Source organism: Micromys minutus, assembly GCF_963924665.1.
Source record: "Micromys minutus genome assembly, chromosome: 5".
NCBI lineage: Eukaryota > Metazoa > Chordata > Mammalia > Rodentia > Muridae > Micromys > Micromys minutus.
Genome location: NC_137974.1, coordinates 49,202,013 through 49,318,151, shown reverse-complemented (window position 1 = coordinate 49,318,151; position 116,139 = coordinate 49,202,013). Strand labels below are relative to the sequence as shown.

The 116,139-nt window shown below is 51.6% G+C and overlaps 7 protein-coding genes across 12 annotated transcripts in view; 4 read left to right on the top strand and 3 right to left on the bottom strand.

Annotated features, from left to right (window-relative positions):
• Window positions 1-1,405: 1,405 nt before the first annotated feature.
• Window positions 1,406-58,027, top strand: RFX2 (regulatory factor X2). Its single transcript, XM_080916689.1, has 17 exons — window positions 1,406-1,530; window positions 27,082-27,173; window positions 27,840-27,929; window positions 28,959-29,029; window positions 29,644-29,905; window positions 48,209-48,390; window positions 49,266-49,385; window positions 50,109-50,224; window positions 50,765-50,883; window positions 51,124-51,236; window positions 51,766-51,920; window positions 53,057-53,154; window positions 54,724-54,873; window positions 55,486-55,694; window positions 55,936-56,089; window positions 56,443-56,485; window positions 56,853-58,027. The coding sequence occupies exons 2-17, from the start codon at window positions 27,090-27,092 to the stop codon at window positions 56,963-56,965; spliced, it is 2,079 nt and encodes a 692-aa protein (XP_080772815.1). The 5' UTR covers window positions 1,406-1,530; window positions 27,082-27,089; the 3' UTR covers window positions 56,966-58,027.
• A 3,563-nt stretch (window positions 58,028-61,590) lies between these two features.
• Window positions 61,591-63,325, bottom strand: PRR22 (proline rich 22; the record flags this gene model as incomplete). The annotated part of the gene is made up of 3 exons (XM_080917427.1): window positions 61,591-62,633; window positions 63,064-63,129; window positions 63,214-63,325. The coding sequence occupies 3 exons, from the start codon at window positions 63,323-63,325 to the stop codon at window positions 61,591-61,593; spliced, it is 1,221 nt and encodes a 406-aa protein (XP_080773553.1).
• A 430-nt stretch (window positions 63,326-63,755) lies between these two features.
• Window positions 63,756-68,327, bottom strand: DUS3L (dihydrouridine synthase 3 like). 3 transcript variants are annotated; one of them, XM_080917181.1, is made up of 13 exons: window positions 68,185-68,327; window positions 67,324-67,591; window positions 66,263-66,769; window positions 65,892-65,933; window positions 65,625-65,777; window positions 65,383-65,499; window positions 65,120-65,185; window positions 64,904-65,014; window positions 64,639-64,735; window positions 64,421-64,496; window positions 64,141-64,329; window positions 63,919-64,047; window positions 63,756-63,846 (listed from the first exon to the last, which is right to left on the bottom strand). In XM_080917181.1, exons 1-13 carry the CDS (start codon window positions 68,277-68,279, stop codon window positions 63,774-63,776), a joined length of 1,923 nt encoding a protein of 640 aa, XP_080773307.1. In that variant the 5' UTR covers window positions 68,280-68,327; the 3' UTR covers window positions 63,756-63,773. The 3 variants fall into 3 exon arrangements, with proteins under 3 accessions (XP_080773307.1, XP_080773305.1, XP_080773306.1); XM_080917179.1 differs by having other exon boundaries at window positions 64,639-65,014; XM_080917180.1 differs by lacking the exon at window positions 65,892-65,933 and having other exon boundaries at window positions 64,639-65,014.
• A 6,304-nt stretch (window positions 68,328-74,631) lies between these two features.
• NRTN (neurturin) lies at window positions 74,632-80,586 on the top strand. The gene is made up of 3 exons (XM_080917276.1): window positions 74,632-74,975; window positions 79,470-79,651; window positions 80,093-80,586. Exons 2-3 carry the CDS (start codon window positions 79,483-79,485, stop codon window positions 80,509-80,511), a joined length of 588 nt encoding a protein of 195 aa, XP_080773402.1. The 5' UTR covers window positions 74,632-74,975; window positions 79,470-79,482; the 3' UTR covers window positions 80,512-80,586.
• Window positions 80,587-106,468: 25,882 nt separating this feature from the next.
• Window positions 106,469-110,678, bottom strand: NDUFA11 (NADH:ubiquinone oxidoreductase subunit A11). Its single transcript, XM_080917293.1, has 4 exons — window positions 110,462-110,678; window positions 107,499-107,591; window positions 107,178-107,300; window positions 106,469-106,618 (listed from the first exon to the last, which is right to left on the bottom strand). Exons 1-4 carry the CDS (start codon window positions 110,562-110,564, stop codon window positions 106,506-106,508), a joined length of 432 nt encoding a protein of 143 aa, XP_080773419.1. The 5' UTR covers window positions 110,565-110,678; the 3' UTR covers window positions 106,469-106,505.
• A 73-nt stretch (window positions 110,679-110,751) lies between these two features.
• On the top strand, window positions 110,752-115,223 carry VMAC (vimentin type intermediate filament associated coiled-coil protein; the record flags this gene model as incomplete). Of its 4 annotated transcripts, XM_080917290.1 has the most annotated exons (3): window positions 110,752-110,804; window positions 111,486-111,652; window positions 112,560-115,223. In XM_080917290.1, 2 exons carry the CDS (start codon window positions 111,570-111,572, stop codon window positions 112,882-112,884), a joined length of 408 nt encoding a protein of 135 aa, XP_080773416.1. In that variant the 3' UTR covers window positions 112,885-115,223. The 4 variants fall into 4 exon arrangements, with proteins under 4 accessions (XP_080773416.1, XP_080773415.1, XP_080773418.1 ...); XM_080917289.1 differs by lacking the exon at window positions 110,752-110,804 and having other exon boundaries at window positions 111,462-111,652; XM_080917292.1 differs by lacking the exons at window positions 110,752-110,804; window positions 111,486-111,652 and adding an exon at window positions 111,746-111,806.
• Window positions 114,131-116,139, top strand: part of LOC308421118 (uncharacterized protein) — a gene marked incomplete at its 5' end in the record, with an annotated part of 7,060 nt that continues 5,051 nt past the window's right edge. Inside the window, 4 exons of the mRNA XM_080917426.1 lie at window positions 114,131-114,278; window positions 115,049-115,222; window positions 115,305-115,336; window positions 115,507-115,695. Coding sequence (XP_080773552.1) covers window positions 114,131-114,278; window positions 115,049-115,222; window positions 115,305-115,336; window positions 115,507-115,695 — 543 coding nt within the window. The remainder of the gene's footprint in view (window positions 114,279-115,048; window positions 115,223-115,304; window positions 115,337-115,506; window positions 115,696-116,139) is intronic.

Here is a 116,139-nt window from a genome sequence, read left to right as displayed (position 1 = left end):
ACAGTCCGGTCCACACACAGACTCAGGCTCACTCATGTGCAGCTATTTGCTTCCAAACAGTTACAGTTGAGTTTGTGGGACTGGGTCTCTCGGCAGGGTGGGCTAGCTCTGTAGTGTAGGCAGCCAACAAAAGAGGTGTTGTGACACTAGGCTTCCAGTTGCTCATTATTTATTCTGGAAACTCCAGTCCTAAGGACAGCATCTACTGTCTTTTCTCAGGGCCCAACTACAGGATTTCATGAGTTAGACCATGCAAAAATGCTTGGTGGCACCTGCCTTTCACCCCAGTAGTCAAGTATCTAAGACACAAAGATCACTAGCCTGAACTACATAGTGGGAGCTAGTCTAGCTTGGGCTACTTAGCAAGACCCTGCCTCAAAGAAAAAGCAATGCTTTGATCGCTTTGGGCACAGAAGTCCAAGTTACTCATAATCACTGGTGCAATTGGACGTTCAGTTAGTGAATGGAGCTAAGATCTGAGAGCCCTTTCTCACTGTGTTCCTGAGTTCGAGCCTTTCCTTTTACACAACTTTCCATCCTGTTTATTCTCAGTGTCACCTCACCACTGAGATAAATAAAAGGTTTATGAAGACCTGTTTAATGGCGAAAGACAGACAAAAGGGAAGAGGGGAGGGGAGGAGGAGGAGGGAGAGGAGAGAAGAGAGACAGAGACAGAGAGACAGGGCAGGGGGGGAGTGAGACAAGGGGTAGAATGTTGTTGGCTTAGCCAGGACTGGTGCACACACAGCCATCATCTCAGCACCAGGAAAATAGAGCCAGGAGGGAAAAACAAAAACAAAAACAAAAACAAAACCCACAGGGAGAAACGCTCGGTGCTCAATTAGGCGGCTCGCAGCCGCCTGTCACTCTGGTTCCGACGCTCTCTTCGGACCTCCAAGCGTGCACACTCACCGACACAATCTTTTAAAAAGGAAAAGGTTTTCAGTTTCTGAACCATGAAAGAGCAGGCTCAAGGCCGGAGTCTGCTGCTCCTCTTAGACTATGACCGCTTCAGGTCTAGCAGAATCACCGTAACTCCGCAGAACACGCGCTGTCCGGATCCGCACCACCAGCGGGCCCTCGCACACCTCCTTAGAGCCAACCCTTCCCGGGAGCCACGCGCCTCTCGCCAGGCCCCGCCCTTCTTCGCAGCGATTGGCTAGTATTCTACTCAAGGGTCTGCCTCTTCACCTCTGACGGGCACCATAAAAGCCAATGAGGAGATCACCCGCCCTCCCCGAGGCCGTTGGAGGAGGACATGGGCGGGCCGTTGGGGGGGCGGGGCGTGCAGCCTGGTAACCGTTGCCGGGCACAACGCCCCGCCCCGCGAGGGCTGAGCGAGGCTGAGGCGGGCGGGCGCCTGCTGCTGGCTGGCGGAAGGGCGGCGGGAGCCGGAGGAGGAGCGGCCGGCGCCGCCACCGCCGCCGCCATAGAGACTGTAGCCGTGGAGACTGTTACTTACCAACGCGGAGCGACACGCAGCGGCCAACGCCGCGGGAGCCGCTACCCGAACTCCCTGCCGAACTCCAGGTGAGCGGTGCGGGCCGGGGAAGGGGCAGCGGCGGAGGGGGAAACACCGCTGGGGGGTCGCAGGGGCAGGAGCGGTGGGACCCGGCGCCCCAACTTTGCAGAAGCTAACCTCACCCAGCCCTGATCGGCGCCTCTGATTTGGGGGAGCCCTGGGCTGGGTAGAACCTCTTTCATACTCTCAAAAGTTTGAGAAGCGATCTCTTGTCGCCTTTGACGCACTAAATCTGACTTTGAGGGGCGGGGACTCCAGAAAACCTGCTTGTCTCTTATTTTTACCCCGAAACGCCTGGAGCACGAAGACGCCCCCAAACTAGTCCTCACTTTCATTATCCCCAAAGCCTAAATTCGGGACTGCCCCAAACCCGCTCCTTGTCATCCCTCCAAAACCGGAGTTGGGGGCTCCCACAGAGCCAGCCATTCTCCCCCAAGTCTGAAAACCCAGGAACAACCTTTATACTTCTGAAATCGGGGTTCTGGCTGTCATCTATGAACTTGACTCCGAGGGTACTCTTCTGCTTGGCTCATAAGTTCTGACCCTCAAGTTTCCTTCTTGACTCAGGCACACTGGATTTGGGAGCCCCGGCACCCCTTTCTTGTGCTTTGACCAAAATAGTCATCGCGTTTGTTCTGGAAGGAACTCCTCCATTTGCGTTTTCTTGCCCCCCCCCCAAATCACCCCGTCACCTCAGATCCTAGGATCCCTCTCCCTGGAACCCTACACTGCTGTGTTTTGGGGTCCATTCCCACGCCGCGCGGTGAAGCTCATGCGCACCCACAGCTTCCTCTTCGCCGAGATCCGCAATCCAGAAAACTTTTCCGAAGGAAAATATTGTGTGAACCGTTTGTAGAAGATTCAGGAGGCCGGGAGAGTGCGTGCGCAGCCCTCCCGTGCACAGGCAGCACCTCCCAAAACACCGGAGTGTCTACCTCGCCCTTTTCCCATGGGCCGCATCCGCAGTCGGGATTCGCTAGGGCAGAGTCGGACAGTCTCCCAGGGTGGCGGCAGGGGGTTGGGGCAGGAACGCACCAAGAAAACAGCTGGGCTGCTTGCTGTCTCTCCTGAGACTTCACTCCTACTTTAGCGCCTCTGGGGGACACTGGGATCCTCAGTCATTGCCTTGCTTTGCACAAGATTTGTGCCACCCCCTCCCCAGAAACTCCTACAACGATTGAGTGTTAAATAATTTTAACTTTATTAGCATGTATTACTTGCACCTCATGATGTGTGTGACCTTTCCCTGTGTGTATAATGTGTTCTGATCATATACCCACCACACCTCTCTTACCCCCTCCACTCCTGATGACCCTACTCATTCCACCCTGGCCTGCTTCTACTTTTTGCCCCTTTTTTCCTAGAAGGGAACAGAGTTCAGTTGGGACCACAGCACAGAGGACAGTGGCTCCCTCCTCAGAAGTGGTGTCAGGTGCCAGTAGGTCCTTGGGAATCAGATAATTATTTACTTATTGTCAAGTGATCTACTTTTCTATTTAATTTTTTACATGTATTTATTTATTGTGTGTGACCACACTCCATGTGCACACCCTGAAGTTAGAAGACAGATTACAGGAGACTCTCAGCATGTGAATCCTGGGAGCTCAGTAGGCTTGGTGGCAAGAGCCATCTCCCTGACAGTGGAGATAAACTTTTAATTTAAAGTGAAGCGAAGACAATTCTAGAGCAGTGATAATATTAATAAAATAATAATGACATAAAGCTTCTCTTAAAATGTTTTCTTGTCTGTATTTTTAACATCTTTGGCCTCAGCTAGTGAAGGGCGCTTGTTCGCAGGGACTGAGTTCTGACTGAGTCCCTGCCCTTCCTGAGTGGACTGGAAAATCCTCCCGGTATGGCCACTTACCCACTGGAGAAGAGAACTCAGGCTGTTACCCTCAGACCTGTCTGGTGGGTCACTATCTGAGCCTAAGGGCCAGCACAGGCTGTGAAGGACTTGTCGCCACCACACTGGCCCTCTAAAATACAGCCTTTATTCTCTTGCTGATTGAAGTATCCCTGACACTTTAGACTGTATTAGAAGTACCAGACTTGGCAGTAAGCTCCTTGCTCCTGCTGAGCCCTCTCAGCTTTCTCGTTGATGATATAAATAATCATTTTATATGTATTAGTATATATAAGTATGTCCATATAAAGTTTATAAGTTTATGTATAAACTAAAAGTTGGTTAGCTTGTTAAGTCCTTGAAGTCCTTGGCTAGAAGTAATCACGTTTTATTTTCTTTTTTGCCTATTTATTTATTGAGGTGCTCAGCTTTGCATACATTAGGCAAGTGTTCTGCCACTGCCTGGGCATCCCAGCCCTGTTTCTTTATTTTATTGTATTTTTTGAGATAGGGTGTCATTATATAGCCCGGGTTGTTCTGGACCTTGCTCTGTAGACCAGGGTGGCCTCAAACTCAGAGATCTACCTGCCTCTGCCTCCCAAGTGCTACCTGTTTGTTTTAAGCTCACTGAAGCTAGCTGTTTAAATAATGCCACCTCCCATGTGCTTGTAAACTATGGGCGCTTCTTGAAAAGAAGGCACACTGTCTGGAGGATGCCGTTCTCAACAAACTGCAGGGGAGCATATGCAGCTTCTGTCCCGTTTTCGGAGCCTTGGGGCTGAAATGACCCCAGCCAGGGTTCCTGCCTTGTTTCTGACTATTGCAGAGAAGCGCATATCAGTCACCTTATATAAGCTATTGCTCTGTCCCCATCAAGTAAGCCAGGACTAGGTAAGGGTGAGAATGGGGCCTGGTGCTCTGGTGCCTGGGGCTTCCTAGACAGCAGTGTTTTTGGAAGGACAGTGGGTTGGTTAGTGCTGCTTAAGCCATTGGGATCTTTACTGGGATTTCAGTATGTGAGGGACGGCTCAGCCCACCTTTGTCCAGCATTAGTGGGTGGGGGTGGTTGGATGGATGGATGGACAGACAAACAGGTGAATAGGAGGCTGGATGGGTGGATGAGTGAATGGATGGGTAGGTGGGTGGATGGGTAAGTGTTGTATTAAATTTTTAATCTCATACAGGAGTTTCTGTCCCACCTTTGATCATTCAGTTCCCAGAAAAGACACAAAGCCTTTTTGTTTATAATAAGCTTTAAAGCACTAGGGCTGGGCAGACCTCTGCCCGCTGTGCTGTCTTGTCTACTTCCATCAGTAACCTGAGTTATAACCTTCAGGCCATGTTCCATCTGGGCTGCTCTCAACTCCTACTGGCCGCCCTCATGGCCATGTTTTCATGACTCACCTACCCATAGTGTCTTCTCTCTCTCTTCTCTCTCTCCCTCGAGGTCTTTGCCTCAGACCCTAAACCTGGAAACTGAAACTTTACCTACCTTTCTCCTGCCCAGCTACAGGCTATAGACAACTTTATTCAATAGTTTTAAATTAAAGATCAAGGTTACATGACTTCAATTGGTGTCTGAAATGATCTCCCCAACCTTGAGACAACCAGAGCCAGTATTTAGCATTACAATCCATACTACAGACCAAACGTCAACAGATGGGTAGGCAGATGGATGGATGAGTAGATGGACAGACAGGTGGATGGATGGATGGATGGATGGATGGATGGATGGATAGGTGGGTGGGTGGGCTGATGAACTGAAGATGGATGGGTAGGTGACATGTATGTTAGAAGGTGGAGATGAACTGGACCACCTGCATGACTCATGGTCTTCTATTATCAAATGACATTTTGTTTGTTGCTTGAGACTGGGCTTCACTTATTTCTGAACTTGAACCTTGATCCTCCTTCTCCCCAACTGGGGCTATGATGATAGGTGGTCAGATAGGCGCTGCCTCTCCTAAAGGAGAAGTCATTTAAGGAGATGTTCGTGTCTGTTCTGACAAGGATGCTCTAAGGTGGAATAGTACAGCAGGTGCAGGTGATGGCCCTGCCCAGATCTCAGGCCTCTGTACTGGAGTTCCCCACCCAAGGAGCCCTTCAGGTGCCGATGGCTGCTTCTGTATAGATTATTCCTGATCCCTGAAACCTGAGGTGGCCAGGTCTGGCTCCCCAGGGTCCCCCAAGTTCATTCCTCTCATTTCTTACTCTTCCATTAGTGTGCACCAGCCAGACACTCTGATTGTGATGCTGACTCAGGGGTCATTAGCAGCGTCCACATCACCACATCTCTTCAGGTGCCGTTTGTAACACTCCTCTGTCTCTGGGGTTCTCTGTCCAGTACCCTGTGCACTGAGTGGACACATCGTATGTTACATTGCACATGTCAGGCAGGAGCTCACTGCTGAGCAATGACCCCAGCTTTAAAAAAAAAAAAGCCACCAGATTTTAACCCTAATCACTGACAGTGAGCATCTCTTCACTGCGGACATTATGGTGACCAGGAGTTTACTGGGGGGCCAGCCCACTGAACAGGGCTGTTTTGACATCTAAAACTGACTTGCAGGTGCCAACCCTGTGATATCTGGAAGGGAGCCACCAGGAGGTGGGCTGGACTGGCCTTCATGCCAAGACTCAGCCCCCAGGAGCAGGCACCCAGCCCTGTGAACCTCAGTTCTTACAGCCACATTCCTGTCATGTGAGGTGTGAGCACGGCATGTTCTGCCACTCTTTCCAGAACCCTGGCAACGCTGGCTGCTTCTTGAGCCCTAGTGAATCCAAAATGGTTGACTGACCCCTTATCCCTATAAACCCCAGAGATTTCTGCTCTTAGGATGCACTTCATGAGGACTCACTGATTAACTCAGGAAACATCATACACCCATTAAAAATAGGTAGAGTACTCCTAATGCTAAGTCATCTCTGAGTGCTCTTCCTGAGGGCCTGAGTTCAATTCCCAGCAACCACATGGTGGCTCAGAACCATCTGTAATGGAATCCAATGCCTTCTTCTGTTGTGTGTGAAGACAGTGACCGTGTATATACTTACATACATAAAATAAATAAATCTTTTTAGAAAATAGAGTGGAGCTGGAGAGATGGCTCAGGGTTAAAAGCTTACTGATCTTGTAGAGGACCTGAGTTTGGTTCCCAGCTCCCACCTAGCTCTATATCTCCAGAGGTAGAGAATCTTGTGCCCTCATTTCACCTCCAAGGCACTCAGCATCCACATAATAAATAGATAGAAGCAGCAAAGATAAATCCATGCACACAAGTTAACAAAATGTAAGCATAGTAGAATGATGATGAGCTGGCTCCGTGGGTACAACATTTGTCTGGCTTCACAGAACCCTGGGCTCTGTTTCCAGCACCAGGAAAAACATGCCTGCCATCCAGCCCATGGGAGGCAGAAGCAGAAGGATCAGGAGTTTAGGTCATCTTTGGTTACATAATGAGTTGAAAGCCAGCCTGGGTACATGAGACCCCACTCCCAAGATAGAGGGACATGTTGTGGCCTGACATTAGGTAATGAAGCTCAGGGTTCAACTTCCACAGGGGTTGGAAGTCCACAGGCTCTGGGGTAGAGTGCTGTGTGGAATCCACTGGCACACTCAGGGCTGGCTGCTGCCTGGTGATTGGAGGGAGGAGAGATGGAGGTGGAGCCATGAGAAGAGTTGGCAGGTGTGAGGTTGAGGTATCCAGGAAGGGCTGCCCATGCCATTGGCTCATCAGATAGATGCCAGTCACTATCCTTCTCTGACTGAGTGCCCTCCTGTGACAGGCAGGACCAACCAGGAGGAGCAGACAACATTCCCCTGAGGGTACAGAAGGCATTGTGCCCAAGGGCTGGGAGTAGTGGGAAGGTCGTCAGAGTTTCAGCAAACCTTAGACTTGCCACAGAGGCTGAAGAGGAGAAGGGACATGTTTTCAGGAATCTTCCAGAAGCTACTGATGGCCAACTGCAAGGGCTCACAAGAGATGAGGATAGACTTTGAAAGGTCTTGGACTAAGTAGGGATTTTTTTTCTTACAACTTTATTTTTTAAAAAAGAGAGATGCATGTACAGATTTTTTAAGCATTTTGGCATAACACTATATGAATATATTTTTGTCACTACTTGATTTTTTTAAAGGTTTGATAGTATGCATTGAAATCTTACTAGTTACCATAAGCACAAAGTACATGTAAAACATAACATGGAAATAGTCAAAGTTTTTTTGGTGTGTATAGATTAAACATAATGATTTTTAAATACCAAAAATTGCCACAAAGCTATCTTCTTAGCTCTTAAGTAATTAATTATTTAAGGTCCAGGTGTACCCCACTCTGAGAGGCTGCTATACACTTGTTGTTGTTGTTTTTTTCTGGAGCTAGTATCCAATTATCAGTGACTGCATATTATGTCTGTTCTTTTGTGATTGGGTTAACTCACTCAGGATGATATTCTCTAGATATATCCATTTTCCTAGGAATTTCTTGAAGTCATTGTTTCTAATAGCTGAGTAGTACTCCATTGTGTAAATATACCACGATTTTTGTATCCCTTCATCTACTGAAGGACATCTGGGTTCTTTCCAGCTTCTGGCTATTATAAATAGGGCTGCTATGAACATGGTGGAACATGTGTCCTTATTGTATGTTGGAGCATCTCTGGTGTATATGCCCAGAAGTGGAATAACTGGGTCTTCAGGTAGGACTATGTCCAATTTTCTGAGGAACTGCCAGACTGATTTTCAGAGTGGTTGTAAAAATATGGAACGCTTCACGAATTTGCATGTCATCCTTGTGCAGGGGCCATGCTAATCTTCTCTGTATCGTTCCAATTTTTAATATATGTGCTGCCGAAGCAAACACCTAAATAGGGATTATTAACCATGACTATTGGGTCAAATCCTGTGGATTATTTTTACAGTGGTAAGGGGGTGCCATTGTACACTGGGTTGGCCTCAAACTTGCTATGTAGCCAAGGATGACCTTAAATTCCGGATCATTCTGTTGTCACTTATTGAGTGCTGGAGTGCCAGGCACATGCTACCACACCTCATTTAAACAGCACTGGGGCTGGAACCTAGGACTCCTTGCATGATAGGGACCCACTGTATCCACTGAATCATGGTCCCCCCAAACTTTCAATGCTTTGCATCAGTGATAGAGATGAGATTCTGTACCAAAGAGTGTCACCATTAGGCTTGAACTATATCTCCCCAGACCTCCTGGTGTCCTGTCTTGCTGGGCTGGAGGCCTCTGGGATCAGAGGTTCTGGTGGCTGCACTGGAGGCTGCAGCTGCATTGGGAGAGGTGTAAGGACCGATGTGTCTGTCCTCAAGGGCTCTCCAGGCAGGGCCTGGGTGCTCACCATAGCGTCTCAGCCCCTGAGGCCAGTGACCTTCCTGGATGTCTGGCTTCAGGGTCAGGCAAATCCTGGCCATTCAGTGACATCAGGGATATGGAGTGGGTCACAGAGCCAGCTGTGTGCTTGAGACACTGAATGGACAACAGTGAAGTAGGGAGCCAGATGGGACATCCATAGGATCTGGGGTGTCCAAGCCAGAGGTCCTTCAGGGGTGTGTGTTGATGTGAATGAGGTTCTAGAAAGGTTGGGTCCTGAGGGAAAGCGAGGGCGAGAGAAGCAGAGGAGAGAATTCACCCAGCTCGTAGCTGGCTTCTGTCACAGTAGCATACCAGCCAAGCTTTGGTGTGGCCATGCAGCCCTCTGCAGAGACCCATTCTTCCCAGAGGACAGCTATGCTGCCATACGAAGCCAATGTCTGTCCTACCGCCCACCTTCCTGTCTCTGGGTTTGATGGCACTGGGACCTCCTGTGGATAGGATTCCTTTGTATGTGGCCTTCTGTGTCTGGCTCATTTTAAACTAGCATTGTGTTCTCAAAGCCCTTCTTTGCTGATGGCTGATGTTGTTTGTTGACTGCATCTAGAATTATGCAACTGAGCACACCTGTGAGGGACTCTTCTTGGTTGCATCATTTGAGGTCTGAAGACCCTAAATTCAGGGCACAGTTTTGCTCACAACCCATATGAAAGGACATTTGTGCTTTCTGTCTGCTCACCATAGCTCTCTATCCTGAGCCATCTCTCTGGTACTGTTAGATCCCAACATGAACTTAGGATCTGGCAGCTCTCTAGGACCTCCATGACTACAGGATGAGATGGGACTGCTGCGGTGTCCAGTCTTACACAGCAGGCTGTGCGTCACTCTAATAAACCTTTTGTAAATGTTCATTCATTCTATCAGCTTCTGTTCTTCAGAGAACCCTGATATAGCTGGGTCAGGGATCAGAATTTTCTTCAACTTGTAATACTTCAGTGTGTGGATGGACTACATCGTGCCTTTTCATCCATCCATCCATCCTTCCCTCCATCCCTCCATCCATCCACCTTCCACTCTTCTACCCATCCATGCACCCTTCCATCTATCCATCTACCCTACCATCCACCCACCCATCCATCCATCCATCTATCCATCCATCCATCCACCCACCCATCCACCCATCCATCCATCCATCTATCCATCCATCCATCCATCCATCCATCCATCCATCCACCCACCCACCCACCCACCCATCCATCCATCCATCCATCCATCCATCCACTCACCTACCAGTTCACCCATCTGTCAATCCATCCATGTACTCTGCTGCTGTTTCCACCCCTAAATGTTGGATCACATTGAATAGAAGCCTCTGAAGTGTAGGGAGCTGAAAGAGGCTGAGATGGCAGGGGAGGAAGTAACTTCTAGGACTGAACACCAAGAAGATAGGAATGGTTAAAGCAGACAAAACCTCAGGAGAGAAAGGGGCCATGTCTTAGAAAGACAAGGCAGCAGGGCTATGGCCTTGGTCTGATTTGCTGCTCCTCCTGACCCACTGTCTTGTTCCTCCTGTTTACCTCTGAGAAATATTCCACACTGCCCAGATACTTTTTGTCCAAGAGGTTGGCTGTGGGCTAAGGTCTTGTAGAAATATGTACCTGCTTCATGGTGCCTCAACTGGTCCTTCCTGCCTCTCTGGGATGCAACTTGCAGATGTCTCTAACAGATGAGAAATGCATTGGGATTTCACATTCACAGGAAGGTAAAGGACTGGGCATGCTTCTGGCTTGATATACCTTTTTTCTTTACTTTCTAGAAAATTCCTCAGTCAGCTGCCATCCCAGGTTCTTAAGTTAACTTGGTGACTTTATTTTACCTGTGGAAAGCTAAGGACAGAAGGTGCTGGAGAGTTGGTCTCGTGTGAGCAACCACTGGCCACCAGCATCAACTCCAGTGAGCGCCTGGCTTAAGCAACAGGAATGTGTGTTGTGGGAACCACAGTGTGGTTATCAGGGTGACTTGAGCTTCACAGCTCAGTGTCAAAACATGCTCCTAGCCTAGTTCAACTGAGTGACATTGACCAAACATGGCACCTCAGCAATTTCTGGTCAGGGAAAGAGTCTTCTACTGCTCAGATGACAGCTTCCAGTCTGGAACGAACCCTTCTACTGTAAGAGTTCATGATTCACCAAAGGATGACACCCTAGACTCAAATAGTGTGTAAACGTAGAGTGTTTTATTCTGCAGAAGTCCAGCGTGCTGGGGTCTCTATTTCCAAGACAGAGAGACCCTGTAGTGAGCTTTCAGGCCTAATTTAAAACACCTTAGGGGAGTCCTGGGATAGGTGTGCATTGTCTGACTTATCTTAGGCATTCTGGAACCATTACCAGGGCATGGTGGCTGGAAACTGTTGCTGAGGAATCCTGGGGTAGGTGAGCTTTGTCTTACTCTGTCAAGGACATTCCATTACTGGGACGTGGAAGCTGGCTGAAAACCGCTGACCCACTGTCCTTGTTTCTGGCCAGGTGGTGGGTCAGTTTCTGACTGCTGCCTGAAGCCTGGATATTAGGCCTAGTCTCTTTAACTGCCAACTTGAAACCTGTTATGGAATCAACCTAGCCTTCTCACGACCTAACCAACTTTCCTCTTTGGGCACCTGGGCAGCTAGAGTCTTTGCCCCACTTGCTTCCAGTCTCTCTTGGCATGTTTAGCATGTTGGGAAGACAGTATGTCAAGTGCACATGTGTACCATGTGTAACATGGACAAGGGAAGTCAGGGAGTCTCCCACCCTGAGGAGTCGAGGGTTGAACCCGTGCCGTGAGACTTGGCAGCAAGCGCCTGTTGTTGCTGACTCTGCTGCTACACCCCCCGCCCCCGCACCATTCCTCTGCCCAGGCAGCTGGGCGGCTTCGGGCCCTGTGCTGTGCTTGAAATTACCAGTTGTTCTTCTAGAAAGTTCCCCAGGTGTGAAGTCCTAGAATGGAAGAGCAGCCTCCTTTGGAAGGGCTGAGTGTGAGTGGAGGTCTGTGTGGCTGATGGCAGTGCTCAGATTCGGCTCTTGGTGTGGTTTGAAAGTTTCCAGAGATTTCAGTGTGTTTAAAACAGAGTGTGGGACAAATGCACACCTTTAGCAGGTAGAGCAGTCCTGCGGTCTGTCTGTCCTCATGTCTAACCATCCCTAAACCAGGGGAAATTTCCTTTTGACTTCAAGAAATAGAAAGTTGGAAGGGAAATCCTCTGTGTTGCAATTTTATTTATTATATTTTCTCCTTTGTTTATTTGTTGAGATTATAATACTTTATTTTTAAATTTATTTTTGGTGTCTGTGTGGGAATATGGTCTCTCCTACCCCCTTGGTAGGACGCAGGGCTTGAACTCAGACCTTAGGCCTAGCAGCAAGCACCTTTACACCTAAGCACTCTTTTGTCACAAAATATTCTCATTTTTGTTGTCTTCCAATCACCTGGGACAAAAGTGAAAGCACTCAGTAGCTGTGGACATGCAGGCACAGTAGCATGTTGAATCAAGCAGCAGTTGGCCAGGTTTGTACATCAGCTATCACTCCACAGTGACTGTCTATCTAGTGGGGTCAGAAGCTTGGATCAGCATTCATGGACTCCCTTCTGAACCACATCCCAGGGGAAGCATCCTCCCTCCCTCCCCCTCCTTCCCCCTGGACATGTCTCATGTGTTTCAGGCTGACTTCAAAGTTCCATGTAACTGAGGCTGACCTTGAACTCCTGACCCTCCTGCCTCTGCCTCCTGAGTGCTGAGATAACTGGCATGAGCCACCACAGTTAAGTGGTGCTGCGGATGGATCCCTGGGCAAGCACTCTACCCACCCCAGCCTAAAGAATTTTATTTACATTCATTCTTTCTGTACAGTTGAGGGACTTTTGATGCATTCACAAAGTTGTGTAAGCATTCCCTTTATTTAATTCCTGAACAGTCCACCACTCTCACCAGAACCTCATCTCCTGAACACCGCCTTTTTGTCCATCACCCCACTTTCCCAGCACCCATGAATACACATTCTGTCTCTGGGTTTTCCTACTCTGGACATCTGTCACTGATCCTCACACCCAGTGTGACCTTTTAGTATCTGGATCTTTCTCTGAGCTGATGTCCTTAAGGTTGGAGTCATAACAGGAGTCCATGGCTGAACTAATACTGTCTTTATTATTTTTCATTATATTTTCGACAACAGCTCTCTCCCCCATCCCTCTGTCTGTTTCTTTCTGGCTCTGCTGCTGACTGTTTTTTTTTTTTTTTTTTTTTCCCTTGCTGCCTATGTTTCTGCTATGCAGATGTGTCCTAGGGTACCCAGCAGCTCTGGGTTAGGAGGCAGGTTGTGGTGCTACCGGCCTCAGGAGGAGGCAGCTGGTTCTTAGGCTTCTTGCCTTCCACGGCCTTCCACTGCCTTCCACGGCCTTCCACGGCCTTCCACTGCCTTCCACTGCCTTCCACGGCCTTCCACTGCCTTCCACTGCCTTCCACGGCCTTCCACGGCCTTCCACGGCCTTCCACTGCCTTCCACTGCCTTCCACGTCCTTCCACTGCCTTCCACTGCCTTCCACGGCCTTCCACGGCCTTCCACGGCCTTCCACTGCCTTCCACTGCCTTCCACGGCCTTCCACGGCCTTCCACGGCCTTCCACTGCCTTCCACGGCCTTCCACTGCCTTCCACTGCCTTCCATGGCCTTCCACTGCCTTCCACTGCCTTCCACTGCCTTCCACTGCCTTCCACGGCCTTCCACTGCCTTCCACTGCCTTCCACTGCCTTCCACGGCCTTCCACTGCCTTCCACGGCCTTCCACGGCCTTCCACTGCAGGTGAGGGTGAAGCTGTTGCCACATTGCCACTTCCATGCACACCACACATGAGCATGCACACCGCCCTCTCATTCTTTCCCTGTTCATCACCTCCCTGCCCAGCGAATCTTCAATCTTCTAAATGTTTCAGAATATGCCAGGTAACAGGTCCTTTGATGAAAACTTGTGCCCTCCCCAGCAACACACACACACACACACACACACACACACACACACATACACATACACTGCAATGCCACCTTGTATCCTGAAGGCACCAGAGAAGGTTCTTGAGCCCCTTGAGGCACCTCCCTGAGCCATGCCTTGCTGTGTCAGCTCTACCCCACCCACTCACGTTCCCATGTGCCTGATGCAGCCACATTCCTCCCCAGGAGCTGTACCCATGCACCCTGAGAGGCTTGTTCCACAGCCACAAGTCTGTGCTTGTTGCCTTGACTACCTTCAGGGCTCATGGAACAGCCGGGCTTCCTGTCCCTCCAAGTCCCCACAAGGGGTGGGTGTGTCTCTTCCACACACACCACCGAAGCCGGTGCTCTGCTCCTGTCAGTGCTGTCTACACAGCCTCCAGACCACTCGGGCCACAGTGTCCTGTCACATGCCATGAGTATCCAATCGCATCTGCGCTCTGCTGCACGAGTGGAGGGCTTCACTCTGGAACCTCTCAATAATTCTGTGGTTTCTGCTGTAGTTTGCATTCTCTCTCTTTAGACAAACAGTTCGAAACAGAAACCCAAGCAAGACCTCACCCCTAATGAGATTATTTGCCCTAGTGTCAACTTTCCTCTCATTTTAAAATACAGTTGATAATTTTTTGAAAGTCACTGTGATTCTGAGACACTGATCTCAAATAGCTTTCCTTCTACCTCCCACATTAATGTTCTAGAAACTTTTAGAATCTTCCAGAAACCTGTAAGATCTTCTAGAAACTACTAGTTTCACACCCTGCCACTCCCACGTTCTCTTGGCTGCATTTGTCTGAGTTCCCAAACCCCAGCCTGGTCTTGTTTCTGACTCTGGGTTGGGCAGAGTCGCCCTCCTGCTCTCTGTGCCCATTCATCACCCTCAGGCTGGTCTATTTATGGGCCTTCAGAAGCAAGCGTTGGCAGCATAAGCCCAGCCTTTCTAAAACAGACCTCCCTCCTACTTCCCCTCCTTTCTGCGGGACACCCCTGCCTACCTCCCCTCCCCCTTACGGGACACCCCTGCAAAGCCTCTTGGACTTGTTTGGTCCCCAAGTTCATTGCTGCAAAGGTCACAAGGATTTTTGACTCTTTGAGTTTTTGCACCAGATTTTCTCTTAATCACAATGTCCCTTTTCTGAGGAAAACAGTCACCCTGCACCAGGTGCACCTTTTGTTCTAATTGGGTATTCCTCAACACTTACTCTATCTTTTATTTATAATAAATAGAAATAAAAATCCATATAACATAAAGCTAATCTTTACCTTTTTTATTACATTGATTTACTTCTGGGTATGCACGTGCATGTGTGTGGGTCCCTGGGATCAAACTCAGATCATCAGGCTCAGCAGCAAGCTTTATCCTGAGACATCTCACTGGTCCTTATTTTGTTTTGTGATCTTCCTTCCTGCTTCTCTCTGCTTTCAGATGCCAAGGTGACAGGTTTGTATTGCCACCCTGGACTTCTGTCTACCTCCTATGGACCTCTTTACATAAAAATTACTGTGCAGTCAAATTATTTAATTTTTGAGAGACATTTGAAATACAACTAGGCAATTAACAGTGAATTAATGAGACTGTTAATGTTTTGTGCCACGGTGATTTTACAGTGAGTGTAATTACCTGCATTAAAACTCATAAACGCCTTTGCTTCCACTTCAGTTTGTGATTAATTGCGTTACTCTTTATTTGACAAGCACTGCCGTAGTTGGCTGCCTTGTCAGATGCTATGGTCTGCTGGCTTTCTAGAGAGAGGCCCTGGAATGCTGCTGTGTGGAGAGCTCTTGAGCTGGCCCTGATGGCACAGGCCTCCCACCGCAGACAACCAGAGTGAGGCAGGAGGACTGAAAGACCAGTGTAGGCAGCATGGTTAGATGCTGTTTCATGATAAAAAATGAGACCTGTGACATGGTCAGGGGGTGGAGCCCCTGCCTAGAACTCCCAGTGAGAGGCTGGGGTGAGGCAGGGGGTGGAGTCCCTGTTTAGAATTCCTCAGTAAGGCCTATGGATGGAGGCTTCAACCTAGCATGCTCAAAGCTCTGCATTTACTATGCACTAATTATTTTAGTTTTTTTTAAAGACAAGGGACTCACTAAGTAGTCCTGGCTTTCCTGGAGCTCTTACTGTTGACCAGACTGTCTTCAGACTTAGAACGATTTCCCTGCCTTTACCTTGCTGAGATTAAAACTGTGAACCTCCACATCTGAGACCCATATACATTTTTAAAAACAGATTTACGACAACCAGCAAAGTGTCTCAGTGGGTAGGACACTTGCCACCAAGACTGACTACCTAATTCAGTTCCAAGACCCATGTGGTGGAAGTAGTTCCCACAAGTTGTGCTCTATGTCCACATGTGTGCTGTGACCTGAAAGCATACACACACACACACACACACACACACACACACACACACAATGTGATAAAAACACCAGACATATTAAATTATATTTTACATAACACAGAGTTCACCCATTTGAAATATTTTGCTTATTAAACTTTTGTATATTCACAAATTAATGTGGCCATCAGCACTAATTTCAGAACATTTCATGATCTCCAAGGAAATTCCATTCCTGTGAGTTCATCTCCTCCTCCATCTCTTCCCCCATCTCCCCCTCCATCTCTTCTCTATCTCCTCCTCCTCCATCTCCTCCTTCATCTCCTCCTCCATCTCTTCCCCCATCTCCCCTCCATCTCTTCTCTATCTCCTTCTCCTCCATCTCCCCCTCCATCTCCTCCTGCATCTCCTCCTCCATCTCCTCCTTCATCTCCTCCTCCATCTCCTCCTTCATCTCCTCCTCCATCTCTTCCCCCATCTCCTCCTCCATCTCCTCCTCCATCTCCTCCTTCATCTCCTCCTCCATCTCCTCCTTCATCTCCTCCTCCATCTCTTCCCCCATCTCCTCCTCCATCTCCTCCTTCATCTCCTCCTGCATCTCCTCCTTCATCTCCTCCTCCATCTCTTCCCCCATCTCCCCTCCATCTCTTCTCTATCTCCTCCTCCTCCATCTCCCCCTCCATCTCCTCCTCCATCTCCTCCTGCATCTCCTCCTCCATCTCCTCCTTCATCTCCTCCTCCATCTCCTCCTCCATCTCCTCCTCCATCTCCTCCTTCTCCATCTCCTCCTCCATCTCTTCCTCCATCTCCCCCTTCATCTCTTCCTCCATCTCCTCCTTCATCTCCCCCTCTATCTATCTCCTCTTCCATCTCCTCCTCTTCCATCTCCTCCTCCTCCATCTCCCCCTCCATCTCCTCCTCCATCTCTTCCTTTATCTCCTCCTCCATCTCCTCCTTCTCCATCTTCTCCTGCATCTCCTCCTCCATCTCCCCCTCTATCTCCCCCTCTCTGCCATTTTTTTTTTTTTTTTTTTTTTGCACAGCAGCATGTTTGTCATCTAATCTTTTGTGGCCTTGGTATTGCCTTCCTTCTCAGCTGAGCAATCGTGGATCATACAAAAGCATCTGGCAATGACATAAGTGGTGGGTTTTGGTGTTCCTTCTTCCAGCTCCTGGTGAACAAGGCACTGGGATGGAGAGTAAATGTGAGAAGATACCATCAGTACCAGGCCGGTCCCATGCTGTCCCACTGTGGAGTCCCAGCAGTTTGAGCTGAGCACCAGCTCCCTGGGCAGGGGTCCTAGAGGTGCCTCAAAGTTGTCCTGCTGTTCGTGGCAAACCATGTGTTCAGACAAAACTCATATGTCCTTTAGGAGGTAGCAGGAGAATGGGGAGACAGCAGCCAGGTCAGACACCTCCAGCCCCAAGTGATGATTTGGCCAGTGTCAGGTCAGCCATAATGTCACTGTGGTACTTGAGAGTCGACCCAGGACCTCACATGCCAGGCAGGTGCCCAGCACTGAGTGCACTAAGCACTGTTGCTATTGGCAGTCCTGGAACTCACTGTGTAGACCAGGCTGGCCTCTAACTAACAGAGATCTCCTCTGCCTCCTGAATGCTGGGATTAGAGACATGTTCCTCCATGCCTGGCTATGTAAAATGTTAAACATGAGCTTTTACATGGTTAATTCAAGAAGATGGGCACACATGTGATGGGCACACACCAGTCACCCCAGGGTTTGAGAGGTGACAGCAGGAGACTCAGATGTTCAAGGTCATCCTTGGCCACATAGAGAGTTTGAGCCACTCTGTGCTATGTGACACCATCTCAACACAAAAACAAACAAATCAAACATTTCCCAATTATATTTAAAAGAATCTCCATGTCTCTCTTTCTGCCTTTCCAGCAGGCTCGGAACATCTTATTCCATGTCCCCAAAATGATCCTGAGTTCCTCTTTTGGGAATTGACTTAATACAGACCCAAGAATGGAGTCACCAAAAACAGAACAGGACAGACCTGAGCCTGTCCTGGACAGCACAAGATAACGCTGGTGCTGGGTCCTGTCCTGGTCAGAAAACACTGTTGGCTCTGGTCCTGCCTGATCAGTCTCTTTCAGCCTTTCTGCCCTCTGTTCAGTGAAGTCCCTGCAGGGTGTGATGTAGACCCTGTGGTTGAGCACTTGGTATCTTTTTTTCTCCCTTTGGCCAGTTGTGCACTCCTGGGTCCACTTCACAAGGACACTTCTCTAATGAAGTTAGGGTTCTACACTCCTTTCTGGGCTCACATCCAAAGAAAGGAGAGACACTACATTAGGAGACACATTGATACCATGTTCATTTAGCAAGACAAAGAAGTGAGCTCACCTGTGGGGCCTGTGGGTGTCCAGCCATGAGTCGTTGGCCAGGTTTACCAGGTGAGAGTTTCCTTCTGAGAAACTGATCCTAAAGCAAATCAGAGAACATTTGGTCACCCCTGTAACACCTGTGCCACTGCTGCATCTGTGAGTAGTCTAGATCTTAGGGCACTGGTCATTATAGTACTCCTAAGTCCCCACTGTCCTCCTCTGTCTCCTCCTGTGTGGCTTCCTGCCAGAGGGACCTGCTTAACATGCACGTCAGACCCAGGACTTGTCTTCCTGTCACCTTCATTTCACCCTCAGCAAAAGGTACAATTCTTGAGTCGACCTGTGTCCAATGGGCTCCACTCAGTAGCCACACTTCTGCCTCAGGACCTTTGCACCGATGCAGGAACCCCTCCCCCCTCCCAGCACAGGGTGACTGCCAGCCACACACCCCACAGGTTTGCATCATCTGTCTCAGTTGCCTGCCCCACACCACACAGATGACACGTGTCCCGCACAAAGGGTCTTGTATGTGTTCTGATCACATGTATGTGTATGCCATGGTTCTTGTGTGTCAGAAGACAGATTCCGGAGTTGGTTCTCTTCCACAGTGTGGATCCTTCAGAGCAAACTTAGGTCCTCATGCTAGACAGCAAACACCTGTACCTCTACAACATCTTGCTGCCCTGTGCAGCTAAGACCCCTGCATTGTTCCCTTTGGACAGGGTGTTTTGGGGGCCTCACCACTGCACCTCTAAAGCCTCCTACCCAATGTAGAGCACCAGATTTGTCCCCAGAGTATCAGTGACACCACATCCACCACAGCACCCACCAGCCAGTGACTGCCCCACTGTCCCTGAACAGCACAGCTCAGCTTTGTGCAGAGACAACCACTACCACGTGCATATTCATCTCCCAGGTGGCAGCTTAAAAATGCAGCATGTCAGCCACGGAAGGCAGAGGCAGGGGGATCTCTGAAGTTGAGGCCAACCTGATCTACAAAGTCAGTTCCAGGACATCCAGGTCTACACATAGAAACCCTGTCTCAGAAAACAAAAACCAAACCAAACCAAACCAAACAACAGCCACCAACCCTTGTCTGCACAGGGCCACTTAATTATGTTAACAGTGTTTGCGATGCTTGTGCTCGAATGACCCAGCGCTGGCCCAGGAGGCTGGGCTCTGTGCTTTATCTAACTGGACCCCGTTCAGGGGCTGCAGAGAGGAGCCATGAGTAAAGGTGCTACCAAGCCTAAAAGACCCAAGTCGGATGAAGACCCAGGTGAAAAGAAAAAGCACACTTTGACAAGTTCCCTGAGCTCCGTGCACACAGCAGGTGCACATTCACACAACGCGCGCGCACACACACACACACACACACACACACACGTAAATGTAATTAGCAAAGAAAGAAGGGGATGGCTTCAGAGCCTGGGCCCTGCCTGGAAGACAAGGTCACTGGCCTTCACAAGGGACATGCGTCAGGGATGTCCCTCACATGGGCCTTAAAGGCTGCATGCACGTGCACCTCAAGCCCAGCAGGGTCTCTGAAGTCACCCAATTCCTCTTAGCTATTGCTTCTCTCTGGGAGAGCAGAAGGCAGAGTAGCAGTCCCTACCCTCTGTGGAGTTCCCTGAGGCAAGGCCACCCTGAGCTGCTGGTGGAAGCAGCTTCTCTCATGGTTGCTGACTTCTGTGGAGTCTGGTATGTTAGGCAGTTACTCTGATCTTACACTTTTCTCAAATAGCTTAACCCCTGCTTCTTTGCCTATAGAAGTGTTGTGTGTGACCAGCAGTCTGATGGTAAACCAAGCCCTTCTGCCTGGTCCAGGCCTGGGAAGGGTGGTAGCGGCCTGGGAAGCACTGGGAGCTGAGCAGAGCATTGGTTTGGGCTTCTAGTCTCAGAACAGATCTGGTGAGCTGCCGGTCCATCCTGGTTACTATAGAGAAGAAATTATTTGTCTTGCTGTTCAGGCCTCTGAAAATAATAGGTTACATATTTGGAAGGGATTTCTCTTTATTTATTTATTTTTTTTTATTTTAGATCTGCTTAACGTGAGATAGAGAAGTTGCCCTGGGGATGACATTGTTTGGTTTGGGAAGTATTCTCCCGGTTGCTGGGCAACGGGCGCTTGGAAACAGGAGTGGACTGCGTTGCCCCTGGCAACCGTTGTTACTCAGCAAACAATGAGGGCTGGGCACGCGGCGCCAGAGGCGGGCGCCCGGTTCCCATCCAGCATCTGCATGTGTTTTCTGATTAGATGATGTGGGGGTTCGTGGGAGGGGGCGGGGAGCTGGCGGGTATCAGGCTCTAGAAAACTCTGATTTTAGTTTTCAGTGGAATTTTAAAGAAACTCTGATTCCTGGTGTTTCTAGGGTCTCCGTCAGGGCCACCGATGGCAGACAAAGTGGATCAGAGTCCCCCAAACAATCCCACTCAGGACTGGCTAGTGTTGGAATCTGAACCCAGACGCCCTGGTCCCCTGTGCTGGTATCCCTTCTAACACTGGGGTCCCAGCGGGAAGATGCTGGGGGTAGTCTTACTGACAGGTGCCTCCCTGACAGGCAGGCCACTTTCCAGCCCTGGCTGTATCAGGATCAGACTGATCACCCTCCTACTCCTCGCTGTGGCTAGGAACAGGGACTATTTACCAGTGCCCCGTTGCTGAGGTAAACATTGGCCTGAGCTGTTTAGGCTGGTGAACTGCTCAGATGCCCTGCTCCCGTGAGGAGCTATAAATCCAGACTTGGGAGCAGGGCTGGTTTGAGGGGACTTAGGCTGCCACCTTCACTTGGGTCTCAGGTGCTTCTACCGTGTCCCCTGGAGCTGTTATGTTTCAGTAACCTCCTTGTACATCACCCCCCACTTTTCAAAAGACACTTGTTTGATGGCTGAGTGGGGACTCACCTAGCTGTTTATGTTAAGCTTGTGTCTGGGACATTTAAGTTTCAACAAGTTTCTGAACTTTCAGGGTTGCTCTTATCAATGAATGTGGCAGTGTCCTATAAAAATGCAAGCAAGCTCATTGTATGAAAAACTGAAGGGCAAGCCAACAGCTCTTCTCCACTGTGCCCAGACCATGTTCTGGGCCGTGGTTCATGCCTGGCACCCCAGCATTTGGGAGATGGAGTGGAGGGGGGAGAGCCCCTGGAGTTGAAGCCCACCCTCACCAACATCACGAGTTTGAGTCAGCATGGGCTGTGTGAGCCCCCGTCTTACACGAGAAGACACACAACACCCTTTTAGTGGATTATTTTACATGTTGTATTTATGTGAGTGTATGTGTGTCTACACACCCATGCCATAGCTCACTGGGTGGGTCAGATGGCAGCTTTCGAGGGTTGGTTCCTCCTCCTACCGTGTGGGTCTCAGAGACTGAATAAGGACACGAGGCTTGATGGTAAGCTCTGAGCCATCTATCTCATTGGGCCTACTTGATTTTTGTTTCTCAATTTTCCATGAAAATGCTTGCTTTACCACTTGAGTAAACACTAGCTGTGGCCCTCCCCATCACCAGCAGTCTCACCCCAGAAGATGCTGTGGGGCAGGAAGGAAGAACTGTGAGCTGTCCTGTGACTGCCCACAGGCAGGAGGGATGGGGACAGTGCATCCTGCTCTGTCTTCTCCTTGCTGTCCCAGCTGCCATCCACACTTGGGCTCTCCAGCTCAGGGTGCAGTGAACAGGAGGAAGGGGGTGATGGGACCAGGGCAGAAGCACAGGTCTGGGTGGGCAGGAGAGGTCACAGGCCAGGTGCTCAGGGATGCAGACTGTGGAGGGACAAACACTGGGGGTATCGAGGAACATAGGCAGGTAGTTGGGTGAACATGCTTAGCTGCAGAGGACACTTCTGTCCCCAGGGGGCATCTGTGGGGGTCTTGTCAGGTTAGAGGGGTGCTTGAGGCAGTAGCCTTGTGGCCAGCATTGCTCTGAGAAAACCTCTCACAGACAGGAGGATGGGGTGTCCTGGCCAGCTGGGCACGGCAACCAAAACCATTCTAACCGTTCACAGAGCTTCATTTGGGTTTCCTTTGTTGTTGGTGGTGGTGGTGGTTTGTTTTGTTTTTGCTTTTGCTTTCTAAGACACCGTTTCTCTGTGTGACAGTCCTGGTTGTCCTGGACCTCACTCTATAGATCAGGCTGGCCTCAAACTCAGAGATCCAGCTGCCTCTGCCTCCGACGATTAAGTGTGTGCCAGCACTGTCCCCCTGAGCTCCTGACCTGTGTTGCTATTTTATTTCAGGACAGGGTGGAATCAGGAGCTGCAGCTGGCCCCCCAGTCCTGCCTCCTGTCCCTCACCTCTTCACTCTACACTCAGTTGCAGACAGTGGCAGTTTTGCTCAGGCTGGCCCCATTGACGCTCAGCTTGGCCACTGGCTCCTGCCACCCTTCTGCCCCTGCCGCTCCCTTGACTCAAGACGTATGACCTCCCTGAGTCCTCCCCAGGCTTGGGGCAGAGTCCATATGATAAAATATTCCATACTCTCAGCGGCCGGAGGTTGTGGGACACCAGCAACTCTTAAGGCCTGGCCTCTATGTTGGCCTCTCCAGCTGACTCAGGCCTCCCAGCACTAGTGATTTGTTTGTTTGTTTTGTTAAGATGGTTTCTCACTGTGTAGCCCAGGCTGGCTTTGAAGTGCAATCCTCCTGCCTCAGCCTGCCCAGTGCTGGGTTGACAGGTATACACTAACATATCTGGCACTTCAGACTGAGTCATCTGGTATGGGGAAGGGCTATCCTCCACCATCCTCTCCATCTCCCCAGCTGTGAGGGACCCCACCAGAATTCTTTGGTTCCCCTCATGCCTGTGACCTCTGACCTCCAACCTCCATACCCAGTGGGAACTTGTACCTAGTTAGTGGGTTGGGTTCTCTGAGCCAGGGCAAGTGGAAAGAACCTATCTGGTTATCTCCCAAAGGGTTTTATCTCTAGTCTGGATGTTAGGTCTGATACAGAGGAACAAGAAATGGCTACTTAGGAGGCTAAAGCTAGCCCAAAATAAAGTGAATTAGGCCTAGGACCTGCAACATTGGTCACTGAAGTTTTCATCTGTCCCTGGGCCTCTGCAGGCACAGCTCCTTCCCAGAGGATGCGAACTTATTTCTTTGTTGTGTTTATGTGTTGTGTGTGTATTGAGGACAATTGGAAACCATTCATGGGCCTGGCTGTCAGTCTTGGTGGCAAGTGCCTTGACCCACTGAGCCCCCTCATAGGCTGGAAAAAGAAATGGAACATGAAGGTTCACAGTGGAGAACTAGTTGCCAATTCCAACTGGAAACCCCCCATGCCAAAGACAAAGCAATGGGGACTCAGCGGGCAGCTCCTTCGCCTGCACCCCGTAATGCAGGCTTGTTGATGGGTGGCACACACTGCAGCTCTGGAGAAGTGGACCTCGGCACGCAGTGCGCTCTCTCCAAATGACAGACAGAGCTAGAGTCAGGCACCCCAAAAGTGCAGCTGAAGGAAACATCACACGGGTCCTGGAGTGGACATTGGCTAAGGCACCCCGCCCTTGGACCTGCCCCTATCCTTCTCTTCACTCAGTGTAGGCGTGTCTGTGTGAGTTGGACCTCAGGCTTCAGAAGGGTGATGGCCAGAAGATGCTGAGTCTCTTTGTGTCCCTGGGGACATGTGTGACTGTCACAAGATCTGAGCCCGACATGAGCATGGCTGACAATTCTTAGTCCTGATGATACTTACTAGGAGGCAGTTCAGGGCTGTGGAGGACAGCACCCCAGGAAGAAAGAAACGTGGTTCCACAGTGGGGAAGGAGACACCATGGCCAGCCCCAGCAAATGCCAGCATCACCATCACCCATGCTGAGCAGGACAGCCCCCAGCACAGGTGGCCAATGCCCAGTCTCACACAGGCCAACTGCTCCTGAGACCTCAGCTCACAGGGAACAGAAGAACTTAACATCAAGAACAGGGAGACGGGTCTGTGGGGAGCTGGAGCATGAGCCCCCCTCACTCAGAGTAGGTAGGACTCAGGTGCCATCTGTATAGTCTTGCCACCAAGACTAACAAAGACAACCAAGGCTCCATAACCCACAGCAGAGTTTAACTAGACAGGCTCCATCCCATGACCCAGGTGGCAAGTGATAGAGTCACAGCACGCCTGGATGGGTGGATAGAGGGGTGGGGATAAAAGAGAGAGAGATTGCTTAAGGTCACAGTGAGTCAGGACAGCCAGGAACCCAGCCCAGAAATGGCTTGCAGCCTCACCGCCCTTCCTTGCCTGCCCACTTGTTGCTAGGCAACCCAAGAGGTTTTTTTTTCCCCTGTAAACAAAGGGCGCTTCCCCAGCAGATCCACCTGGCGCCAGTCCAGACCCTAACCATGCAGTGCAGCCTGTGCCTGCCTCTCAGAGTCTCCTGGAGACAGCGGGAGACTGGCCACTGCAATCTGCCATCTCCAGCCATCCCACTTGGGAACTCTGTCAAGTTCAAGGTCAAACGCGGATCGGATTAGAGACTGGTCTTGGGGAGACTTCAGGCCTTCTCTTGGACCATTGACTGGCACCGTTTGGTAGAGCTGGGTCAGCACCCTGTCATCCTGCCTCTATGAGGCAGGCTCATAGAGGCAGGATGACAGGGTGCGCTCCAGCTTCTGGAACTATAGGAGAGGAAATCAGATGAGGACAGGTAGAGAAAGCCAGGTCCCCACAGGAGGGAAATCAGAAGAGGCAAAGAGCCAAGCAGAGAAGCAGAGCCAGTAAGCAAGACTGCCACACCCAACAAGCTCAACTCACACCATTGCTGTTGCAGTTCCTCCAGCCAGCACACGATAGCATGCACAAGCATGCACCAACACAGGCATGTACCTATGCAGCAAACGCATGCACATACATGTGTGCACACTCATGTACAAGTGTATTCACACGTTACTGTAGCTTACTCAACCTCAGCGTGCCATCTGTGTCCTTCCCTTATTGAATGACAGCCTTTCCTTCTTCACTTGATTCAGACACATCCCGGCTTCTCTCTGGCTGTCGGAGTCAGCAGCATCATCCCAAGGTTCAGGTGGAATGTCGACAGGAAGGCACACTTGAACTTCAGTTCTGGGACCTGTGACAGTTGATCGCACAACATGGGAAGCTCCTGAGGGAGGAGGGTAGTGCATACTGTGTGGACTCGATGACCACAGAGGATGGCAGCTGTGTCCAGGCCCAGGAACTGCCCTCATGGAGCCCTTGTGTACTGTGCAGCAACACCAACACCCACGGCCACCACTGCCATTTTCTCTCTCTCGGGGCCCAGTTGGTTAGTAGTTTGTTTCTGGGACCAAGACTCACCACCACCTCTGCTGGCCTAAAACCAGAGACCTGGCCACCTCACCCATCTTAGTACTGGGACCAAAGGTGTAACCACCACACCTAGTCAGTCCCTCCCTCTCCCCCCACCCCCATGAATGAGGTGTTCATTTGTTCATTTCAGACATTCTTGTGACAAGTTTTGTTTCACCCAGAGCCTCACTCAGTAGCCCAGGCTGGCCTGTGAACTCCAGGAACATTCCCTTTCCTTCCCACCGCCCACCCAGTCTCTGCCTCTCATCCCACAGTCGCTGGGACTCCAAGCTTACTATTGGGTTCTAGGCTCAAAACTGAGAAGTTCTTGAGCCTCCCCCCCACCCCAAAAACCTAACAAACAAACAAACAAAAAAACCACTTTGTGACTGAGCCATCTCTCCCTCCATCGGATTAAAACATTGGATTTGATTTATTCATTCATCAGCTCTTAGTTATTCGTTCCAGTGTGTATACATGAGATTTTTCTTACAAAATGTTTTTGTTTTAATTTTGTAGCCCAGGCTGGCTTTAGACTCCTTATCTTGAACTCCTGCCTCCATTTGGCTCCCCGAGCCCCTCCAAATGCCTTCACTCTGGAAACTGCCACACATCCCTGCGCTGCGTTGTTCTGGCTCCATCTAGTGGTCACTATGGGGCAGCTCAGGCGGGCGCAGAACCCAGGTGACATCAAACAGGGATTCATCCCTCTTCCTGTGGGTATTCTTGTAATCTGTTATAAGATCTTTTCACATTAAAGATATTAAGGACGGAGAGACCCATGGAGACCCATTAAGCTGCTCTCAACAGTCTGCAACTCCAGTTTGGGGAAATCTGACGCCCACTTCAGGCCTCCGTGGGTACTGCATGCATGTGATGCACAGTCACACGTGCCGGCAAACACCCGCACAAATAAAATAAACACGACTTTTAAAAGATTTTTTAAAAAAAGACTTTAGTTGGGCAAGATGGAGATGCCGTCACCCCACATATGGACCCAGTGCCTGCCTGGACCCCTTAGGCTCTGCGAAACGACTGAGGGTCGGATCAGAATTTGACACCCAAACGCCACCCTGCCACCATGCTGGGGGTCCGTGGTTCTGAGCTCAGGCATCACCTCCAGTGATTTTTGATACAGGAACTTATTAACCTGGACCCGGGAATCCTCCTGCCCCCTCTCCATTTCTGGGGCTACAGATACAAACACCAAACTTGCCTTTTGCATGGGTTCTGTGAATTTGAACTTGGGACCTCACTGTTGGTGCAGTGGTTGTTGCTTTATCCTTGGGGCTGTTTCCCCCGCCCTCAGTAATCATGGTCGCTCAGCTTCAGCTTTATCCCCAGGGAGCGTGGGCTGCAGGTGTGTGACCCTGTCACTTCACAGCCACTCTCTTCTATCTAGATCCCAGCATGCAGAACTCCGAGGGAGGAGCAGATTCGCCAGCGACAGTGGCTCTGCGTCCTGCAGCCCAGCCCGTGCCAGCCTCCCCACAGGTGACTGTGCCTGCCCTGCCATCCTGGCACTCTTCAAAAAGTACCACCAAAGAACCATAAAAGAGATGAGGAGAGACCACACTCCACCTCACTGAACTGACTCACTGAGAGCTTCTGAGCCTAAGAAGTCCTTGCGGAGGCTGGAGGCCCCGTGTTCACAGGCCCAGGTTCTGCCTCAGTCAGGACTGTACTGGGCTTACAGTATCATTTTGGAACACCAGAGAAAGATCTGTGTCTTCACAGATCCTCTCAGCACTTAGAAAGTGGGTGACCACAGTTCCCAGTGTCCCCTCTCCTCAGACCCATCTGGTCTGCTTCCTACATCCAAACAGCCAAGATGTGGTTCAGGCCAGTGAGGGTCAAGATCGCACCAGGGACCCCTGTCAGGGAGGACTCACTTCCAACCCTCGCTCCTGGGCCTGAACTTCATATTCCCAGCAGGGTATTTCCAGTGTGTCTGTGTGTGCCCGTGTCTGTCTGTCTATGTGTGTCTCTGTGTGTATGCACATACAGCTTCTGCCCCTGCCCCTGCCCCTGCCCCTTGTCTGCATCTCCATGAGTCCCAGCATGCTGCCACAGCAGGAATGGGACAGCTGGATCAGTCTTGAGTGGATCTTTCCTGCTGTGGCTCTCCAGTGGGTCTGACAGTCCTGTTGTCTGTTTCAGAGGGTACTGGTCCAAGCCGCTGGCTCCACTCCCAAGGGTACTTCGATGCAGACACTCACCCTCCCCAGAGTCCAGCCAGTGCCACCACAGGTAAGGACACCCTGTAAACACCTGGCGCTTGTGGGCTCTGGGCAGTTGTGTGCAGCCTCCAGCCTGTGAGTCGTTTTTCTGTTGTCACTAGTGTCTACAGTGACCAGAAAGTTCCGGAAGCTCTGGTAAAAGAAAAAATTCACTTACCGCAGACAAATGCCACAAGCCAAGGACAATGGTTTCTCTTTTGTTCTCAGTGCCACAGCATCAGCTGCAGCTGACCAGAGAGGCTGCTCTGTAAGGATGGAAGCAGGCCTCTCAAGGTGATCTTTTCTAGAAAAGACCAAGAATGTGACAGAAACAGCCGAACAGCCATAGTGATGTATGGGAGGGGCAGGGTGCCAATAAAACTTTATTCATAAAAAGGCAAAGGGCTAAGTAAGGTCTCCCTTTCCTCCTGAGGGAGCTGCCTGGCACCTAGTGGGTGATGGTGACTGTGTTGGAGAGAAGAGGTTTTCAGGGTTTCCAGAAAGCACCAGGTGCATCAAGGTCCTGGCCTCTGGCTCTATAGGAGGAGAGCAAACGCCAGCAAAGGACCCAGAAACTTTCCCCACTCTGGCTGTGGTCTGGGCCTGTTTCAGCTGTCTGAGGCCTTAGGCCTTCCACTGAGCTTCTGTCTCCTGCTGGGCTCTGGGTTCCTTCTTGTTCTTTCCCTGGGGACTCCACACAGAGACAGAACACCCAAGCTGGGGGGGGGGGGTACTATAGTCTGGGATCCCAGCTCAAGACCACTGAGCTGCCTCCCCACAGACTGGCCAGGGAGAGGCTGAAGTTTGTGCCACAACATGCTGCACACTCGGTACACAGCATATAACACAACATGCTGCACACTCGGTACACAGCATATAACACAACATGCTGGACACCGAGTAAACAACATAGGCCCAGGGCTGTGCTGCCCCTCGGATTGAGAGAGGGAGGAAGAGGAGGGGATGTTCTCATGGGTGCTGGTGTCCCCCACACAGCCTCCCAGGCATGCTTGTTTCCAACCTGGTCCCCTGTGTGACTCACACTCCCTTCTCATTGCAGGTGCAGCATGTGTACCCCGCACAGGTGCAGTACGTGGAGGGTGGGGACGCTGTCTACGCCAACGGCGCCATGTACGTGTGCTTCGTGAGGGCCCTGGTACCCCACAGACTCACAGCTCCATTGCTCCCTATGGTACTGGTGTGGAAGTGGTTGACCTCCCCAACGGTCATTCTCTCCCACCCCTAACCCCCAAGGTCCCAATTCTGGGCCACAGGCTTTTGTGCTTTGGCTTCTAGAAAACTTGATAAAAATATCAAACCAAGCCACAGCCCCTGACCGTGCTGGTCTGGGAACTTTCCATCTGGGCCTTTGATGAGTTTCCTGGACTGTTAACAAAACTTAATTTCTAATTTTTAAGATATTCTGGAACTTTCTAGAATTTTCTTCTATCTTTTGTGCGTGTTCACTTGTGTATAGTGCAAGTGTGTGAGTGGACATAATGTGAGTGTACATGTGTTAGTGTATACATGTGTGTGCAACTGCATGAACTGCATGTGTATGCTTACACATGTGAGTGCAGCACCCACTGGATCCAGCAGAGGGCGTCGGGTCCCCAGGAGCTGGAGTGACAGGCAGTTGTGAGCTGTCACTCTGTTAAAAGCTGAGCCAGCCCTCCAGCCCATCATCCCCTTTAGGTCTCTCAGTAACATGATTAGTTATCAAATGGTGGCACTTTTTCCCACAGCCGAGCTGCCTACGCCTACAACCCAGACCCTCAGCTCTACGCCCCCAGCAGTGCAGCATCTTACTTTGAGACTCCAGGTGGCACTCAGGTGACAGTGGCAGCCTCATCTCCACCAGCAGTCCCCTCCCACGGCATGGTGGGCATCACCATGGATGTCTCGGGGACCCCCATTGTGTCTGGCACAGGAGCCTACCTCATCCATGGGGGCATGGACGGCACAAGACACTCCCTGGCCCACACTGCCCGTTCTTCACCTGCCACGGTATGTACAAAGGCCCTGTGGCCAGCGGGTAGCCCTGCTAACCTCAGCAACACCTAGCACTCAGGCAGGTGAGTAGGAAGGACCAGGTCTGTGTTCTGCTAGCTGCTGCGGTGCTGAGGAACAGAGAAGACAAAGACCTTTAGGGTTGGGAAGCAGAGTGCCCTCTGCTGGTGGTCCTGCTGCTGTCCTGGTCATGACCAACTCAGGGGCAGTCTCCCAGGGCCCTGCTCAAATGGCGGCTATACCCTGTGGGGACCTGGGCTCCTGTCGTAGCTCACCTGCCTTAAATATAGCTGTGGTTGGGACTTCAGAGGATTTGTGGGGAAAGGGGAATTGAAGTAGAGTCTTGCTGTGTAGCCCAGGTTGGCCAAGAACTTCCCTGTAGTTGGGTTGACCTCTGTCCCACAGTCCTGTCTCCCAAGTACCTAGCTGTGTTTCATTTTTAATGTGTATTTATCTTATCACTTTGTAAATTAACATGAAGTCACATCATGTTTTGGTGCAGAGACCTAAAGGACTTGGTGTGTGTAAGTCCCTGGATTCCCATGACACATTCCTTACCCAAACCTCATAACAAAACAAAGCACCCTTTCTACAGTGCTGGCAGCTATTGGTCTGCTCCCTGCCATTGCGCTTGACACCTGTTGGCTACCAGAGAGAGAGTCACAGTGGCCTTCAAGATGCCTCTGGTAGGTTGTGGTATAAGCCCCAGCTGGAGACCAGGTGAAGAGGTCAGGCTGGGCCGTGGGTGCAGGGTTCTCCTTCTCTGGGGTGGACCCTCTGATAGGGTTGCTGGCTCACTGCACAGTCTACTTCATACAGAGCCGCCTGCCAACTTCCCATTCCCCGGAAATACATTAAGACACCCTGTCAGGGCACAACAGATGCTTCCTTGTCAGCACCGGGGGGGGGGGGGGGGGGGGTTGTCAATACTTTATCTTCCACATCCTGGTAGGTGTGCCTTGGAATCTCTCTGTGGTGGTAATTTGTGTTTCCTCACTAGCTGGCTACAGTAGACAACTGGGCGTGCAAGCTTGCTCTGTGTTGGATGTTACTTTAGCTGTCTGCTTTCTGTCAGCCAAGCTGGAGTTTTCCAGCTGCATATGGAGAAATCCTTGTGTCCTGGAAACAAGTCTCCATCAGATGCACAGTTTGCAAACATTCCCCATGTCTGAGCTTTCTTTTATTTATTTATTTATTTATTTTCATTTATTTATTTATTTTTATTGTTTTTTTTTTATTTACATCTCAAATGTTATCCTCTTCCTGGTTTCCCCTTCACAAACCCCCATCCCATCCCATCCCCTGCTTCTATGAGAGTGCTCCCCCTTCCACCCACCCACTCCTGCCTTAGTGCCCTAACATTCCCCTACACTAGGGCATTGAGCCTCCACGGGACCAAGGGGCTCCCCTCCTATTGATGCCAGACATATCCAGCTGGAGCTATGGGTTCCCCCCACCACCACCACCATGTATTCTTTGGTTGGTGATTTAATCCATGGGAGTTCTGGGGGGTCTGATTGATTGATGTTGTTTTTCTTCTTATGGGGTTGCAAACCTTTTCAGCTCCTTCAGTCCTTTCTCTAACTCCTCCATTGGGGATGCCGTTCTCAGTCCAATGGTTGGCTGCAAGCATCCTTATCTGTATTTGTCAGGCTCTGGCAGAGCCTCTCAGGAGACAGCTATATCAAGTTCCTGTCAGCATGCACTTCTTGGCATCAGCAATAGTGTCTGGGTTTGGTGACTGTATATGGGCTGGATCCCCAGGTAGGGCAGCCTCTGGATGAACTTTCTTCCACTCTTTGCCCCTGAATTTTCTTTTGACAGGAGGAATTCTAGATTAATATTTTTGAGGTGGGTGGGTAGCCCCATCCCTCAAGTGGGGGCCATACCTGTCCACTGGGTATGGTTTCTACGGGTTCTGTCTCCCTATTGTTTAGCATTTCAGCTAACGTCCTCTCTGCTGGGTCCCTGGCATCTGGAACTCTCGGGTGGCTATCCCCAGTCCCTCCCCACGTTACACACCTTTCAAATCCCTAACCCTTTGTACTGTATCTGAATTATTTCCTTCCCCCTCCATTCTCCCTCCCAGATCCCTCTCTCCCTCTACCTCCTGAGATTATTTCTTATGCCTACGGAGTAGTGCTGTAGCATCCACACTCTGGTGTGGTCTTCCTTCTTCTTGGGTTTCACATGGTCTGTGAGTTGTATTGTGGGTATTTCAAGTGTTTTCCGCTAATATCAACTTATCAGTGAGTGAATACCATGTGTGGCTTTTTGTGACTGGGTTACCTCACTCAGGATGGTATTTTAAAGTTTCTTCCATTTGCCTGGGAATTTTGTGAACTCGTTGTTTTTAACAGCTGAGTAGTACTCCATTGTATAAATGTACCACATATTCTGTATCCATCCCTCTGTTGAGGTACATGTGGGTTGTTCCCAGCTTCTGTCTATTATAAATAAAGCTGCTATGAACGTAGTGGAGCATGTGTCCCTGTTATATGTTGGAGCATTTTTGGGTATATGCCCAGGAGTGGTATAGCTGGGCCCTCAGGGAGAACTATTTCCAATTTTCTGAGAATTGTCAGTCTGATTTCCAGAGTGGTTGTACCAGCTTGCAATCCCACCAACAATAGAGGAGTGTTTCTTTTTCTCCATATCCTCGCCAGCATCTGCTGTCACCTGAGTTTTTGATCTTAGCCATTCTGACTGGTGTGAGGTGGAATCTCAGGGTTGTTTTGATTTGCATTTCCCTGATGACTAAGGATGTTGAACATTTCTTTAGGTGCTTCTCAGCTATTCAATATTCCTCAGTTGAGAATTCTTTTGTTTACCTCTGTACCCCATTTTTAATAGGGTTATTTGGTTCTCTGAGTCTAACTTCTTGAGTTCTTTGTATATATTGGATATTAGCCATCTATCAAATGTAGGATTGGTAAAGATCTTTTCCCAAACTGTTGGTTGCTATTTTGTCCTTTTGACAGTGTCCTTTGCCTTACAGAAGCTTTGCAAGTTTATGAGGTCCCATTTGTCAATTGTTGATGTTAGAGGATAACATTGGGGTTCAGGAAATATTCCCCCATACCAATGTGTCGAGGTTCTTTCCCATTTTCTCTCCTATTAGCTTCAGTGTGTCTGGTTTTATGTGTTGGTTCTTGATCCACTTGGACTTGAGCTTTGCACAGGGAGATAAGAATGGATCCATTTGCATTCCTCTACATGCTGACTACAGGTTGAACCAGCACCATTTGTCTTGTCCCTGATTTTAATAGGATTGCTTCAAGTTTTTCTCCATTTCATTTGATATTGGCTACTGGTTTGCTGGACATTGCTGTCTTTTTTCCATTGGATGATTTGTCAAAGATCAAGTGACCATAGGTGTGTGGGTTCATTCCTGGGTCTTCAGTTCTGTTCCATTGATCTACCTGCCTGTCCCTGTACCAGTACCATACAGTTTTTTTTTTTATCATAATTGCTCTATAGTAGAGCTGGAGATTAGAGATGGTCAGAAGTTCTTTTATTGTTGAGAATTGTTTTTGCTATCCTGGGTTTTATGTTATTCCAAATAAATTTGAGAATTGTTCGTTCTATCTCTGTGAAGAATTGAATTGAAATTCTGGTGGGGATTGCATTGAATCTGTAGATTGCTTTTGGTAAGATGGCCATTTTTACTATGTCAATCCTGCAGATCCACAAGCATGGGAGATCTTTCCATCTTCTGAGTCTTCTTCAGTTTCTTTCTTCAAAGACTTGAAGTTCTTGTCTACAGATCTTTCACTTTCTTGGTTAGGGTCACACCAAGGTATTTCATATTATTTGTGACTATTGTAACAATTTATCTGTTTATTAAACGGCCCATTTACCCTTTGAGTAGAGGAAGGCTACTAATTTGTTTGAGTTAATTTTATATCCAGCCACTTTGCTGAAGTTGTTTATCAGCTGTAGGTGTTCTCTCATGAATTTTTTGGGTCACGTAAGTACACTATCATATCATCTACAAACAGTGATAGCTTGACTTACTGCTTTCCAATTTGTATCCCTTTGATCTCCTTTTTTGCCTAATTGCTCTAGCCAGAACTTTATATATTGGATAGATAGGGGGAGAGTGGGCAGCCTTGTCTTGTCCCTGATTTTAGTCGGATTGCTTCAAGTTTCTCTCCATTTCATTTGATATTGGCTACTGGTTTGCTGTACACTGCTTTTACTATGTTTAGGTATGGGTTTTGAATTCCTGATCTTTCCAAGACTTAACATGAAGGGGTGTTGTTACAGGCTTTTTCAGCATCTAGTAAGATTGTGTTTGTTTTCTTTGAGTTTGTTTATTTAGTGGATTATGTTGATGGATCTCCATATATTAAACCATCCCTGCATCCCTGGGATGAAGCCTACTTGATCGTGATGAATGATTGTTTTGATATGTTCTTGGATTCAGTTTGCAAGAGTATTTTTACATCAGTATTTATGAGGGAAATTGATCTGAAGTTCTCTTTCTTTGTTGGATCTTTGTGTGGTTTAGGTATCTATATAATTGTGGCTTTGTAGAATGTACTGGATAGTGTTCCTTCTGTTTCTATTTTACAAAATAGTTTGAGAAGTATTGATATTAGGTCTTCTTTGAAGGTCTGATAGAATTCTGCACTAAAATCATAGGTCCTGAGCTTTTGTTGGTTGGAAAACTTTTAATGACTACTTCTATTTCTTTAGAGGTTATGGAATTGTATAGATAGTTTATTTGATCCTGATTTAACTTTGGTACATGGTATCTGACTAGAAAATTATCCATTTCATCTATATTTTTCAGTTTTGTTGAGTATACTTTTTTGTAGTAGGATCTGATTTTTTTTTAATTTCTTCAGCTTCTGTTGTTATGTCTCCCTTTTCATTTCTGATTTTGTTAATTTGAATGCTGTCTCTATGCCCTCTGGTTAGTCTAGCTTTATCTAGATTTGATTTTCTCAAGGAACCAGCTCCTAGTTTTTTTGATTCTTTGTATAATCCCTTTGTTTCTATTTGGTTGATTCCAGCCCTGAGTTTGATTACTTCCTGGGGTCTACTACTCTTGGGTATGTTTGCTTCTTTTTGTTCTAGAGCTTTCAGGTGTGCTGTTAAGCTGCTAGTGTATGCTCTCTCCAGTTTCTTTATGGAGGCACTCAGAGCTGTGAGTTTTCCTCTTAGCACTGCTTTCATTGTGTCCCATAAGCTTGGGTATGCTGTGCCTTCTTTTTCATTAAATTCTAAAAAGTATTTAATTTCCTTCTTTATTTCTTCCCTGACCAAGTTATCATTGAGTAGAGAGTTGTTCAGCTTCCATGTGTATGTGGGCTTTCTGTTTTTGTTGTTGTTGAAAACCAGCCTTAGTCCATGGTGATCTCCTAGGATGCATGGGAGTATTTCTGTCTTCTTGTATCTGTTGAGGCCTGTTTTGTAACTGATTATATGGTCAGTTTTGGAGAAGGTACCGTGAGGTCCTGAGAAGAAGGCAAATTCTTTTGTTTTAGGATGAAATGTTCTATAGATGTCTGTCAAATTCATTTGGTTCATAACTTCTGTTAGTTCCACTGTGCCTCTATTTAGTTTCTGTTTCCATGATCTGTCTATTGATGAAAGTTAAACTCTCCTACTAGTATTGTGTGAGATGCAATGTGTTCTTTGAGCTTTAGTAAAGTTTCTTTTATGAATGTGGGTGCTCTTGCATTTGGGCCACAGATGTTCAGAATCGAGAGTTTCTCTTGGTGTATTTTTCTTTTGATGAGTATGAAGTGTCCTTCCCTGTCTTTTTTGATGACTTTTGGTTGAAAGTCGATTTTATTGGATATTAGAATGGCTACTCCAAGAGGTTTCTTTTTTAATTATTTAAATTCAGGGTCTCTGTTGACTCTGTTAGTATCTTCAGCATTACTGTGTGGATGCTCTTGCTGTGTGTGCCACCACCCTACCTCTGCAGGGTTTGCTGTGGTTATTGGTCATTTGTTTGATGACCTTTCTGAGCCACTGTGAAATCTATTCTTTGTCATAGTGAATACATAGACTTAACTTTTCTACCGTAAACTCTGGGAAACATCAGTAGATTTAACTTCTTTATGTTTGGGAAGATCACATCTCACTGTTTACCCAAGGCTGGCCACCAGCTTGACATCCTCCTGCCTCATCTTCCCCAGCACAAAGTTGGTGAGTCATGCTCTCCACATCTGACTTGGTAAATATAACCCTTTTAAAAACAAAATTGGGCCAGGTATGTTGGTGCACACCTTAAATCCCACTACCCAGGGAGCTGAGGCAGGTGGATCTCTGAGTTCCAGGACCGCCATAGTAAGAACCTACCTCAAATTTAAGAGAAAGGAAAATAAAAGAAAGGGAAGCAGGGTAGAGAAAGAGATGGGCTCTAGGGAGGAGCCTCAGTGGTAAGATGCCTGGTGCACCAGTGTAGGGCCTGAGTTCAGTTCCCCAGGCCCTATACACGTAAGGTATGGAGGTACACACTTTTCCTTCATCCCAGACAGGAACAGGAGGATCCCTGGAGTGCACTGGCCAGCCAAGCTGAGTGAACAGGCTGCAGGTTCATGGGGAGACCCTGTCTCAGAACACAGGATGAAAACATTTTTAGCTAGCACTAACCTCTGGCCTCCCCGTGCAGGAGCAGATGAGCTCACTGCAGTTCCCCAACTCTCCTTTACTGGAGACAGTCATTCAGCACAGGGTTCAAATCTGCTGTTCTTCCCTACCCACCTCCTTTTCGTGGACCGCTCACTGCTTTCTAGGAGCTTGGGACTGTCTAGGTCTTTCGTGGAAGGTTCTAGAAGTAAGAAGAAACTGGTGCATTCAGCTGCCACCCCTGTTGCCTGTCAGGATGCTGTAGGTTCAGGCTGTCTGTGCCCCCCTCTGCCCCCACCTGTGCCCGGCCCTGATGGGAGCAAACAGCAGACGTGACCACTGCCTGCCTGCTCTCCATGCTGCTCTCTGTGCTGTGTGAAGGCAGCCCTGGTGTGGTGCCTCATCCAGGCCACTGCAGGTCACAGATGCATCAGGATCCGAGGGTCTCGGAAAGCGTGACCTTTTCTATTTTCTTACCACACTGCGTCCACTCATGTGCCCTAGCACACTTGCAGACGTCAGGACAGCCTGTGGAAGTGTGTTCTCTCCTTACACTATGTGGGTCGTAGGGATTGAAGTCAGTTCAGCAGCCTCGTTGGCCCTCTCTCCTGTGGGCCTGCACTGACCGTGTTCCTGGTGAGTGAGACAATTCTACTTGCCTAAAACCCAGTGTTGTAGGTTCTTTCCTGGCTGATGTTAGTGCCCACTGCCCCCACACTCAGTGCAGCAGCAGGTGGCCTTACTCTGCTCCACCCAGGTCCTTAGCCAGATCACAGCTCTCCTGACAGAACACCCTGTCCCCACTCACTGCACTGTCTCCTAACTCCACCTCCTCTCAGGCAGTGCAGAGGCCCAGAGGCCCTGAGTATCTGCCTAGGAGGCTGTGGTGCCACACTAAGGAAGGTGGCCCAGGAATCAGGGTTACCTACCATCTGCAGCAGCAAGTGCAGTGTGGGATATGTGCCGGCGGCAGGGCTGATGGCCTGGCTCACACCTGAGTTCACACAGCAGCTGTAGATAAGTTTGGTTCCCTGGGCTGGGGAGAGGATTCAGTGGATGAAGTGTGACCCTCTCGGCCCTCACTTAAGAAGCTAAGCATGTGGTGCCTCTGACCCCAGAGCTGAGGAGGTGCACACGGGAGGATCCAGGAGCTTAATAGCCAGTCAGAAAGCTCAAGGTTCATAGAGAGACCATGTGTCAAAAAAGAAGGTGGAAAGATAGCCCAGTGTCTAACCCGAACCCGCATAGTGGCACAGGGCAACCTGTAACTCCAGTTGCAGGGTATCTGTGCCCTCTCTGGCCTCCACAGGCACCCAGCATGCACACACAGGATACACTGGCAAACCACCTACATGTAAAGTACAAACCCAGATGAATAGGAGAGTGCCTGAGGGAGACTCTGCTGTTAGCCTGAGCTTCCCTCTCAGAGCCTGAGGGAGGCTCTGCTGTTAGCCTTAGCTTCCCTCTCAGAGCCTGAGGGAGGCTCTGCTGTTAGCCTTAGCTTCCCTCTCAGAGCCTTGCATCCTGTGCTGGGATGTGATGTGGGGCTGCGAGTGACCTGTCCTGTGCCGCTATCTTGGGCTCTGGCACATTGCACAAAGCCTTGAACCTGCTTCACTCACCATTAACTCCTGCCACTCACCCTGCTAGCCGCCATGGTTATTTGGATGCTAATGAGAGACTGACGCCTCTAACCATCTGATTTCCTTCTCTCCCCCCACCCCACCCCCACCACCTTTTTGGTTTCGTCCTGTCTCTGTACATGTCTTTGTAGCTTGAAATGGCGATTAAGACTCTCCAAAAAAGTGAAGGCCTCGCCCCCCACAAAGGCGGCCTGCTCAACAGCCATGTAAGTGCTGGGAACCCCACCACCCGGGTGCCCTGCTCGGCCTGGAGTGCTCACAGATCTTAGAAAAGCCCAGAGACCTGGCAAAATACAACCTGGAAAAGGTTAAAGAAAGATGGAAAATTCTAACCAAAAATCTGAGAAGCAGCCTTAGATAGTGAGGAAGAAGCCAAGCCATGGCCTTCGTGGGCACGAGGTTCCCTGATGATGACACCTGTACCCAGCTTGTCCCTGGGACTGAGTTGTCTCGAGATGTGTAGACCTGTGGTGAGATCTTAAGAATTAAGTCTAAGATAAGCAAGAGAGGTGACAGAAGGGACTGGCCTGGTCATGCCTGTCATCCCAGATTCACGATGCCAGGGCAGGAGGGTGACAGGTCTGAGGCCAGACTGTGCTGCATAACAATATTGGGTCTCAAAACAGAAAAGCTGGGGCAGGCTGGGGTCAGGCACCAGAGCCCCAGGATCCATTCCTAAGATCTGGCTTCAGGTGATTTATACCTGCAGACAGCACTTAAAGAGACGGGACTGGAGGAGTGGGAGATCAAGGTCAGCTGCCACAGCACGAGTTTAAGGCCAACCTAGGCTACGTGAGAATCTGATTAAAGCAGGGAAAAGAGGGGCTAGAAGATGTCTAGTCAGTCAAATGCTTGCCATGAACTTGAGGTCAAACTCCAGAAGTCACATAAGCCAAGCGTGGTAAAGTGTGCCTTAAACCCCAGCACTCAGGAGGATAGCCTGGTCCACAAAAGAGATGAGCCTGGACCTTGTCTCAGAAATAATAATGAAAGTGTTGGAAGAGTGTGGCAGTGAGTTAGTTAAACCCCTCTGACCCTGCAGGCTGCAAGTGTACTGCACCTGCCCAGGAGCTCTGGAGTCGAGAATGAAAGACACACATACCCCAGCTAGTTCTGATAGGCCAAGACTGGCTCAACTTCGGGCACTTCTACACCTCCCCATGGCTACCACACATTTCTCTTTGGTATTCCTGGCTCAACACCTTTTAAATCTATATTTTATCTTTGCTGCTGTTACCTTCTGGGCAGCACCACCTCCCCTCACAGCATTCCCTTCCCACCTAACACTGCTACACGGTTTCCTGCAGCTCTTAAATCTGATCTCTCTGCCTCCAGTCATGATGATCCCCCACACCCCTCTTCCTCTCTCCTCTCCCCCCACCCTTCTCTCTCTCTCTCTGCACCTTGTCCACACTAAAGTCCCTTCTCCATCTCCAAGGACAGTCACTGGCTCTACAGTGATTCTTTATCATCAATCAAAATCAGCTGGGGGCTGGGACCTCAGGTCTGGAAGTACAGCTTTTTGGAAGCAGAAATAAGACATAGCATTAGAATCAATCCCTAACATCTCACCTTTTCTGTCCAAATTTTTTAAAGGCTCTTTTTTTTAGATACAAATTGAACATAACCATAACAATTATGTAAATTACAAAGTATGATGTATAATTAACAGCCCATAGTATCTGTTCTCTACCATCCATCCTAACTTAAAGAGCTTACAATTTTATACTTGAGTTATGTTTTGATTTTAGCTTGCATTACCATCTGAAAATCATCCTTTCAAATCTATGTCATCTCTCTCAATCTAAACAACTTGAGTTGGAGTATGAGACTATAACTAGTCCTCAACCCCGTCAGAAATCTGAGGACCAATTATTACCTGAATATGTAGGAAGCACAAAACTTAAACAAATTGCAGAGACTAGACAGTCCCCTAATTTCTTAATTTTCCTAATGTTGGAGCATCTGTCCTCAGCCTGCTGGCCCAGAACCATCTGACAGACCTAGAAATGAAGCAGCAACTATAAAAAATTAAAAAAAAAAAAACATGAGTTTTTTTTATTACCTGGCCTTTAACTTGGGTTAATCATCCTAAACAGTTTGTAATAACAGTAATTAGAAGAACTGGGTGTAAGTCTTGTATTCTTAAATGAGTTGTGTAGGCCCAATGCCTATCTAAGAGTAACAATATTAATTTCAAATTTTGTATCAATATAAGAAGTTTATACCAGTAAAAACTTTAACTCTATATCAGTATATAAATTCTGTACCAATGTAAGTAATTACAACTTCAATTTGACATCAATTATAAAGATTTCTATTAATGTAAGATTGTGGCTATGAAGTGCCTTGCTTAGGAATAAATTTACTAATTTATCCAGTCTATTTCCTTCCTGTTCAAATTATGACAATTTCCAAATTATCTCTTAAAATGACAGCCTATCTATACTTATAAACCAGACATAACCAGACATCCAAACACAAAGGATCGGGAAGACAACTATCCACAACTTCTTCCTGCTAAAGAGGGGCAACGAGAAATCCTTTATAGGGAGGGGTAGGAAAATTAGAATTTTTGGTTAGACTTATGAAAGCTAGCTTTAGCATCTGTTATCCAGTCTCTGTATGCTTAGAAGGCTCAGGATTAGACTGGAGTTCTGACTAGATCTGTCTGAAAGGTTGGATGAAGCAAGGTTATTTGGAATCACCAGCTATTTCTGAAGCTGTTTTGGAACCAATTCTCTGGAAACAGTGTCAAGAGGCAGGGAGCTGGAACAGCGGGTCATCTGAGCATCCTGAGGATGAGTCTTGCCAAAGCTATACATTCTGTAACAATATGAATCTCACAACCAAAATTTTAGTATTAAGATATTCATATGGATTGTGAAAGGTGCATAGATCAGTTAAGGGTGAATTTTGTTCCTTGTTTGAGTGAAAGACAACTGTCTTTCTATGAGTTAATTTGATCAATAACCAATTGTAATAAGTTTTCATTCATGCCATATGAAGGAGAGCATGAAGAATCTTAAGGATTCCATAACCAACAAAATGTATTGTCTAATTTTAGCTGAAGGTTTAGCTGGAGATATTTTTATATGTAAGCCAAGTATTGGGCTGTCCCATGTCCAGGAACCAACAGTTCATGTTACCTGTCCTGTTGGAATTTTCTTGAATTTTTCTTTTCTGTACCCAATATCAGGGGAAGAACCCTGTCATATCTGATCCATATCACTCTGGAAGGGGTCCAGAGCCTTTTCTCCTTCCCTGTCAATGCAAATACACAGCCTTTCCCCCAAAATAGTATGTTCTTCCAGTAACCAGAAGTCACTAAAGGTATAGCTTGACCTCTCTCCCAGAGGAATTTTAATATCATAAGTACCACCGAACTTATAATCATCTTCATTTTGATAATTAAAACAACTCAAAGGGATTAAAATATTCTAGACAAGTATTTTCTGTTGAGATAATGCTTCCCCACCATCTCCTGTTTTGTTCTTACAAGATTCATTTTTAATAGTAAGTTTAAAGTTACAAAGCTTAAGTTTCTACTGTCTGAGATAGGTTAAGTTCCCTATCCCTGTTTTTCCGCCTATAATTTAAGATCTAAAGCCTTAATTATTTATTTATCTAGGTATACATAAATCTTCCATTCTATGGAGATTAATATCTCTGTGGGTACATATGTCCCCTTTCTCTTTATGTAACTTGAATTAACATAAGCTTCTATTATCTGAGGTAAGTTTTTTCTACTTACCCCCTGCTCTTTGACCTACAATTTAAGATCAAAAGCCTCAAAATATTTCCTCATCTATGTCTTTAACTTCAATTAAATTGCCTTCTACTTACTGTATAAGCCTAGTTGGAGGCTCTATATTTGTCATACCAGGCTAAGCAACCCCAGAAATCCTGTGTAGACCATGTCCAAAGATTCTGAATATTTGCTCTAGCAAGACTTTTACATTTCTTCAAATGCATTTTTTTTTTCATTCCTCCTATTCTCTCTCTCAGCCTTTATTTCCTACACTTGAGATCAAAGGCCTGGATTCTATTCCATGTATACTTAAAAACAATTAAACAGTTACTATTATTCTCCCTTCTGTCCTTAAAAACAATTAAATTGAATTTTAACTATCTGCATCCTTTATTTATTTGGTTGTGGGAGGCCGGCAACTTCTATTGTGTGCCTGTCTCTGCCTTCCTAAGTCTGTGCCTCCCTCTGAGCAGCCAGCCATTCTCTTTGCACAGCAGGGGCTCCCAGCTTCTCTGAGCTTGGGCTCTTAGGATAGTTCCAATCCATGGGAAGAAATTTCTACCTGGCTCAGACAAAATCTGTAGCCTGTTAAGAAGCCAATTCTTCCTCCTCCTAATCTTATATTATCCAAGAATCGCTAAATTTGTAATAATGTAGTGGTGAATTAGGTAAAGTGCTTTGGCTCCCAGCAGGTCACCCTATACTCACCCAAGAGCTCTCTAGATTGGAGAATGAAACTCACACACACACACACACACACACACACACATACACACACACACACACACCAGCTAATTTTGATATGCCTTGTCTAGCTCAATAGCTGGGCACTTCTAAACCTCTCCACAGCTAGCAAACAACCCCCACCAGTATTCCTGAGTTAACATCTTTTAAAATCTACATTTCATCTTTGCTACCCCAGACCCAATCGGGCCTTTCCTGAATTCTTACATGTCTGGTTGCTTTCTTTCCTGTAGCTCTTATCTTCCTCTGCTTTCCTGTCATGTAGATACTCCTCTTCCCCTCTCAGTCTCTTGACTGCCCCCCATCCCCCTCACCCCATCTCCCATCTCCCTACCCCTCCCACCACCACCCCACCCCATCTCCATGTCTATGCAGAGACTTTAATATCAGTCAAGCTGGGAGCAGGGACTCTCAGGTCTGGAAGCACAGCTTTTTGGGATACAAAATAAGGCATAGCATTAAAACCAATTCCCAACAGAAGAGACCCAGCTGTTAGACCAGCTGCCCTCACAGAGGGACCCAGGCCAGGTTCCCAGCACCCATGTGGCAGCTCACAGCCATCTCACTCCATTTCCAAGGCTCTAGCCTCCTCAGGGCACTGCATGTACATGGTACACAGACTTAAATGCAGCTTTCTAAAAGGGGAAGCCAGCTTGGGACTGGGTTGCCATGAAGCCCCTCAGCTGTGTAATTTGGAAATGTGAGACAGGCAGCAGGTAGCAGCCTCTCTTGTCTCCCCTCTGTGACACCAGCCTGGCTGGCTGGGCCTGGAGGAGAGGCTGGCTCAGTGTTTTGCCTGGGGAGCTGAGAAGGAATGCTCTGTTCCCTCTCATACCCCAAAATGCCTCCAACCCAACATGTGTCCACTCCATGCCTTCTCATTTACTTGGAAGCAGGGCCTTGCTAAGTAGCCCGAGCTAGCACAGACTCCATATCCTCCTGTCCCGGCCTCCCAGGTTCTGGGATCACATGCCTGACTGTGTTGGGTATTTGATTTACTTATTCTTGTTTATTGAGGCAGAGTTTCATGTAGCCCAGGCTGGCCTGGGGTTATGTATGTATCTAAGGCTGGTTTTCAACTTGCAGTCCTCCTACCAAGGCTCCTGAGAGCTGGGATGACAGGAATGTGCCACCACCCACACCTCTCAAAACCTAAGATCTGCCGCAGAAACTGGACGTGGACCATTGACCTGGCCCCCAGATGCTGCCTTTCCCTAGGACTCCTAACAGCTGCTTTTGCTCAGCTTGTTTACTGATTCCCAAATCTTCTTGCTCATCCAGGCTCACAGTGGACTGTTGTGGGAGACTGTGACTCTGGGGAGAGGGACAGATGCTGATCTAGGGGAAGGTTTAGAAGCCTGAAGAGCTCACACGTTTGGGTGCTGTCTTGGGCAGCATGCATGAGTGCCTTGTCCCAGAAATTGAAGCCAGGGACATTTCCTTCCACTGGGGCCCAACCCTCCAGGATGAACAGTGCTCTCCACTGTTGGACAGTCCTCCTGGGGACAGAGGCCAAGGGAGAAGCCTTTGTCATGTTCAAGGGAAGGGACCTAGGCCACACCACGAGCAGGAACCTGGAAATAACCACCTCTATTCAGCATGCCAGAGGCTAGACTAAAGGCTTGGACCACCAACAGCTTGTGGGGCACTGAGATGCCAATCATAGGGACAGAGCCCCCAAGTTGCTGTCTATAAGACAGTCAGAATGTTTGTGGGGACCACTCAGTGTGCTTGTCGCAGGGTGTGAGGTGCTCGATTTCCAACCTAAGTTTACACGATAGACCCCGAACTACCCCGTCCTCCATCAGTGTCACCAACGTGCACACTCTTCTCTCCTTTGAGGCGGTGGTGACGTAGGAGCAAGGGAAGTAGAGATCAAATCTTACTAGAAAACCTGCCACATCTGTGGCAGAGAAAGAGAACGCATCATCTTAGTGGAGGGCGGGGGCTGAGGGGGAAGAAGAGTTACTAGTGACCTGCCTTTGTCCCTGCAGTGAATTGCTGTTGGTAGGGCTTTCGGGAAGGTGGGAATGTCACAGCCTCAACAAAGCTGTTGTACATTCCAACTAGGTACAGCGGATCCTGGGGCACCATGAACAACAGAGCCATGTTCCCGGTGGCCTCTGAGGGTTACATGGCCGGATCAGGATGGCCACTAGCAATGGAGCCATGAATCTCCCCATGTTGCATTCTGCTAGCCCTGTTTCCACAGTTGGTTTGGAGAGCAGAAAAGCCCTTAGGAGAAATCCTTTGTCCATACCTGTCACTATAGCAACTGTGGGACCTGCCACCCACCCAACGGCCATTGAGGCCTCGACTGAAGCAGCACAGGTTCCAAAGCCTCCAGGAAGGCAACAGTTTACCCTGAGGCTAGGCCTGTACACTTACCCAGCACAGAGACCCCACAGGCCCGCCCTGTCACACTGTCTGTCCACAAAGTACACCTTAGCCTTCCTTACTACCAGGCCAGAATGAATGTGTCTGCTGGATTTGGAAGATGTGATATTTTGTTTTGAAACTGAGATGTAGAAATGATCCAGCACTGCTTTGGGACACACTCACAGTGGCCAGTTCCCCACGACTATGACATACACCTGGGGAGCATCCACATAGAAAGAAAAATGGGTTAGCTTGACTCAGCCAGCCGTGACCAGGCCACACAGGACACATGGCAGGAGTCTGTGGCAGATGAGGAAGAGGCGACTGCCACCCAGAGTCCTCTAATCCAGCCCTGCCCCTTAAAGGCCCATCACCTTGAAGCATAGCACCATGCTGGTCCTTCAGAGGCCTATCGGTTGCCATTGCAGAACCTACCATAGCAGGTTCGTAGTCAACTCTGTTGTGATAAAGACCATGACCAGAAAAAAAGTTGGAGATGAGAGGGTTTGTTTGGTCATATGGAAAGTCAGGGCTGGAACATGGAGGCAGGAGCTGATGCAAAGATGATGGCTGCGGCTTACTGACTCTCACCCCATGGCTGGCTCAGCCTGCTGAGCCATGAAACCCAGGGCCACCAGCCCAGAGATGGCACTACCACAATGGCTGGGCCCTTCCCTGTACCACAGGCAAATCTGATGGAACAGTCAGTCCCTCAGTTGAAGGTCCCTTTTTCCAGATAAAGTTGAGGTTGGTGTCAAGTTGACCAAAGCCACCCCAACACTGCAACCTGAAGGGCCCAGTTAACCACCTTCACTCTTTTAAAATAATTATTCTCTGTTTATTGGGGAGGATGTGAGCTCACCTCATTGTGCATTCAGACTTCAGAGGATGAGTTAGGAGAATCGTTTCTTCCTTTCCTCATGAAGATCCCAGAAATTGAATAAAGAGGGATTGCCAGCCCCACCCTTATCCTTGTGCCCCCCTGCGTGAGCCCTCCTATCACCCTGCCTAAACCCCAGCCTCCTGATCGCCTCCTCAGATACCCAGCCTTCAAGAAAGATCTGGAATCAGATGACAAAGGCAGAGCCCCTTCAGTTACCTCTCCTCTCAGTGACTCCTCGGTCTCAGCTTTGGTCTTGAAATGCCATGTCAAGGTCCTGGGGTACCAACACAAACAGCCCAGTTCTGCTTCTGCCTCCCAGAGCTGTGGTATCAGGGACACAGCACAGACCTGAGTGGAGAGAGAGCTGAGAAGCCCAAGGTTCCAAGTGGCCCTGATATGTGAGAGCCACATTCGTGCTGGATCTCCATACAGCAACAGGCTCCGTAGCACACAAGGCCGATGAAGTTCCCAGAGGCGTAGAAGCGTATGGCTAAATCCTGAGCTAACATTGAACCTCAGCCTTGGTCCTCAGTGTTCTGTCAAGTAGGAGGCACAGGCGTGGCCCTGAGAGGAAGACACTGTGCCCAGCATGTCAGAAGGGGACAGCAGAGGCAAACTGTTAGGTGGAGTCCATACCTCAGGATGAAATCAAACCCCTGGGCAGGAAAGCTCAGTCCCCTTGGAGAACGTTGTCCCTAGCCCAGGCTGGCCTCCACATCTCAATCCTCCTGCCTTGGCTTCTCCAAGTTCAGGGATCTGGAAGCAAGCATGTGCCTGTTTCCTTGTTTAAACTGCCACCTGTTTGACCATTGGCAGAAAGCGAGGACTGTGCTTTGTTAGGTGGAAGAAACGGCTGGTGCATGGCACCTCAGGGGGGGTGGGCAGTGCCAGCCATGGCTCGTGGGGAAGGATTGGGTACAGCTGCTGGGATGAGCAGGGAGCCCGAAGGCCCAAACCCAGTACTCAGAGATCCACATAGTCTTGATCAGTCACAGTAGCACTGGAGGCCAACTCCTACTTAACCCTTGAAGCCTGTTTCATCTGCTCAGAGGCAGAGCCAGTCCACCTCTAGCTAACTCTGGCCTGCCATCTCCAGAGAGACAGCTCTTGGTCCTGTGGTGCCAGAAAAACATTCCCAGGCCTTCTGTGCTCCCTGAACACAGTATGGCACGCAGCCTCCTATTCACTCAACTGGCCACCCTGCAGATGTGGCATCTATAATCCTGCTTAGAGCCCCTGCTGTCTCCCCTAAGCAGCCCTCTGACCTGGATTTCTGGTCCATGCTGAGCCTGTCCTCAGCGTGATGGAGGAGGGAAAAGGAATTAGAGGGACCAATAAGAAGCAACATGGGCCTCTGTGTGGTAGTCATGTCAGGGACTCCCTGCCTGACCCCATGGAGGAGCTCCCCAGAGCACAAGCCAGCTCCCCGCTGCAGTGGGGACCCAGCCATGTGGCCATGCACCTGTCAGCCACTAACAGTAGCTCCCCTGGGAGACAGTGCAAACATGGGGACGAAGGACACCAACATAGGAAGGACTGGATAGGCATCTGGCACCATTCACAAGCAACATTGGCCTCATGCATGGAGGGACTCAGCCTCCGCCCCAGCACTGTAATTCATAACTAGTCATGGTGCAGCCACTAGGTCAGGTCATGTGCCTTACCTGTAGGACTGATCCAAGACAGGGTGACATCACCCACAGCAGGGACCAGGTGGTGGGTTCTTGGCACCTCCCTGAGCCATAGACCCTGCACACAGCCTCAGCCTACACCTTTTACTGACTCTCAGGGCCTCTCTTTGGCGATCTAGGTTTGTCCAGAGCCCTCTGACCTTTGGGTCTGGGGCAGGCCATCAGCCTAGAGCACAAGGCTTCCTGTCCACTGTCCTGTGTTTCTGAATCAGAATCTGTCCCTTTGCTGTGTGGATTTAGGAGACTTCAGTGTTCCCAGGAGTGTAGTGCTGTGGGCTTGTTTCAGGCTGGAGATGCAGTGTGGTCTGTCTCTGTCACATGAGAGATTATAAAATAAGTCAAGGAACATGGAGACCAAGCTGTACATGAATGCATTAATGCATTAGTGGATGGGCGGATGGATGGATGGACAGGTGGATAGATGGATGGGTGGGTGAGTAAGTAGATGGATGGACAGGTGGGTGGGTGGGACGATGGATGAATGATGGAGAAACAGAGGAACTTGGCATATTTATTCAGGGGACTGATGTGAGTACCACACAGGTGGTTTGTCACTGCCCTCACCAGTACAGGGAAGGGCTTTCCTGGGACCCCAGGCTTTTGATGCCCATCTTCCTCTAGCTCCAGTGGCTTCTGGACAATTACGAGACAGCAGAGGGTGTGAGCCTGCCCCGCAGCTCCCTGTACAACCACTACCTGCGTCACTGCCAGGATCACAAGCTGGAGCCGGTCAATGCCGCGTCCTTCGGCAAGCTCATCCGTTCTGTATTTATGGGCCTGCGCACTCGACGCCTGGGGACCAGGTGAGTGATGGTCCCCAGGGCTCCCTGGGTCATGCCAGCCCTGCCTCCTCTCTTCCCATGTCATAGACCCAACTCCCCAAAACGCACAAGCATCCAGCCCCAGTGGAGGCTTCATGACTTCCAGCTGTCTGTCCAGGGTTGGGATGGGGAGACAACTAAGAAGAGAAGACTGGACAGGGCTGAGACACAGAATTTACTCTCATTTTGTAAATTTTGTTGTTGGTTTGATTCTGAGGCAGAATCTCACTGTGTAGTTCAGGCTGGACTACATAGAGTGCCTCCCAAGTGCTCGGATTAAAGCCTGTACCACTACACTGGGCTCACTCCATTTTTTAGAATTCATTTGAAATTCCTCGGAACAAGCTGATTTTTTTTTCTTTTGAGACAGTCTCGTGTGGCCCAGGCTAGCCTCACACTCACTGTATATCTGATGATGTTGAATAACTGCCCCTCCTGCTTGTGTGTTAGCCCTGGAGCATGGCAGGCCACTTCCTGATCCTCCTCTTACTTTGTAAGATACGCTCTTTTCCAAAATGGGGTTTTAGAGCCTGACGTGGTGACGGTCATCTGTCATCCACACTCCAGATGTGTCGTCATGTTCCCGGGCTGTAAGTGCATCTCAGGCCAGCTGTGAGGTGAGGTGTGAGAGACACTGGGCAGAGCTGTCAGTCACAGTCCCAGTAAGTAGGCAGGCCTGGGCTGGACAAAGGTGGCTTTCTCTGTGCAGAACATCCCAGAGCCTTTATCACACTAGCAAGAGAGAGGCCTCTCCACCAGAGGCTGCTACATATAGAATGGTCCCATGATTGCCAAGCCAGAGTAGCCAAAAAGGAGAGTGTCCCTCAACAGTGTCTACCCTGTATGTTTCATTCTAGGGGCAACTCAAAGTACCATTACTATGGGATCCGCCTGAAGCCAGACTCCCCGCTGAACCGACTGCAGGAAGACACACAGTATATGGCCATGAGGCAGCAGCCCACACACCAGAAGCCTAGGTGGGTGACACTGGCCAGACCCTGCAGCCCCTGTGTCCCCAGACATAACAGGCAAGACTCCACAAGTTGCCTGTTCTGCCCCAGTGTGTCTGGACAGACACTCAGTGAGATGTGGAGTCACATAAGGGAAGTTTTATTGACCAGCCATGTCCTCCCCTGTGCATCCCCCCACCCAGATCTTGGCCACACTTTTCTTTTGTGTTCTTTTCTTTTTGGGTATTTATATTTTTAATTATTTTCTAGACAAAAATTGTAATTGAAACCACAGACCCTTGCTTTGTTGAGGTGCTGGGGACCTCAAATACCCTAAGCAGGGACCCTATCCCCAACCACTCCCCAAAACCCCCAATGGGAAAGTCTAGACAGAGCTCCACCCCTGACCACACCCCAAAGCCCCGCACGGGTTCCTTTCAGGACCAGCGTATATGAGCAAGCCTTCATCCTTGTCAAGGGATATCCCAGAAAGCTCAGTGGTACCTTCTTCCTCCCCCAAGAGACCTCACCTGAATGCCCTTGGCTGACGGTCACAGTGCTGCTCCTGTGCCCAGGTCTGTTCGGGTGCTGGATACTTTCCAGGTCCCACCACTGGGAGAGAAAGACTGCTATTAAAAATGGCACACCAACCACATGCAGGCACACATACACTGAGTCCTCTGTGCTCCCTGGGTCCATCCCAGAAAGGTCTGCTGAGGGCTCATGGTGGCATGTTTGTCCTCTGCCCAGGTACCGGCCAGCCCAGAAGTCAGACAGCCTTGGGGATGGCAGTGCTCATGACAACATACATGGCACGCCCGAGCAGGCCATGGCCACTCAGGGCCAACATCACCAGCAGTACATAGGTGAGTGTGGGGCCTGCTCCACCATATACACAGTTGTAGATGAGATTCTAGGTCAGACAGCAGATATGTGAGGTCTAATACCTATCTACCATAGTACTGCCATAATTCGATCTACCATAAACTAATGAATGACTAGGTAGGATGTGGTAGACACAATGAGTAGCAAAGTGGTTGCCATAACGATGGTGACTTTGGGTACCAGCAATGCACCCAGAGCTGAGCACAGAGATTTCTCTGTGGCTTACCTATAGCCCAGGCTAATCTGAACTCCTAAGCTTCGTGAGTACTGGGGTGACAGGTCACTGTGGTGCTTGAGATGGGACCCAGGGTCTTAGGCATCTCAACAAGCACTCTAGCCACGGACCCAGCCCCAGACTGTCTGCTTATGTGATGTTTCTGAGACATTGCTTACCCTGGGTCCACAATACCCAAGGAACTGACATTCACAGTCACCACGTGACGACAGCACTATTGTGTATCTCCAGTGCCTGTGTCCCCAGGAGCCTATATGCATGACATGTGTGGATTGTCTCTCCCCAGATGTGTCCCACGTCTTCCCAGAGTTCCCGGCACCTGACCTAGGCAGCACGCTACTGCAGGAAAGCGTCACCCTTCATGATGTGAAGGCCCTACAGCTAGTGTATCGAAGGCACTGTGAGGTGACGCCCTACTCAGCCAGACCCAACCCCCACCTGCAGCTCCCGTGCACCATCACTAGATCTGTATCCCACTGGAGGCCAGAGCCCATCCCCCTCCCATGGACCTTCTCCCTGGACTCCACCTCTACCTGTTCTCTCCTCACTACCAAGACCCCTTTAGGGACCTCAGAAGCCCCACAGCTACCTGGAGCACCAGGCACATGACTGGGCCCCACCCCTGACAGGCTGTTCTGCTCCTAGGCCACCTTAGATGTCGTCATGAACCTCCAGTTTCAGTACATTGAGAAGCTGTGGTTGTCCTTCTGGAACTGCAAGGCTACCTCCAGCGATGGCCATGCCTCGCTGCCTGCCAGGTGACAGACACCCTGACCCCAGGACAGGAAAGACTCAGCCCATATGCTCCCCAACTTAACCCCAAGGCAATCTCCTGATGACACATTCCTGTGTCTTGGCTGTCCGAGGAGGTGCCTAGACACCCCTCCTCTGTGCTTTTAAGCTTGGTTTGGTTGACGAGTGAGTCCTGATACCACCTGCTTTTAGTTCTGGAGACCCTGGACCTGCACATGCCAGACAGGGCCTGTTTCCCTGAACGGTGGCCCCAGCTCTCTTGCTGTGCCTCAGACTGAGCATGGCTTTGTCATCCTCCTGCCTCGGGTTCCTGAGTATTATTAGGATGATGGACCTATGCTATCCAGCCCAGAGAGACTACAGTGACTCACACACCACCCAGGCCATGGGCAGAACAGGAGAGAGAGTTAGTCCTTGGGGGACTCTAGGGGGCTCCACAGACAGCTGTCTGAGCCTGTAGAGTCTGCCTTCCTCTGCACTCTGTGTAGTCCCTGCCTATCTCTCTGGCTTACCTGTGTCCCCTCTCTCCTACAGCGATGAGGAGCCAGAAACCACCTTCCTACCCAAGGACAAACTCATCTCTCTGTGTAAATGTGAGCCGATTCTACAGTGGATGCGAAGCTGCGATCATATCCTGTACCAGGCACTGGTGGAAACTCTCATCCCAGATGTGCTGCGGCCTGTCCCCAGTAAGCAGCCCCATCCCAACGCCCTGTTCCCCAGAGCCACCACCCAGTCCTGCAGTGTCCCCTTACTTGCCAACCCCTCCCTATCCTGACTCCAGGGAGCTCTGCCAGGCAGCAGATGGCTAAGGCCATCCGTGGACCCCAGGGATGCTTGCTAGGAGAAATAGCCAAGACTGGCCTATTAGAGGGGAGATTATTCATAAATCCAGACAGCCTTGGACCCACACAAGCCCTGCCCAGCTCAGTGCCCATGGCCCCCAAGTGGGCAGCAAACCCAGCTTCAGCCTTGGATGCACTCCCTGCAGGTGTGTGTGGGACTGTTAGTGACCACCAGTCTAGATCTCTCTACATGCCCTGAGGAGCTTCCTGCCAGAAGTTAGAAATACAAAGAACCATGGCCTTCTGGGGGACCAGCCGGGGTGACATTCTGAATCTCAGAAAGACAGTAATATCGAAACACATTTTCTTTAAAAAAAAAATCTAAAAATAAATTAAAATGTAAGTAAAAGCAGCCTGGTTATCCAGGCACGATGGCACAGGCCCTTTACTCCAGCACATGGGAGGTAGAGGCAGGCAGGTCTCTGTGAGTTCTAGGCCCGTCTAGTCTACAGACTGAATTCCAGATCAGCTATGCAGAAAGACCCTGTCCTAAAACAAAATCAGAAAGTCTGAATTTCTTCTTAGGGCAAGTCAGCATAAAATAAATTTGAATGTTGACAGAACATACTTTGTGTGTGCATGTATGTGTATGCATGCATATGCTGTCTGTGTGTGTTTGTGTGCATTTGTACATAATGTATGTGCACGTATCTGACTCTGATGCTGTGGTTTTGGTGACATGTATGTCTTGATTGTGACAGCCCAGGCAACGCCAGTGTCCCTGGTCTCCATACCAGGAGTGCCATCACTGTGCTGGCCATGTGTATTCCCAGACAAGGCCCAGTGTCTCCTTCTGAGGACAAGTGTCTGCTCCCCACTCTCCCCTGGCACCTCCTCCCTGGGTGTCCAGGGCCCCAGTCACCTGCAGGCTGTCACTTATCCCTCCACGGGACTTCTACCTGTTCTCTATACAGCATCTGGTAGCCCCCATTGGGAGAGTGCTCACCCACTCACCATGAGCCTCTGGTTCACACCTCCAGGTTCCCTCACCCAGGCCATCAGGAACTTCGCCAAGAGCCTAGAGGGCTGGCTCATCAACGCCATGAGCGGTTTCCCTCAGCAGGTCATCCAGACCAAGGTACCGGCACAGATGGATCCATTGTGTTGCCCAGGCAACTTTCCCTGTGTGTCTAAGAAAACGGGCCTCCCAGGATGCCATGGGGGTAGGAGAGGAGCTGTCAGGAAAAGGACCATAAATGGCCTTGGAGGTGACATTCTTGGGCAATTGTAGAGCAGACATTTCCTCCTATGACTACAGTCTTCAGTGTAAATCTGTGGCCCGGATACTCTGCAGCGTGTGTGCAGGAGCTGGGTTCTGGGACTGGGCCACAGCTCAGGAGGTAACATTTGCCACACCAGCATGAGGGCCTGAATTAAAAAAAAAAAAATCTGTACATGGTGGTGCACACTGTAACACCAGCTCTAAGGGGCTCTCCAGAACAGCCACTAACCAAATCTTCAATCCCACCTTTACAAAGTACAGTCAGAGGCCCGGGAGATAGCTCTGCGGGTAAAGACTTTTGCCACCACACCTGAGTGGATGCCAGGGACCCACATGGTGGAAAGAGAGAACCAACTCCCACAAGTTGCCCTCTGACCTCCACACATGTGTACATTCTCACACTAATAGTTAAGAAAAAACTAAGGTGCAGAGTGAAGACCCCAATTTCAAGCCCTGGCCTTCACACCCCCACCCACAACCACAAACACACAAGCTAGCTTGGTGGGTGTGAAGATTCTAGGCCCCCACCCCACTCCCTGAATCTTCCAAAATGGTCTCATTTAGCCCAAAAGTTCTGTCTTCCAACTCATCATCCTCTTGCTTCAGTTCCCTGAGTGCTGGGACATCCCACCCCATTGGGACCTGTATCTTTACCATTCCAAAAGCAGGGACAACCACAGGGCCTGGAGGGAAAGCCCTTAGGCATGCCTTGTAATGGGCTGGCTGTGACCTCCACACACCCCTGTAGTGGGCTGGCTGTGACCTCCACGCACCCCTGTAGTGGGCTGGCTGTGACCTCCACACACCCCTGTAGTGGGCTGGCTGTGACCTCCACGCACCCCTGTAGTGGGCTGGCTGTGACCTCTACGCACCCCTGTAATGGGCTGGCTGTGACCTCCACGCACCCCTGTAGTGGGCTGGCTGTGACCTCCACGCACCCCTGTAATGGGCTGGCTGTGACCTCCACGCACCCCTGTAGTGAGTGGGCTGGCTGTGACCTCCACGCACCCCTGTACTCTCAGTTGTATGTGTAGGGTCACTTGCCTGATACAGCAACACAAAGGAAGAAGGGTTTATCCTGGAGCATGTTGGGAGGGCACAGGTGCATCGTGGGCAAAGCACGAGACTGCTGGCACCCATGTCTGCTCTGCTCAGCCAGTAGGATGTTTCCTCTCCTCAGTTAGGCAATCTAGATGATTCCTCAGTGAGATGGTCACAGGGGCTAACATGGGTCCTCTTACCTACAGGGTTCTCCATCCTGCCCTTTCTTCCTCTGCTATCCTGAGTCTCCACAGGCCTGTAGGGAGCAGGGGGTGTGCATGCATGTGTGCACATGTGCAAGTGTCTGTGCGTGTCTGTGTGCACATCTGTCTGTCCATCCCCCATGCAGGGGCTTTGCTGATCTGTCCCCTGGGTCCCTCACAGGTGGGTGTTGTAAGTGCCTTTGCACAGACTCTGCGGCGTTACACGTCCCTCAACCACCTGGCACAGGCGGCACGTGCCGTGCTGCAGAACACATCACAGATTAACCAGATGCTGAGTGACCTCAACCGTGTGGACTTTGCCAATGTGCAGGTGACTTGGCAGTGACATCTGCTTGCCCTGCCTTGTTCTGGGCTGGGTCCTCCCCACCCTGGCTGACCAGCAAACCCTCCCTGGCATGTACGTCTGCAATGGAAAGCCTGGGGCCTGCTCACAGCCCACCAGCCACCTCCTCACCGTGTCTGGGTTCTTTTGGTAGCTGGTTTAACAAGCATTCCAAATGCTCCCAACCACTGAACCTTGTGTGTCTGGCTCTGTCTTGCCAGAAAAGTACAAACAGTAGCAGAGTTGAGGACAGCCCTGGGGCTCCGAGGCGGTCCTTTCAGCAGACTGAGCTGTTGTGAAGCTCAGTGGCTCCTGCTTGTCATCACATTTAGGAGACTGAGCCAGGAAGATTGGGAGTTTTGGGCTAACCTGGGCTACCTCTTGAAACTTTGTTCATAACAAGAAAAGGTAGAATTGGGATTCAGTAGGCAGAGCATCCTCCTAGCATGCACCAAACCCTGGGCCCTATCCCCAGCAATACTTCAACCTAGAAGTCCAGGGTCATCTCAGCAGTTTGAAGCCAGCCTGGGTTACATGAGCCCCTGTCTCAAATCCATGCAATAGAAGATCCCCAGGCCCTCACCCGCTATGCCTTTGCAGGAGCAGGCCTCATGGGTGTGCCAGTGTGAGGAGAGCCTGGTACAGCGTTTGGAGCATGACTTCAAGGTCACCCTGCAGCAGCAGAGCTCACTGGACCAGTGGGCCAGCTGGCTGGACAACGTGGTCACCCAGGTACTGAAGCAGCACACAGGCAGCCCCAGCTTCCCCAAGGCTGCTCGGCAGTTCCTGCTCAAGTGGTCCTTTTACAGGTGAGCTGGGTCACCCCACATTCATGGTAGGGAGGTGCCACCCCTGAGGTCCAAACACCCACTGGGCTCCTAATCCTGGAACAAGTGGGGCCATGTGACCTGAGGGCAGAGCTGGAGTCATGGCCTCAGAGAGAGAGCTGGAGCTACCAACACAAGTCCAGAAACAGCATTGAAATGTCCAGGGCAAGAGCTCAGGCTCAGTTCCAGTGATGGTACCCATTCTCTGTCCCTGTGTCCCCAGCTCTATGGTGATCCGTGACCTGACCCTGCGCAGTGCCGCCAGCTTCGGCTCTTTCCACCTCATCCGGCTGCTGTATGACGAGTACATGTTCTACCTGGTGGAGCACCGCGTGGCCCAGGCCACCGGGGAGACACCCATCGCTGTCATGGGCGAGGTGAGGCCAGGGTGACCCAGACACCCACATAGTAGCTCACAACCATATGTAACTCCCTCTCCAGGGGAATCCAGTGCCTCCTTCTGGCCTCTGTAGGTACTGCACACATGCACAAATACATGCACACGCACACACACACACACACACACACAGTCCTAAAAAGGCAAAGAAAAGAAGCCACAGGAAGGCTGTGCTCTATGTGGGCCATTTTGGTTTGGGACCTGCAAGAGCAGAGGCTCCACCCACACAACCCTCTCAGAGCCCAGTCCTTCCTAGTCCTCATTCTATGGGCCTGACAGGGGGGATCGATGACAGTCACCTGTGCAGGCCCGTGACTCTCCCTTCTCTTACAGTTCAATGATCTGGCCTCTCTGTCGCTGACCCTGCTGGACAAAGGTGAGTGTGCCCTGGCTCCCAGCCCCCTTGCACAGTATCTATAAGAGGTGCTGTTGTGGCACATCTATGGTGAATTGAGGATCCCAGGAGCTGGTGTGCAGGAGGTGGGAGTCCTGGTAACTGGGCATGGGCTCTCACATTATTCTGTGGTAGCCAACAGGGTGTGAGGAGGGATTATCACTGGCCAGTCTGGGCAGCTGAGGCCAGTGGCTAGTAACCACTGGAGATCCGGGTTAGAAGGTCAGCCTGTTGATGCACCCAGGGGTGACCAGGCAGGACATGGGGGCAGGTTGACCTGAAGCAGAGGTGAGGCAAGATTCATAGACCACCCTGTTCACAGTGGCACCTCTGTCCTTCATCCCTGCAGAGGACATTGGAGATGGACACAACAGTGAGGCAGATGTGGATGGCCGCAGCCTGGGCGAGCCCCTAGTGAAACGAGAACGGAGTGACCCCAGCCACCCGCTGCAGGGCATTTAGCCCCTTCCCTAGGCGTCTTCCACATGCTTCTGGAAGGCGTCTCCTGGCCCTCTAGGGACCTGGACTCTCAACTGTATCACACTAGTGCCTCTTCAATGATGCCATGTTTACTGTGACCCAAGATGGCCTGGGGTGCCCTACCCACAGTGTGCCAGAGACTGTGGGAAGCTAAGATGGTCACTCAAGCCATCGGCTGCCCCCAAAGGATACAGTGACCTGTGTCAACACCCTCCTCTGCTGTATGTATGAGTTGCGAGGCACATCCCCAGAAATGTCCCAGACACCTTGGTGGCTTTTCCACTCAGCTGCTCCCAACTTAACCACCATTTCAAAGAAAACCCACTCTAGCATAGTCCAGAGTAGAAGGAGCCATACTCCCCTGAGGTCACCGAGTGGGGGCTCTGTGGGTCCCTTGTGCTGTGGTCTCCATGCACTTCACAGCTTCTCATAGACAGGCAAGGCCTCCAGGCACAGGCCCTGGATCACAGATGCTAGTGGCATCTCATCTCATCCTGGACAGGTCCAAGCCCCAGAAGGTAACAAGCTCCAGGCAGGTCCAGTCAAATACAGATGCACGGATCTTCTGCTTGACTACGGACTTTCTGTCCAATTCATACTTAACACCAAGATAACCTGGGGGCCTGGGTTGGGTTTCCCCAGGCAGCCACAGGGGTCAGCACCTGTCCATGCCTCCCTGCAGAACCCCAAAGCCTGTGCTCACAACAGTGCCTGGGCCCCTGCAGTCTTCCAGATGCCTCCCCCAAACTAGCCATACTTGCTGCTGGCCTGTGGCCAACCCCCTTCTCAACCCCAGACCAGGAGATCTCTGTGGACAAATGAACACCAAGGCCTATTGGGCCCTGAGTTCTACAGGCCCCAACATGTCACACCTGCTGCTGTTGCCACATTGAGAATTCTGCCCCAACAAAAGCCCTGCCCTCCCACACCTAGGAAGCGCCTAATGAAATATGATAGTTTCTCTCTTTTTGGAAAAAATGTTCCCCAATAGTTTTGTGCTGTAATTGTTTTTAGAAGGTTCTTGTGAATGTGTCCATCACAACATACCTGGCGTCCGTGTTTGTTCATTCAGGCGGCACTGATCACAACACAGAGAGCCTTTAGACAGAACAGCTTTAAAGAGTGGTGTCCCTTCAGGTCACTGATGCCTAAAGTGACTGGACTGACCAATCTCTCCCCCTTGTGGAAAGCAATACACACTGGACTTTTGCCTGTACTGTGTTACCTTTGTTGAGTAGGTAGAGCACCATACTTCAGCCAGGGGATCTAATAGGTGCCTTCCAAACTCCCTCTTCCCCATGGCTCCTCAAAAGCTGAGCCTTTGACCTCAAGGTCTCTCTCTTCTGGGAGTGGAATTGTGTCCCTAGCAAGTCCAGCCCGGAGCTAGTGACAGCAGGATCTGCTTGCACAAGGTGGCCCTTCCAAACCCAACAGAATAAAATGCACACTCTTGTCCTTGGCACCCAATAGGTGCTTCTCAGGGTGAGGGCCAATGTCAGCCTTTCCTAAGAACTTGGGGTGTGTGTCCAGAAGTGGATCGTTGGTTCAGAGATGTATCCCATAGGTGAGTCTGGTGCTACTGGGCCTAACCCGCTTCAACTCCGGTCACCCACATGATGGAGAGAGAACTCAAGGGATGGGGTCCTTAATGGTTTGAGAAAAACCTTTTATTAAAGATTTGGGAGCTGGAGATGGGCCAGTGTTTTGAGCACTGGCTGCTTCGGCAGAGGACACAAATTCGATTCCCAGCACCCACAGGGTGGTTTACAGCCAGCTGTAACTGCATTTCTGTGAGATATGACACCCTCTTCTGGCTTCCACAGGTATTGCATGTATAGAGCACAGACGCATCTAGGCAAAGCACCTACACATATGAAATACTTTGTTTAAAATGAAAGGGTGGAGGAGCTGGAGAGATGGCTCAGCGGTTAAAAGCACTGACTGCTCTTCCAGAGGTCCCAAGCTCAATTCCCAGCAACCACATGGTGGCTCACAACCATCTGTAATAGGATCAGATGCCCTCTTCTGGTGTGTCTGAAGAGAGTGACAGTGTACTCACATACATAAATAAATCTTTTTTTAAAAGTAAAATGCCCACACGCAGGGAAATGTTCTTTGTAAAGTGTGCCCTTGCTTCCTAGGTTTCCTCCCACTAATGGGCTGATATATCTCATCCATGGGTCCTGCCTTAGGCAGTGATTACAGCACTACCAGGACAGAGGAACCCCCTTGTTCACAACGCTCTCCCACGCTCAGACCTGTCAGCACCTGGCCCTTAACAGAAGCAAATAAGAGCTCAGAATTTCCAGAAATTGTTGGGACGGCGGCAGGAGTGGTGTGGCAGGTCATGGGGTGATGGAGCTCAGCATTTCCTGTTAGACGTTCAGGCCTAGCCTTCAACCAAGTGTCTTGCCTTCAGTGTCATTGGGAATGTTCAGCCAGGCCACATTTTCTGGGGCAAACTCTGGGGCACTTTAGAGTACTAAGCAGTGTTCCTGGGCTCTGCCTGTTCCATGCCACAGAGAAACACACAACCATGAACTTCACACATGTCCCCAGACACAGCCCAGGATTCCCTGGGAGCCATTTTCTTTAGTATCTGTGTGAAGCCAGAGAAGGAGGTTGGAAGAGGGAGTCTCACTGAAACTGGAATAGGCCAGCAAGACCCAACAGTCCTCGTCTCTGTCCCCAAAATGCTGGAATTATTGATGTGCACAACCAACTTCAACTTTTCATTTTCAAAGACAGGGACTCACTACCTAGCTGGTCTAGAACTATGTAGACCCGTCTACCTCTGCCCCCACGAGCTGGTCCTAAAGATACGGAGCAGCAGATGATTTTGAACCCCTAAGCCTCCTGCCCCACCAAGCTGTGGGCAATGACAAATGTGGGTAAACATGCCCAATTTAGGGGCTGAACCCAGGACTTCGTGCCTTCCAGCTGAGGCCTTTGCCCACTGCCCCTTTATCTTTTATCTCGACCGGTGCTTCTTCCAGAGGGACTTCTTGGGGGGTCCCCCAAATGAGCATTTCCATACTACATGTTTCCTGCCATGACTCACAGCAGCTATGTAGAGCCCATCCACTGACCTTCAAACAGATGACTCGTCCAAACCCAGCACAGCACTCTGCTTACTTGGCCACACCAGGAAGAGGTAGTGGTGTCTCTTCGCTGCGAAGAGACAAGGAGCTCCTGGCCAGAAAGAAAGAAACATTTGCAGAGGCCTTGAGCATTAAGCAATCAGGGAATGCCTCTTGCACAGAAAGCTGTTGGTGAGATGACAGAGCTGTGTTCAGTGGGTAGATGGACCACTGGCCTGCACACAGAAGGCCCTGCATCCCAGCAGAGGGAACCAGGCATAGAGCATGCCTGCCAGCCCCGGACTCTGCAGGAGTTCAAGACCATCCTCAAGTACAGCGGGCTGAAGACAGCCTGGGCTTCAGGGGACCTTAGAGAAAAGTGAGCTGGTGAGCGCAAGCATGCCTTGAGTCTCATCAGCATACTGTCCCAGGACAGCCAGGACTGCACACTGAGACCCTGTCGCTAAGGAGGGTAGTGAGGGTCCAGTGGGCAGGTGGCCTTGGCTTGCACGTGAGGCAAGCAGTGCGTGACAGAGTGTGGAAGTCAGAGGACAGCTGAGTGGGTTGGTTCTCTCCTTCCGCCCTCGCATGGGTCTGAGGTGAAGCTCTCCACTGCTTTGGCTTGGTGGAAGACAGACACCCTTTGGGCACCCTCAGTTTTGTGAGAAAAGTGGCTGCTCCTTGCCCATCATGCCTCCTGGCAGCCCAAAAGCCCACACCTGTTCCCACAAACAGCTCCATGGCTCCTGCGATTACCCACCTGTCATACCCTCCACCCGCATCCATGCTGAAGCTGAACCCAGCTCCCCCAGATAACCCCAAAGCCCCCAAACAGCAGAGGTGACCTCCCTGCCTGCCTTCCATAAACTGTGGCTTCATGTGGCACAGGTGAGGTACAGTGATCTGGCAGAAGGAAGGGGACAGCCACTCTCCAGGGCCTGACCCACACACTATCTCCAGGTCAGTGTCCTCTCCTCTCAGAACACTTTGACTCCGATTACCAAACACACAAGGGAACCCATTTCAGTAGTGTCTGGAAAAGAAAACCCCACTTCTCAAGAGATGTCCCAACATGGCCAGCCCCTGGTGACTTTCTTGAGACAGCCTTAGGAAACTCAGGCTATCCTTGAAATTTTGATTCTGTCTCCTACCTCCTTAGTGCTAGGGTTACAACCATGTGCCAAACATAGTTTATGTGGCACTGGGAAGGGAACCCAGGGTTTTGTGAATAGCAACTGAGCCCCCAAGCACTGAACCAACTGAACTACAGCAGCACATCTTTATTTCTTGTAGATGAGGCTGTACTTTGTGGCCCAGACTGGCCCCCAATCCCCCTACCCAGGCAACCTAAATGCAAGGTTAACAGTTTAGCTTCAACCCTGATACCTGACACATTTTGAGGTTCCTGGCTCAACTCTGAAGGCCTGTGACAGCCGCCACCCCCTCTGGCTCACCGTGCTGTCAGCACTCTTGCCTGGGTCATGGCACAGGATACGTGTCCACACACAGCTGAGAGATCAAATTGCTTTAATTTGGGGTGGCTCCCGGGTCCAGCCTGGGTCCTGTGGTCTGCCTGTGTCTGCTACCTGGCTTCCCTTTCTTGGTGGATGTGCTGTTTTTTTTCCCCGATTGATGGGACCGCAGGCCAGGGGCCACTGTGTCGGTGACAGGGACACCAAGATGGGGCAGCGGCTCATCATCCAGGGCCTTGAAGCTAAAAAAGTAATCCACGTTGGCCACCGCATCCAGGATCTCAGGGACACTGTAGTCAAAGGACAGCAGATCATCCGGCAGGTGCAAGGAGCCGATGTCAGTTGGGAGGTCACCCCCACCACCAGTGTCCCGCAGTCCAGGGCCAGGACCCTTGTGCAAGGCCACCTCAGGTTCAGTGCCACCAGGGAGACAATCAAAAAGTTTCATGGCATCTTCTAGAAGGACCTTGTCCGGTAGGAAGAATGCATGAGCCACTTCGGGAGGCAAGGTCTTGCTTGAGCCCACTGGGGTGACATCCTCCACCTTGGCTACCTTGGGCTCTACAGGCCCAGGAGGGAACCGCAGACCAGGCCTGACCACACCACTCTGCATCTCCCTGGAAGCCTCAATGGGCCTCATGGTCACCTGGGGTCCTGCGAACTGGCTGGTGTGACCACTGAGATGGCCATAGGGCCCAGGTGGCAGCGTGTGTGCTGTGGGAACCGTGATAAGCAAGGGGGATGGCTTAGTCTCTTTGGGGGTTGGCGGAGGTGCCAGGCCGTCTCTGAGCATCTCCATGAAGTTGAGGGGCCCTCCATCCCGCACAAAGCCCAGAGCCTCAGGCACAGGCTCCTCTGGTGGAAGGTAATGTGTGAGGTACTGTGGCCCACTGGGGACCGGCTGGTAGTGGGAGTAAAGCAGAGGTGGCCCCGGGGCCTTGAGGTAGGACGGGGCCTCGAGCAGGTAGCCACCAGACAAGGCAGGACCCCCAGCCACTGCCACCTTGTACAGGGATGACTGGCCGAAGTCGGAGGTGGCCCACTCGATTCGGTAGATACGGGGGTCGAAGAAGCAGCCGCAGGGAGCCATCTGGAAGCCTGTGGGTGGTGGACACCTGAGTGGGGCTCCATGGGGAACCAGGCCATGGGGGTGGAAGGGAGGCCCAAAGCCCAGGGACGCAGGACACAACCCTAGCCTCAGAGGAGCCTTGGGAACTAAATCTGTTTACCATCATCTGGAGACTCGTGGGGAACAAGACAGAGATTGTTGGGGTGCTCTCCTCTGATGCCTCTCAGAACAGCGGCCTGAGTTTGGATGCCCAGGCCTCTCAGAAAGCCTTGCCTAGTAGCAGCTGCTGTCACCAAAGCAGGCTTCAGCCTGGTCTCCAGTGTCACTCGAAATGTGGCATGTGAGTTTAGCTATGAGGGGATCTGTCTGGGGTAGAGGGGACCCAGGATCATTTGGGGGTCTCATCCTGGATGAGTGTGGAGTCTGCTCACAGCAAGACTCAGGAGCGCCGGCCAATACCTGCTGGAGGGGCTGGAAGCACTTCCTGGTCCAAGCCGGGATTCTGATAGTGCAGGCTAGCATTGGCTGTGGACAAAGGCGCGAGGTGGGTGGAGCAGGAGCCCAGGCCCCACGGCCATCACACACCCCTGCCCACCACCACCATCGTACCTACGGTGGGAAGGGGCTCTGGGCCACCTGGTACCTCAGGGCCCTCCAAGTTCTGCAGGCCGAAGCCTTCCTGGGGTATGGCTGGGGGGTAGAGGGTTTTGGGGTGCTGCATGAGTGAGACAGGCCACCCCGGGGGGGCCCGGGTGGCAGCAGAGGCACCTGGGGACAGAGTCCCGCTGGGTTCTGTTTGCCCCGTTGCTAGATGGAGAGTTCCAGTCCAGGAACTCAGGTTCCGGGAGAGGGGGAGGGGAGGAGGAGGGGGAGGGGACAGGCAAGAGCTGGCTCCCTCCCTCCCTGAGCCAGGTCACTAATGCCATCTCCATTCAAGCCACCCCACGCCCAGCTTGGAGTCAGAAAACAGATTTCAGTCAAGGCCACCTCCTAGGAGAAGAGGAATGGAGGTCACTTCAGGACACCTAAAAAAGCCAGCGTGATAGAGGGGGCATGCCTAGGGTTCCAGGAGTTTAAGGCCAGCCCAGACAACATGAGATCTTATCTCAAAAAAAGAAAACCAACAAAATAAGAAATTATAGAAGAATAAAATTTATTGTCTCTATTAGCTACTTGTAGGCATTGGCTTTGTGCTTGGGCAGGAAGACAAAGCCAGGTGGTACTGGTCCAAGCAGCATCTCACTGTGGGGACAAAAGTAACAGGTCAGGCCTGGGCCTCACATCATCACCTGCAGAGCCCTGGCCAGTGAGTACCTGATGCGAATCCAGTCTGCAGCCTGCTGGCTGGCCATGAGTGTCTCCAGGTGGTCACGGCCTAAGTAGTAGGGTGGTCTTTCATTGATCCTCTGTGGGAGTCGTTCTAGCAGGCCCACCGGCACATACCTATGGACCGCGAGGGCAGAGGAGGCAATAAGGCCAGGTGAGGCCTGAAGCTACAACCCCTTACCTTGGCCGCTTCCCTGGTTCACTGCCCACCTGCAAAGAAAGGAGAGCCATTCAAGAAGGAAGCGCCGGGTCCGCTCCACACCCTGTGTGTCAGAGCCCCAGTGTTCCAGGCCGTAGTGTGTGAAGTCCCTCAGAATGTCCAGGCGCTCAGAGGATGAGATGTCCCAGTGTCTCTGTTCTTTGATCTCCGTGAACAGCCAGGGCTTGAGCAAGGCACCACTACAAGGGAGATGCTCACTGAGAACCTGGTGCCTCCTGGTCCGGTCACGGCAGCAGCCAGCCCCACCCTCACCGCTCAGCTGTTACTCACCGGCCAACCATGATCCCTGCAACACCTGTCTGCATGGCACAGTTGGCATCCTCAAATGAAAGGATGTCCCCATTTCCTGAGGAGACACAGTGAGATCATGACAGGCAGGCCCCATGGACACAGGGATACCATCAATCAGTCTTGAGATTCCCAAGGGACCCAGCATCCTCCCAGTCTTCCCAGCTGAAAGATGTGGCCCCAGTGACTCTGGTACCTACCAAACAGGGGCATGGGGCTGGCCACCTTGGCACACTGTTCTATGTAGAGCCAGTCAGCCAGCCTGGTATAGCGCTGTTCCCGGGAGCGGCCATGGAGCTGGGGGGGGGGGCAGTAATGAGGGGAAGGTGGAGGATAACAGGCTGAGAGGCTCAAGAGGAGAAGGGCAGGAGGGGGCGCAGGGAGAGAGCAAGAAACCAAAAAGAAAGAGGGACCAGGAAAGCCACAGTAACCACAAGATGTGACCCCACTGCTTCTGACACCCACCGTGACCAGTGAGACACCCCAGTCCCGAAGTTCGGGTAGCAGTCGGTGTGCTAGGCTTACACGCTCCTGGACACCTGTGCGCATCTTCACGGTCAATGGTACGTCCAACACCTTCAAGGACAAGAGCAGAGGGAGAGCAAAGAGCAGGACTGGAGGCTACATGGCAGCAAAGAGTGGAGGTGGAGGAGGGGCACAGTGCTGAGGAGCCCAGGTTACCTCATTCATGCCCCGCACAATCTGCTGGAACTTGGCCGCACGGTTCATGAGCGCACAGCCACCACCCTGTGGGACACAGAGACCCCGGTGACCTCCCGAGAAAACAGACACTTCTTCGAGGCACCCACATATAGCTGAATTGCCTGACACCCAGCTCAGTGTGCTTCATGTCCAGATTGGGAAACTGAGGCATAAGGGCAGCAGGGCAGGGTCCCGGGCTTGGCCCACACCCACCCCAGGCTCCAGTGCAGAGCAACCATCACCTTCTTATAGACAAGGTCGATAGGGCAGCCCACATTGATGTCCACGAAGTCCACATCAATGGTGCGGTTGAGGAGCTCAGCACATTTGGTCATGGTGTCAGGGAACGCGCCCTCCAGCTGCACCAGGCAGAGTGCGGTCAGTAACTGGCCCTGAGGCCATCACACTGTCCCACAGACGGCGGGAAGGCAAGGCCACAGCACTGCTCCTCAAAATGGCAACCTCCTTCAGGGCCAACACTGACCTGCACCCCGAAGATGTCCTCACAGGGGTGGCGCTTGAGCAAAGCCCACTCAGACATCTGTCCCTGGAGCAGGTTCGTGCACATGGCCATCTCACCGCAGGTCACATCCGCACCGAAGCGCTTGCAGATGCGGCGAAAGGGGAGGTTTCCACACTGACCAGGACAGAAACATGGCCAGGCCTCAGAGGTCAGTAAAGCAGATACTGAACCAGCAATGCCCCAGGGAACCACTGAGCAACCCCCCACCCTGCCCCCTGCACCTCCTACCGTAGTTAAAGGAGCCAGGTACAGCTTCCCACTGATATCTAGCTGGAGGGGAAATGAATATGTCAGGCCTCCTTCTCCCACATTCTCTCCTAACCCCTTCTCCCTCCCCTCACACACCCCAGTGGCCTCCCTCTGTTGCTGGCCAATATAAACATCAAGTCCGTTTGAGGAGAAAAGCTCATCGATGACTGCTCTCCTGTCTGGAGAGCTTCTGTTCAACCTTTAAAACCCTAGTCTCAATGCCTTCCCCTTCAGGTCTTCAATAGTACCCTTTCTCCCCTCACCCTCACCCTCTGGGGCTCTTCCTGCTCATTCTGCTGAGACAGGATTGTGGATAGCGCAGGAGCCCAGCTGCCATGCCCGCACCTTACCTGTTTCTTCTCACAGGGCCGCAGTCGAATGACGTCCTCATCTGTCAAGGGGCCACAGGTGGGCACAGGGCTGCCCTTCGGGGTGCTGGCCCCTCCTACAGTGTCTAGCTTGGCACTGCAGCTATTCTGCTCTGGGGTCAGCAGGGCCACAGTGGTCTCAGGGACAACAGTGGGCACGGAGCTCTGGGTAAGGCGGTACAGGGCCTGCTCAGCTCGCTCAAAGCACACTTGGCGCTTCCGCAGCTGCTGCTGCAGGGCCCTGTCTAGGCCATTTCGTACAGAGGGGAGCTGTGCACAGCGGGTAACCACCTCCTCCTGCACCAGGTTCTGACCCTCAGGCCCCAGGTGAGCCCCAGCAAATCGACAGGTCACACTGTAAGGGCACCGGCCAAAGGTGTCGAAGAGTACACAGTGCGGACCCAGGTCTGCCGGTTTGGTCTCCAGGTAGCGCCCCACGTCATGCAGGAAGCGGCAACGGTCTCCAAATGCACACGGAGTGGCTGACTCCTGTGAGGGACATGAAAGGACCAGGAGGGGGCTGAGTGGCCGCGATGGGCAAAGCAATCGTTCTCCCATATGTGTGTCCTGGGTCCGTGTCAGCACCCCCAGCACGCCTGCTGTTCCAGCTTTAGCTGGACTAGTGTCAGGCTGGGGTGACAGGTCCAAGGTCAAGAACACCTGCTGCTCCTGGGGTTGATTCCCGCAACCAAGTAGCAACTCACAACCACCTGTAACTCTACTTCTAGGACACACAATACCCTCTTTAAAAACTAAAATAAAATAGCTGGGCACACCTTTAATCCCAGGACTGGGCGTGCTCTCTGAGTTCAGGACCAGGCTGGTTTACAGAGCGAGTTCTAGGACAGCCAGGGTTACACAGAGAAACCCTATCTCAAAAAAACAGAATAAGTAAATGACAGGGTGTGCAGACAGACTGAAGGCAGCACTGTGCGCCAAGACAAAGCACTGCTAGGTCGAGTCCCTGCAGGCCAAGGTCACGTGTGTTTGTCACAGCACAGCATCTACAGACTTTGAGCCAAGCCTCTAGAGCAACCCCTCACCTGGAGGAGGGACGGGCAGAGCCTCTCCTTGTCATAGTGTGCTGGCTTCACGTGGGGCCGGCTTTTGTTTTGGCCTCGGGCCCTCTTGGGCACCTGCCTTTCATGGGACTCAACTGCCACATCTGTCTTCCCATTCTCTTGCCCATCTTCTAGGCGGATTCTTTTGGCCTCCGGTTCAGCTGGGCCTCCTGTGGGTGTTTCCTGGCATGCATCCTCCTGCTTGTCTGCATCCAGGTATTTGTGGAACTGTTCTTTGGTGGTGCGGTACCTGCCAGAGAGGGAAAGGCTCAATTTGCATAGGGAAAAGGGCTTGAAGGATAATGCCAAGCTCACATGCTTCTGCTTGCAGGAGAACACAGAACCAGCCTGGGGGCACCCAAGTGCCAAGGGGATACCTATTTTGCATTTGAAGGCCCCATTTGTATCCCTGCACAGAGAACCGCATTGTCTTATGAGTTACAACACACAAATACCAACATTCTTGGGAGACTAAGAAGGAACTACAAATCCCAGCATGCTTGACAGAAAGACTCAAGCTACCACACTTCCCAGGAGGTCTTTCGACGATAGCCATTTTTTTTTTTTTTTTGCCCCTCGCAGACTACAAGCCCCAACATGCACCTCGGGCCCTGCTTCTGGTTACCCAAAGCTACATATGCGCACAATTGTATCCGGCCCAATTGCTTGTGGCAACTAACACCTGTTACACTCTAGGGTCAGCAGAGGGTATGCAAAGACTTTGGCGCCTCCGAAATGCCCCTCTCCAGGATGCCGCCACACCTCCCAGCATGCACCACTCGCGCCGCGCCACGGACGCCGGGAAGGCCACATCAGCTTCGCTGACGGGCGCCAGCGACTCACTGAGCTTTAATGGGCGCCACCCCCCGTTCGCACGCGCCAACCCCGGAGTCACCGCCACCACCACTCTCGGCTGCCGCCTCCACAGCCTCCGCCATCGACGCCCCTCACACCGGCTCTGGAGTGTGGCAGGAAAGTCTTCCGGGTCGCCGTGTCCTCTGGCGCCTACAGAAAGAAATGCGCACGCTCAGACCACACCAATGAAGCTAATAAGGCGCGCGTGCGCACGGCCGTCGAGGGGGGGGGAAGAGGGCCGGGCAGGAACCGGAAGTGCTCTAGGGTCCCGGCGGGGTTCACGTCAGCCACCCGTGGGTTACTGTTGGCTCGTGGAAGTGAGTTCGTGTGGGGGGAGGGGGCTGCAGCTCACACTGACCGACTTTGCTTTGTTTTCCTTTTACAAACTTGTCTATATTTTGTAATAATAACCGCAGACTGCGAGGTGGTCTGCACACACGGAGTCTGGTGAATCCCTGATCTATAGAGCAAGGTCCAGGACAGCCTGAGCTCCACAGAGAAGCCGTGTCTCGGAAAACAAGCAAAAAATCGGAACCGCTTTGAAGGATCACATGACTTCACGGTGACACGCTGTCCTTTGACAGTGCCCTTCGTGAGCCACTGTGGCCCATAAACGCGTGGCAACTTACTAGTTTTATTGTGCTGCCTTTGTTTGAGACAGCGTCTCACTATTTAGCCCAGGCAGGCCTCAAACTCACAGAGATCCTCCTGCCTCTGCCTCCCGAGTGCTGGGATTAAAGGTGTGTTCCTTTGAAAGTGACATTTACTTATCTGTTGTGGAGAAGGGGTCTCCTATGTGTCACACGTGTGCAGAGGCTATATGACAATTTAGGGAGTTTCCTGCCTTCCCATGTGGGTTCCAGAGATTGAACTCGGTTCCTTGGGCTTGACATCAGGCGCTTCTCCCTACTGATCCCACAATTACTATTTTAATAAAGATTTACTTAAACATGTAAGAACGGCACTTGGGTGAACCCAGCTACATGTCTCAACCAAAGCCAAGTCAAACCAATCAGTAGTTATATTCATTTAATTCTTGGAGACAGGGTCTCATCCTTAGCCCAGGCTGCCCCTCAACGCATGAACTAGACTCTGCTAGTTGTGTAACATAAGAGGAAACTGAGGCCCAGAAAGGAAAAGTGATTAGCCTAAGCTCTCAATGGCGCCCTTTGCTCCATTGCTCTCTACCGCCCCCAGTGGAAAAGATGGGAGTAACAGTCTGCATGTTAGGGCTGCATCTCCTATGTAGTGTCTGCCTTGGTGTGATAAGAGCACACTCTTGGGAGAAACAGAGCTGCAAAGGGCAACAGGACAAGATCCCTTCCTCAAAGCGACTTCATCCCCTTCTGTGTAAGGCAACCTGGGCTGGCTTTCCGTAGGAGGCATGATAGCCCCGCAGTTGATAACTGTGAAAAGGTGCAGACTGTTAACCATGGCAATCCTGAGCATGGACTCCATCATCCGGGCCTCCTTTTCTCCTCCTGTCCCACCCCCAGTCCCTCCCCGACCAAGGATGGCCTACTCCATTCACTTCTGAAAACCAGCCTTACCGCCTGGTCTCCGGGTACACCGTTCCACCTAGCACGGAAAGTAAACCACCCCTTTCTGCTCTGACAGTTTCCACACCCAGTCACCCTGGCATCGCGCCTTTGGGAGAGTCTGTGGCTCCCTGAACTGAGGGATCCGGTTTATCCCCTGGAGCTACAGCAATCTGTCCCCAGGCCTGATCTCCGCTGACACCAGGAAGTGAGGAAGGCAGGAGGCGAGGCGGTGGTCATGCTAGCACTTAAGGAGACCTGGGTACCAGGTGGGGGCAGGGAGGACCAAAGGGTCCCACTGCTGCCTCCCATCTCCCTGTGTCTCCTCTATTCTTCCTATATATTTACCCTATTTTATTTTTCTCCCCCTTTTTAAAGATAAGGTCTCAGCGCAGGCTAGCCTCCAACTTACTGTGGTCAGAAATGATCTTGAATTCCTGATCCTCCTGCCTCTACCTCTCAAGTGTGTCTGCCACCATGCTTGGCATTCTCTCTTCTCTGTCTCTCATTTTTGTCTTTTTGTGACAAAGACTCGCTTTCCATTCCAAGGCAACCCAAAACTCACGGCAATGCCCCTGCCTCATCTTCCCTAATGGTCTGGCTTCACAGGCTGGGCTCCCTACTTTTCTGTCTCCAGTTCTGTGTCCACCTGGTATCCCCACCCCCACCCCTGGGCCGCCCCTCCCCCCGTTAGGTCTAGCAGGTGCAGCCCTGGGCTGGGTGCCCACGGCTGGCCTCCCGGATTTGTGTGGCAGATTCCTTTATCTGCGTCTGCAGCTGGGTCCTTATCTCGGGGTGGCAGGTCGGGAGCAGGGGGATTAGAGCAGCCAGGGCCAAGCGGGTGGCGAAGAGCTCAGTATTACAGAAGCTGCAGCGCCTGCAGGTGTGCGCGTGCGCAACACGGCCTGCGAGCAAGCCCGCCCACAGCCTCGCCCACTGCGCTAGGTCCCGTCCCTCCCCCTCCCAGCGCCGGAGCCACTGCCCAGGTGGCCCTCCTGATGCGTTTCCCACCTTCCTGACCTCGGAGGCCGCTGGGACCAGGCCTTCACCTCTGACCTCGTGCTGTCGATGGCGCCCAGGGGAACAGCTCCGGTCCTGTTTTTGCCATCCCAGCCTAGATCTGCAGCTTTACTCCTTCCTGCCGCCCACAGGCTGCTAGGGTCCCTGCTTAGCCTCGGTTTGTCCCTGACATCCCCACCCCCCAACAGAGTGTCAAGTGATGCAGAAGGCCCCTCCGCGACTCCCAAACTAGGTGTGACAGTCACCCCAAAGTCCCAGAACCCAATATTGGAAACCCTGAAGGCAAGAGCATGGGGATTTACAAGCCAGCCTGGGCTACAGAGCAAAGCCTTGTCAAAGACCAACCCAGGGTGATAGAATCACTGAAGCCTTGGATTCATCCCTAACACCTCAGAACCAGCCCTGAGAATCAGGAATTCAAGGTTGTCCTTGAATACATAGCAAGTTCGGGTCTCAAAATGAAACCCAAGCTAGAAAGGAGCCCCGAAGACAATCCTGACTTATAGGGGGTACCCAAGGCTGGGCCTGGAACACATTGTACAGATGGCTAAACTGGAGCTGGGTAATCTCTTTTATCTCAACACACACTGCTGCACGGTGCATGTGAAGTTAATAGTCATATCAGGTAGCCTAGGGGGATAGAGACACTGAGTTTCCAGCCACATCTAACCCCTCTGGGAGTTCCCTCGAGGGTCCATCCTCCAAACGTGAACCGAAGCCAATTCCTAGCAGTAAGATGGAAACTTCCTCACCAGCCAAGTTCATGTTTTGGCCAGAGACTGCCAGAGCCTTGGTCTAAGTCTCCACCCAAGAACAGAGCGCTTCCCCTTGGGATTGATGGCCTCCAGAAAGGTCGGGCCAGCTCTGGAGGTGGGGGGGGGGGGGGGAGATGAGTGGGCGGATAGGACCCTGACGTTCTGCAAAGTCCCCAAGACACAGCCTCTTGCTGTGTGACCTGGAGCCTGCTGCTTGTCTTCTCTGAACCTCGGTTTCCCAACCACCTGTCGGTTACCAAGCTGGTGGCAGGGCAGGCTGTGGCCCGCGTTGCTTGGAGATGCAGGATCAGATAGATACAGAAGGGGAATGAATTCCAGCACAAAGTGGGTGGAGGCTGCCATCATCTCTACATCTCTACGAGGGCCCCGCACCCTGGTTGAAATGGATCAAAGAAAGGAACTTCATATATATGTGCATCTTTGAACCTCAGTTTCCCCATGTCTAGGCTCTGATGGGACCCAGATGCCACCGCACATTTGATCCCCTGCTGTAGGAAGTTCAAATGTTGTTAATACCAGCTCCTGTCCTACACAGCCTGCATCTGAAACAAGAATCTAAACATAAAATACTGTAAACAAACAAGCCCAGCAGCCCTGAAGTCAGCAGTGTAGCCGGCTGTGACCCTTCTCCAAGGGGGGTGATATCAACCGGCTGGTCCCTTTAGCCAACAAGATCCCAGTGGGGGATCAGCCTCATTTTAGCTGGTGTAGAGAATTCTGGAAGAATTCTGACACTGTGTGTGTGTGTGTCTGTGTCTGTGTGTGTCCCAGTTCCCAGCTGAGGTGTGACTCACAGAGCATGACAGGGCATCTATCAGTTGCTGTCTGTCTAAAGGGGTGGCAGAATGTGTGGGTGATCTAGCAGGCTATTGGGATAGATGACACTTGTATTTCTGGTGTGACCACGTACAGTCCTGAGCAAGGGAGCCACTTTGTGTATCTGAGGCTGATGAGATTCCCTGTGTTTGTAACAAACCACGTGCCCCAGAAATGGGGTCATAGGTGGGTGCATGTTCTATGTCCCCACCTTTTGCTCCTGTCTCACCTGACAGTGTCAGCTCTACTCTTGTATTTCTATCCCAGAGGAAGAGCCCAGTCTTTCAAGTTGCTGTTGCCAGGACAACCGTTTTATGAGTGTCCACATGGTGGGCACATGTGTGTGTCCTGCTCCCCATGTGTTTGCCTGCCCCACCCCCAGTCACGGCTGGGCCGGGTGAGCAGAGGTGGCCACAAAACGGCTGGTGACAGCTTCATGGGGGCTGGCCCAGTAGGGGTGGTCTCTGGCTAGCTCTGTGTGCAAGGAGGCCCTGGCCTCCCACGTCAGCCCCCCACGTGTGTCATGTGTGTGCCTGTAGGAGCTGTGGAGGTTTCTTGCACATGCTGTGTGTATCTGTGCGGGCCTTTGCCCCAGTGGCAGGTGTGATAGAGACAGGGAGCAGCTATATTGTTTGTGTGTATTGCCTGATGTGGGTCTGTGTGTGTATCATCCAGCACATTGAGTGTGTGTGCAGGAGCCTCAGGGAAGATCCTCTGTGTGAAAGTCAGTGTGCCTCTGGTATGTACAGGGCCTACATTTAAGTGTCCTGCTGTCAAAGCTCTGTGTGTGCTAGCACGTGCTCACCAGCTGTCTAGTTCTGAGTGACAACAGAGATGACAAATCCTGAATGTCTGTCTCCCTGTGCCAGGCCCTCACCCCATCACTCTGTGTGTGCCAAGCTTTTATCCCATCTCCTTTATGGCATACCCTCATTCCACCTCTCCTGTGTCAGGCCCTCACCTGTCTCCCATGCCAAGCCCTTATCCATCTCTCTGAAACCCCTACCCCACACCATCTTCCCCATTTTCCCCGTGCCACACCTTTGCCCAATCTCCCCCTCCCATATTCCAGTCCCATTTCCCTGTCCCCCTACCCACTCATGCACACCCTGATCCTATCCTCTACCTCACCCCTGCCATACCCTGGGCCCTGGGAAGACACAGGCACAGGTAGGAATCAGCTGCCTCAGATCTCTGACAGGAGACTTTCAGAGTCTGCTGTTCTGACCCCTCTGAGTCAAATAAACCCCGTATTACCAACTACACCGGACATGCACTTGAACACAAACTCTACCGGCATCGGGGCTCCCCAGTGCGGGCCCTTGGGAAGAGGTGGGGTTACTTGGGGGATTGGTCCTGAAAAGGCTTCTAGAAAATATGGAACTTAAATCAGGGGCAGGTGTCAGCCAAGGGAGCTGAGGAGGAGCTGGGGAGGGATGTTGAGGACTGAGTCTGGTTTCTCAGCAACTAGGCATGGTGGGGCGGAGCCAAGCCGGTCTCGCCCCACCCACCGCGCCTCTGAGTGATCCCCTCGAGCTCCGCTGGGGGGCGCTTGCGGATCGCAGACGGCAGAGGAGTAGGGTGTGGTGGGTTTGAGTGATCAAGTCCCAGGTGGAGTGCTTTTGGGAGGAAAGTCATCTGTGAGAAACGGCCCCATGCTCCACCCCACGGTGCTCTAAGGGGCAGGATGGTAGGAAGAGTTGATGGGCTTAGTTCACTGCGGACAGCAGGATCTTCAATCCTACATAATCTAGGGCGTCTGAGAAGAGACTGAACTCGGTTTCCCTGAAAGGTTTTCTTGGAGCGGACAGAGTGGGCTTAGGGGTGGGAAGGACTTTTGAGGGGACCATGGGCGAATGCATGGTCCTTTTCCTGACCTTTGGTTGGGAAAGAGGGTCACGGGGTGTCTTGGGATTCTTAGATGGCTTCAGAGCGCCTGGAACAACAATGAGGGGGGCGATGCTGTACAGGTTCTCTCTCGCTGATAGTTTAGGGGAGCTAGATGGGAAGTGGGGACATGGGGCAAGAATGTGCAAAGTTAGCGAGGACTAGATTCGGGGTGCAAAGTCTTGGATAAAGGAGAGTCCCGAGGAGGACCGATTGACTGATAGATCAGTGTGGCTGTTTAGGGCCTCCCAGGTTCCTGCCACCTGCTCTCCTGGAGCGCCCCTACAGTTGTGGGCAGGACGAGGGCGGCTCCCGAGCCCGGGAAACCCTACGCCACGCCCACGTTCACGCCTCCAAAAAGGCCACGCCCCCTCAAGCTCAGCCGGCCTGAGGTGCGCGGCGGGAGCGGAGGGAGAGCGCGCGGTGGCTTCGTCCGTGCGCCCTGCGCCCGGCGCTCCTCGCGTGGCCCTGCGTCCTGAGCGCGCTCCAGCCTCCCACGCGTGCCGACCCGGGGTGCACTGAGCCCGGCGAGCCCTGGGAAGACAGAGAGAGAGCGGCCAGGGGGGGAACCCCATGGCCCGGCCCGTGTCCCGCACCCTGTGCGGTGGCCTCCTCCGGCACGGGGTCCCCGGGTCGCCTCCGGTCCCCGCGATCCGGATGGAGCACGCAGTGGCTGGGGCCGGGCCGGGCTCGGGTGGCCGGAGGAGTCACCACTGACCGGGTCATCTGGAGCCCGCGACAGGTAAGCGGAGTCCTGGGGTGCAGTGCGGGGGGGGGGTTCCCCAAGGCCCCCTCCCAGGTAACTGCTGGGCTCCGTACCCGACGGGCTGCGCTCTGGGCTCCTACGACCCCCGGTGCCTGTGGAAGGCTGCTGGACCTGTGGGCCCCCATGAGCGCCCCGTCGGTCAAAGAGAATGGAGTAGCAGGACTTCATGATCACAGGAAACCCTGGGAGGGGGCCCAGCCGCGCGCAGACCTGTGGCGCACAGAAGTAAACAGTCAGGGGCGCGTTCCCTGCGCTCCCAGGGACACCGTGTCCTCCCCGGTAAGGGCCGGGTCACTGGGCTCCTGAATCGCAGTTCAGCCACAAGAGGGCGTGGGGCTCTTTGGAGGAGGGGGGGTCCCTTAAGGGCAAAGCTCAGATTAGAAACGGGGGTGTGTTCCCCACTTTCCGAGTTCTTGTTCCAGATTATCCCCAGATAACTCCGTTTATGGGTGAGAAGTCACTAGGCCCACCCAAGGTTGCTGCAGAGAGTGGGCAGACTTCAGGTGGGACCGGAGACAAGAAATCCTGAAGCCCAGGGTAGATGCTGAGATGGGAGTGTGTGTGTGTGTGTGTGTGTGTGTGTGTGTAGGTTACCACCTGCCTGGCTCACTGGGTCTGCTGGGAAACTTCGGAGTGGGGGGGGACTGGAACCCTGGGTTTCTGTCCCCCCACCGCCTTTGTGGGGCTTCACATACTTGGTGTTCTGGAACACCCTTTGTGTGTGTCAGCGCCCCAGGCTGAGGAAGCCCCATGGGGCGGGACTGGCAGGATGTCAGTAGCGGGTAGATTCCAGCCTGACCAGCTCACACCACCCCAGCCCCTAGCCCAGCCCGGCGGACAATCCCTCCCACTCTTTCATCCACTTTTTCATCGGGGACTGGGTCCTGAGCTTGCTGCAAGGCCCTGTGCAACCACAAAGGGCTGACTGTACCAGGGAGTGAGAAATGCCCCCCTCAGCCGGGTACACCCCATCAACCAGCTGGGTACTTCACCCCAGCTGGGCACCCTGTCCTGAAAATGCCACCATCCTGTTCTCAGAACTAAATAAAAACAAAATCACAGAAACTGGGAGTCAGGCAGGCACCCCCCAACACACAAAAAAACAAAAAACAAACAAAAAGAAAACCCTAACAAACATAAAAGCCAGAGATGTTTCCGACAAATGTTTGCCAGTGGGCAGTGTCTTAGAGACAGACATTGGCATCCACGAACGTGGGACACAGGAACCCGTGTGACTAGGTCCCAGGAGCAGAGACTCTGAAGGAGTAGGAGATTCAGGGAAGACTTCCTGGAGGAGGGGCATTGTAGTTGGGGCTGGGCAGGATGAATAGGAGTTTTGTAAGTGGGAAAAGGAAGGGACAGCGCTGGGCTTATTTGGTGGCGGGTGGGGAGAGAATGTTCTGGAAGGTTGACAGAAGAAGTGTGGGGAACAGGTGGGGTGCCTCGGCCTGTTGTCACAGCTACTCAGGATCTAGAGGCAGGAGCATCAGGGGTTCAAGGTCAGCCTTGGCTACATAGGGTCCAGCCTGGGTCCCTGACTCAAAAGAGGGATGAGAGCAAAGTTACAAATAAGTCACTGAGACTGGACCAGGGTGGAAGCCCTTGCACTTGCCTCGCGCTCACACATATATTTAAAATAATGAAAAGGAGTCTTATAAAAGGCCAATAAATAAACAGAATAAAGAAAAGGAAAGTGCCAGACCACCTAGACTCCCAGCTTCCGTCTGGGAAAACTAAGGCCCAGATGGGCTTTCATCTCCCATCTGGGGAAACTGAGGCTCACACAGGCTCCCAGCTCTCCTCTGGGGAACTGAGGTTCGGAGAACAGACACCTTTATCTAGGACCCGAGACCAAACTTTGAATTTGGAAAGGACAGCAAGGCAAGTACCCTCCTTCCCCACCCAGTTACTGCTGCACCCAGGTCCTGCCTCAGTTTCCCTTCCAAGCCAGATGGTCAGGACTCGGGTGGGAGGGGTAACTCTTCCCAGCTGTCCTCGGGGTCCCCCGCCAGCAGCTCAGCCCGAATTAGCCAGATCCAGTTTTGCACAGTGGACCTCCAGCTCCCAGCTAGCCCCGGGGCAGGCTCGCGCTGCTGTGCTGTGTGTCCTGCCTGGCGTGGGGTGGGGAGGGAGGCGGAGGGAACAGAGAAAAGGTAAACCGGAAAGGGGCTTCCCAGCAGAGGCTGCAGAGTCGCGGGGTCCACCCCTCCCTCACTTTAAATCCATCTGCTGAGCCACCGCTGCCTAAAGATGTATGGAGACAGGGTAGCTAAGCTGACAGTTGCCCTCTGACTTACGCACGCAGGCATGCTGCGGCGTGTGCTCCCACAGACACACATGTGGAAATAAGATGAAATCTCTTAGAAGTGTAGTGGGCATTGGAATTGGGGCTTTGAGGTATGAGCAGGAGTTTGGCCTCTCCGGCATCACTTGGGCTCTAGAGGTGCAGCAATCCTGGGGTTCTTGCTCCTTCTCTTGACTGGGAGGGAGAGGGTGTTTTTCCCCCTAAACCCATCAAACCCCAAATGCCTCCCCAGGCCACGGCCCCCACAGCTCATCGGAACCAGCTGTGCTCTGCAGATGTTGTTGCTTTGCCCCCAGATGTGCGTCCCGCCAGCGGGTGGGGCCCTCAGAAGGAGGTGAAGACCCAGGCTCCAGGAGGCCTCAGTTTCCCCATCTGGAACCACTAAGAACCCATAGACTGTCTGGGAAAACCTGTTAGCGGTGGTGGGAAAACTGAGGCAAGGACTCTGGAAAGTATAGGTTTGGGAGTTTCTTGTCCCCCTTTGCCCCCATGATTTTCTAGAATTGAATGATCCTCAAAGCACAAGCAGTAGCACACCAGCACTCAGGAGGTGGAGCCAGGAGTGCGGGGGCATCCTCAGCTACATACATGGGAGACCCCATGGGTCACAAGGAGTGAGCACAGATTCAGAAAACGGAAGTTCAGTGCCCCACTCACCGCACCCTCTCAGGTGGCAGGGAAAACTAAGTCAGGGGGAACAGCAGCAGGGGTGGAACGGTTGTCATAGAGACTGGGCAAGGCAACGCTCCTGGTCCTAGTGGAGGGACCAAGCTTTGAAGGATGAATAGGAGTTTGTGGCTGCTGCGGTTAGGGCTCAATTCCAGGCCCTGGCTACTAGCCAGTCAGCGTCACGGTGCCCGGGCATGCGCACACCTCCTCTGCATATACGAGTGGGTCTGCTGGACATAACTGCAGATGGGGAAACTAAGGCTGGAAGGAGGTAGGAACAGGAGAATGTGACCCTAGGCAGGACGCTTGCCAGGATGTGGTGACCCTTGGCCCCTCTCCAGGGGCCTCTGCGCACCTACATCACCCCCCCAGGATACCCTCCCCTTGCGTGCCAGACACAAACCAGTCGGGTGACCCCAGACAGAGGGGCCATTGTTCATGGATTCAGAACTCAGCTGGGGGTGCGCCATCGGAGACCACTGGGTGGGTGCAACCGGGCCACCCTGGGTACTGGTATTTCCGCTGCCACACTTCCTCAAAGAGACCAGAGGAGAAACTGAGGCACTGCCTCCAGAGGCGCAATAAGGCACAGACCTTGGGTGTGAGGGCCGTCATGCCAGGAGAGCTGACTCCAGGGCTGCAGACACGGAGGACTCGAGTTTGGTTTCCCCATCACTCCGTCCCGAGGACCCCCACGTCCCCTCCTGGTCTCCATGAACAGAGCACAAGTGTGGTGCAAGGTCCCAGCAGTCATGTGACTTGGACTTGAGTTGAATTCACAGAGAAGTTTGGGCAAACCATCGGCGCCCAATAAATGTCCAACAAGAACAAATGAACGCACGGTATACTGGGACAGTGAACAACGGAGTCTTGAAACCTCAGTGTACAGTTGGCGCTCAATAACCAAGCAGGGCGGGGGCTGCAGTGGGGAAGGAGGGTCAGAGCGCAGGGTTAGTATCTTACACACAGAGTTTCAGACCAGCCTGGGCTAAATCTCAAAAGGAAAAAAAAAGTTAGCCAAACCGGATGCTGCTGACCATGGTGAACCTCTGCCTGCTCAGTGCCTCAGTTTCCCAAATGACTCCTGTGTACTCAGCGTCAGGCGTGGTACATACTGTTACCTTTATGTTGGGGCCATGCAAATTGAATGCAAATGTCTTCCAAGCCACAGTGAACTGAGTAAGATAGGGGGTGGTCTAGCCTCAGGAAACATGGGCCCAGTGTGAGGGTGATTAGAAACATACTGTGTGCAGTGACCAGAAGTACTAATAACCTGATGGAAGTACAGCCTGGTAGGAGAAACTGAGACACACAGTAGGTCGCCAAGGGTAGAGCCCACTTCCTGCTCTTCTTGCCTGGGCCCCCTATCTACTAAAAGGACACGCCAAGCACCCTCAGCCTCAGGGCCCTTGCACCCATTACTGCCCCAAATGAAATGCTCACCACTGTGCCCTCACTGCACCCACCCCTACCCTGCAACTATCATCTCTCCGCAGGCCGAGGCCCAGGATGAGGCGCTGGAAGGCGGCGGCCCTGGTGTCGCTCATCTGCAGCTCCCTGCTGTCTGTCTGGATGTGCCAGGAGGGTCTGCTCTTGGGCCACCGCCTGGGACCCGCGCTCGCCCCCCTTCGACGCCCTCCACGCACCCTAGACGCTCGCATCGCCCGTCTGGCCCAGTGTAAGCCAGGGTAACTGGAGGGAGGCTTCCCAGTAGCGATGCCCTCCCGTGGGCGAAACCAAGGCTCAGGCGTGCAGAGTTGATCGGGGAAGCAGTAAACCCAACTCTGAACAGAGAGGGTGTGGCAGGCTGCACGTGGAACGCTGAGCCCCTTAGCTTTGGGGGTGTGGCTTCTTACTTGGTTTTTTTGAGACAGGGTCTCATGTTGCCCAAACCTGCCTCAAACTCAACCACAGGATGCCCCTGAAGTAATCTTCCTGCCTCCTGAACCCCCTCAGTTCTGCACACCCTTCAACTGCAGACAAGTGCGTGGGGAGGGGGAGGGAGCAATGGCAGCCACTGGGACTGCTGGAACCAGGATGTGGGTCCACGCCACGCAGGACCTACATGCGCAGCGCGGAGTAGCGCCCTCACGACCCAATTTCTTGTCTCCCTCCACAGATCGCGCTCTGCTACAGGGCGCCCCCGACGCGGTGGAGCTTCGAGAACTTTCTCCCTGGGCAGCCCGCGCCCCCGGGCCGCGCCGTCGAGCGGGTCCCCGGCGTCGGCGTGCACGACCAGGCACGCGGCCGTGTGGGCTGCGTGAGCTCGAGGTGCGTGTGAGTGAGCTGGGCCTGGGCTACACGTCGGATGAGACCGTGCTGTTCCGTTACTGCGCAGGCGCGTGCGAGGCGGCCGTACGCATCTATGACCTGGGCCTGCGGCGCCTGCGCCAGCGGAGACGCGTGCGCAAAGAGCGGGTACGGGCGCACCCGTGCTGCCGCCCGACGGCCTACGAGGACGAGGTGTCCTTCCTGGACGTACACAGCCGCTACCACACGCTGCAACAGCTGTCGGCGCGGGAGTGCGCGTGCGTGTGACGCTACCTCACACCCCGACCTGGGAAGGGGCCCTGCAGACTTTCGCGAGAACTGAATTCACATAAAGTGTGGGAACTCGCATGCCTCTGTCCATTCATGCTCTGCGGGAGGGCCAGGGTCTGAATGGGGGTTGCCCAGGGGAGACTGTGGTTCCTGGTGGCCTGGGAGAAAAGGGAAAATAGATGTGAACAAAGAACAGCAGTCATGGGAAATTGCCTTGCTGGATGAGCCCACGGAAAATGATGCACATGGCCATGTAGGCCTATAACCAAGGTGCTGGACAGACATACGGGGGACGCCCAGGATAGGCTTCAGGGTTCACCATCTGCCTTGGGATTTCTGTTGATGTGTGGAAACACCATAATCAAAAACCAAGTTGGGGGGAAAGTGTTTATTCAGCTTATAAATCCATATCACTGCCTCCCCAAAGGAGGTCAGGGCAGGAACCTGGAGACAGGAGCTGATGCAGAGGCTTGAAGGGTGCCCTTTACTGGCTTGCTCTGCCTGCTTTCTTATAGAACCCAGGGCCACCAACCAGGGATGGATGCACCACCCACAGTGGACTGAGCCCTCCCACTTCAATCACTAATTGAGAAAATGCCTAACAGCTGGATCTCATGGAACCATCTCCTCAACTGAAGCTCCTTTCTCAGTTGACTCTAGATTGTGTCAAGTTGACAAATCCAGGCACGACACCCTCTGTTGTTATACCACAGAGACAGGTGAGGGCTAGAGAAGCTGTTTGCTAGTTAGAAAACCAGCTGTCCTTACAAGAGGACCTTGGTTTGAATCTCAACACCCACATGGCAACTCATAGCCAGCGACTCAGCTCCAGAATGGCAGCCCCTTCTGTCCTTGGATACCACATGGCTATGGTGCAAACAAAACATGCACAGTCACAACACGTCCATCTTCTTTTTAAGAGAGAGTAAATACAGTGTAAGGAAGGAGAGAGTGGAAAACAATGATGCCCAGTGTGGTCGGCCAAGTTTGTTCTTCCAACCCTGGCTCATGATTTCTAGACCATGGGCTGTGCACTGACAAGCTTCCCTGAGGGCCTGTCATCTCTAGAGAACTGAAGCCATATCTCCTTCCCTAGCTAAAAATACCCAGTTCTCACTACTCACCTTCTCATGGGGACAGGTCTGGAGTGGGTGTAAGTCAGCCCTATCCAGCCCCACGCTGGCATCGGACAGTCATGGAAAGGTCTCCAAGGACCATGGTCCTGCATCTGTAAAACCTTAGCTGGACATGTAGGGATGGGCTATACCATACATAGGCAGGGGTTCAAGGGTTATGGCTTTGGTGTCACCTTGATGCCTGGCTGGCCTCAAGGGTGCCAGGGAGTGTTGGGTTCCCAGAGATTGGGATGGGGGCCTATGGGTTCCACAAAGGAGAACGAAAGGGTGATGTGTGACAAAACATTTACTGGGAAAATGCAACACAGACAAGCGCGGGCACGCGAGCGCACACACACACAAACACTTCCACATTCTCTATCCTAGTGAACACCACCAATGTCCAGTGTGCTGCCTGAGTTTTATTGGGGTCACTGACCGACATATGCATGAGGGGTCACGTACAGGAGCAGAAATGACTCGGGGACAGCTGCATCACCAAGGCATGAGTGACAGCTCAGAAAGCTGGGAACCTGATGCTCACCACACAGCCTACAGTCAGGGTGTCAGGATGCAGACCATCCTTTGCACTGTCTCAGGTGGTCTGAGCATCTTCCAGGCAGACTGGCTTCCTGAGCTCAGCTTTTATTGCTCACTCTGGCAGGGAGGGGCCTAGTGAAGCTGGTTGGTTTCAGGGACTTCCTGAAACTATTTTGTTTAACTTCCTGCTTAAGGAGCTTTCTGCAGATGAAATATTCCAATATCAGTTATGGGAGTGATTCCAGAAGTTCACAACTAAGAAGATACAGAGGTGAACAGAAGCACGAGAAATGTCCATCCGTTTGTATCAGTCATGTCACGCAGAGATCATGGGGCAAGGTGTGGTCAGGAGGGGTTCCTCAGCTCCCGCTGCCCTCTGTGCTACTTACTGGTTTGAGCATTCTGGAGCTCTTCCTGAGCCTCCCTACATTTCTTTGTGTCTGATAAAATCAGGGGCCTGACTGAATCCACTCAGACCTGCCCAGGGCCAGAAGGTACAAGCCTTACTGTCCCCCCAGGTACCACTGGCTCCCTGGGTCACACCAGCCCCAGGTTGGCACAACGGACACAGCTTGGTCACCTATGCTCTCTCACGCTCCCAGCATGCAGCAGGGAGTTTCTGTCAGCTCCTTCTTAGGAACTCCACCAGACACAGGTCCTGCCACATTTCTCTTTGAGGAATGCAGACAGACTTCCTTGTCTGTGTTGCTGATTGTTCATTTTGTCCTCTTTACCTGCCAGTCTAAGTCATGAGATCTTCCAAAGCCTTTCCCACTTCATAATGCTGTCGTTGTCGTCCTCCCCACAACCCCCAACAGACTCAGTGAAGCCACTAAAGATGCAGACCTGATCCGAGGTCCCCACTGGACTAGCCTTTCCTTTAACCTGCTATGAACACAGTCCTACCTGGCCCAATGAGCTGGGATTCAAACACAGATGGTTCCTCTTCTCCCTGGTTCCCTCTACAGCACCTGCCCCTCCTCTGTGTGAGCCCTGGGATGGAAATGATCCAGTGTCCCTAGTAGCACTGATAAGCCAGTCCCCTCAGGGGCTCATTCACTGTTTTAGGTCACAGCCTTTGCCTAAAGGTGGACTGGGAAGCCACATGGCTCTGTTTCCCTGTCTCCACAGCCCCCAGACTGCTGCCACCCACTCTCAGGAGCATGGCCTCAGACTTCCCTCAGTCCCATCAGTGCAGATGGTGAGCATACCGGAGTCACCACAGCTCTTTTTCTTCTGGCCTGAAACCTCAAGCAACACACACACACACACACACACATACACACTTCCACTCTCCCCAGGTAGGGAGTCTATGACAGTTCATTGGGGTCACTGACAGGCATATGTGTGATGGGTAACATACAGGAGCAGAAATGACTCAGGGACAGCTGCATCACCAAGGCATGAGTGACAGCTCAGAAAGCTGGGAACCTGATGCTCACCACACAGCCTACAGTCAGGGTGTCAGGATGCAGACCATCCTTTGCAGTGTCTCAGGTGGTCTGAGCATCTTCCAGGCAGACTGGCTTCCTGAGCTCAGCTTTTATTGCTCACTCTGGCGGGGGGGGGGGGTAGTGAAGCTGGTTGGTTTCAGGGACTTCCTAAAGCTGTTTTGTTTAACTTCTTTCTTAAGGACCTTACTGCAGGATGGAATATTTTGTCTAGAAGAAAAATTGCACCCAGCAAAGGGTGAGGCCATTTTGATCTCAGCTTGCTATAGTCCTGGGGTTTTCAGGGGTATGTGTCCCAGCCCAGGGCTACACTCTTCCCCTACATCAAGTCAGCAAGGCCTCCCAGGTTCCTGCAGGGATTCACAGTGCTGGCCCCAGCCCATGGGTGTTCTCTGTGTTGGAGCCAGGCTCCTGGCGGAGAGCTCTGTCCAACTGCTCACAGCCTTCTTGAGACAGGAGTAGTAAGGAGATGGATTTCCCACTCTGTTTCAAGAATCAGCTGATGTTGGCCAAAACACCAGAATCTTCATGTGCTATGGAAACCCCTCAGGGGCTGTTCCTGGCCTCAGTTTCTCCAGTGTGGTCAGACCGCAGAGCCTCAAGGTTGGTCTGGGAGTTCAAAGTTGTAGTCCTTGAGACTCCCTTGCCCAGGTGGGTGTGTGTCCCCGTACAAGGGGAAGCGGCCCCCACCCGGGCCTGCAGAGACCTTGGCTTCCTGTCTCCCACCCACTTCCAACATGCCAGCCGCAGAGTGGGGTGGAACCCACCAGGAGATGGAAACGTAAACAAAGTGTCTCCCACAGCCTCAGCTCTGCACCCAGGCTCAGGCACCACACCGGGCCACCCAGAAGGCTGAGCGTCCTGATTACACCCACTCCCAGTTTCTGTTGTTGCCAACGGTCTCCAGGAGCCCAGGATGGCCTCCAACTCCATGTAGAGGAGGATGGTGATGAAGCCCTGGGCTTCATGTCATCCTGCCCCATCTTACCGGTGCTGATGACAGTTATACCCCCTTGCTCTCAGCTGAGTGGGCACTGGGAACAGAACTCTCTTCCTGTGCACTTCCTCGGTGACGAAACACCCTCCTGAGCCTCAACCCTCAACCTGTTTACTGAGTGGCCCACCTAGTGTTTGAGGCAGCCTAGTTCCTCTCTCACCTCCACTCACCCTGAGCAGCCCACCTTCCTGGAATTCACCGCAGGGGACATCAGTTTTGAGGGATGGCAAAACTGGAAGCTGACTGATTAGTTTTGTGGATGTGCACAGAAGTAGAAAGCAGGAGCAGAGGCTTGTGATTGTTCTCCGGAGCTCTCCGCATGTTTTCAGGCAGGGTCTCTCACTGGCAATGCAGCTGCCAGTTCTGCAAGACCGAGTGGCCAGTGAGCCCAAGGATCTTTTCTCTAGCCCCAAGCATGGGGACCCAGCCGTGTACTGGCTTGCATGGCAGTTTACATAGGTGCCGGGGCTCTGAGCACACTTCCCTTTGTGAGTCATGGCATTTCCAGTGAACTGGGATGTCCTCTAGAGTGACAAACACGGGTGACACCAGACACGTGCATGTCTGAACATTCCTAGGGGAAGGACACACGGTCACCCTGGGTGAGATTCCTAGGTTAAGGTCCCATCTGGACAGCTGTGACAGATCCTGTCCCCACCACCTCAGGACTTAGTTTGTGTCATAAACATCACAAGCAATTGAGGCACACCCACCAGTGGGAGGGACCCTGGGGAGTCAGGTGGCCTCTGAGCAGTGTGTGTCAGGAACCTTCGGGTTTCTATAGCTGTGACAAAACAGTGTGGCCAGTAAGCGACTTTGTAGGAGCGTTATTATTTAGCTTACATGTCTCAAGTCACCCGACATCATTCACAAAGCTGGGTCGGAAATTTGAGCAGGCTCTTGGAGGCAGGGGCTGTGAGGGCTGCTGCTGACTGACTTGCTCCCAAGGGCTTGCTCAGCCTGCTTCTTATAGAGCCCAAGATGGCCAGCCCAGGGATGGCCTCACACTTTATGAACCAACCATCAATCAAGAGAATGCACTCCAGACATGCCACATGCTAATCTGGTGGTGGCACTCATTTCAGTTGTGACTGCCTCTACTCAAATAATTCTAGCTTGTGCCAAGTTGACTTAAAACTAGTCACCCAGGAGCGCCCCCCCCCCATTCCTGGCAGCACACCACCTCAGCACTTGGAAAGGAAGTAGATGAAATCAGATCCGAGGGTATCCTCAGCTACAGAGTAAGTAGGAAGCCAGACCCAGGCTCACAGGTACAACCAGGAGACTTTTTTTTTTAATCACAGAAAAAAGAAAGAAAGGGAAAAAAAAAAAAAGAAAAGAACATGATGCCAGCCCCTTTATTAGCAAGAAGCTCCAGGCAGGGATGGATGGTTTTGATTCCTCTGTTGCCTGCTCCTTGTCAGGCCGGTTTCTGTCTTTGGGCTCCTCCTTACATCCTTTGTGCTTCTGCCTGTGTCCGCAGTGTGCAGGGGCAGGGGCAGGGGCAGTGAGCGTAGCTAGCCTTGTGCTCTTTAGAGAACTTGATTGATTTAAAATTGTTGATTTAGCACAGCCCTGCCGTGTACCCAGAATGGCCTTGAATGCCCGTTTCTCCTGCCTCGGGTTCCCAAGTACATCCAGAGCCTCAGACTGAAAAAAAAAAAAAAAAAGTTTAAATTTCAAAATTAAAACATCTCTATCTCAAAATGTTTCCCCATAAAACCAACGTTCATTACTTTTCTATAAACCCATTTATTTTCACCAAAGGGAACTTCAGCATCCGAACAGGTGTGTCCTAAAGCAGAAACTGCACCTTAGCTTTCAAGGACTCTGCATGGAAGAAAGAGTGGAGTGGTGGGAAGGCTCAGCCTGAGCTCTATCCTTGCGTCCCACATGGAAGAGAACCAATGCCTCCACCTTTGTTTACACGCACATAATGCATGCACACAGATCTTCACACACACACAAATGCACACGTGCATGCACACAATGTACATACATGCACACAAAATGCACGGACGCATGCACAAACAATACATATACATACTTTTAAAAAGATATATGTTAATAACTTCATTTGTGGGTCACATGAAGAGCTGTTACAGTAGGTCTGTCAGACTATGGGGCAGTTTTGGGAGCTGAGAAAGTTCTGGAGACAGATGACTAGGGATAACTAATGGTTAACAATGTCATCACACATACCTTTTCTAAAGCTTTCCTTTCCTTCTGTCAGGAATGAAGCCCAGAGTTTGGGGCAAGTAAGAGGGGGCTTAGCCCTGCTCCCAGCCCTTTATTAGGGGATTCTGAGCAGGGGCTCCACCCTTGATCATGCCCCAAACTCCTCACTGGATGATTCTAGGCAGGGCTCCACCTCTGACCATGCCCCAAGCCCCTCATTGGGGGAGGGGAGAATTCAAAGCCAGAATATGCTAAGTACATACATTGAACCCTTGTATTTGAGGATATGTTTTGTTTTGTCTTTTCTTTCTAAAAATCACATGTACAATTGTCTGCATTGGTTTGTGTGGATGGGCATGGGTGCCCACAGAGCGTGTGTGGATGTGCATGTGCCCAGAGAGCGTGTGTGCATGTGCATGTGCCCACAGAGCGTGTGTGCATGTGCCCACAGAGCGTGTGTGCATGGGCATGTGCCCACAGAGCGTGTGTGGATGGGCATGGGTGCTCACAGAGCGTGTGTGGATGGGCATGTGCCCACAGAGCGTGTGTGCATGGGCATGTGCCCACAGAGCGTGTGTGCATGTGCATGTGCCCACAGAGCATGTGTGCATGGGCATGTGCCCACAGAGCGTGTGTGCATGGGCATGTGCCCACAGAGCGTGTGTGCATGTGCATGTGCCCACAGAGCGTGTGTGCATGGGCATGTGCCCACAGAGCGTGTGTGCATGTGCATGTGCCCACAGAGCATGTGTGCATGGGCATGTGCCCACAGAGCATGTGTGCATGGGCATGTGCCCACAGAGCATGTGTGCATGGGCATGGGTGCCCACAGAGCATGTGTGCATGGGCATGTGCTCACAGAGCGTGTGTGCATGTGCCCACAGAGCGTGTGTGCATGTGCCCACAGAGCGTGTGTGCATGGGCATGTGCCCACAGAGCGTGTGTGCATGTGCCCACAGAGCGTGTGTGGATGGGCATGGGTGCCCACAGAGCGTGTGTGCATGTGCCCACAGAGCGTGTGTGGATGGGCATGTGCCCACAGAGCGTGTGTGCATGTGCCCACAGAGCGTGTGTGCATGGGCATGTGCCCACAGAGCGTGTGTGCATGGGCATGTGCCCACAGAGCGTGTGTGCATGTGCCCACAGAGCGTGTGTGCATGGGCTTGTGCCCACAGAGCAGGGAGGTGCTGGATCTCTGGAACAACAGGCTTCTGTGGGCTGCCCGACCTGTGTACTGGGCACTCAAGTGCACGTGAGCACTGGACCGCTGATGTCTTAGTTTTGTTAGGTTAGGTGTCTTAAACTCCTGAGCCCCTCCTAAGTGCTGAGATAATGCACAGTGGCAGCACACCAGGCTTTTGGGGGTCTTCTCCTTTATTTTTAAAGAAGACATGACATCTAGCTGTAATCAAGAACAGACTTAAATTCCGGGAACTCCTCTAGCCTCAGTCTCCCTGGTGTTGGTATGCTGCCATACTGTTGTATGCCTGTACCCCCAGCACTCCAGACGCAGAGGCAGGTGGATGTCTGTGAGTTCCAGGCTAGCCAGGATGATATATTGTCCCCAGTGCTGAACTCTCTGCTCATAACCATCTATCATGGGATCTGATGCCCTCTTCTAGTGTGTCTGAAGACAGCTACAGTGTGCTCACATACATTAAATAAATAAGTAAATAAATGCATTTATTTTTTAAATGTAATGATGTACTGAACATAATATTGGAGGTCAGGGTTAACTCCAGGAGTCCTTGACTTCCAGCTGCTTGTAGCTCATGGGGGTCCGGGTCTGACACAGGACACCAGGCTAACGCTGCTTTGGTTTGATTTTCTTTTTAGTTTTTGGACACAGGGTTTCTCTGTGTAGTTCACGTTGTCCTGGAACTCACGCTGTAGACCAGGCTGGATTCACAGACATCCTCCTGCCTCTGCCTCCCAAGTGCTGGGATTAAAGGTGTGGGCCACCATATCCAGGGTTTTTTTTTATGTTTATTTGTTTGTTTTGCTTTTTAAGACAGGGTCTTTTGTAACTCAGCTGACCTGTAATTCACTATGTATACTACTAGGCTGGACACCAACTCACAGACTTGCACCTGACTTCCATTTGGGGAGGACTTAAAAACAAAACAAAAACAAAAAAGTGTCATTCCATTCCAAACAATCTTTGGCAAACTTCCCCCTAATCCTCCTGCCTCAGCTTTTCAGCTATCAAGGTGAGAAGTATCATGTGCTACTGAGCGCGCCCCCCCCCCCGAGTTTCTACAAAAGAAAAAAACAGAAACCCTTTCCTAGAGGAGGCATCCTAAGACTGACTAGACCAGGAGCCAGATAGAGGGTAGGGAAACCGGCAGCCATACTGGCCCAGATGGAAGGAGGAAGGATGAAGAACCCTCTTTGGGGGGAGGGGGTTTGCTGAGTCATGGCCAGAAAGGAGTGTGTGCACTGCAGAGAGGTGTGGGATAAGGTAGGATGTGGGAATGTCCTCACCCCTCAGTCCTCTACCTTCCTCCTTCACAGACCGAGCTCTATTATAGGCACCGGGGATCTTAGAAAACTTTTAGCTGGCAGAAGCTGGAATTTGTGCTGTGGAATGTCAAGTAGCTTCGCATGTGCAGAACTAAGGCTCCAGAGGCATGCGCAGTCCCACTCCTGCCCGAAGGCCATCAGGATGAATCCTCTTTTTGAATATGCCAGAAGCGTGACAGTCAGTCAGACCCATCTCCGCATGCTATGTCCTCAGGGCTGCAGGACTTTCTCAGACACCGAACTCATATGGAATGTAGGACCTCAAGCTGCAGCTCTGTCATTGGGGAGTGGACTAGTGGCAGAGCTACAGGGCACGTGTGCTCATGTGCAGGTCATACACAGACAGTACACACACACACACACACACACACACACACACAGAGAGAGAGAGAGAGAGAGAGAGAGAGAGAGAGAGAGAGCGAGGGGCTGAGGCAGGTTGCAGCGACATACAAATTTGGTCTCATTTCGAGTTCTAGGCCTGCCCAAGACAGTCTCAAAAGCAAATCCAATCAACAAAATATGCAGAGGCATCAGCTGTGGGTGACAGATGAAACTGGAGTGGACAGCAACGGCGGTTCTCACCCATGCCACTCGTGATGTGTATCTTTCCAGGTATATGGGAGAGACAGGGTTGGAGCACACTGTTGGAAGCCATAACCTTTATGTTGCTGAAGAGTGGGTGGACCCCAGCCTCCTGCACTGGACTAGATTCCAGGGGCCCTGTCTGTCTGTCTGTCTACTTCCCCAGCTAAAAATACCCCTTTCTCACTGCCCACCTCCCAGCGGGAACAGGTCTGGGGCGGGTGCCAGCCTCATCCGGCCCCAAGCCATCATCTGCCAGCTTGACTGGGTCCCCAAGGCCCTGGGCCCTGTGTCCTTAAAATGTTGGCTGAGCATGGGAAGCCAGAGTGTGCCATGGCTGGGGTGCAGGTGTCTTAGCCTTAGTGTCACCTCAACACTTGGCAGGCTTAGAGAGTGCCAGGCCGTGTCCCCAGAGATTGGGGTGGAGGGGCCTGTGAGGGGAAGGGATTTGCTATGGCCTTGGAATTTCCAGATGGGGTTTCCAGGGGTGTCTGTCCCAGCCCAGGGCTACACTCTTCCCCTACATCAAGTCAGCAAGGCCTCCCAGGTTCCTGCAGGGATTCACAGTGCTGGCCCCAGCCCATGGGTGTTCTCTGTGTTGGAGCCAGGCTCCTGGCGGAGAGCTCTGTCCAACTGCCCACAGCCTTCTTGAGACAGGAGTAGTAAGGAGATGGATTTCCCACTCTGTTTCAGGAATCAGCTGATGTTGGCCAAAACACCAGAATCTTCATGTGCTATGGAAACCCCTCAGGGGCTGTTCCTGGCCTCAGTTTCTCCAGTGTGGTCAGACCGCAGAGCCTCAGGGTTAGTCTGGGAGTTCAAAGCTATAGTCCTTGAGACTCCCTTGCCCAGGTGGGTGTGTGTCCCCGTACAAGGGGAAGCGGCCCCCACCCGGGCCTGCAGAGACCTTGGCTTCCTGTCTCCCACCCACTTCCAACATGCCAGCCGCAGAGTGGGGTGGAACCCACCAGGAGATGGAAACGTAAACAAAGTGTCTCCCACAGCCTCAGCTCTGCACCCAGGCTCAGACACCACATCGGGCCACCCAGAAGGCTGAGCATCCTGATTACATCCACTCCCAATTGGTATGGATTGTCCCCAGGGAAAGGACAAACAGTCATCCTGGGTGAGACTCATAGATTAAGGTCCCATCTAGTAAGCTGTGACAGATCACCACACCACTACCACAGGAGTTAGTTGTGTCATAAACACCAGAAGTTATTGAGGCCAACCCACCACCCACCAGTAGGAGGGACTCTGGGGAGTCAGTGTGTGTTGGGAGCAGGTTCCCTTGATGTTGCTCAGATTTCTAGCTACCCACGTCCCTGGTGGGCAAAGTTCTATGTGAAGATCCCAAAACTAAGGCTCTGGGTACCTGAGATAACCACAGAAGGTCCCCAGATAAAGGTGTGTGCTACCCAGCGGCTCCAGATGATGACTCACTGGAACCAAGAGGCCACACTGGGGACTGTCTGGTACCTCTGGTTCCATCGCAGCTTTCTGAATGCCTTGCAGAATGCCAGGGTCATGCTCCCCAATTAAGGCCTGAGTGCCTCCCTCCAGCAGAAGTAGCGCCAGTAGCCCAGTTTTAATTCTAGGATTCTGGCCGGAAGGGGTAAGACTTCCGGTAAAATTGGAAGTTACTGATGAGGTCCCACGGTCATCCATAGATGAGACTCACTGTGGGAACCTCTGCACTCACTCAGTAATGGGCCATCAATTGTTTAGAAGAGGAAGCCGAGTGTCAGAGACAGAAATGCATTCTCCTGCCTCCAGTTCCACAGTTCTGGGGTTTGACGCATGTGCGTGCGCGGGTTTTTAAAGTGACTTCTGGGGATGTGCACTCAGGTCTCCGTTCCAGGGCAACAAGCACTTTACAGAGGCAACTCCCCAGCCCTTGTCTTTTGGATTTCTGAGACAGGGTCTTATAGCCCAGGCTGTAACCTGGGCTATAAGACCATGGTGATCTCTTTACTTCAGCCTCCCTGGGTGCTGTGGTGTGTCACCCTGCCTGGCTTAAGGGTCCTGTAAACCCTGGCACTTGGGGCTGAAGATAACTGAGCAGTAGAGCACTGTCTGCTCTTGCAGAGGACCCAGGTCTGTCCCTTCTCAGCTCCCACGTGGTGGCTCACAACCACCTGTAACTCCAGCTCCAAGCAACCCGCCCCCTTCTGGCCTCTGCAGGTACTGCACTCACATACATACACGAATAAATACTAAAATACATGTGTGGGGGGGGAAACAGTAGGAACAAAATAAGGAAAGAAAAAGAAACACAGGTGCTGTGCATGGCTGTCACTAAGAAATTCCACATGAAAATGGCTATCTCTGGGCTGGAGAGACGGCTCAGCGGTTAGGAGCACTAACTATTCTTCCAGACGTCCTGAGTTCAATTTCCAGCAACCACATGGTGGCTCACAACCATCTGTAACGGGATCTGATGCCCCTTGCTGATATGACTGAGGACAGCTACAGTTTTCTCATATACATAAAATAAATATTTTTTAAATCAAATGTTGATCTCTGAATGTTTCCTCCCACTGCCTCTTTATTGCGGCCAAGCCTGACCACTTGAGCCCCATCCCTGTCCCTAGATGGTAGAAGGAGAGAGGCGGCTCCTGCCAGTTGGTCTTTGACCTCCACACATAGGTCATGGCATGCATGGACATGTAATAAGTAAATTAATACAGGTTTCTAAAAGAAAGTTGTCTGTATAATAACTTTGTGGGTCCCATATAGGAATATCATGGTAGGTCCGTTGGACTATGGTCAAGTTTGGGGGGCTGAGAAAGTTCTAGAAACAAATGGCCAGGAATGGCTGCTGTTTTTTCTAAAGCTTTCCTTTCCTTCTGTCAGGGATGGAACCCAAGGTTTGAGGCAAGTAAGGGGAATGAGGCTGAGCCCCACTTCCAACCCATCACTAGGAATTCTCTGTGCTAGGCTCCATTCCCTGACCATGCCCACACCCCTCACTTCCTGTTTTTACCTATCCCATAACCCTCCTGTTTACATTCCCTGTCTTATGAGTTGAATCAGGCAGGTAGGTGGAGTGAAGTATAGGTCCTGATCCAGTGTTTAAATTGGGCTCCTAGCAATGTGTTTGAAAAGAAAAACGAAAGTAGCATGGTAGTTCAATTGGGCCGTCTCCTGTTACTGATGTTTATTACTGTGATAAATTGTTTCTCAAAGATGCACAGTTCAGGATCAGAGTTTGCATGATCCTGGCCTGGGCAGCCTTAACCACACTGGGAGTGACGGCTACCAAAAGTGACTAGAAAAGCATCAAAGAACAAAGCAGGGGTCAGATCCTGTCTCCACGGACTCAGGATACGTTCCCTACAGGAATGAGGAAAACCCACCTTCCTGGAACAGAACAAAAACCAGTAAAACCCAAGCAAATAAGAAAAATGCTCCCAAACCACAGCCCAGCATGTTAACACACTTGTGATCCTAGCACTTCGGACGCAGAGGCAGGAGGATGGAGCGTTCAGAGTCACCTGGTCTCTATGGTGGCCCCATCTCAAAACAACAGAGGCTGAGGGGTGGTACTCAGTGGGGAGGTTCACCCAGCAGGCACAGAGCCCTGGGTTCCATCTCCCAAGCCAGGCGTGGTGGCACTCACTGTCATCCAGGCATGGTAGAGGTAGAGGCAAGATTAGGAGTTCAGGGTCATCCTTAGCCTCATAAGAAGTTTGAGGCCAACCTGTGCTATGTGAAACCCTCAGAAAGAAAAACAACAACAGGAACAACCGAAAAGACAAGCAGAAAAGCCCATATCTGGGTTTGCCCCTTGATTGTCATGCAAGAGAATGGACAGACGCAAGGTCCAGGTAGCCTGTGGACTACATGATTTCCAGTCCAGCTGTGGGTCAGCATAAGGTTTAAAAACTCCTCTAACTTCATCCTTCAAAAGTCAGGAAGAATTTTCCTGCTCCACAAACTCAGATCACTCAGCCTCTATGAAACACCTGCTGGTGGACACTGGCTGGTGGCTCTGGTCTGTGTCACTTTGCAAGCCATTAGACCTTCTCCAGTGGTCCTAGACGAGCCCTGGCTGAAGCAGGAATCAAAATGAAGCCAAGGCAGATTAATGGAAGGACAGGCTAAACTGGTCTCCTCCAAGAGAGATGTTCCAGAGTGGGACAAGTGAAATTGTTATCCCATGTGGCCTTACCTGGAGCAGGAAACAGCATCAGCACAAGAACCTACTGGCACCAGCTGCTTCCCTGGGTCCTGAAGAACTGGGAGAGAAGGAAGAAGGAAGTGTGTGTGATTCTATCCTTTCCGCTCCCAGCCCATTCCCACACTAACCCAGTGACACGAATCAGCCTCCAGAGGAACAGTGCCCTGAATTCAGGGTCCCACCTATGACTTTGTCTGAGGCTGTGTGGGTTAGAGCACTCAAGGTTCCTAAGCCCCTTGTCTAGATGAGAAAGAGAGAGGCCTAAGAGTTTGTGCCAGGTCCGTGAGGCAGTGGAGGTCTAGAGTGCTTTCAACACCTGTGGGAACGTGACAAGGACAGGTCACTATGACAGCTGATGATGAAGCTCGAGGGGTCTCACGAAGTCACCCTGGAGCACAGAGCAACCAGGAAACAGGCATCAGGCAGAGGGATGGGCCCATGGGCGTGTGGCTTGAGCCACTGTTCCGGCAGAGCAAATGCATGGGGAACTCACATGTTTGTAAAATCATTGTTTCTTTCCATGACTTCTGGTGAGCCAGGGAACTTTCTCTCCTGGCAGACAAAGAATGTTCTGGAAGGTTGGTTTTGAGTCAGAATCTGTCTTATCTTGGAGATGGAAGCAGCCTGAAGTCTGTGCCCCCCGCAGCCCTGCCATGCTGCATTTGTGGGCATCCTGGCATTCTTGCTGAAGGACATGCCCACCTTCTCTGTAGTAGAATTAGTTTGTGGAGTTCTGAGTTGTCTATTTTGATGTCACCTTGCCCTAGGCCCATGGCCAAGAGTAGGATGGGTAGGACTCTGCAGCACCTCTTCCAGGAAGCTACCTCAGGTTACCTCCCCAGACCCTCTGGCTCTCTGACTTCTCTGGGGCTACGGTGGCTCCGTCTGCTTCTCCTGGCTGAATTGTCTGGTGAGGACAGTGATACTACAATGACTCAGATGGGTGGAAAAAGCAGGTCTTTAGGGCACACAGTGCTCTGGATGTTTAACATGGGCCTGTTGTCTGCAAGTGTGTGGTGGTTGCAGCTTTGAGCCTGGCTTTTGGTCACCAAGTTGCCAGAGCTGGGCTCATTTTCCACTTCTACAGCTTGTTGCTCTAGCAGCAGGGCTCTTAGTTGAGATTTGATTTCTAGATGTCCCTAATTGCCATTAAGAGAGCTTGGCCATCCCAGCATGGGTCACCAAGGTGCCAGGAGGCTCCTGTCTTCCTGCCCAGGAAGCCCCTGTCTTATGGAGAAGTCAGAGAGGTCCCAAGACCCCTGTGTTCCACCATCTCTGGCAGTAAGTGGCTCCTTCTCATTTCACCCATGGCCAGATGGATTGTGGGGGTGGCACTGGGGATCATCACACATCAACACACAGGTGTGAGGGCCCCTGAAGCCCCTGGAGCAACAGACATCAATCACCCAACAGCAGTGTGGGCTGCAGTGGGAGCCAGCAGGCCCCGGGGGCTGGCAGGAATTTTCCACAGTCCTAAGCCTGACCCTGCCGAACCTCCTGCAGGCTGGAAGCCCCTGGGTGCAGTCCAGTGGGAATAATAGAGGCCAGATCATCAGGCCAGTGACAGGGTGATGCTCCCAAGGTCAGTACCATAAGCCTATGACCATTTTCCCTGATCCTCAGCTGGGCCTATGACCCCGGACTGAGCCCTGATCCTGATTTGACTCTTGTTTGGTCCTAGGTAGTGGCATCTGAGTGCTTTCTGGACGGGTCTCCTTATGGGGCACCCCCGAAGAGCAGCTCCTGTGAGCCTGGCACAGACCAGTGCGGCAGAATCTGTAGCCTGGGCTGTCTTTCCTAGGACGGACTGTGGGTGAACTCTCTCCTCTCGTAGAGCGCTATATGCTCTTGTGGCTCTTTTTTAAAAAATCACTTTTTCTGTATTGAGTGTTGTTGTAAAGTCATAGCAGAAATTTCTGAATGATTCTAAGGTGAACTTATTAAATATTTGGGATGGAAATGGTGATTACCGAATCAACGAGAGACTTAGAGAAGGTTTTGAAGAAGACACTATGAATTAAGTGTTTTCCCCGGTACATAATTATTCTTAGAAAGGTACAGTGAGGAGTCTGAGAGACTAGATTAGGGGAGTTAATGACATGCAAACATGACAACATGAGTTCAAGAACAAGGAATGTAGTCACCAGAGCCTCACGTAGTTAGAAAGCAGACAAAGTTGGTCTGCAGGCAGCCAGACCCTGTGTCTCCTGTGGCCATGGTTGTGCAAGACAGAAATAAAGACACTGTTGGTATCAACTCAGGTAAAAGCTTGGAGTAGGTGCTTAAGACACAGTGTGCAAACTGTGATGCTAAAGAAGTGATTCAGAGATGGGCTTAATTTCGAGCCCATAAGGTTAAATATCTGCTGGGAAAAAAATAAAGCATATAAGAAAGAAACTTATAAAAAGAAACCAAACAAACAAAAGAAACTTTAGAAAGTTGAGATCTGTTTCCGTGGGACATGTTTGAAGATTATAAAACTGAAACCAAATGTTTATGACACTGAAATGAAATAAATACAGAGAGACTTGAGCAATGTGGGGCCTTCTCGGGTCTTTGAAACATGCTGGGGCTGGTCTCTAGCACCTGATCTTAGCTGAGTTCCTAACCTAGGCTGAACCCAAGACCTAGCTGAGCCCCAACTTGGAATCTCAACTGTAACGAGGGACAGTTGGGGTTCAGATGTCATTCAGTCCTTCCTGTTCCATCCTGTTCGTTCTGACGCCTCCCGGAGAATTCCATCTCTCTGTGGGTACTAGGAATGAACCTGCAGGCCTGTGCATTCGCTCATGTGCGAATGTGTGTGTGCATTCATAAGTGTGTGCAGGAGGGCATGCATGTGTGTGTGTGAGTGCATTCATGTGCACAATGAGTTCATATGTGTGTGTGTGCACCTGTGTGTGCTTGGGTGTATATATCTGTCCATAAGTATGTACGTCTACAAGTATATGTATGCATGCATGAGTGCATCATGTGTGTGCATGAGTGTGTGTGTGAGCACATGAGTGTGTGCACATTAGTATATGTGTGTATGCATGGGTATGTATATGAGTGTGTATACATGAGTGTGTATGTATATGTGTGTGTATAAATGCATGACTGGACATGAACCTGCAATCCTGTGTGTCTGCGGTGTCTATGTGTCTATAGAGGACAGAGGTCAGCCTCAGCTGTCTTCCTTGTTCTCAGTCTTGTTTTCTGAGGCACAGTCTCGCTGGCCTGGATGGAGCTCACCGGTTCATCTGGGCTGTATGATCAGTAAGTCCAGCACTGGGAACAGACACACACCAATTAGCTTTGTCCACAGGTCCTCATGCTTGGACATCCCCCTGCTCTTTGATGGAAGACAATACCACAAGAGTAACTTCTTCCCTGAGCACCCTACCCCCTCACAACTCTGCCCCCTCTGCAAGTCACCTCCTCAGCCACTGTTGGCTTTTATGCCTCCAAACAACCTCTTCTGTAAACACTTTCAGAAATGTTTGTACGACCTGATCTTCCTGGTCCCCACCTTGGTCCTACAGCTGGGCAAAGTAGACAAAGACTTGAACACAGCTGCCCAAACAGCCCCAAGAGGAGCAGAGGGACCAGCCACTGACTCCTCAGGGCCAGTCCTCGGAATTCCTGCCCAGTGGGGAACCAGCGTTTCTCCTGAGAATGCGTGGGACCTGAGGCTTCTTTTGACCCTCTCTGAGTGAGGAATGCCACTGTCTGGGATTGGGGCCGGTGGGAGGGGAGCTAGAAATCCTTTCCCTAGGCTCAGGGCCAGCTGGTGCCAGCTTCAAGGATGGGGTGGGGCTATCTGCTCATTATGGTGAGGGTCTTGGCTCTTATTAGGTCCTAAAAATGCCTCTCTCAGGCCCAGCTTAAAAGCCTGCCGGGAATTTCATCACTGAGACCACAAGCTACAAGGATGGAGGACCGGCTGGTGAACAATTCATTACCATATATATCACTCAAGGTGTGGGAGCCCCATGCCCATCCCCCATGGACTCAGGACCAGCTCTTTCCCTGCTGCTTCAAAGAAGCTCCAGTCGAGGCCTCCTGGGCCCCTCCACACACACCAGGAGCCAGGTGTGCTGTGTGGGTGGCTCAAAAGCCACAGATACACAGGATTTGGCTCAGGCCCCAGGGTCACTAGTGGCCTTGTCAGAAGCTCCCCAGGCCCCCCACACTGTCCCCAATCAAGGGCTCTTTGCATCTTTCCACCTGGGCCAGCTGGAACATACCTCTGGCTTCTCTGTGTACTCACTGTGAAGACAGGGAAACTGAGTCTCAGAGAGCCCTTGAAATTCATTACTACTCACCCTATCCCAGTCTTCCCCTATGCATTCTGTTTGTTTTCTTAGACAGGGCTTCTCTGTGTAGCCTTGGCTGTTCTGGAACTCTATAGACCAGGCTGGCCTCAAAGTCAGAGATCTGCCTGCCTCTGTCTCCCAAGTGCGGAGTTTACCACTGCCTGGCATTCTTGAGCAGCACCCCTAGTCCAGACCCAGAGTGTACCAGAACATTTCAGAAATTCTCATTTCCAGTCCTAACCCACCTGCAGCAGGTGGATCTCTGTTAAAATCTGGATCCAGGACACTGTGTGTGGCCGGGGAGGTTCCCGTGCTTCTCTAGTGCTGAGAGTGGCCCAAAGGTAGTGAGTTATCTCGATTGTTCATAGCCAGCTAAGGATAAACACTTGTTCTGTTCTCTCCCCTTCTCACTGCTGCGCCTGACTAGAGCTAGAGTAAGACAAAGCCCACTTACCCCAGAACCTCTAATGTGCTTCCAATTGAGCCTTCAAGCACACTTGGGGAGGCCCCAGTATGCTGGACTTCTGCAGAATACAACTCTGTGTTTTATACACTGTCTGTGTCCAGTGAGTCCAGTGAATCGTTCTTCAGCCACTCAGGGACCCTTACAGTGCCGGTGCCATCTGTGGGGATGGGAGGCTTTGTGACATCCATCCAGGAACCTCAGGGTCTTTATCTTTCTACAGGATTGTGAATGGGAGATAGAAAGCACAACATCCCAAGCCTGGGTCTCGGTATCCTCCTCCTGCTATTGTTAAAAACTTGGCCTGACCTGGTGTTGGGGCACACATCTTTAATCCCAGCAGTAAGGAGGCAGGAGAATCTCCATGAATCTGAGGCCAGCTTGGTCTATAGAGTGATTTCCAAGACAGCCAAGACTATAGAGAGAGACCCTGTCTAAAATGAATGAATAGATGGGTGGATGAATGAATGAATGAATGACTTGGTCCCTCCCTGCCTCCAATCCCTCTGGTGCTGGGATCAGTGGAATCCAGCCTGAGTCGAGGAAACTCCAGATGACAGAAACCTGGCATCCCTCTTGTTGCCCGCCCCCAGACTGTCCTCACCCTGGGGCCCCTGGCACGTTGGGGTCTGCCTGCCCTGGCATTCCACACCTGCCAGGTTCCTGCAGCATAAGTCTCAGCTGGTGGTGGGCGAAGAAGTGGGCCAGGCATGCTTAATTTCCAATTTTTGGAAATAAATGTCACCAGGCCATCTTTTGTCAAGTAGAGGGAAGAAATTTAAAAAGAAAAGAAAAAAGCCCCTTGCCAAATAGTGTGTGAAGAAACAAGACCTTGTAGGTGCAGGGCAGCTGGAAGGCAGAAAAGATTCCAAAGACCATGTGGGGCCAGGAACAAAGGGACCTTTCTCTCAGGCATGTTTTAGGGAGCAGAGGTGTGGTGGTTTGAAAAGTTAAAAAAGAAAGAAAGAAAGAAAGGAAGGAAGGAAGGAAGGAAGGAAGGAAGGAAGAAAGAAAGAAAGAAAGAAAGAAAGGTAGGTCAAGACTTTTTCCAGAAGGAAAACACAGAAAACACCAAGGCAGTGAGGAAGAGGTTAAAAAACAAAGGTTTTTTAAGGCTTTCATTTGGGGGACTTTCTTTTTCTAGGACACCTGTCCCACACTAGGATAAGAAGGAAAAAAAGAGCTAGAACGTCAACCACCTGGGCAACAAGCCAGCCCCGGGGAGTGGGAGACGCCACGTGCTGAAGACACTCTGGAATGTGTCCCCATCCGCCCTGCCATCCCATTAGCATTCTCTAGAGAGCCATAATTTCCCCCTCCCTGGACTCTCAGAATGTTCCGGAAGCTCTCGTTTACAGCTGGAATCCACCTGCCAGCTACTGAGACTTCAGCAGTACAGCTGCAGTCCTCAGACCTGTCACCTCCCAAGTCGGCACGGTGACAATTCCAGAAACGTTAATGTCCGAATAGGAGAAGAATTGGGTATGAGGCCAACCTCTGCCCCTCACCCTCCTACCCTCTGCTTCTTCACTATTCTGACCCCTGCCTCACGAGGGGAAATCGTCCTCTCCCATTCCCCAGCGTGCCCGCTCCTCCTCCCAGCAGCATCCTTCCATCTCACCAGCTCCTTTGTCTCTGAGTGTTCCCTGACAGAGTGGGAGCTCAGTAGATTGAATGAATGAATTGCCATCCGAAATTTGATTCCCAAACCTCCCCGCCTTGACGATTCTACTCCCAGACCTGTGAAGCACAACCTAGATCCTCAGACCCCGAAAGGGCAGTGTCTGAGTGGGCTTGGACAGACTCTGGGGCTTAGGTTCCCACAGAGGCTCCCGCTGGCCTCAGGTGAGCTGGGCCTTCTAGGGTGACACGGGCGGGGCGACACTGGCTCTGGACAGAGTCCTGGGTGGCAGGCACAGGCAGGCTGGGGCTGCAGGGCCAACAAGAATGAATAAACAGCATCTTTCCGCGGCGGGCTGGGGGGGGGGGGTGGAGGAGGACGCTTTGAACCTCCAGCTTGACTGGGGATGTTTGCACAGGGCTGGCAGCCAGGGGGGTGTCATCAGGACTAAAATTAGCCTGTTTCCCGCTCGGCCCCTCCCCGCCGGCCAGGAGGGAGGTTGGAGCCTGGCGGGGCCCCTAAGTGTGGTGGGCCAGACAGGAGGCATAAATCAGAGCAGTTGATCCAGCGAGCCACCCGGGTGTCCGTACAGCTATTGCTGGCCTATTATTTCCATTTGACAGACAGAGAAACTGAGGCATGGTGACACGAATGAGCTCACAATCACAGGGCCCACAAAGTGGTAAAGCCCAAATTCGATCCAGGTTGCACAGACTGAAGCACAGCCTTTGACAGTTCCCTGAAGGCTGAAAAACCAAAGTAATGTGACTGGGGAGAGGCGCACGGCCCTTGCCTTTTTCGGGGACTCAAACTGAATGGGAGCTAAGACCTACTTCTCTCTGCTAATGTGTAAGGAACATTCCGGGCTCCATGCTGACCACGCCCCCAGCCCCTCACTGGGGGATTCTAGGCAGGACTCTACCCCTGACTACATCCCAGTCCCTTACTGGGGGATTCTGGGTGAGACTCCACCCCTGGTCCCTCACTGAGGGATTCTAGGCAGGGCTCCTCCTCCGAACTTTACTCTAAGCATCTTCGGGTTTTTTTTTTTGGGGGGGGGGGTTGTTGTTTGTTTGTTTTTTCTGAGTAAATTCCCAAGAGGTGTGGGGTCTCAGTTCTGCCAGGGTCCCCAAATTTTGATCCCCTCAGCTAAAGGTTGCCTGGAGGATTGTTGACAGGTTGGGTCGCCAGGAGTCCCAGCCTCCCGCAGACCAATCAGCAGTGCATCATGCTTAGAGACTCCCTCTCTAATTTCTCACCTTCAGCCCAGGCAGCTATGTCTCCCCCAGAGTCATCCCGCCTTACAAAAAGGCTGGGTCTAGTGGCAAATACCTGTCATCCCAAGGAGAGGCTGAGGCAGGAGGATAATGAGTACCAGGCTGACCTGGGCTGTTGGTGTGGCAAAAGCCCGTCTCAAAACAGAAAAGCAGGCCTCGGATGTTTAATGAGGGCCACTCAAAGGGGCCTCCTCGGAGTCAGTCAGGTGACTACTGATGGTCTTTCCATGTGTCAGGTGTCAGAGACCAGCTACGTGGGAGGGGACAGCAGGCCACATCTATTCCCCTCCCCCTCGCCAGCCTGTCAGTTCCTGCTCCACGTTGCTGGTGATTTATTCTTAGTGGGGGCAGGGTGAGGAGGCATGGTGAGGGAGAGGATGGTGTGGTAGGAGGGGCACCCACTCCTGCAGTGGTGGCTGGATAATAGGAGTCAGAAGAAAAGAGCACAGGCCAGGAAGGGAGCCCTCAAAGGACCAGCCTGGGACAGGAAGCGTCCACACCCCTCCCCACACTCACATGTAGTTTCTTCTAATGCTGAGGGGAGAGATTAGAGATGATGGCCTTTGGCTGTCACCAGACCATGCAGATGGGGACCAGGTCCAGGACCTCTACCTGCCAGAGGGGCTTCTGTGGGTCCCGAGTGAGGTTGCTGGGGACTTGAAAGAGACTCAGCCCAGAGAAGGGCCTGAACATTCAGTACCCTGGGTTGTCTTGAACAACCAGCCATTCCACCTCCTGTCTTTATACCCATCTCCCGTGCTGTTTCTCACCTTTCCTCTCCCAGTAAACTCCTAAACATGCTTTAACACTGTACTCCTGGATGTCTGGGTGGATCGGTAAGGAGCTCTGGGTACACGTGCTGTGCTGCCAATCCGACTCCTGGCTTTCTCTCCATTTACTGTGTGACCTTAAGAATGTGACTATCCTTCTCTGAGCCTTGTCGTCTAAAATGGCAAAAAGAACCCCCGTGCTTCCGTCAAGAGACACAAGCAAAGCTTCATGAAAATCACACGGGATATGAGAGGGGCTACGATGGCAGATAATGAGGGCCTGGGTATTGTATCTCAAAGAACAAGGGCAACACCAAATTCCTGCATGTCCTTCCTGGGAGGATGAAACATCACGCAGTGCATCTCTAAGGTGGAGCAGTATGCAGCTCTAAACAAGGGCCAGCGGGCATGAAGACTCCAGAAGTCCCAAAAGAGGACCAGGTGGAAGGGACCTTGGAAAAGCTGGTGCTCCTTGAGGTTCAGGGGAGGACAGAGCAGAGGTGAGACAGGGAGGGTTTTAGGGTAAGACTTGCTCTTTTACACACTCACGGGCTCTGGAGTCAGCCAGGCCTTGGTTTCTAACAGGTATTGATAGTACCTGTCTATCAGTGGCAACAAATGTCCCTGTTCGTACAAGTCTGGGACCTGTGTGAACAAAGGACTAAAAATGGTGATTTATGGGACTCTAGGCTCTGTTTCTCTGTAAAATGAAAATCATTCGCTAATTAGCACTTTACAGGTTGTGGGAACAGGGCAGGCTCCCCCAGGAGTGGGCTTTAATGAGGGTTGGGGAGGGGCACTCTCAAGAGAGCTAAAATATTATACTGCCATTAAAAAGAGCAGGCAGGTCTTTACTGCCAGGATAGGCTCTGAGCCTGTCTTGAGCCTAAAGAAGACAGAGATGAGGCCAGCAGAGCGCTGAGGAGAAAATCAACATGAAGACAAGTGGTCTTCTGGGAGGAACAAAAGCACACTGCGCAGGGGTGGCTGACATTCATTCTCAGCAGGCCTTTGGAACCTGCAGGGTAGCCCAAGTGTGTTTTACCTATTGAAACACAAACACCATAATGTATATTTTAGACATATAAGGACGAGTGATTTTCTTTTAAATGAGTAGGCCTGTGAGTTTCCAGCCAGGCCCCCGGCAGCTACAGCTAGCCCCTCTTCCTCCCCACCCACGAGCTGGCTCACACCTTCCCTGCTCAGGGTTAGGGCCCACAGGGCTTCTGGAGGTGAGGGAAGCAGCGACCACCCAGCACTTCTGCGAAGCCCCAGGGCTCTGGCTGGCTGGGAGGGGCCTGCGTGTGCTGATGGGGGTGGGAGAAGGCGTGCTTCCAGGAGGACCCAGGAGTAGAAGGCTGTGTGTGCCTCAGTTTCCCTGCTTGGTGGGCCAGTGCTACTCCTGGGAGAGGACATTACTAAGACCAAATTTTTTTGTTTTTCACTTGACTTTTTTCAAAACTGGGTTTCCTGTAGCTCAGGCTAACCTGAAACTCACCATGTGACAGAATGGCTCCCCACCCCCCAACAACTTGCGTTGTCCCGTGGGAAATAGACCTTAGTTCAGGTTTGATCACTGGCTGTCCTGGGTAGGCTGCTCTTCCACAGGAGCCAGAGTCCCACGCTCCCACAGTGCACTTAAAATCACATTTGTGTACTTTGTGCCAAAGTCAAAAGAAGCAACCCAGAGGAGTCTGTTCCCTGCTGCCTCGTGCAGACTGTATTGAACCTAGGTTGGTAGCTCAGGTCTCGGTGGGATGGGACAAAGGGTGCAGCAGCCAAAACCTACCCCGCTCCACACAGGACGGGACGACACATGACAACAGTACGGCTGCCTGTTAGGATTAGGGGTGTGTGCTTCAGCTGAGAACCAAAGGAAATATGCGAAAGTTGTAGATGCCAAATAGGGAAGTCTTTCAGGCTGTGGGGATCACCTGTATACAAAGGCCATGGGACACAGGACACACAGGACATAGCAAAGGGCCTAGGGCAGGATGGAACCTGATGTGCTGGAGCAGAGATTTGAACTTTAGCCCTGAGGCACATGGAGGCATGAGGTAAGACTCCTATTGACACTTTTGTTCACCAGTAGAGATTCCATGGGCCACTTGTGGGAAGGCCAGGATTCTCCAGGCTTCTGTGGGGCTGGGCTATAGGAAAGGTAGTATCTGACATCCCCAGTCTGCTCTGGACTGAGAACAACTTGTCTCTGCTGATGCTCCTCTCTCAGGGTCTCTTCTAGGCCTTCAGGGAACCAGACTGGACCTGTGTGTTGTCTTGAATGCTCTATACAGGACATTCCAGATGGGGGGCCTCCATGTGGAGGTGACGTCAGCCCCTCTCTGGCTAGTAAATGTTTATGACCAGTGGGGCCTGGATTTGGGGCTCCCTACGGCCTGGTGAGCAGCCACCTCATCCTGCCCCTTTCTGGGGGTCTGGATGCAGGCAGGGGGTTGGGGGGGGGCACTGGCAGGCCACTCTAGCCCTGGCGGCTGGCCCAGAAAGGGCTGGGTGGGCTATGTGCAGAGCCAGCAGCACCCTGAAAGGCAGGGGCAGGGAGCAGACTGGCATCAGCTCTGAGTATATCTCAGGCTTGTGGCAGACAGACATGGTGGTGAGCAGTAAGCAAGGCAGCTCTATGCCAGCTCCTGCTGGAGCTCCCTATGGGAAAGGAGATGGAGACCTGACGTGAAGTTACAGGACTGCATTTCTGAGCAGCTACCCCAGTCCATTCAGACTTTTCTTTTTTAAATGATTTATTTATTTATTATATATGAGTACAGTGTCGCTGTCTTCAGACACACCAGAGGAGGGCATCAGATCTCATGACAGATGGTTGTGAGCGACTGTGTGGTTGCTGGGATTTGAACTCAGGAAGAGCAGTCAGTGCTCTTAGCTGCTGAGCCATCTCTCCAGCTCCCATTCAGACTTTTATGGGGACAGAGTCAGAACCAGGACTGGATGCACGAGGCCCAGCTGGGAGAAACCTGTGTTGTAAAACCAGAGGGAAGCCATTCTTCCCATTTCTGGGGCAGAGCTGAGGCTCTGTGCCTGTGTTGAGGGACAGAGCCAGGAGCCCAGGATTCAAAGCCAGAGCGCATCTGAACTTCAGCACTCTGTGGCCTGGGCTCCAGTGCCCTTCTGTGCCTCTTGGGGTTTCCCACTCTGTTCTTAGGGAGCCCCAGGTTCAGCTAAAACAGCCCCCAAGGTAACCCTGAGCTGGAACCTGGGGCTACAAGGAGTGCAGGGAGGCAGGGGATGCCTGCCACTAGGGTTGGCCCTCAGACCAGGTCTAAGCTTGCAGGAGGGCAGATGATATGACCCTCCACTGGGCCCAGCAGGGGCCTCATGAGCCAGGCTTCTCAGGCAGGACCCAGACCTTGATTTATGGCCCTGGAGCCTGCTGGAGCCCACTGCTTCCTCCATGGTTGCCAGGAAGCTCAGCCAGCACTGGGTTGGGCGTCGTCCCTAGCATTCCAGGGCCACCTAAATCAAAGGCTGTCAGCTGCTGGGCAGGGATCCTACAAGGCAGGGATTGGGCCTGTGTCACCTGGCCAGGCTAACAGGCTCCATCCCCAGCCCAGGGCTTGCAGAGGCCTGCAGGACAGGACAGCCTGTCCAGGGATCTCTGCTCCATTGCCCAGAAACTTGGAGCAACTAGTATATGGGGCCCAGGCGTGTTTTCCAGAAGCTGTTGGCTTTGGGGATAGGCCCAACAGGGGAAGCCCATAACCTGGTGGTTGACCACGGGGATCCGAGTTGTGTCTGCAGAGCCAGGTCAGCAGCCTCTGGGCAGTCCATACCAGGCTGGTACACAGAAGCATGTGGTCTTCCCCCTGGCTGTCTATGATCCGTGTGCCAAGTGCAGTCCTGGGCCTGTCATCTCAGCTGCTTTCTGCCCTGCACCTCCCCCATGGCTGTCCCATGCCGCAAGCCTGCCTTTAGGACACTGCACAGGGGGCATATAGCATTTATTTGCCACAGGGGTTTGGTTCACACTTTGGGGGTGGGAAACAACTCCCAGCCTTCCAGCTTTCCAATCTTGAACAGGGCAGCCGCAGTGCCCATGTAGACACAGCCGATGGCTGCACGTCCGTAGCTGTGAGCTGTGGAGAAAGACAGCAGCAGGCATGAAGGTGCTCCATGTGTGACCCAGGAGCCTCCCAGGGAGATGGGGTCTGATAGAGCTAGGCTTCTTCAGGGCCTCCTCTAATAGGCCAGCAATAGTTAGGAGACGGAGAAACTGAAGCTGTCCTGCACCAACTACCCTGTAACTGGAGAGACATGGTGTGGGGAGGGTGGATGTGGTTCCTAGCACATCCTGATTCCTAGCAGTGGGGACACTTCCCTTGTCCCTCGGTTTTCCCACAGCTGAACTGAGGGCTGGCATGGTTCTCCAGTCCCCAGGACACATGGTGACCCACATGGCCTCCTCTCACTATCCATGACAGGGATGTCAGGAGCAAGGCAGAGCTTGGCAGGCTGGAGCAGCTGGCGTGGGGCCCACGGGCAGTGCTGAGTGCCATGGGTACCTCTGGCTCTTGTGACTATCACAGAGCTACCCACTGTTGAGAAGGCAGTGACTGCCTTAGCCAGGCGTGGGACAGAGAGGGAGGGACTGGAGTGGTCAGTGGTTACACACTGTCCCATGGGGTGGCCACTCACTGCGTGCTCCGTATGTCAGGCCTCCTGCACAGCCTCCAATGAAGTAGTTCAGGGGGTCATCTGGCTTCTCTCGGACCTGGGCACTCACACAGGTGGTAAGGCCAAACATAGCTCCAACAGCGGCTGTAAGGAGTAATGGGAGTTGGAGGTGGGGAAACTGAGTTAGTGTTGAGTTAGCACCTGATTGTCAGACAAAGCTGAGTGTTACCACCCTCTGCTCTTCTGAGCCCCAAGCCAGTCTTGTCAGTCTCCTAGGACCCCACTCAGTGGTTCTGGCCACCTCTGAATGGCCTGTCAACAGGACACCTGTCAACAGCTCACCTGCAGTGAATGTGAGTCGACCAACTCTGGCCACTGCTTCCAGGGTGGAATCTGCTGGGTTGAGCGTGACGCTGTAAGCAGAACCTATTAGGCCTGTAGGAAGGAGAGGGTGGAGGTTGCTGGGTTGCCTTTCCAGGACTCAGGAGAACTCAAACCCAGGGCTACTGCTGCTAGGCCAGTGCCCAGGGCCAGCTCTCACCTTTCCCAATAGCTGAGGCCGAGCCCTGCCCTAGTGGGTTAATGGTTCCCGACACCTGACCCACACCTGACCCACACCTCCTGCCATCAACTCTGCAGCTGCCACAGTGCCTCCTCCAGTCTCATCAACACCATATTTTTCAAGGGTCTGGGACCTTGGCCTAATCCAACTTGGCAGCAATTGGGCTCAGGATGCCAATCCTTCCACGTGCCGGCAGCTTGGCCTAGACGTGTCCCTGCATCTGGCTGGCTCCATTCCTCCCACGCCCACCACCCTGCCACACCAGTCAGCTTTTCCATCTCCTCCACCCCCTGCCACCCCAAACTTCACACCATGGTTTACGTAACAAGTTGAGGCCAAGGTGGGTGCTGAGCCAGGAGCCCAGGACTTAGTGAGCTGCAGGGCAGGCACCACAGTCAGGCCAGACCAGGTATAAGCAGCCCCATTCCAGGTGAGCAGTCTGGGGCAGCTGACACAGGATCCCTGCTAAGGGGTAACAAGGCCCACAACTGCCTCTCAATCCACCAGGCTGGATGAATTCTGCTATTATTCCCTTTCATGGGAGATGAAGTGGCCCAGAAAAGTAGAGCTATTAGTCTGAGGTGGTCAAGTATAGCTGGTCATAGGACAGTGGGTTTGGCCCCTCAACCCTTCTGCAGCCTCAGTGGACGTCACACACACCCTTCTAGGTGAGCTCTGAAGTTCTGATATGAACACTGAGCACTTACAGGTCTTGAGTGTCAGTCTCAACACAGACTGAAGACCCTAGCAGGGCCTCAAAAGGGTTGCAGCTTCCCAGCCCAACCATCCCTCTGCCTCAACATCAGTGTGGCTTCTGTGTACACAGGGTGTGAGAATGCTCACATGGGAAGCCAACCCCACTGTTGGGGGTTTCTGGGATGTCTTTCCCAGATGCAGCAGGACTTGAACCTAGGGCCACTGAGAATCTTGATTGGGCCTGGTGAGGCCAAAGGGACCCTGGGTAACTTCGGTGACCACACCTAATAAGCCAGGGGTCATGGGACCCAGACTGACTGCCCTCTACCCTCTAACTGCTGCCTATGTGACAATTCTCCCACGCCTCAGCATCACCTGCAGCAAGAGACCCTCGAGGAGCAGCTGCACCCATTCCTAAGTGAATGTTGTGCTGGCAGGGCAAGAATTTATTAACTCATTCACTCATCCAGCCTCTCACTGAGGGCCCCAAAGACATGATTATTCAGTCATGAGTTCCACCACGCCTCCGATCCGTTGGGAAGGCAGGGTCATTCCTTCCTGCAATGTCCCCTTAGGGGAGCCAAGCAGGGAGCTTGGGGACAAAGGAGGAAGGATACAGTGAAGAGTTTTCAAACTAGACATAACTGTCCACCCCCTCCCTCAGCAGCTCTGACATGGTACCTCTGGCAAGGGCCCACTTACTCTCAATGGCTACTCAAGACTCCAGCCCAACCCCACACACTCATCTTCTGAATCCAACACCAATGTTCTACCCCCTCCCCTTTGTTTTGTTATGTTTTGTTTTGTTTTTTGAGACAGGGTTTCTCTGTGTAGCCCTGGCTGTGCGGGACTTTGCTCTGTAGACCAGGCTGGCCTCACTCACAGAGATCTGCCTGCCTTGCCTCCCAAGTGCTGGGATCAAAGGCGCCACTATGACCGGGCTTCTTCTGTCCATTTTAAATCCCCCAATTACCTGACTCTACAGCACTTGCCTGGTGGGAGCAAACCTTGGGTAGACTCATAAATATAAGGCCAGTGGACACATTGGAAAGGCATAAGTGAGTGAATGAACCAGGCAGGCCTCAGGGCCACCTTAAGAATCCCAAATGCTGAGGTTGGGGATTTAGCTCAGTGGTAGAGCGCTTGCCTAGTAAGCTCGAGGCCCTGGGTTCGGTCCTCAGCACTGAAAAAAAAAAGAATCTCAAATGCTGAAGGTGTCCCCCAAAAAATATCTGACATTCCAAACAAGTGTGTCTTATTTGGGATCTTCCAGAATGAGGTGCTCATGGTTATGCACACTTTTAATCTCAGAACTCAGGAGCCAGCCTGGGTTACATAGAAAGATCATATCTTAAAATAACAGTAAATAGCGCTGGAGAGAGCTCAGACCTGGAGAAATGGAAGTGCTCTTCCAGATGACCTCCGTTCAATTCCCAGCACCTACATGGCAGCTCACAACTGTCTGTCTGTAGCTCCAATTCCGGAGGACCGGAAATACAGGTAAAACACCAATGAGTGTAAAATAAAACTAAATCATTAAATCATTTAAAAATAATAGCAAATAAATATGTTCTGTAGTGGCAGAAAATAGAAACAAAACAAAACAAAACAAAACAACAACAACAAAAAAAAACAAGACCGTCTTCCAGAGGCTATGACGGGGTGTGGGCAGCTGAAGCAGGACGATCATAAGTTACAAGCCAGACTGGAGATAGGAGAATCAGGACCTCAAGGCCATCCTCGGCTGCACAGAGAGTCTGCGGTCTAGCCTAGGCAACACTAGAACTTGTCTTCAAAAACTCCGACGACCCTATCACCCCTTAACCCTAAAAAATCCCGATGACGCTAAAATGACCTTCACATTTTCTCCAGGTTTTGCTCCCTGATATTAACCTATGACCTTTGAAGCCCCTAGGGGCTGACGTGCCTACGCCCCTCAAAAGTCTCAAGCTCCTACACCTTTGCGTCCACGCGCTCCGGCGCCCAGGGACCCCCGCGTGCCCTCTGACCTTTGTTCCCTGCCCTCCGCCCCTGAGCCCACGCTCACCGAAAAGGCCGCCTAAGGCAGTGGTGATGTAGGCCTTGCGATGACACTGGCTGCCGTCGGGGGCATCACTGTAGGATTCGATGAACCGTTTGGCCATGCCCATCCCTAATAGGGCCCGCTCCGCAGACCCTACGGCGTCTTGGGGAGCTCAAGGGTAGCCGGCTACGCCAACTCTCGCGAGGTTTCTAGCGCACAACTTTATTGAGTGCGGCGGACAAGGACATGGCGTGTGCGCACGCGCACGGCGCAGGTTGGCACGGATGTCCTGTTTCTCGTAGCAAAAACTGTCGTGCTCAGTCCACACGTGAATCTGGACAGACACCTGTACGTCATTCCTGGAAAGGTAAACCGAGGCGAAGGCGAGGCTCCTAGTAGGGAGAATGTTGACAGCAATTACACTGTCAGGCGGGTCAATGCTCAAATTGACAGAAGTTAGGAAAATCGAAGTGCAGATATTACTGTGCGAGTCGAATTCCACCTATTTAGCCCGAGCTGCAATGATGGAGCGGGACATAGCGCAATAGTGGATGAGCTAATCAAGCAGCCGGACTGTGGTTATGAGTGCGTCTGAAAAACCGCGTGTAGATATTTGGGGGTGTGGCCAGGCTGGGCAAGGGGACGAATCGTAGCGTGAAGATTATAATTGACGGAGACCAGGCCCATTCTGCGCTGGTCTAATTCTTCCCTGCACTTGGATGCGTAGGCGCTGGTCCTGAAAAGGACCAGAGCATTGGCTACGGGGCGTGGCCGCACTTAGGCCTGTCCCTAGTAGGAACGTGGCCAATAGTGAGAGCCCAGGAGGAAGCACGCGCCTTCCTCTGGGGGCGTGTCTCTCTGACGTTAACTCAGGAGTAGGGTGGAGTTTCTTGAGAAAGTTTAAATTAATGCAGCCTTAGGCTGGGAGGAGCGCGTCAGTGGTCGGGGTCCGGGGGCGGGGCCTTTCCGCATTGTGGGCGGGATCTAGCAGGGTGGGGTGGAGCCTACACGGCGTCCGGGGGCCATGTCTGCGCCTCCACCTCTGCAGATCCGGGAGGCGAATGCGCACCTAGCAGCCCTGCACCGGCGCGCGGCGGAGCTTGAGAGGCGGCTGCTGGCGGCGGAGCGCACGATGCGTACGCAGGCCGAGCGCCTGGCCTGCCAGGACGAGCAGCTGCGCGCGGCCCTCGACGAGCTGGGTCGCTCCAAGGACCGGTGAGGTTCTGGAGGAGGCGGGTGGAAAGGACTGGGACCCAAGAGCAAAAGTCTCCGGAGCATCACAGCATTGGGGAGGCTGAGACTGGATAATCAGGAGTTCGGGGCATTCTCGACTACGTGGGAAGATTTTTTACAAAATTATTTTATGTATGTGAGTACAGTGTCTCTGTCTTCCAGACACACCAGAAGGGGGCATCAGATCCCATTACAGATGGTTGTGAGCAACCATGTGGTTGCTAGGAATTGAACTCAGGATCTCTGGAAGAGCAGTCAGTGCTCTTAACCGCTGAGCCATCTCACCAGCCCCGTGGGGAGTTAAGAGTATAGCCTGGGTTGCATGAGAGTTTCACAGTGTTAAAATGAAGCCAGCTGTTCCACAAGGCGATTCCGCTGGTACTGCTTGCCCCGTGGTATTGTGTCTAATGATCGAAGGGTAGGGGACCACATCGGTAGACAAAGGCACAGAGCACCCCTATATGTAGAATAGTCACACCTGTGGCAACCATTTGTGACCACGAGGAAGTCCTACTGAAGGACACAAAAAACTGGAGTTGTTTTGTTTTTGAGAGAAGGCTGGCCTTGAAGGCACTGTGTAGCGTTTAACTCCTGTTCCTTCTGCCTCCACCTCTGGAGTGCTGAGATGATGGGCCAGGCCTGCTGTGAGGCTGAGGGTGCGTTACTAATGATATCAATAGCTCTGTGTGTAAAGACACTTACTTGCCACTATGAATGACCAGAATTTGATCCCATGGTTTGTAAGGATCGAACCTGCTCTTAGAATTGTATCTTGACTTCCACATGTTTGCTGTAACAAGACATAGGGAGCCTCAGAGGATTCCACAGCAGGTAGATGCTCCTACCACCACCCCGTGTAGGTAACTACCTTATTTGGTCTTCTCACTAGGGAGATTTTCGCCCTCCAAGAGCAGCTGCTGAGCTCTGAGGCCACCGTTCGAAGCCTGCAGGCTGCAGTGGAGCAGAGGGACCAGAGAATCCAGCAGCTACAGCCTCGGGCTGACCTGCTGCAGAAGATCACTCACCAGCGACCACCCCTGGCCGCGCTGCTGGCCACCCTGGAGAAGGCAGAGGAACTGGGCCCTTTGCCGGCCAGCCACAGCCATGGGGCCCAGCTACTTCCTGATGGGCCTGGCCCGCCTCTGGGCAACAGCATGGGAGAGGAGGAAGCCCAGAACGACCAGCAGCCTACTGTGTTTGGGACCACAGTGTGAGCTGCCGGGACAGATCTCACAGAATGTGTGGTCAAGGCCCCTCGGGGATTCCACTCTTAAGAGTTCTGGATATCACGATCAGTATCCTAGAGGTATCTTGAGACATTACCAGGATCCCATCTAAACTTCAAAACAAGTGAAAAGTCAAGATCTCATTTAAAACAATTTTCCCCAGTGCTGAAGTATCTGCTACCTTCCACTGATTTTAAATAATTTCAAAAACAAAGGAAGGCAAGGATGCCTAGTGGGTAGAGCATTTTCTTAGCATGCTTGCACAAAGCCAAGCATCCCAGCATCAGTGAGATGATGAGGCCTGACTCTGAGGCCTGTTTGGGACCAGCCTTAGACTTGCTGTGTGAAGAGTGTGGCATGGATCTCTGCTAGGTTGACAGGCTCCCATAGGCCCTGTATGTGGGAATTTTGTTTGTAATTTTGCTTGAGATGGGGTCTGTCTCTATAACCCAGACTTCTCTTGAATCCTCCCAAGTACTTGGAATATAGCTGATGGGAGTCCTCCTTCCCTTTCTCACTCTTGTGCCTCCTGAACCATTCTTCATCCTAAGTGGAATCTTCTCTCTTTCATGTTCCATTGCGTGTGTGTAAGAAGACGGACATTAACCTTGGATCTCTTCCCCATAACTCTACCCTTCTAGGAAGAACATGTGGGTTGAGACCACAACCAAGGGTGCCTCAGCCTTTGTACCGTCTGTTCCTCTGCTTCAATGTCTTTCCCTGGTTTCACACTCAGGTCTCTCCCTTCCCACCAGGGTCTCTGAAGTAATTCCTGCCAGCTGGTCACTGCCCTGTACTTTGTTTGGTTTGGTTTTCTGAAGCTTAGTCCTGTGTAGTTCAGGGTGGCCTTTTTGTGTAGCTTTAAACTTTTGGTCTCCCTACTTCAGCATCTCTAGTACTAGTATGACAGACTTGTGCAACTACCCACAGCCCCATCCTTGGACCCCTTTTCAGTTGGAAGGCAGTGGCTGTGAAGCAGGGAATTTTGTCTTGTCTTCATCAGTGCCTAGCACAGCCTGGGAGGTCCTGCCTTGGCCAGGAGCCTCCTTGATATCTGATGAGCCCTTTTCTGGTTTCCAGGGACAACTGTTTTTATAGCAAGTCTTTTGATACCCTAAGATAATTATTTTTTAAATCCTGGTATCTGTGCTGTCTAGGGTCTGAGATGGTGGGGGTACATTGCCTTTGTTAGAACAGTGAGAGGAAGGGCCCCCACAGACCCTTGCATCCAGAGATGGTACAGTACCTTTTGAGTTTCATGGTCCCTGTGTTCAGGGAAATTGTCCCTGAGCAGCCACCAAGATGGAAGATAGGGGCTATTCCAAACAAAAGGGCTTCCAGGCATCCAGTGTGCCCAGAGTCTGACAGGGACCCTCAGCATGGTAGACAGGCCCATTTTATCTTGGGGATGGAGGGGAGAAGGGAGCTATTTGTATAGGGGAAGGCAGGCTAGGGCCTGTCTGCACCAGAATAAATCAGACATTTCTCAAAAAAAAAAAAAAAAAAAAAAAAAAAAGAAACCAATATTTAGTTGACAATCAAAACCAAACGCTGCCTTTTTCCTTCATAGATGTTGGTAGCATTCCATGGCTAAAAAGGACTTAAAAATGAGTTTTGTCTGTGTTGTATGTTACTGATTTAGGAATATTCACAACCACAATTTCACGGCGATTATACAAAGCCTGTCTGCTGGGCTGTGGGCTCATGGACCTGCATCAGCTTTTCCTGGAAATTAGTGGACTTCCTCGCCACAAATATGTTTTGGGCTATTTCCCTGGTTCTTTATCTGTTTTGAAGTCAGGTTCATCACTGTTACTCGAAGAAGAATGCAGCTGTAGAGACTTGAGGTTCAAAACCTCTTACTGTGTTGCTGGGGGATTGCTCAGTAAGAGTGTGCGCTGCTCTTCCAGAGGACCCAATCTCGTTCCATACCGCCCATATCGGGCAGTTCACAACCTCCAGCTCCAGAGGGACTGATGCCTTCATCTGGCCTCCTTGTCCCCCCTCCCATCTCTTAAAAACCACAATCTTTTAATACATACACACACAAAAATTCTCATAACTTCTGGAAGCTGAAACTTCTAGAACATACCAGAAACATGTTTAGCGAAGGAGTTGAATTTAAGGTTCACTCTTGTTTCCTTCCTTTGAGATTACTCCGTGACAGCCAATTCTAAGATCGTGGTGGTGACAGCAGGCGTCCGCCAGCAGGAGGGGGAGAGCCGACTCAACCTGGTGCAGAGAAACGTCAACGTGTTCAAGTTCATTATTCCTCAGATCGTCAAGTACAGCCCTGACTGTATCATCATCGTGGTTTCCAACCCAGGTACTAACATGGCACCTTGACTGTAGCAATGGCCTGTCTGGCTCCAAACATGTGGGCAACCTTGTTTTGGGTTTGTTCAAAGGCAGTCTGCAGTTCACATGCTTTCCGATACCGGTAAAGAAAGATACAGTATCTGAAAAAGAGATGGCTCCGTCCCCAGCCCAAGTGTTCAAAAAAAAAAAAAAAAAAAAAAAATGGAAGAAGTCTTGTATCAGGAGGTTCGTCTTCTGGTTTGCTCCGTGTTTGTTGTAGAGTTGTAAGGCTTTACATTTTTAAATATGTAGGTGGAGGCGGGACGTGGCTCAGTAAAGCACATGGCGTGGAAGCCTGAGGACCCAAGTTCGGATCCTCAGCATCTGTGTAGGAAGCCAGGCTTAAGAGTCTGCATCCTTCATCTCAAGGCCACGGAGATGGAGAAAGGGGGATCCCTGCTGCTCTTGGCCAGCCATTCTAGCCAAATTGGTGAACTCAGGGTTGGTTAAGAAACCGACGCTCAAAATAAGGTGGGGAGGAACTGGGGAAGACTCAGTATGAACCTTCGACATTCACACAGGCACGTGTGTACTCACGAGTATATGCCATGTTTGAACACCACATACTACACACTGCCATGCCTGACACTACCTTTTTAGCTTGATGACTAAAAATTATATACGGCCATTGTTTAAAGCCTTTGCTGGTCCCTAACAGACCAGGATATGAGTCAGTGAACTCACAACAGAGTGAACAGAACCCACATCGCCAAGCTGCCTCCAAGTCAGTCATTTGACTGGATTAGTCAGAACAAGAGATACAAGAGCCACATTTGCCCAAGGGACTTGGAAGTCAGGGTGGAGAGAATGATTGGTAGTTAAGAGCACTGGCTGCTCTTGCCGAGGACCCAGGTTCAGTTCCCAGCACTCATGGGGTGGCTCACA

What these genes read in the sequence shown, in the direction of transcription:
- RFX2 (XM_080916689.1), top strand. Translation starts at nt 27,090, where the DNA reads ATGCAGAACTCCGAGGGAGGAGCAGATTCGCCAGCGACAGTGGCTCTG. An exon ending in CCCACACACCAGAAGCCTAG is followed by an intron (nt 49,386 to 50,108) that starts GTGGGTGACACT and finishes TCCTCTGCCCAG; the next exon opens with GTACCGGCCAGCCCAGAAGT. An exon ending in TGTGCTGCGGCCTGTCCCCA is followed by an intron (nt 51,921 to 53,056) that starts GTAAGCAGCCCC and finishes TCACACCTCCAG; the next exon opens with GTTCCCTCACCCAGGCCATC.
- DUS3L (XM_080917179.1), bottom strand. Translation starts at nt 68,279, where the DNA reads ATGGCGGAGGCTGTGGAGGCGGCAGCCGAGAGTGGTGGTGGCGGTGAC. An exon ending in GTGGCGCCCATTAAAGCTCA is followed by an intron (nt 67,592 to 68,184) that starts GTGAGTCGCTGG and finishes CCTCTCTGGCAG; the next exon opens with GTACCGCACCACCAAAGAAC. An exon ending in ACCTGGCTCCTTTAACTACG is followed by an intron (nt 65,778 to 65,891) that starts GTAGGAGGTGCA and finishes TGTCCTGGTCAG; the next exon opens with TGTGGAAACCTCCCCTTTCG.
- NRTN (XM_080917276.1), top strand. Translation starts at nt 79,483, where the DNA reads ATGAGGCGCTGGAAGGCGGCGGCCCTGGTGTCGCTCATCTGCAGCTCC. An exon ending in CATCGCCCGTCTGGCCCAGT is followed by an intron (nt 79,652 to 80,092) that starts GTAAGCCAGGGT and finishes CTCCCTCCACAG; the next exon opens with ATCGCGCTCTGCTACAGGGC.
- NDUFA11 (XM_080917293.1), bottom strand. Translation starts at nt 110,564, where the DNA reads ATGGGCATGGCCAAACGGTTCATCGAATCCTACAGTGATGCCCCCGAC. An exon ending in TCGACTCACATTCACTGCAG is followed by an intron (nt 107,301 to 107,498) that starts GTGAGCTGTTGA and finishes TACTCCTTACAG; the next exon opens with CCGCTGTTGGAGCTATGTTT. An exon ending in CCTGACATACGGAGCACGCA is followed by an intron (nt 106,619 to 107,177) that starts GTGAGTGGCCAC and finishes CTTTCTCCACAG; the next exon opens with CTCACAGCTACGGACGTGCA.